Here is a 144,179-nt window from a genome sequence, read left to right as displayed (position 1 = left end):
CTTTTTTAGAGCAGTTTTAGGTTCACAGCAAAATTCAGGGGAAAGTGCAGAGATTTCCCATATACCCTTCATCCCCACACATGCATAGCCTCCCCCACTATCAACATCCCTGCCAGAGTGGTACATTTGTCCATAACTGATGAAACCTACATTGATACATCATAATCACCCAAAGTCATAGTTTACATTATGGTTCACTCTTGGTGGTGTGCATTTTGTGGGTTTGGACAAATTTATAATGACGTGTATCCATCATGGTATCATACAGAGTACCTTCACTGCCCTAAAAATCCTCTCTGTTCTGCCTATTCATCCCTTTTTTCTGTCCCAACCCCTAGCAATCACTGATCTTTTTACTGTTTCCACAGTTTTGCCTTTTCCAGAATGTCCTATAGTTGGAATCATATAATTTGTAGCCTTTTCAGATTGGCTTCTTTCACTTAGTAATGTGCAGTTAAGGTTCCTCCATATCTTTTTGAGGCTTGATATTTCATTTTTTCTAGCACTCAATAATAGTCCATTGTCTGGATGTACCACAGTTTATCCATTCACCTACTGAAGGACATCTTGGTTGCTTCCAAGTTTTGACAATTATGAATAAAGCTGCTATAAACAACCATGTGCAGGTTTTCGGTGTGGACATAAATTTTCACTCCTTTGGGTAAATATCAAGGAGTGAGATTGTTGGATCATGTGGTAAGAATATGTTGAGTTTTGAAAAACACCACCAAAATGTCTTCCAAAGTGGCTGCACCCTTTTGCATTCCTACCAGCAAGGAATGAGAGTTCCTGTTACTCCATATCCTCATCAGCATTGGTGGTGTCAGTGTTCTGGATTTTGGCCATTCTGATAGGTGTGTAGTGGTATCGCGTTGTTGTTTTTATTTACTTTTCCCTGATGGTATATAATGGACCATCTTTTAAAAAGTGGAACATCTTTTCATATGCTATTTGCTGTCTATATATCTTCTTTGGTGAGGTAGTCTGTTAAGATCTTTGGCCCATTTTTTTAAATTATTTTATTGAGGTCATATTGATTTATAACTTTGTGTAATTTCAGGTGACCATTATTATTTATCAGTTTCTGAATAGACTGCATCATGCTCACCACTAATAGTCTAGTTTTTGTCTGTCACCATACACTTGTGCCCCTTTACTTCTTTCCCCCACCTCCCCCCACCCCCTTCCCCTCTGGTAACCACTAATTTGTTCTCCTTATCCATGTGTTTGTTTGTCTTCCACGTAGAGAGGAATCACACGATGTTTTGTCTTTGTCTGTCTGGCTTACTTCACCTAACATAATACCCTCAAGGGTCATCATGTTGTTGCAAATGGGATGATTATGTCTGTTTTTATGGCTGAGTAGTGTTTAGCCCATTTTTTAATTATTTGCTTTCTTGTTGTTGAGTTTTAAGAGTTCTTTGTATTTTTGGATAGCAGTCTTTTATTAGATGTGTCTTTTGCACATATTTTCTTCCCAGTTTGTGGCTTGTCTCCTCATTCTCTTTACACTGTCTTATCAGAGCACAAGTTTTTAATTTAATGAAGTTCAGCTTATCAATTATTTTTTCATGGATCATGCCTTTGGTGGTGTATCTAAAAAGCTGTCACCATACCCAAGGTCACCTAGGTTTTCTACTATGTTATCTTCTAAGAGTTTTACAGTTTTGTGTTTTATGTTAGATTGTGATCCTTTTTGAGTTCATTTTTGTGAAAAGTATAAGGTCTGTGTATAGATCCATTTTTTTGCATGTAGATGTCCAGTTGTTCCAGCACCATTGTTAAATCCACCCTTAATTTTTAAAGAATGTGTGTTCAGCATTTTGGCAGACGTGGCATTTGGCAGGTCAGAAAGATTCCCACATATAGGAAAACATGAAGTTCCAAGAAAAAAAGAAGAGCAAATGCAGAGCAGGAAGAAAATGGAGAGAAACTAGGAGATAAAACTTGTCTGCATGGACCCTAAGCAAGAAGTCAGGCTAAGAGAACGTATCTAAGCTTAAGAGAGAAGAAAATCCTCCCAATTTTTCATTCTAATGAGAGCTAATTTAGTTCTAAATTAGAAACTGGAATAGTTCAGTTAAATATTAAAATCTGAGCGAGAATTCACTTACTTTTGGTTTTGAAAGAGATTACTCCTCAATGAAAGAAGAAAAATACAACAACTTTAGTTCCCCTGGAAACATAATTGGTATGAGACTACTTGAAAAAAAAATTGTATATGATACATACAGGCATTTAATGTCTTAATCTCTTCTTGATAACATTGGGTGTTTTTGCTATGGATGTTATATAACTCATGGTTTATTAATTGCTCCTATTAATCCAAATGTAAACTTTAGGAGCCGTGCATTAGCACTCTCACGTATGAAATGCAGGGTTGCCTCCATAATAAAAGCCCTCAAAAGCTTGCATACTAAGGTGTGGCAGGTTGGGGAGAAATATGTGAAAAAAGAGATAGTAAAGTTAACTTCTCATTTCTTTGGAGCCCGGAGGCCTTTTGTGTTACTATTAAATCCATGAGTCAAAGAGAAAGCAATTTTAGAAAAAGGAACTCAACCTCACCTGGCATTTTCTATTGAAAAACTCCAAAAAAATATGGGTAAAATGTGGGATCACTGACACAGCAGGGGATTTTCTCTTTCCAGTCTCACACCCAGGGACCAGAGCATTTTTTTGTTTTGTTTTTTTGCTATGAAACTGCGTCAATTCGTGGAATGAGGTATGACCTAAAAAATGAACCCCAAAACCCACACTGAGCCTCAAAAACGTTTTTTGATTCAATTTTTTAGATTTTTTTTCCTGAGTGAAAAAAAACCGTTCCTGGAGTATTTAGAGTGACCTCAAATAAAAAGTCACTGTTAATGAGGTCACCTTACAAGCTGCTTCTTGGTTATTTAACTTATTATTAATCTATTTAATGTTATTAATTTATTTATAATTATTGATTTATTATTAATTTATTTATTTCAAAGGAGATAAAATGTGGAAACTGAGGGAATGATAGCAGAACTAGTCAATTCAGTTACTGGGATGGCTGCAGACAGATTACCCCAGAGCTTTTATGAGTCACCCAGGGCGCTCTAGCTCTCAACAATAGATTATTGTAGTCTTGCTGGCCGACAGCCACAATATTACAATGGCATTCTACCAAACCCATCTGTGTTTTTTAAATATTACAGTGACAACAACAATAATAATAACTATGATCGTTTGAGTATTAAGAAGAGAGGGAATTAAAGAGGGAATGTTGCCTAAGTCAGTTTAGCAGAATAAATGATAACCTGGCCTTTGATTCAATGAGTCTTTATTAGGTGACAAAGATTAGACCCATCTGTGCATAGTCTTTCATGCTTTGGGCCAGGCCCTCTGTCTATGCACGGAGGAAAGAGACACGACACGCCTAGATCCGTGGTACAATAGAATCCTTTGTCTCTCTCTGTTCTACGAAGACTTTTTTTAAAGACTCTTTTTGAAGCCAAACAGAGAATCATTTTTAGTTTTTAAATCAAATTAACCCCTTTTCCCACTAAACAGCCATAAATAGTAGTCTGCATAGGGAGGAAAAATAGTTCTTCTCAACTTGCAAATATTTACATTGAAATTGCAGAAGATAGCATATGTTCTGCTAAAAGCAGAGGCTAATGCTTAGAGAGCCTTGAAACAGTGCTTGCTTTTCTGCCCGGGCTTGCAATTATTAGCAAGCAGGCTGTACTAACGTGGCAGCCTGCTGGCCAGGGTCCTGCTGAGCCTCTCTCCGTCACTATTTTTTGCCACGCTGAGATTTCTGTTCCTCCGTCCACTTCAGTGTTCTTGTGGTCCTAACTCTGGGCAGTTAGAGAGATGAAATGCCGCACCTTTACTGGACTTGTACATGTACACAGTTACCAGGTTTTTATCACCAGTACCTTCTCCCCGGATGCCCATCCTGTTTCCATTTAAATTCGTGAACATCTGTTACACAGGAGATGAGTTAGCTACCAAACACTACTGTTAGATTTCTCGCCAGCAAGACTCATTCCTTCATGTGGTTTCTGTTTTCTTCTTTAAACAGTTAATTATGTTTTATTCTTTCTTCTATAAAAGCTAAATTTAGCCAAGTTTTATACTAATTTAAAACATTTTCTGGAAATGACAAAGTGCTATTATTAAAAAAACAGAGAGGCTGAATTCTAAATGGTTATCTCAAATGAATGCAAGGGGGGAAATGAACACGTCAACTTGTATCTTTAAGTCTCAGATTTTATTTGATGTATGTGGACAAATCGCGTTTGGGTTGTAAATCAATTCACAGTTGGTATTCATTTGTGCATTCTGATCCAGAAGGGGGCTTCTGAGATGGGGGTCTCCTGGCTTTTTGCTCCCTCATGTTAGTCTTTTCTTAGTGTGGACTCAAAGTGGACTTTGAATGCTGCATGTCACTGGCTGTAGCTAAGTAGAGCTATATGTTCTGTAGAAACATTGGGAAACACACAGTTGTATATACCAACTGCATCAGCCCACTTTGCTCTTCATGAGGCTATCTATTATGTCTACTTTCTAAGTTTTATTCAAAATACTAATATAAGGGAGGGAGACTATAGCAGTACTGGGCATGCTGTATCCCACTGGTTCTCAACTAGGAACAATTTTGCCCAGCAAGGGACATTTTTGGTTGTTATACAGTGAGTAGGGGGTGCTACTGGCATAGTAGATAGGGGCCAGGGATGCTGCTATGCATCCTACAATACACAGGACAGCCCCCCACCACAAAGAATTATCTGGCTCAAAATGTGAGTAATTCCAAAGTTGAGAAACCCTGTTTTAACAAGTTTACAAAAAAAAGATCTCAAGCTTGTTCACTGAAGAGCTAGTTAAATTATTATTATCGTTAGTATCAATGATATTATTACCACCAATACTAAAATCCCTGAACCCAGAGAGTTGTTGAAAATGTCCCAATTCATATTTAAACCCTTATTTCATTTATCTTCCCTAAATTTCCATAACACTTACGTTTGTGAAGATATTACCTGCGTAACAAATGAGAAACTAGGAAACCACATGCTTAACTCAAGGTCATGTACCATTTGAATATCAAAGTCAGTTTAAGTCCAAGCCGGTCCTAGTTAGAAATCACCAACGATGTGACTCCATAAAGGAAAATTGTGGTGGTGAGAGGAAAGCCCACAGCTGTGGGATCTGTTTCTTGGTTCTCATTATGTTCCTCAAGAGCACATCAACTAGAATCAGTTGACATATGAGTAACACGTTATTTTAATTATAGAAGTATACTTTGGTTTCCTCTCTAATCCTCTTTATTAATGTCACTCTTTTAAAAAAATGTCGTTGGTTTAAGAATTCATCAAGTGTAAAGACATCATATTTTGAATCAGCAAATGTAGAATGAAGACAGAATTAAAAGTGTGAAAAAGAAAGGCAGTAGGGAAGAGAAAATGAATAAAGGAAAGTCAGAAAAATGGAAAGAGGGAAAAAAATGACAGGAAATGTCTACTGTTTCCCAGTGGGCTGCTGAAAGTCTTCCACTTCTGAGATCTCCTCGGAACCCCTGGGTCATCTGTTCCTTCTTCAGCCCAGCTCCCACCCTGCTTTCATCCTCCTTCCCTGATTCACACCCATACAGCATCCTTCCAGAGTAGTCAAGGTCCATCACAGCTTTCACCCCATGAGTCCATCACAGCTTTCTCTGTCACTACTAGACCTGCAGGGCCAGCAGCCGCAAAGATGGCCCTGCATCCTCCATTTCTGCTTCTCTGACATGGCTTTCATGGCCCCTAAAGCATCAACACAATAGTCAGCCTATGTGTTCACATCTTGGAGTCCTCTTGGGTCTTTAGTGCCTCCAAGGCCAAGCTATCCAACATCTGGTAAACACAGCAGGCTGGACCAATATTTAGATGGTAGGTTGGGCATGACATGAAGGTAGAAGCCAAGCTGAACTGAGAGATTCTTGTCCCCTGGGTTAAGCTCCCTTTGGCTGGTCAGCCAGACATTTTCATTTAGTAAATGTGAGTTAAATATTTAGGTGCTGTCAATAGAAAGATGAACGTGACATGCTCTGCCTCCCAGGAGCTTAAAGTCTAGTTAGAAGGGACAAGTGTTTTAGGCTAACATCCCTAGAAATTGGACCTGAGTCAAAGCTGTTATGTTAAACTTTATTGGAGTGGGTCAATAGTGTGTACAATCCCCAAGAAGTAAAAGTGAAAGAAAAAGAAGACACCCAGAAGGAGAGAGAGCAAATTCAAGAGGGTGCATTACCGATCTGGCCCAGAGATTACAAGAAACCCAGCTAAGCGCTTGATCTCTAAGGACATCCAGAAAGGCTGATTGAAACTGCTGGGTCTTGGAACAAAGGTGGATGACTTACTGCTGGATCCTCCCCATCTCCTGTCTCTCATTGATCAAAAATCCACCCCATAGGGTATTAATCCTCCTGCACTTGCAGATTGTTACCAGCACCTCCAGGCAGACACTGGGGAAGCAGAGCATCCATATGTCCAGTCTAGGGAGTGCACAGGTGTGGTCAACTGCCCTTGTCAATTAGCATCACACATGGGAATTCTTTGGTCTGTGGTGGCAATAGCAGCAGCCGTGGCTTTGTGACAGTGGCCATTGCCAAGACCACCCTGACCTAGAAGCAAGACAAGCTCTGTGGCACAGAGCCAAGAAGGTCCAGGGTGGTACATGAATGTGGTCCATCACGCTAGCAAGTGCAGTGCAGTGTATTGCAGGCCCAGCCAAACCAAAGACCAAGGCAAGACCTAGGAACTTTTTATTCAAAATGGAAGATACGTTGTGATAATTTTCTACTTTCACCTTAGTTTACAATGGACATAGTAAAACAATGGTATTTGTTCCCTTTTCTGGTAATAAATATTAATGACTCAAGATTCCAAAAGTCATTAAAAAATACACATCAAAACTTGGTGAAGGATTGATAACATCCCAACATTCATAAAATGTCATATGTCAGGTTCATTATTAGTGACTTAAAATGTTAGATTCAATGGAAAGTAAATGTAAAGAGCATCAGAGCATCACAGGCTAACTCTGGATGTCATTTGGCCTAGCTATATAGATATGTGGATACACTGATTCCTACCTACTTGTAGCAGGTGGCAAATATACATCTCACAGTCCCCATGCACTGAGAGCTCTGTAGAAGGCAGATAGGTGTATAGGTTAGAGAAAAGATGTTTAGTTCTAAGCAAATTCACCGTTATGATGGTCTCAACCACTAATTTTCTAAGATAAACAGTTATGTGCTGTGCATATGCCTTTACAATCCCTGGTTAAAGACAGCAGCTTTGGTTGAACACACACCACAATACACCCATATTTGTCCCACGTTTTCTTGGACAAACTCTCTTAGGCCACTCTAAATGCATATGATCATTATGTACGTAGACTCATAGGTAGCTATGAGAGAAGTAGGAGTAGAAAGTGAGATCTTAAAAGAGGACACAGATACAATGCAGACAGAGATAAGTATGGTGAGTAGGAAAGAGTGGCTAATTGGTCAGAGAAGCAGAGATGAGGGAAACTGGCAAGTAAGTGAGAAAGGATAGAAAGTGCAGGGGGTGAGGCAGGGTCCACCAGGTGTGATCAGTTAACATGAAACCAGCAGCCTGGGATGAGCATTTTGTAGACTATATCACCTAGTAGTGAGAGGCAGTATGGCGAAATGGAATGGAGTAAAATTTGGAGGGAGAGAGACTTGGTTCTGAATCCCAGCTCTGTACTTGAGTTGGTGACCATCTATGTGGACCTTGGCAAGTTGTTTAACCTCTCCACGGCTTGGTTTCTGCTACTGTAGAGCAGGGAAATAATACTCTCCCCAATATTAGGAAGCAGTGAATCTTGAGTGATACATTGTACCACAAATAGTACTGTATAATGGAGTCCTCAATAAATGACAATTGTTTTAGATAAGTCAAGACCACTGGCCTGATTTCCCAAAGGAGCATCTTGGATCAACTACAGGGAACGTGGTGTGTAGGAAGTAGTTGTTGAGAGGGAAGAATCTGCAATCTATCAATGGTATAACGGTTGGTTTATGAGGCCTAGGGGCATCTCCTCTATGGAGGATCTACCAACACCCCAAACTCAGAATGTCTAAAATAAAACTTGTCCTCTTTTCCTCAAAACCAGCTCCTCCTCCTAACTTTTATTCACTCATTCATTCATTCACATATATATTATTCACTAACCATTTTTAAAATGTCTGTGGTATAGTAAGCATTCCATTTGGGAATAGATAGGAAGAATAAAACTCTCTATAAAGCAGTCATCCTAGATGGAAATCTCATGGTTATTATTGGCTCCTGGGCAGTTCTAATGTCTCTTACATCTACCTTTTCTTTGTCTCTTCTTTGGAGTCCTGGTTCATTTGTTACCCTGTCCCACTTCAATTTATCTTACACATATGGCCAAGTTGATTTCCTAACAGTTCAAATCTTGTCATACTTCTATTGTACTCAAGATTCTTCCATGACTCTCCACTGCCTAAGGAATGAAGTACAAATTTCAACATGAACCCAACCTTCCTATGCTGCTTTATCTCCCACTACCCCCTCCAAATGCTTAATTCTCTAGTCCAGAGATTGGAAATGTCTGTATGTATACAGCCACATCTTTCTCCCTTGCCCATTGCAGACATCAATAATTGATCACAGCACTCCTTCCTGCTGTGCCTAGCCATGGCCTCAGAACCCTTCCTCCAGCCAGTACCAATCAATCAGAGTTGGGACTCCAGATGAACCTATTTTCCCATTCTATCCTCTAGTTATCTTGTTAGGGAAAAAAAACCCAGAATCTAAGTTGAGTCCAAACTGTTCAATTGCTGCTGCTGGTTGTTAATAAAAAGGGGAGGGGGCATGTTGATTAACTTATTTTCAAAAGTAAACTATCCCTAGCAAACAAAAACACTTCCTTCCAGACACCTAGAAAAATAATAATATTATTGGAGGAATTTTAAAAGAGTGAGTCACCTCTAGACACAGGTGTGTAAGGGTAGCTACCACAAACCACTTCAAAATTCCTTTTATACATTCATCAGGATCCTGGGCTCCAAGAATCACATAGAATAACTCAGGGATAAATTAGATGATCTTTATACTAGACAACAAAACCCATCTGTTTCCAACCCAAATCACAAGTGGATGACAGAGATGGGGCTTCTCTCACCAATTCCCAGCCAGCCTAGCTCACTGCCACTGAGACTGAGTGGTGGGCTCTTAGGATGGTAAACATGAATTGTCTGGCAGATTCAGCCATGAAAGTTCCCAGGAGAAAAACTGTCATGTTCTTTCTAAAAATCAAGAAAGAAATGGGTATGATGTTAGAATTGAGTAACTACCTCTAGAAATGGGGTATCTTTTATCCTTAAAGAACAAAAAATTCTGTCTTATACTTTTTTTGTATCTGCTGCAGAGATTATACTTAAAAGGGGTTATATGAATATTAAATATTAGGAAAGTTTCAGAAATTTCCAGGATGACAGCAGATCAAAGAATATCTCAGTAGTACCATTCAGAGCCCTAAAGAATCCACTGTAAAGAGTCTCTTGTCTACAAAAATTTGTGTGTGTGTGTGTGTGTGTGTGTGTGTGTGTGTGTGTGTGTGTGTGTTTGGTGAAGGGCATAGAAAAGGATGACAGAAGAGTGACTTGGGTAAAGATTATTAACATAGGGCCCTCAAGGTGGTTCTTAGCTTCATCTCTTGAAGAACCAATGTTTGTGTTTATGTCACTTTTTCTCAGGTGAATGATATTTGAATATTTTAAAAATTGTTTTCTGATTGGTATTGCATCAAAACCAGCACCAGTCTCTCCATCAGTGGTCATGTTGTTCAGCCAAAATGGCTTTCCCTCAAGGGATTGTCTGGGCACCTTGGGAAACATGAAACTCAGCGGTAAGCTCCACTTGAGAATCTGCCTTAAAGAGCAGAGAGATCAGCATCCTCCCTGAATTCTCTCTTTTTCTGTTGTCCCTCATCCCCCTTCTCCCTCCAAAAATATTTCTGGGAATAAATCTATTCCTGTGAAGTCCAGTGGAGTAAAATTATCAAAGCTATGCTATTTCCAAGTAAATCACTAGATTCCACATTGTGTTTTTCCCTGAGATGAGTTACCCTATAGTGTTGCTATAGCAGTGTTTTATAATCAAACCCCTAAATAAATACATTATGATGAAGTCAGGCAGCTTGTTGAGAGACCTAATTTATATATCTGATTTTTCCAAATAAAGACTGCATTTAATCATTTACATTACTAAGTTTGAGAAGAAAGAAAAAATCTACGTCTCACCTATTCTTTTGGTGGCAAGTTGCTTCAGGCTGATGCCAGAGTTGAGATAAAGGGGACATGCCTAGATGCTTCCTCACAGATCCAAGGATTCAGGGCAGAGAATGGAGAGTTCCAAGAGGGATTTGTTCACAAAGTAGAATCTGAAAGAGACTAGAGAAATAAACTTGCAAGGCTCTAGGGACCTTTCTGGGCCCTAGAACCCACCGGTGCATTCTGATTGGACTGTCCCTTCCAATGGGCTTAGCGACTACCATGGGCACCAACCACAGCAATGGGCTCAAGAAAGCACACTACTGTTTTGGCCTGTACATCAGATTCCTTTCTCCCAAGAAAGATGTAACTTTGGCCAGAAACATTTAAATGATTTTAATTAGCCTTCTAGTTATAGCTTGACCATTTCAGAAACAGGTGTCAAAACAGAGAAACTATGGCAATGTCCAGGAGTATTTTACTTAAAATTCCTACCGACAGTGTGGCCATTCAGTAGTCGTCAGATCAAAGAACTAGACATAAATCTAGAAATCTAGATTCTACAGTAATGCTGTCCAGTGGAAACTTCCTCAACGATGGGAATCTTCTCTAACTCTACACTGTCCAGTATGGTCGCCACTAGCTACATGCGGCTATCGAGCATTTGAAATTTGGCTGTTGCAACTGAGCGACTTTATTTAAATGATATTAACTTAAATTTCCACTGAGACTAGTGACTTCTTATGGCTAGTGTAGCTCTAAAGTAGTAAATGGTTCTCAAACCTGGCTACTTATTGGAATATCTGGGTCCCACCTCCAGGGATTCTGATTTAATTTGGTGTAGGAAATAGCCTGGGCATTATTTTTAAAAACTCTCTAAGTAATCACAATGTATGGTAAAATTTGAGAATCACTATTCTTGAAGAGACATTACCAGAGTTACCTGGTGAGTTCATCCATTACCTATGGATGGACTCAAACCCTGAATATCATCAATGCAATATACACTTTGGCTGTGTTCCCAAAGCAAGCTCTTTTCAGAAAACATGTGTCAGATACCTACTATGTGGCAGGCACTATGTATAATCTATTCTAATGACACCCTTACTATGCTCTAAAATATCCATGGTACGGTTCTACACTCTTGCAAACTACGATCAGTGTCAAAAATAAATGGCAAAGTCAAGGTGAGAGAACCTTCTTGAATTCAGAGTCAAAATGTACAAGCAAATCACCTGTAGGCAAAGGAAAAGGCTCAGGAGAAATGAGCTGCCCCTATCCACCCAAGGCGCAGAAGAGAAGAGGAACTATCTTTGGCATGGGCCTTTGCACAGCATCCACCATCTTCTAACCCAAACAAAGCATCATTTCTGGAAAACTAATTGCCTCTTGGGTAAGAGTCACCAAATGGGAAACTGATTAACAAGTGAGGTCAGGTTACCCTACACTTGTGTGCCCAAAGAAACCACACACATGGCTTGGTGTCTGTGCATTCTGTGTTACAGGGAGCGCAACAAGGGAAAAGAAAGCTGAAGCTAAGCCTGTTGTCATTAATTCTTAGTGGTGCTTCCCAAGACTGAGTTCTTTCCTCAGGGTGGAATTCTCTAAACTCCATTCTTTACTGGGCTCACTTTCTTCATGAATTTTCTCCCTGCTCTTATAAAGCAGGAGTCAAGCTTTCTGAAATGCTTGAATTCACACTTTTTTGCCCACTCCTGGCTGAGCAACTCGTTGTGCAGACAGCTGGTTCTTCAGCACTAAATGCCTCGTTCCAGCAACTGAGCCTGGACAGCACTTCGGCCAAAGGGAAAACCCAAGACATCTAGGGGAAAAGAGATGCAGTGAGAGAGACACCTCTAGTGTTGCTGAGCCACCCTTCACAGATGGTATCTGCATATCTCACTAGCCTTGTGTTTTCCTGTTGAGTAGCTTTGATTTTCTGTGTAAGGTGCTGATGGCTTCAGAGAACTATTTGATCTGTCTGGCCAACAGTAAAAGCTAAGTGCTCCATACAAAGAATGATAAACAACTACCTGATTCTTCCCATGCTTAGGAAAGAAATCCTCTATTAAATCTTCACTTCTTATTGCATTATATTAAATCCCACTTGGAGAGACTGTTTCACATACCTTAAACCAATATGTTCAAAACATTGCTTACCTACTTTATGTGAAGCCCCAAAGAGCTTTAGAAAAATTCAAGTTTGGGTTTGCTATGGATCAAAATGCTGACAGATTTCATCAATCAGGAATAAATATGTGCTGTCTTTTCATATGGGCACATGAAACATTTGCCTTTTTAAAAATTATACCTTCTATTATTAAAAGGAATGCGTGTGCATATTTTTAAAACTAGAAAATACAACCAAGCAAAAAGTTGATCAAAATTTCTCAAAGTACCACCCTCTAGAGATAACTTCTAACAACTGTGTGTATGTTCTGCCCCTTATTTTTGCTTTTAATGATCACGAAAGAGGATAAGTTAAATGGCAGAAAAGCTCAGATTTTCCATGGCAAACAAGACATACAAGGAAAGCCCTCTACAGTGCTGAGATTTGGGGAACACAGATGACTTTATGCCCTTCTGACTATTGTAAACCCCTCCTCCTCACTTCATCAATCAAAGTATTGAAGATTGAATCAATTCAATTGATTGAAGAAAGATTGAATCAAAGTATATGTCAATCAAAATATTTACAAAGTAAATGTTTCTTGAACACCTTTCTGAACTGTGCTGTAATAATGCTAAACTATTCCATCTTTTTTCGTCCTCTAAGGAACCTACAATTTAGTTGGGTTTATTAGTTTCCTGGGGCTGTCATAACAAAGTACCACAAAGGGTGTGGCTTAAAACAACAGAAATTTATTGTCTCACTGTTCTGGAGTCTAGAAGTCCAAAATCAAGGTGTCAGCAGGGCCACGCTCCCTCTGAAGATTCTAGAAGAGGAGCCTTCCTTGCCTCCTCCAGCTTCTGATGGTTGCCGGCAATCTTTGGCGTTCCTTGGCTTGCAGCTGCATGACTCTCATCTCTGCCTCTGACATCGTGTAGTCTTCTCACTGCGTCTGTGTTTTTCCGTGGTGTTTTTCTCTTCTTATAAGGACACCAGTCATATCGGATTAAGACCCACACTAATGACCTCTTCTTAACTTCATTGTAACGTCAATGACCTTATTTCCAATTAAGGTCATATTCACAAATACCAGGGGTTAGAACTTCAACATATCTTTTTGGGGGATGCAATTCAATCCATAACATTGGGGAAGCAAAATCTCACATGATCCAGTTAGAGAACAATAAAAGATCTGTATAATTAAGTTTTCAGATATATGACCCAAACTATGAGGGCTCTGGAAATTCACAGAATTATTCTAGAGAGATGAGATAGTCTGGCCCTTGCCCTACTTTTTGGCCTCATGTCCCAGGAGACTTGCTCAGTGATGCTAAACCACACAGGAGTCCCCAGACACCTTCTTTTGCACAACCACACCTATACACTTTGCTTATTCTAACTGGAATGTCTCCTCTTCACTTCCTACCACCCCCACCACCACCACAGTCACCAATCATTTTCCTATTCATCCTTCCACAAGCCCAACCTTGACATCATAACTCCAGGAATCCTGAGCTCCCTAAGGTAATTAGTCACCACCCACTCTATGCCACCACTACACCTTGTAAATATTGACTATTAGCCTGGTGTACCTTAAGGACAGGAACTGTGTCCCACTCATCTCCATATTCCTGACACAGCATAGAGCCTAGCCTTGCAAGTGGTCATCAAACGTTTACTGAAATTTAGTTGAACGGAATTGTTTGTAGAAAGGAAGTGAAGAGATGAGCCTAACTGGGGCCTAGCATAGGGCAGGGATCTGCAGATGGACTGATGACTGAGCTGTTGTGAAGAGAAGTGAGTCATCGTGGAGGAAGGGGCAAGACACACCATAGGGGGTCACCGCCTGAGTGAAGCTCTTCTTGTGGGATGACCTGACGTGTTAGGAAAACGCAAAACAGTCGATACAATAAGAGCATTAGATTCAAGAGGAGGAAGTCAGGGGACATGGACAGAAGCCCCAGTGAGCAGGGCCTCCAGGTGATGGGGACTGTAGAAATATTTGAAGCAGGGAAATACGTTCAGATTTGAATATGAGAGATGTGGTTCAGTGGCAGCATGGAAGATGGAAAGGTGGGGTCAAGTCCAGATGCAGAGAAGTAAAGTCTGGAATAAAGTCTGGAGATGATATGGACAGGCAAAAGAAACATTGGCAGTAGGAAGGAGGTAAGGGACATGAACCAACAATGAGGAAGAGATTTTTACCTCTTTGATGGAGTTGCAATGTTGGTAGAGAAAGAGTTGAGATTTCTCCCTTGAGTGACAGAATTGCAGTTCATAGCAGCGGGGAACACAGGAAGCGCAATAGGTATGGGGGCCAGCCACAGGCTCAGTTTTGCTCATAAGTACTTTGAATTCCTGTGGGACATCTAGGTTTTATAAAATTAACAACTAGGTTGTGGGGGTTGGGTTTTGCTGGGGTGTTTTGAGTAACGACTATAATTAGAGTTTTGCTTGAAATCAAGTTCTGACTCTTTAGAAACGTGTCACAGATTTTCATGACATCATGGCTTAAAAATGTACATAACTGACATCCAGGGCGAGCAGGACTCTGCTCATCACCCCTCAGTTTCTTTACAAGTCCAGTTGTGAACTGGAAAGAAATGGAAACCACAAAACTAACCGACGGTGACAGCCCACCTCTTAAAGAACACAATTTAAATATAGATATTTCATCTTTACTGTTGCACAAGATGAAAGGCAATCAACAGCCCCTGGGTGCTTGATAGTCTTTACTTTTCTTTCTGGGCACGCTGAGCTACACAGCCACCTGTCCTAACGGCCGAGGGTAAGCAGTATCAAAGAGAGCGAATCCAGTACCTCGAGGCATCACGCTAAGGAGAGAAAGTTGACCTTTAGGGTCTGACACATCAGTGTGACATTGATAATGACCATGTGCAATTTCTTGTACCTCCATATACTTCAAACCATGGCGCTGCCGATTCTTAGCTGTGTTATCATAAACAAATTGCTTATCTTCCCTGGGATTCATTTTCTTCCTCTATAAAATAGAATTATCATGGAACCTACATCTAAGGGTTGTTGTGAAGTTTTAGAATGTTAATACGTGCAAAGGACTTAGAATAGAGCCTGGCTTAGAATAAGCATTCAATCAACGGTAGATCCATATTTATTCAGTAAAAATGAGTTTGATGTTTTCCATCTCTTTAAGTCAGAAGATTCCAAGCAGCAGGGATCCAAATTGGGCAGAAAATATCCTGTGGTTTCCTAGAGTCTGGGGTCTTCGGATGCCTCTGGTGCCATCTTACTCAGCAGGATAATGAGGGAGAGATGCAGAAACAAGGGGCTCCTCTCCAGGCCTAAACATTGAGGGTTCCAGCAGGCAATTGCTTTCTGAGCCACTTGGAAAGGATGACTTGCAGTTCTCCAAATTCATCCATGCTCCTTCATCAATCTATGGAGTCCAGCTCACTGTTTTCTCTTCCTGACATGCCCTTCACCCCTCCCTTGCCTTACCTTATCAGTTTCTGTTCAGAACACCCATATAACAGAGTACTTAAAAGCTGTAAAGTGATATACTTCTTACTAGGTGTGTGACCTTGAGTAAATTACTTAATCTCTCCAAGTCTTGATTCTTTATCTGTAATATAGGGACAATAAAGTACCTACCTCATAAAACTATTGAGAGAATTGCACAAAACAATACATGTGAAGTACCTGGCCCAGGGACAGCACATCTCGTGAGCTCCTCCTTTAGTTCTAGTATCACCCCTCCTCAAAACCTTCCCTGACCATCCAGGAAAGGTGAAGCATGACTGCTCTCTTTTCCTTTCTAACCAGCACACTTAAGGCACTCAGGGCACGTGCCTAGAACCCTCAATATAGGTCTGTGTCTTTTAAATACTGGAACCACTCTCAGTGCATATTGGAATCCCCAATGTCTAGCATAGTGTTTGGTACCCAGGGGACGTTTGTCAAATGTCCGTTGAACAAATGAACGAATCTATCTGAAAGGTGAAAAGTATTCAAGGAAAATTCATTAAGATGGTCTTATCCTGCCACAGATTTACAAAAGGTCTGGTCATAGTTGAGTCTGTCACATTTTTTAAAAAGTCTGTTTATGTCAAGAGAGTAAATAAGAATATCTATATTTGTACACTCATGTTCATTGACACGTTAGTCACAAGAGTCAAAAGGTGGAAGCAACCCAAGCATCCATCAGTGAATGAATGGATAAACAAGATGTGGTACATCCATGCAACAGGATGTTATTCAGCCTTAAAAGGAAACTCTGACACATGCCACAACGTGTGTGAACCTTGAAGACATTATGCTAAGTGAAATAAATCTGTCACAAAAGGGCAAATATTGTACAATTTCACTTATATGAGGTTCCTAGAGTAGTCAAATTCATAGAGACAGAACTTAGAACGGTGGTCGCCAGAGGCTGGGAGGGTGAAGGAATGGGGAGTTAGTGTTTAATGGGTACAGAGTTTCAATTTGGGAAGGTGAGAAATTTCTGGAGATGGATGGTGGTGATGCTTGCACAACAATGTGAATGTACTTAATCCCACAGAACTGTATACTTAAAAATGGTTAAAATGGCAAATTTTATGTTATACAATAAAATGTGAGGGAAAAAAAAGAATATTTAAATAGCTCCTGGCATTTTGGTGAGGAACTGGATCACGCCTTCACTCTGTGAAGAGTTAAGACCTTCTTCACAGATTCACACCAAAAGATTTTTTCCAGTGTCCCCAGCAGTGTAACTACGTACGCTTAAATAACAGGAATAATGGGAGAAATGCTCATGTAGGTTTTTTACTGACTGTCAAATTTGGTGAGAAATTTATAAATTTCTTGGTGTGTTTCTGGGTGAATATTGTCCTCTAGTAGGCGGTACCAGGAGTTTTCATTCTTGCTTCATCTCCTTGGCCAGAAACTGGGGACAATCTCCAATCTGTCCATAACGCCTTGGCCATAATTTGTATCAGGAGAAAAGAATCCTGGGGTCTTGGGGAAAGCTTTGGTTGTGGAATAAGAAAACACTAAAAGTAACAGATATCTATAAAAGGGACTGGGTGACAGTGAGGTCATAAAATGTGCTACGATGCTAAAATATATCCTTTGAAGAAAATAGCTGAGAATTCCCCAAATTGGTCAAATAGTGTGAAGGCGAAGTTCCAAAGATCAAGAGCATTTTTGTCTGACAGTGGTCATTTGCTTTGTCCACACATGAAACATTGAACTTGAATTCATTCCGATTTCTCCGTCTGAGCCTAAAAGGTCAGCTCCCAAGGGAAGAGATTTTTGCTGTTTTCTTCACTGCTTTTGTCCAGCTTTCTAAAACATCACCTGACCAGGATCACCCACTTATGACTATGTGTTGAGTGAACAAATGCTTAAATCTATTTCTCAAGTATGTTTCAAAAATTTAACACTAATATAGAATGTGCACATTCTCTTTACAATTTGACTCACATCTAAAATAGTCTTTCCTAAAGGTCTAAAAAGCTTGTTTAGGGCAAAAACCTGAATCTAATAATACTCAATTATCAAGCATCACTTTCCAAAATACCTGCCACTTCCTGGATCTAATTTTGTTTCAGTTCTATAACGAGACCACCCAATCGAAGAAGGAAGTATTTTTATCGCCACGCTAATTTGGTAAATCATTTTTTCCCCGGAAGAATCAGGCTTTGCTGGGCACATGCCAGATATGTGGTAAAGAACAAGCCACTAAGGGGTGAGGGTAGCCCACCAGACTCACTGAAGCAGAGGACAGGCCAGCGGTGCCTGGTGAAACTCACATATAGTGAGGGCTTCCATGAAAAACAGATAAAATAGTGTAGTAGGTCAAGAAAAAAAAAAAGTGGTTAGGTCCTTGATCTGGTCTCCAGAAAAAGGGCATAGATGTCTTAAATGAGTATAGTTGTCTGGGTTCTCATTGGTCAATAGATCAGAGGTCCCTTCTCTCAGAAGTCCCTTCTCTCCAGGGTCATTACTTTTCAAAGATTGTACTTGCAAATCCATGCAAAGGATTAAGTTTTGATTTCAAGAGTAGGCAGTTTAGGACACTGGTTAATAGCATGTGCTCTGGAGCTAAACTGTCTAGGTTCAAAGCCCAGTTCTGCTAGCTGTGTGACCTTAGGCAAGTTAATCAACAGCTCTGTGCCTTAGTTTCCTCATCTATAAAATATGGATGATAGTAATAATACCTGCCTCATAGCATTGATGTAAAAGGAATTGATATAATAATTTATAATGAATTGATATATTGCAACAGTGTCTGGCATATATTAAGTATTATGGCATATCTCAAAACACACTATACTGTAATTTTACGTATATTTTTCACGTATCTTATTTCATGTAATTTACTAAATTTGTGAAAGATTTACAGTACAGCCCTCATGATTATAAAGCCACGATATTTCTTTCCAAAAGAGAATAAAATCAGAACATCTGTAAGAGAGCACAATATAAAGTAAAAATAAGCAAATTTTTTAAATAATCTGATAAATGTAGATCGTTCCATGTACCCTTGAGAATGGGGATAACTGAGTTCAAATCTTAAATGCTGGTGATCAGCGGGACTTTTTTCGACTCATAGGCCAGAGGACCTTAGGTCGTAGACCTTTGTTGAGAAATCTACCCAGGAGGTTCTCAAGGTGAGAGAGAGGGTGCTCTCATGAGCACCCTCAAGGGAAAAAATTCTGATTATTACACAGTGATTCTCAGATCAACCTGATCTTAATGTAGCATCATAACTTGGCTACAAGCCCAGGGCTTTATAACTGTCTCTTATGTGTCTGTTTATGTGTCTGGGGTCCAGTTGATCCATCTTACAAGTTGATCTCAAGTTCCAGTGATGATAATTGGCTTGCCTTTCATACCTGCCAAGATCCACATTCATTTCAGCATTTCTATGAGGGATAACATTCCAGGCTTTCTTTCTCATTTTCTCTGTGTCTGCCCACCTTTCCATCTATCTATCTTCTTTGAGATATTTCTGCCAAAAAAGAAAGAAATATCCAGGGATGCCATCATTTCGTTAAATTCCTCACCCTGTAGAGGTGTCCTTGATTTGATTTAGTATTACAACTCTGTCCAACGTCTTACTGCCTAAGAATCAAATACTCATGCATTCAGAATTAGAATGTAGAATCATGAGATAGAATTCTAATTCTTTGAGTTCAACTAAGAGTCACTTAATGATTCGTAAGGTGGGTTTTCTCAGTTTCCCAGTCACTCAGACTAAAATCCTGGATAGCCTTACCTAAGCCCTAGCCCCACGACAATGTCCAGTTCCAAAGTTCTGAGTCTTCTCTTCCACCTCATCTTCTCCATCTGCCTTCTCTTCCCGTGGCTGCCACAGCCCAGTCATCAATATTGTCATAGCTCCTAATTGGTCCATGGGCTTCCAATCCCAACCCACTCAAACGGGTCCTTCTCTCTGATCCCTGACGCTCTCCCTGAAGCATGGCCGTTCTTAGGACTATGATGCCTCTATAATGCCCACCTGCCCTTGGGAAAGAGGTCTCCAAACCCCTTAGTGACAGACTTAGTTATAGGACTTGTACAGGAAACAGCATGCAGTCAGAGCAGGGGCTCGGCTGTCACTGGTCCTGAGTCTGGGTCCCAGCTCGGCCACTTACTGTCTGGGTGGCCTTGGGTATTACTGACTCTCTGTAAACCTGTTATTTTATTTATGGTGCCTTTCTCAAAGGGTTGTTTTGAGCATTAAATTGGATAGCACGCATCCATGACTGACTCAGGGACTGGCAGCCCACAGCAAGTGCTCACGAAATGCTGCCCTTACTGAGGCTGGTCTCCCTCTCCAGCATTTCTCTTCCTCGTGCTAGTGTGTGCTGCAGCTGCATCCTACAGGTGCCGTTCCCCCACATCCCCTGTCCTTCCCTTCTTCCTTTGCCCATGTCATGTGAGCTATCTTAAATTCTCTTCCCAAACCCCACACTCCCTCCAGACTCGATCCTCCCACCATCTCCTCCTCAAAGCTTCCCAGCTCTTCCAGATGGAATTAATTTCTCCCCTCTCCTGTGCTCCCATAACACTTGGTTTATACCTCCATTATCACATTCATTGCATTCTACATCAAACTGTCAGTATTTGATGATCAATCTGCCACCTCTACTAGACTGTGCCTTTGTTAAGAGTTGGGGGCCAAGCCTTTGTCAGATCTTACTTCCCAAGAATGTCCAGGATGGGTCTTTGCACAAGTGAAGAGCTTGCATTACATTAATTGAATATGGAATTCATGTTTTTTGACTGCTTCAAGAACGTTATAGGATGTATTAAGTATAAGGCAGCAGAAATCACCACCCTTTCCCCCACCCCTGAGACAAGAACTTCTAGCAACTGAAATGCACTCTGCGTTTGATAGGGGATCGTGTGTCTGATATGCAATACCAACGGGTCACTTGAGTTGCATTTCACTTTTTGCGTCGGAAAATCAATCCATGACTTCAGCAAAATCTTGAGGCTTTCTTCCATCTCTAGTGCACTAGTAAATAATTCATGTTCCTTTCCCCACTCCCCCTACAAAAACTCTTCTATTCTTAACCTAAATAACTTTCAGAATATGCATTATTGAATCTGCCTTAGATCTCCTGTTCCCACACTTTTAAAAGTGTCAAGAAGACAACCTACATCTCTGGGGAAAAGCTTTTCACTTCCCAAGATTAAGAATGCAAAGAGGCTGTTGATTTCCACACTTCAGACCCCTCAGGATATTTTTTTTCATATTTTTATAGTGTTAACTTGTGTCTCCATGTCAACAAAATAACACTGACTAGAAGAATGGAATTTGCAAGTGTTAAAATTTGAAGATAATTCTGAAATGAGTCACCCAAATATTATTGATCTCTTGCACTTATTTCTCTAGTCTGACAACAGCTTCCACTTTGCCAAGAAACAACAAACATGGTAACAGACACCATCAAAATAGAGTCTTAAGAATATCAATACAGAACATTTTGCATTTGTATACAATGCTTATTCGCTGATTTTAAAATGCTTTCTCCTTTGTGGCTCACCACAACCACCATTCTACGAAATCAAAGCAGGTGCTATAAACCTGTGTCTTTATGCCCACTTGGAATAAGCAAGGAAGAAGCAATGGTAACTCAGACAATTACCAAAGGAATGTCAAGTACTGTTCTCAGCAGGACCAGACCAGTGATGAACTTGACTTTACCGGGGAGGTGTTCCTTATGTCTCTTCTTCATCTTAAAAGGCACACTCCCTTCTCTCTACCTGGTCTTTCATTCTTCCATTAAATTCTCCTCCTTGTAAGTCTCAGTCAGGTCTTAAGATGTTCTCAAATTAGTAAAAAGTGAAATAGCATGATTTGGAAATGTTTTAATGTTTTTCAATACTTTTATATGTCTTTCTCTAGTATTTTGCAATAGAAAATAGTTCAAGTCCCATTAATTGGGCAACTGCTAGGCTTCATATAGTCTAAGGGTTGTTTATAGGATATCTCATCTAATCCTCATAACAGAGCTACAAAAGAGGAATTATCTCCATTCTGTAATTCAGGAAACAGGTTAATTAACCAGCCTAAGGAAAGTAACGCAGCCAGGATGCCAAGCTCAGCTCTCTGTATGTCAAGTTCAAGTGGGCTTCCTCTCCTATTGCTGCGTGTCCCGGCTTTATGCTCAGTTCTCATGTCCAATAAATGGCAGCCTTCCTGAATTCTAAATCAGTTAAGAGACAGACCAAAAGAAGTGGGACGTAAGCAGGTCAGAAGGCCAGCTTTACTGCTGCTCGAAGCCAGATTGCAGAGTGAGGCTTAGACATGCAGCCACAACAGGCTACCCAACACTGAACTCCAAAATTAGAGACTCACTCGTCTGTCTCAGGCGTCCCGGAACCAGTGCTGGGCCTGCAAACATACCATGAGAAGACATAGACCAGAATGTGTGCCTCCTGCAGCCACCAGCCCCCAGGAGGAGGGAGGGAAGAAGGCACTGAATTCCCAGCCACCGCTTCCTTCTCCCAGACTCAGCAGTCCACTGAGGGAGGGGGAAGAGAGACACCAGGAGCAATACCTCCTGGGGTCCCCTGCACATGGCAGCATCAGGGGTGGGGAAGAAACACTGCTCCCCAGAAAGTTTATGCCAAGGAGTTTTACACTGTGGGCACAGCAGGTGTTCAACTATACGTGGCGACTTCCTGGCAGGTATATTGCATTTAATACCACACCATCCTCATCGCAGAAGTCTGTCACATGAATCCCTACAGAGGCCAAAATGTCAGGAAGTCCTTGTTTCCAGCACTTCACTCACTGACCGCATGACCCAGGGCAAGCCACTTAACTAGTCTGTGTCTTCAAGTCCCCGTTAATAAAGTCTGCCTTGTTGGCAGGAATCCTCCCTGTGGATAATCCTTCCATCACTGGCAGCAGTGAATGGATCTTGCAAACTCAGCTACATAAAGAGCCAGCCTGCCAGGAGACGACCACTCTGAGTACACAGCTCGTCTGCCTTATTCCAAGAGTCCTTAGCAAACCATGTTTTGATGGAGATCCTCTTGTTCGATGCCGGCTGAGAGAGAATTCCCTCGGCACTGCCTGGGCGACTTTTCATCCAGTGTTGAGCATATAGAGTAACAGTAGGTTATTTCATGCCTCTTGAATGTTCGAAGTCTGAGCGGCTACACACACTCCAACCTGTATTTTACTCCATTGACAGGCCCGGAAAGGACATATGGTTTAGATTTTTAGACAACACTCTGTGTAAAAAGGCTTTCCTTTTATAGAGGTGTATTTTTAGAGTCTGCGAAGGTAAACTCTGGGCTGAATTTAATCCACACAGTCCTCCGGTCCAATCAAGAGAGTAAACACAACTTTGTGTCAGTGTAATACATTGTTAACTGAGATGTCAGAAAATCAATTAATTACTTTTAAGAAGCAGTTAAGAATATTCCTTCCATGCTTCCCTGTGAATTATTAAAGAATACAACGTAAAGGTCCCCACCCACGCCCCAAACAGCAGCCCTGGGTCATAGGGTGGTGCAAAAGATGCATTCTGCCCTGAATTCTAATTGAAAATAGTACAAAGTTGAAGGGACCAAGAAAAAGAGAGAAAGTGACAAGGCTTAAGAGGCGGGGTGCCCGGCAGAGGCAAGAGTTTGTCAATGCTGCTGAACGCTGCCCCCAGCCCTGATCCTGCCTGTCCTGGGTTTTCCAACACGTGCACCTATCTCTTTAGACAATGGCTGCAGACAATCTACTCCCATCTGTGCAGCTCTGCTCGTTTGCGGATGGGCAGCCTGTCTCAGAGCCTTATAGGTTTCTTCCTTTCCCAGAGCCCTGCTCATCCCAGAGAAATGCTCAAGCAAGACCCACCGCTCACTCCTGCACCTGCCAGTTCTCTGCCTGCCTCCAGCCTGGACAAGACCAGGGAAGCCCCCTGGATGGGAGGCCAGGGGCTTCTCCCATGGGCCTGGCTTGCATTGACTTGGAATGTTTAGCTCAGGTCCAGTCACGCTCATCCACACACGTCCTATATATCTGGGAATAATTCTAACACCGACCTGGAGTTTCAGGTATGCTTCAGACATGGATTCCCCAAGTGTAGAGAGAATCCCTTTCCCATCTCAACTTAGCCTGCGCCCCAAAGACTAGGAAAGAAGTAGGAACAGTAATCTGCAGTTGTGAAATGAGGGAGCAGGCTGGGGCACGGGGACTGGGCTCCACAGATGAGTCTTTCTTGCCATGTGTCTTTGCTTTTGATCTAGCCAGAAGTGTTTACCATCTGAGTGAGGAAAACTACATTTGCGTAACCAAAGTGTCAGAAACTCTGTTTTGGGAAGAGGACTCCTACACTGCTGACCAATTGTGGTTATCACCGTGTCCAAAACTGAGAGGGCATTTCCTAGGTTGTTGACTATGTCAACTTCCAAAGCCGTCAAGGCACCAAAAGTCACAAAAGAGAGGAGGTTCCCGCGGCCCCAGTGGTTAAAAAAGCGTGTTGTAAGGGGAGATTTTTTTCGCTATTCAACACCTGGAAGTCGTTATCTCCTCATTCTGACATCTGAGCTGACTCAGGGTACAACAGGCTGGAGAGGATGTGGCAGCTACAGTTCACCATTATCCACTCATTCATTCATTCATTCATTCATAAAAAGTATTTACTGAGAATCTGCTCAGTTCCAAGCACTTTTCTTGATGCTGGGTGCTCACTTGCAAAGGACAAAGTCTCTCCCTCACTCCACCCACTCACTTCAAGGATGGAGACAGATGATAAATAAGTAAACACAGAAATTAAATAAGACAAATGCAATGATGAGAATAAATCAGCATGTGTGGTATGATCTGAAGGATAGCAGAGGGCTAGGAAGTGAGGTTACTTTAGGTGTTTTTTAATAGATGACATTTGAGCAGCCATGGAAAAAACTGGGGGGCCAAGTGGTCCAGGCAGAGGGAAAGCATGTGGAAAGGTCCTGAGGCTGGAAGAGCTCAGCATTTCTGAGGGTCAGAATGGAGGCCATGGCAGAGCACGCTGAGGGTACAGGTGCTCTGTGAGGTCAGAGTGCTGGCTGGGCCAGTGTACTCAGGGCCTGGAATTCAGAGTGCCCTGGAACATCCTCACAGAGTTTGGGTAGAGGAGAGAAGTGATCCAATTTACACTGGTCTCTGGCTACTAAACTGCAGTGGGGCTGCTGGAGGGGCTGCTGGCCTTTTCTCCCCACCACAAACTCCAACCCTGCGCAGACTGCAGGCCACTCCTCTGTCGGAGCATGGGTTCAAATGTGACTGTCAGGTGCCTAACCTTGGCAGATCTCCCCATCTCTCTGGGCCTCACATGTCTGGTCAAGAAACAAGACCCCCCTTCCAGAGCCACTGTCTGCAAGGTGTCTGGTACTCGGTTTCTCGTTTCATAGACACTGGTTGCTGCTATTGTTAACATCACCTTTATTCCCTACATTATCCCCATAAATTTATATATATATATATTTTGGTGAGGAAGATTGTCCCTGAGCTAACATCATGCTAATCTTCCTCTGTTTTCATATGTGGGATGCCTGCCACGGCATGGTTTGATGAGCAGTGTGTATATCCACACCCGGGATCCGACCCCCATGAACCTTGGGCTGCCGAAGCGGAGCTCGTGAACCCAACCACTATGCCACCAGGCCGGCCCCCCATAAATGTATTTTTTATGTTGATTTTCATCAACTTTTGTCCAGCAAACATTTATTGAGCACTTACTCTTTATCCCCTGGGTCCTGCGCCACCACAAGGAGCAGCTTTATGAGCGAAAATCAGGACGCATCCCCTGCCCCCACACTGATAGCTCCTACTGTCCCCAGGAAACTCCAGCAAAGGCTCTCTGTGCCCCCCTCACAGGCCGTATACTGAAGTATTATGCAATATTTAAATAGAATGCCAGCACGAACTTTAGGCGTCCTGACCCATGTGTGATTCGTGAGGAAGCCCACCCGTAGTGCCCAGTGCTGACTGAGGCGAGGATGGCGCCTGCTCGGAGGGCAGTGTCTGGACTCTGTCTAGTGTGCAGAGGGCTCTGTTAGGTGCACCCAGGACAATTTCCAGGTCCCAGTGGGGACAGGGGAGATTTGCTCCCACATCGATGGCTAGTGATGGAGAGGAAGGAGGGAGAGAGGGCCTTTGGCCTCTGCATTTAGCTTTCATCATGCAGTTTTGACTTCAGAAAGGCAGTTCATTGTTCTCAGTTCCCAGAAGACTAAATGAATTCTCCACCAGAAAAAAAAAAATTTTTTTTTGAAAATTATCTCCATCGCTGATGATTCGATCAGGAATTGCAAAAAGGAGAAAAATAGGACCTAGGAGAGCCTTAAGCACTCAGCCAGTGGCGGAAAGGTGGGGAAAGCCAGAGAAGCACGACCCTCTGCTCACTCGCTAGACACCGGGGAGCCTCGAAGCATGAGTCAGGGCCACGAACGCCAGCTTTGGTTTCCCAGGACGCAGGCAGAGGGTGAGTGAAAGTCGGTAATCCCATGGGGAAGAGAGAGTTAAGCCATGAACACAGCAAGCTTCAGAGCTGGTTTGTGAAAGCTGATTTCAGGGTCAGTTGATGTAAATCTTGATTTATTTGAAACTGAATCCATTGGCTTGTTTCAACGGCTGTGCTGGCCTATAGATGCTCTTCACACCAAGAAATACCTCGTGGTGGCCCATGCAAAGCCTGGAAGGAAATAGTTTCAAAGAGGATGAGGAAGAAGGAGAGAAAGATGTGACGTGAATGGAGGAAATTTGGAGAAAGGACCCAGAACCCTGAAGATCCAGTTTTAATCTTGCAAAGACGTATCCACTCCTCTATACTTTGCAACAATGAAATAAGTTCATCTTCTCTGGTGAAGACAGGCCCTGCTGGATGGAGCCAGAGAGCCAAGGCAAGCCATCCTGACTCAGCCGAGAAGCTCACCACCCCCTGCATCTCCCTCTGGAGACCTGCAGGACATCAAACAGAACAGCATCTATTTTTCTTTTTTTTTTTTTCAAGAGATGCTATGCAGTCCCTGTAAGGGCATGACGTTCTCCGTGTTTGCAGCAGGGCATGAACAGCATTAAGAAGTTGCCTCTGTGCCCAGGGAAGGGAGGAGCGCCACCTTCATCTATCCCCAACTCTCCTCCTTTCTAGTCTGATTTTCAGAGTTGCAGGGTAGGGTTTGACACGAGACATGCAAAAAATAAAAAAGGAAGGACAAAGTTATAAACCTATCTGATGTAATCCAAATGGGTTCCATCTGTTTTCCACATAAAGGAGATATAAATAATGTGAGCAAGCATTAATTCCTCTTGCAAGGATTGGGGCTCAGTTCAAACGGGAGCAAAGCAAGAGTCTTATTGAGGCCCTTGCTGTCATCTGACCACAAACTGCACAAGGAAGAGAGCCCAGAGTCACTCTGGTGTGTGTCCACGCAGAGCGTCCTGTGAACAGGACCCTGAAGTCAGCCCCACCCACAGTGGGCTTTTAGTACAATCCAGGACAAGCTGATTGTTAGCATTTTTGCACTGTCCCAGGATTCAGGTTTAATTTGGGGGAAAACAAAAGACATAAAATATTTGCATAGGTCATCTTTTCCGTATATCCTAAAGATAAATAACCTCCTAAAGATCATACCTCTTGCCCCCAGCTTGCGCGCGCGTGCACACACACACACACGCGCACGCGCACACACACACGCGCGCACACACACAATCCCCAAGAAAATCTATTGTGGCAGAAAGATCGATGACTCTGTTCCTCTTTCTTTAGAATTATAAAATAAGCCTTTTACATATCCTGACTCATTGGTCCCATTCAATGTATATGCAAAAGAAATTCAAAGGCTGAAGGCTTTTCAAAGGGCCTTTGGAGAAGGATGATAAAATGTGTCTGATAAAACACACACAAAAGACTTTAGCAATAAAGACCTGCAAGTTGGGAAAGCAGGACTTGGGCAGCAGGGTGTAAAACTATGTTATCTGCAGCTTCAGCACTAAAAGATAGCTGCCCCGAGCACCAGGCTTTATCTGGCCTCCACAAGAATAGAGATTGCACCTCCCCCGAACCACCCTGGCTGCAAAGCCCAGGAAACACCTTGCAGAAGAGTTGATGCAACATTTGCCATCCCAGCCCTCGGTGACAGTTAAATCGTGTTACAACACACCATTGAGCAACGACCTTGCTGTGTCATCCAAGTCTATGTTTTACCCCACTTATTCCCGCTGGAGAGACAAATGGGACATTTTGGGTGACAGTTTTTGATTCTCCCCTTACTTTTAGTTTAGATTATTAAAAAGAGGAAAGAGAGGCTGGCCCCGTGGCTTAGCGGTTGAGTGCGCACGCTCCGCTACTGGCGGCCCGGGCTTGGATCGCCGGCGCGCACCAACGCACCGTTTGTCCGGCCATGCTGAGGCCACGTCCCACATACAGCAACTAGAAGGATGTGCAACTATAACATACAACTATCTACTGGGGCTTTGGGGAGACAAAGGGAAAAAAAAAAGGAGGAGGAGTGGCAATAGATGTTAGCTCAGGGCCGGTCTTCCTCAGCAAAAAGAGAAGGATTGGCATGGATGTTAGCTCAGGGCTGATCTTCCTCACAAAAAAAAAAAAAGAAAGAGACAGTCTTCCTTCTTCTGTTTGAATACAATTTAAAAGCCCTTTCCCCACTGACATTTCAGGTAGGAGATTAGTAATATTTACTCTTTGCATCTTATTGCATTGTTTCTTGAGACTTTCAAAGGATTCTTGGTACCTGTTCTTGGAGATTTATGACTCAGTACCTATGACTTCTTCGGGCCGGAGTTTAATTTATGTAATTGCAATCAGGAAACCACTTTGAAAGGGAAGAAATCAATTGAGATGTTCGTGAGTTGTAAATTTTCTGTAAATAAAATTTCACAAGACTCTCCCTTTTTTTAAGTAGTAACAACACGGCTGTTGGAACAGCAGCAAGTTTGGAGGGAAGGGCACTAATTAAGGGGTCAGGGATTCCACATCAGACTCTCTGGACTGGGTTGTAGAGAGTGTTTGCTAAGACTCTTTTCACCTCTCAAATTGATTTGATGCCATTCCACAGAAGGATGACCTTCAAAACAGTGTCACTCTGATTTGTTCTATAATAATCCTTTACCTTTGATGACCACGTTTGGCTTTTCAAAGTGCTTCAGCAGTTATGATTTAATTTGGTCTTCTAGATAACCTTCGACAATGACAGGGCTCTAGACTTGGCCAATGAGGAAACTGAGGCACAGTAACATTAGAAGACCTGCAGAGAGTCACAGAGAATCACACACCGAGTCACCAAACAAAATGAGCACTAAGGAAAAAAGAGATTTTAGGCCAGAAGCTTTCAAACTTTTTTGAACAGCACACAACAGTACGAAGTAAATTGTATGCATGACTCAGGAGATGGATCTGTCAACCAAAAAGAGGGCTTCAGGAAGCAATACTTACTCTTACTACTTATGAAGTGCTCTATTTTCCATTTATTTTCTGCTATGACTTTTTCTTCCCTTTATTTTTGTTATAATAATAATTATCATTATTATTTTTAATTCAGAACCAGTTAATGGATCACAATCCATGGCTTACAAGTCATTGTTCAGAAACTTTTCACAGGGCAGTGTCCTTCTGCTTTTTTCTAAATCGGAAGTGGCGATATGCTTCTCTGAGTTCCTGACCCTTTGGTGAATGCTGAGTGAGGTTCTCCTGTTATGGTTTTCTCACTCTGTAAAGAACCCCCCAAGTCTGTACACTAAGGAACCACTGTCCTTAGAGTCAAGCCTTCCACTGTAGGCGGCTCATGACTCTCCTGACTTTGAATACACCATCAAGTCCTAATAAATAATGAATACTAATGACAATATCATACACTTATTTGCATTGTACTCCTAATAAAGTCAGAAGGTGAACTGGGGCCACTCCCTAAAAATGGCATATGGCTCTCTAAATAAAGGGCCTTAATGCATTTTATATTTAAACCATAAGGCCATGGGCTCAAACCCAAATTGAGATGGGCTCTGCTCCTTAAGTACCATTCTGGAAAAGTTGTTGAAATATTTATCCATCTATCTGGGTTCAGTGTTCCTGAAGCAGCCCACTGCCCTTATACCACAAGTCGAGTGTGGATCTGTTTGCAAATCCCCTTGACCTGAGGAGGGGCTGCCTGTCAGAAGCAAAGGCAGTCCTTTTGGAAAGTCATTGTCTATGAAACTTCTTGAATGAGAAATAGGAAGAACGACATTGTTTTTAAAAATACGCTCAATTCAAAGATTGATTTCTCTGTGCCCTTGGTCAAGCTCTTACTTTCACCGCTCCTTCTCTCTGTGGCCAAGGGCAAGTTGTTTAACCTCTTTAAGCCTAAAGGGATAATAGTTACAAACTTAATAGGATTATCAAGAGGATTAAATGAGATAACTCATGGAAAGCCCTTGCCACAATGCCTGGCACTCAGAAACAGCTCAATAAATGTTAGAGACCATTATTATTTGTCCACTAAAATTTGCTCAGTCATCATAACCCCATTAGCATAAAGAAAGCTTTCACTTCTGACAAATCAATTCCATAGCTTCCTCTGTTCTCATAGACTAGGAACATTTGATGGATCCCCAGAGGTCAAACCACCTAGTCTCTTGTCTTCAGGTAGATGAGCCCCCAAACCTGTTAAAACCTAGCACTGCCAAAATTCAATGCATTGCTGAGCTGCTGCTAATGCCAGCCAGGCTATTCCTGACATGATAAATTACTTCCTTGACCTACTAAGCCAATAGTATATACACTTATATATTAGTTTTCTTTAAAAAAAATAGAAAAGAACCATGTTTACTTTTAAAGATCCAAAAATTTGTCTCAGAGGGGAATTTAGCTTTTTTCAGGAATGCTGACTTATAACACAAGTCAGAAGTGCCCCCTTTCCTTCTGTTCAAAGCAAAATAAACAGGGCTCCAGCAGAGAGAAGATTCCTATTTCTCAGGATGCTATCGAGGAGTTGTTTGAGGTGTATGTACTTTGGACATCAACATTCTAAAATCTTAAAGATCAACAAAGAGAAGGATATTTTTCTACAGAAGTTTTTATTTTTAGGTTCTGGAGGGGGAAAAAGCTACTTTATAAGCTTCAAGTGATCCAGGAGTTTCTGGATATTTATGCACACTTTTCTTTTTTAGGTCCAGATATTTCAAGCTAAATAAAAAACAAGAAAGTATTCCACTTTTGCTGTATCCATTCTCTATAATATGGGGAAGCAATGTGCATTTGTTGCTTTAGGATAACTTCCTAGTTTGTAGATTAATTTGTATCTAATTTTACTCATAAGAATTCTGGAACACTTTTAAATATAAAGATGACAAGTAACAGAATAACATTCTCATTAAGGAAGCTTTTTCTTTCGCTGCTTTACTTTAAGGCAGTGTCACATTTTCACTAAGGAAACGTCTTTTAAGGAGACTATGATTAATCAAACTTTCATTAATCATGATCTAAAAAAAAAAATCACACACAAAAGTGAAAATAAAACTTTCAAGTAACTTTATTTCCTTCTCACTCCTAGTAACCAAGGGGTTAAACTGAAGTCTTAATCCATTTCCACTCTAATTGGGAAGGGTAGGGGAAAAATCATTTCAGTAACGAAATGAAAATTGCTAGGCTATATATGCCTGAGGCAAAAAGAAAAGGAATGAATTCTCTTGTGAGATTGGTTAGTGAGGGGGAAAAAATCTACATCTCGCACTTCGCTTCATGTCATTCCTCAATTCGCGGGTGTAAATAATTGTCTCCAGAACAGTGTGTGAATCAAGAGAAGGGTTCTGCCCAGGTCTCCTAGAAGGGGTTCACTACGCTGTTTGTCCTTCATTCAGCTAAACTTGGAGCCAGCTCCGTGTGACAACTGAGCATGGTGTTTGCAGCCAAAAAGTGGACCCCCACTGGCATATTTGGAAAATTTCTCTTCTTTCCTCCTCAGTAGTCCATTTCATTATTTGGTGTCTTCAGTGAAAGAAAGTTCTTGACTAAACAAATAGTTCCTATTTTAGAAACTATACAATTTCTGTGGTAAGGAAATAGACTTGATCTAAGATATTTTTCTCTAAAAAATGAGATGCTCCCTAAATTGAGAACTTGACAATTACAGAAGTGATAATTGAATGCTTCTTAAAAATTCTTAAAATCCATATTCATATAAATATTTGATGCATGCCTCTCTTCAAAACTTAGCCTAGAGTGCTATATTTACCAATAATGCTTTTGCAGTTCTCCTCAAGTTGGATATCTTTATATGCATTTGAATTGTTAAGGTAACTGGAGAAGCAAGAAAAATGAGAGTGTTTTAAAGTCATAAACCTCAGTGCACTCATTGGTCATAGTTCAACTAAAAATGGGCTAGAGTTCATTTTGGGGCTCAGTTGTCATCATATGGGCATTCATCTGTTCCTTTGCTCTTGCTATTTTAAAAAAAAAACTACCTGCTCTGCAAAAAATATGTGACAAAAACCCTTAAAGTTTTGTTTGTGTGCTTAAACATTTTTAATAATTTTTGGATGATCTCTGTATATAGCCTTCATTGTATATATAAGTATAAATTGGAAATTAGCTAATAGGTAATACCTATTTTCAGGTGTTTTTGTTTAATTTTGTTAAAAATCATTTTCATTCTTCCTCTCTACCTTTTAAGAAGAAATGAACTCTATAGAATTAGCGCTATTTATTCATTCAAAGAAAGGTAGCAAAATTTGCTTCCTTTTTTGGAAAATGGGTTTGAATTATAGTGTTATTCTAAGCAAGTCTAACACAATCGTATCAAAAAGTTTAAATCTGACGATTTTTTGATTGAGAAATGAACAATGATATTTCATAAGTCTCCCTAAAAATGTTTAATATTCCATTTAGTGTATGGTACATCACCCATAAAAATGTGATTATTACTAGAACATCAATTATACAATATTAATGTAATCTGAAAATACATAACCATTACAATGCAGATTTGAGGATTTTTATAAAACTTAGAAAATGTAATTATGTAATTACATAGAGCGATCACTTCCATTGTTGCTGACTTTTGTAGCTATTTTTTATTTCATACTACTACATGAAATTTTAAAGCTTTTGTGGAGTATAATAATTCCATGACCTCACAAGAAAGCGGGATAATGATAGTCTTAGCCCATTATTCCGTATAAAATTCTGTTTTACAAATCTGAAGATAGAAGGATTAATATAAAAGGATTTGTCTTCTTGTCTAAGTTCCTGGAGAACATTCTAACACCAACATTGGTAATTTATTATGTAATTGATCAATATAGATATCTTAGAAATTCCTTCACAGATAACTACACTTCTTACGCTTGATTCTTAGGTAGACTTCCAGTGTCCAGGAGAGATGGGTGATTTGGCACCCAAGATTTATCTCAAGCTTCTACATTCCTTTCTAAGGAGTTCTGTTGTGGGAAATTTCTCTACAGTCTATATGGGATCATAGATAGGAAAATTTTTATTTCAGTGAAAAAAAAAAGCACCAATTTGAGGTACTAACAGTTATAATAATAATGAAGAGCCTTAAAGCTGTTTATTCTAAAGGAAGAAAACTATGTGGTACATCCACATAATTTTTTTAAATTATTATTTTATGATACAAGACATAGGGAAACCTCACTAATTGGGTTGGCATGAAGAAAACAGAACTAGTGAAAAGGCTGGATTTTAATATTTTTAAATAATTGTAATAACAAATTATTATCAGTAACATCTATGAGTAACTATGTGTTTCTCTCTAATCTCAGTCCTGAGTAAATTATAGAATGGAACAGCATTTCTGTTATTTTCAAGAAGATGCAGAATCTCAAAGTTGTCATTTGTTTGAATCCCAGCTCCTTGGGCCTGCTTGAATGGATAGATATCACTTATGTGAAATTAGAAGGACCGTATGTAAAATGGTAAAGTCATTAAAATGTATTGTGTTGAGTTGATTCTGCGTTCACCTTTGTCCTTCCTTCCCCTCCCCACTCAATCCAAGTTCACTCCAGCCATATGCTGACCTGGGTCAGCCCCAGAGCAGGTTGATTTCTCCCAATTCCAAATGGCATTTATATGTGTTCGTGGAACTGAAAAGCTCCCTTGTGCAAGTCCCTCATTTTGCAGGTGAAGAAACTGAGGCTGGGACAAGGCACATATCTAATTGGCCCTAGGCCACCCAGCTACTAACAGACTGAGGCCTCCTTCCCAGTATCCCTCCATCGTTATGAGACAAGTTGAGTACTCTTGCGTTCAAATATTGGGTTTATGTTGATCGCATGAACGAATGCAGTCATTCATTCAATCATGTCATCAACAACTCTAAAACTTAACTTTTGCTATTGGGATTGAGTGAATGATTACCCAGCCACCATTCCATCATTTGGAGAGAGAGATATATATAATTATATATAAATAATATATTATTAACTGCATATCAGTAATATATAATTAATTATATATTAATAATATTTTTATATATTCATATGCTTACTCCAAGTGTCCAAGAATGAGTTGCTTATGTAGAAATCCAGTTTTAGGGAATTTCCTTTGCCTGTCCTGTTACTCATCATTATTCATATTTAACATCTCACGTGCACCCACTCTGCTCTACCAGCTCACAAAGAGTCACTGGGCTCATTTATCAAACTGACCTATGGTTAATTCCCAATCCTCCTCCCTATGTCTATCAGTTTAAGAACCAGTTAAATTGACTTATCTTGTTATTTTTAAACATAAATGTTGCATAAGGAAAAAAATCATACCTTCCCATTTCATAATTCTCCCAGTGAGAGAGTAAAGACAAATCATAAACATAAAGAATAAAATGAAGTGCTCACTTTGGAGAGGAGAGTTCACTGTGGCATGATGTGAGAAATGAAGAACAAGACTCGTGTTTGTTTATTCTTACATTTTTTCATTTACTTTTTCACTCAACTTTGAAAAATTGTGTTTTGTTTCTAATTCATTGTGGCAGCAATGGTTTTAAATATATTAATGAAAATGCCTCAAGTAAAGCAGACTCTAAAAGTAATAGTTGTTTGATAGACTCTACTCCTATCATCCACCAGAAATCTTTGTTGCTGTAACATTCCCCAATTAGGAGACGCAAAGCCATGGGAAAGTGTGTAGACTCACCTCCCTTTTTCACAAGTGAAGTAGATTTTGAGACGCTTCTTGACACTTGGGTACTTTCCCATAGTGCTTGGATAAGAGAGACACTCAAAGAGGAGTTGAGTTTCATGCACAGAGAGTGATTTCTCAGCCTATCACTTAAAACACACCTTCTATCTACGGCTAATGGAACCAAAGAGAATGTGGAAAAGATCCACGCCCCTTCTAGGGTCCACATCAGCCCCTTGACCTCTGTACTCAGCCCACAAGATTAAGGGGTGGAAACCAGGTGTGTTTGCCCTAAAGAGATGTTCAGACCTTCAAAGTTTCCCACAGCCCCTGAGGAACCAATGGAGTGAGGTAGGCCCAGTGGTTGCTGTCATAGATCTGGCTGCATATTTCTTCTCCTTTGTTATTTCTTCTGAGGGCTGGAAGAAAGAGCAGTGGATCCACTCCATAGCTTAGACCAGGAGCTGCCATGCCGATTTGACCTATTACTGTATTTTAACTGAAAGCTTGCTAGCAAACTGACATATTGAGTGGTTTTTTGAAAAATCTATATGCTATATTTTAAAATAAACCTGTTTATAGGAATTGCTGTTAAGAATGAGTTTAATTTAACCACTTTGCTACTCTATTTTAAAATCACGGCCTATGAAAAATAGAACTTCTTATTCCAATCTGTGTTGCTTGTATGAATTTCATAGAAAACTAGCTTTGCTGGAAAACAAAGGGACAAGAGATGCTTTAGCAATATTCTTTCAGAGCTCAAAGAAACCAAAGCACTATTTTATAGGCTGAGCCATCAGTGGCTGGTAGATGTTAAGTGGAAATGAACAATGCATGCAGTTGCCTTGTGGCCCATCCGCAGCTGTGAAAATGCATTGGTGGTGTTGACAGTGATTAGTAGGCCATTGCTGTTCAGTTATTGTAGCTGTGTGTGTGTGTCCTTCCACCTCTGAGTCAGTCAAGTGATGCTGTAATAAAAATTCTGAACTTTACTTCAGGACAGCTCGGAGGGCAAACGTGAGTCAAGAAAGATGCATTACTTAATGGCCTGCACCAACAGCAGGTTAAAAACAGGGCTTACTTCGGCATTAGCAGAATAGCAGCAAAATAGCTCTTCAGAGTGAACTGTGTTTTGAGTGGTCATTCTAGAAATGCGCTGTCCAGTACCGTAGCGACTAGCCACAAGTGACCATTGAGGATTTGAAACGTGGCTAGACCAAATCGAGACGTGCTATAAACGTAAAATACAAGATTCTCCAAATACCATCACATTGGGAGTTAGGGCTTCAACTATGAATTTGGGGGTGACACATTCAGTCCATCACAACAGTCTAAAAAGTCCAATCAGAGATAGCTTTGATGTCCATTTGCATTTTGCAATGCTGTTTACGAAAACCTTTTAGACACTGCAGTGTAGTGTGTGCTGGGCACAATTTTGGCTGGATACTGAGCAGGTGGCCTTGCCAACTCTGAATGTGGTCTTTGAAGCAGCAGCAACACTGGCATCTTGCTGGAAGAGGCTTCCAACAAGTACTGGGAGCTTGTTGGAAATGCAGAATCTCAGGTCCCACCCAAACCTATTGAATCAGAGTCTTCTCTTAACCAGATCCCCAGGGGCTTCAGAAACACATTCAGTTCATGCAGTGCTGCCTAGAGATTCAAAGAGGAGTATAGACAGCCTCACTGGCAAGGTGTTCAAAAGCTAGTGGTTATGTGTTTGTGTGGGGGGTGAGGGTGAATCAGAAGAGAAGAAGACAATAATACAATCGTCATTGAGGGGGTCTAATAAAAGATACCCTTGCTCCCCAATGACCCAGAACCAACCATGAGACAGGAATCAAAATATCAGCTTTATCGCTGACAAAACTTTTGAAGAACCTGGCTTAGGTGTGTGACTTCCTGCCACTGAACCTCAGAACTGGAGAGCCTTACTCATTAGCACACAGGCAGTGTCTCCCCAAAACGATATGGGGCGGGGAAAGGCAAGCTTGCTGTCCTAGTTTTCTACTGCTGCCAAACTATCAAATTATCACAGTTTCGCAGCTTACACCACACCCGTTCATTAGTTCACAGTTCTGTAGGTCAGAAGTCCAGCTGGGCTCAACTAGTTCCCAGCTCAGGGACTCATGAGGCCCAAAATCAAGGTGTGGACCAGGCTGAGCTCTTATCTGAAGGCTTAAGGAAAATGCACTTCCAGTCTCCTACAGGTTGTTGGCAGAATGCTGTTCCATGCAGCTGTAGGATGGGGTCCTATTTTCTTGCTGGTTGTCAGCCAAGGGTCACCTATAGAGACTGCTCACCTGTTCTTGAAAGTGGCTCCCTCCATCTCCCAGCCAACAATGCAAGCACATCAGATGCTTCTCTGGCCTTACTTCTGCCCCAGCCTGAGAAAATGCTTTGCTTTTAAAGGTCTCATGTGATTAGATTAGGCCCACCAGGATAACCTCCCTTTTGTTTGACTTAACGCCAACTGATTAGCAACCTTAATTACATCAGAAAAATCTCTCTTGCCACGTAACATGACCAGGGCCTGATATCTCATTATATTTTCAGTCCTAGGGATTAGGATGGGAAATCTTGGGGGTTCATTTTAGGATTCTGCCTGCTGTACCTGGTTTCTGTTCCCAAAGCTACTAACCCAGAAATTCAGGCTTTTCTGGTGGAGGACGAATGAAAATGTGGAAAGAGGACAAGAGTTTTACACCAAGGAATGTCAGTCTACATAGAAACCAGGAATGGCATTCCACACAGAAACTTGAAGCCAGGGAAGAATCGGTTCCAACACCTCCCTCTTACCCACCCCAGCCCTCCATATATTCAAACAGCTATAACTAAAGTAAAATATAGTTCAAGGGTCACGCAGAGGACATGGAGACCCTGATGAAGCATATGGTTGGTCCTTAAGAGGAAATGTCACCTGAGGCAGAGGGATCTGACTCCATTCCAAGATGGAGACAGGGAGGGTAGCCCTTAACCATGTGGGACTGTGCTAAAGAGCTTGCACTAAATTTGGGGTGCCTAGGCGATGCATTCTGTGATAGAATCTGCAGAACTGTGGTGTAGGAGATTAATCTGGAAGTACTGTTTGAAATTAATGGAAATCCCTTTTTAGGAGACCTCTGCAAGAGATCTGGTGAGAGATTGCAAGAACTTGAACCAGAATGATGGCAATAGGGATAGAGAAGGGGGATAAATTACAACAAAGAAAGCAGAAAGAGGAATTGGCAACAGATTGGATGAGGTCAAAGACAAATCCATGGATCCAACTCTGGAAACTGGGAGAATGATGGTGCGATGGGGAAAGCAAGAAGAGCTGGTTTGAGGTTGAGCTGATGAGTTCGAACTTCAGTAAAATGTGTATGGCAAGTGTTAATTTTCTCATCTGTCTTCGTCTTAAGCACACACACACCTATGTACACACACTCCCATTTCCTCCCTCCTCCAACAAGCAACTGCCTCCCTCTCCCTACATCCCATTCACTTTCCCATTCTCTGCTCCTCTGAATCTCTTTTAGCAAAGGTTACCATGGCTCCCCTGTAGACAAGTCCAATATAATCCTTTCAGTCTTGGTCCTCATGGCCCCTCCTTGGCTTTTGGGACATGCCTTTCCTCTCAAAAATCCCATCTTCGTTTGGTTTTTAAGACCTGTTTCTCTCCTCTTTCTCTTCCTAGCTCAATCTCCTTGGTTGTTCCATCTTCTTCTCATCAACCCCTTAAATGCTGACCATCTCAAACTCCATCAATGCTCTCTTCTCACTGCACACAGTCTCTGTACATTCAATCTGAAGCTACCGCAGATATGTGAGGACTCTCAACTCAATATTTCCACACTAGACCTCTGCCCTGAACTCCTGTTTTTCCCACCAGCACCTACAATTCTGTTCTGTACATCCAGTGCTGAATCCTGATGTCTACCTCCAAACTTGTCCTCTTCTGGTCTCCTCTACTGCTAGTAATGACACCGGGGCCAGAAATGGAGGAGACTCCTCTCCCTCCCTCACCTCAGCCCCGCCTTCCATCTCCATTGTTTCCACCTTAATGCAGATGCTCACGATTCCTTGTCTGACAACTGCAGTAGCCCCCCTGTTCTTCATCTCTGCCCCCTCCAATTCACCTATCCCCCTCTGACAGGTTTATTTTTCCTAAAATATGTATTAATTATGTTGTTTCCCAGATTTCAAGGCTCTGGTAGAACCCATTGCCCTCATGTTGAAGTTCAGATTTCTCCAGGTTGTGTAAGCTGTGTGTAACTTGTCTGTGTTCATGTCTGCCAGCATTGTGTTATTTATGAGCTGCCACTCCCCAACCTGATCCCAAACCTACACTCCAACTATACTAGCACTGACATGCGGATCTGCTTCACAAATGCATGCCTCTCTCACGCTGATCCTTCTGCCTGGAGTGACTTTTCCCCCTGCCCCTTCCCACCTCCCTAAAGCCTTCCTCTGGCCCTCTCAACCACCTGGTAAAAATCCACCCAACCTCCAAGAGTCAAATCAAAGATCACATCTACTAGGAGAGAAGACTTCCCCAAGCCCACCAGGTGGTGCCGCCCCTTCTTCCTCCTGTGTCTCCTCCCACCACCTCCCTGGACCCTGCCGCATGTCCATCAGCAGCCATGACGCTCCATTGCTCCCCTCTATTTGTGCTTGGTACCAACTAGCCTAGCACCCGGCCTGATACATAGAAAGCATTAGAGGAATGCAGAAGGGAAGAAAATCAAATACTTCATAGCTGGGAAAGTCTTCAAGCTGCCATTTTGAATGAGTGGAGGCAGGAAAAGACTAGAAAGCCATTTTATATTTATTATGAATTTAAAAGCCTCTCAGCCAAACAGACCTTCATCTGCTCCTCAAACTCTGTGGATGGCCTGAAATAACTTCCAGATGTTATCCCTAACTATTTGAGATTTGCATGGTGAAGAATTTCAGGGATATTTTCTGATACAGACCATGAGACAGGGGAGGATAAAAGTGAAAGTTGAGATCAGAGTTTAATTTTTCAGAACTCTATAAAGGACACTCATAAAAATACATCATTGTGGGGCCGGCCCCATGGCTTAGCGGTTAAGTGCGCGCGCTCCCCTACTGGTGGCCCGGGTTCGGATCCCGGGCGCGCACCGACGCACCGATTCTCCGGCCATGCTGAGGCCGCGTCCCACATACAGCAACTAGAAGGATGTGCAGCTATGACATACAACTATCTACTGGGGCTTTGGGGGAAAAATAAATAAAATTATAAAAAAAAAAATACATCATTGTGGTCAAAAAGAAATATAGCTTATCATGCCTTCAGACCCATATGTAGATATGCATGTGTGTGTGTGCGCACAGAGATCAAGAGTGAAGGGACCTTGTCAAATTTCCCAAACTCTCCAAGTGTGAGGTTCCTTGTCTGTGAAATGGTGGTGTTAATGGCGTTGTTGCAAGGATTAGATCAGGCAGGGTATATAAAAGCATTTTGGCCATTGCTTGGCATGTAGTAGCATGCAATGACGGAGAGGAAGAGAGAAAAAGAAACAGAGGGAGGGAGGTAGCTGGAGGATAAGCTAGCCAGATGCAGCTCTCACTGTCGTGAACACACAAGACTTCTCTCTTACAGTTCAGGTTCTAACATCTTTAACATCTCCTTGGGCTAAGCACGTCAAATCTCCACAGGTCCTACTTGACCTACAGAGTATCCACCTCCTCCCCCTGCCTCCTCCCCACCAGCTTAATGGTGTGTGCTGTGTCCTCAAAACTAAGAAAGCTTTCAACAGACAACATGCACCTCTTTCAAAATTCACTCACTTTTGCCTTTGTTCTTAGGTCAAAAAAAATCTTGGCTTTTCTCTCAAAATCACTGAAATATTAGGTGTGTAGTCGAAACACTTGCTTTTCCACTCTGCTCCTATTTCTCAGCCTCAGACACGGAAAGGCTTCTCAGGGTCTCACGAGAGAATTTCCACGGTGATTGATTCCGCTGGGTCTCTTTAGTATAAATTCAGCTGTCTGGTCAACCTTCCTGTTGAGGATTTTCCCCCCCATGCCTATTAAAACTGAACTTACTAACTTCTGGGTACATGTGTTATTTCTTACCTTATCATTCATAATTAGTGCAAATGATTCTTTCCCTGCCCTGTTTTTCTTTAAAAAAATCTTTATGGAGTCATTTTATGTACATGTAAACCGCAATGTTGGTTTTCTTAGGAGACCATACATATTTAATTCCTTTAATCTTTCATCATAGGGCAGTCCTACAGAACTCCTTATTATTTTAGTTGCTCTTTTTGCTTTGGCAAAAACATAAGACTAAGGAGCTGCAAATCTTGTTCTCTTGCCTATTTAAACAGCGTCTGGAAATCTGAAATAATTACCTCCTTTCTTAGTTTTAAAGTTTTTTTAAGCTATATTGATACTAATATTGTGGAGTTGAAAGCTTTAGGTCTGCAGTATCTGAAATACTCAAATCCTAAGGCTTTGAAAAATAGGATTTCCTCCATATTAATCATTCAGTGCTGACCATTATCAATATACAAGGCTGGTAGAGTAATTTCAAATTCAGAATATTATATGTAGATATTCAAGGGAAAGAGAAATAGCTACATATGACTTTGCTTAATGGATTTACCTGTAACTGTATATGCAGCAGTATATAGTAAGCAATTCATAGTTGGAAATTATCAATAACAATTATTTTCAATAATAATTGATATCATCTGTTATTTCAAGATTGAGAAGTTTCAGTATAAATAATCTGCCATCTTAGCAAAGGGAAAGAAAGGAAATCAAGCAAGGAGAAAATATTTCTAAAATGTCCTATCATTGGAAGTAAATGATCATGTTTATCTATCAGTTTGTTTCTTTCAAAAGATGGATTCCAAATTGTTTATTTTCATTGCTTTAAAAAATTCATATTTTTATTTCTTGCATTTAGCCTCTGCTGTATTACAGATTTTTAAATATGTCTGCATTAAGTTAGGGTTTAGTTTTAATTTCACCTCAAATTCTGATTCATTCCTCCACCCTCCAAATGTATTTCTAATGTTCATTAAATAAATCACATTCGCATCACATATAGAGCTGAAAAGAGGTGATTCTATGAAAGATAAAGATTCAGTATCAGCTAGCAATGGAAAACGTTGGTTGAAGGCACATAAAACCATGTGCATATGTAACAGTCCATTTTTTATTTGCTGATTTACTGTTTTAAGTTATTTTTGTGCCAAAACTGGACAATATGCTATAAAAATCTCTAGTGCTAAAAAGTGTGAGAGGCAATAAACTAGCAAAAAAATAAGAGGGGGGAGTTTAGTTTTTATACCTTCATTGATTGCAATTAGAATGAAATTCATCAACTATCAGTAAATTTGGGGCTTGCTGTCAGTATATTCACACAATTATTATTTTCCTACTTTCTATTCTTTCAGAATGTGTACACGGAATGAATCCATCTAGAGACATTCACGGTATGTTAGATTCCAAATTATATTTTTATAAAATATGCACATATATGATTTTTTATCTATGTATCTCTATAAATAACTTATGATATAAACTAACCAAATAATTAAGGTGGGTTTTTTTGCTGATTCAAAAATACTTAAAAGCTGTTCTCCCTATTGTAAATGTCAAACCATATAAAACATTCCAATGAAAGCTTAAATAATGCCCTCAGTCCTACAGCATTTAACACAGGTGCATTCTGCTGTTATTAAATGACAATATGACTCTCAAAAACAAATAGAGCTTGGCTTCTATCTGTTATAACCTAGTTTATTACCTTCATTATAGCATGGCAATGCAAAAATTTTATGAAGGTAAAATGTTTACTAAGCATCCCTAAATTTGAAAAAGATTAATTTTAAATTTTTCTCAGTTTGCTCTTGTGAGCTGCACAATTGACTTACGAAGTCAGAGTGAAATAGTCACACATCAACCACAGCATCCCATGGAAATATTCATATGGAAGAAGTGTGTAGCAGAAGAACTAAAGAATCTCAACCCCAAAGTAATTAGATTTCAACAGGGAAATAATCTCAAAGCCACTCAAGAGGGAAAAAAAGGTTTAATTAAATTCCAGTGTTGAAAACTGGATGTGGTATCCGGCAGGTTATTTGTACATACATTAACTTGTTACTTTTCATCGAAACATTCTCCTCCCCTGTGACATTAGTACCAAAGGCAGCAATTTGGTCCAGAACCACTAGCAAAATACATCCTCTGATTTTTATTTTCATTGAAACGGTCACTGAAAATAGAAATAATTCTTTTAGAAACATTATGTTCTTAGAAATGTAATTTTTAAAATATATTACTCACAGAGGGAAATTCTGATTTAAGAGAATGGTTGAGATTCAAATCCTACCTTTATGTATGTTTTATTTTTGAGAGCATTTTAAAACAGCAAAACTGTAAAATATTTAGATATTTTCTGAGACCACCTACAATTATATATTTACCTAAAGTTGCAGAAGAAAAACGTCAATGAGCTGTTATTGTTTTCCAGTGCAATTGTTATTTTTCTTCCAACTAACCAAATACTACTTTAAAAATTCACTGTGAAAACTTACATTTCATTCCTATTCTGAGCCTTTTTGAAATGTCCCCCGTGCAGCAGATTTGGAAGAATCTGTCACATAGCATTCGCCCAACATACCGCTTCGTTGTATTTTTTATTTTGTATTATAACAAAAGTACATTTTAGTATTATTCCAGGGGAACACCAGGAGTGAATGTGGCAATGTTTCCTTTCCTTCCTCTCTTCGAGAGGCAGAGGAAGGGAAATTCTACATTGCCGCTAAAACGAGCGCTCTCGGTGGAAAGGAATTCTTCATTTCCTACACGATGTTACTGAACTTTATAAGCTCTGTTAAAAGCCGTTCAGACTGAGGGGTTCCCGGCACCTCTTAGCTGAGCCACATGCTGCCTGCTTTCCATTCATTTTAGTTCCTCACTAAGGAAGGCGCAGTGTTTTTTGTTTCTGGTTTTAAAGTGTGCACCGAGCAGGGCGGTTACAGCTCGCGCAGATCCCGGGAACCCCAAATGCCCGGCGGCCCGATTTAGAATAAATCAGCAGTAGCTTTCTTTGCTATTATCGTCCTTGCCGGCGTTCGAACTTGGGATTTATTGGTTGAATCTCTTAGCTGAGTAGCGCCCACCGTGCCGCTCTTGAAAGGCGAAACTTAGTGCATCTATAATTGCAACTCTTTTCTTACCAAGGAAGGGAACTTGACCCTGGCCCGAGAGACTGCCGAGGACAATCCGACCCGCAGCCCCTCGCAGGGTTTAGGGTTTCATACCGCTCGAGCCCCAGAGGAGCCTTCTCTGACCTTTCTGAGCGGCAGATCGCCCCAGTCCGCTATATCCCCGAGTCAGAGCCCATTCTTGCCTTCGCTGCACTCCGGAGCCCCACCCCGCGTCCCCGGGGGTCCCTGGGGATGCGCTTGGAGGCGGCTCCCAGGAGCGCTTGGTTGGCTCTTAAGGGAATGCATTTGAGCCGAAGCAAAGGGTTGCACTTGGAACACGCCTCTAAAGCGAGCAGCGTTGATCCTGGGCAGGGGGCAGCAGACGGGGAGGTTTGGTGACTGCACAATATTTGGAATTGCTCGGCCAAGGCGGAGAGCGGCCGTTTGGGGGGTCTTTACACCTTAAATGAGGTTTCTTCAAAATCATTTAAAAAAAAACACACAAAGGAGTTTTCTATCTGCTAGACCTAATAGAACAAAGTGCAGCTGGATGCTGGGGGGTTCCCGGGAGTGTCAAGGACAGGCCCACCTGGGGAGAAGCGCGGAAGGCAGGACGCAGCCTGCGCCGAGGGCCCGGCGAGGGCGCCCGGGGTGCCTGCAGCACGGACGGCCTGGGGCGGCCGACTTCGGGGTCCGCGCAAAGGGGTTTCGGGAAGAGACCCCCAACGCGGGCCGGTCGGGAGAGCCAACACCCTGCCTGAGATTCCCGCGCCACCAGCTCCGCCGCGGGGGTAGCGGGGGCGGGACGCGGCCGCCCAAGGCTGGCTCCAGCGGCCGTTTCCTGTCGTTTCTCCCCAAACTGAAGTTCTTACAAGAGCGATGCGAAGGCCGCGCGGAGGGCCGGCGGAGCCCCGCGCCGTCGGGGGCGTTCCCGGGCGCACAGCGCGGCCGCCGGGCGCCCGGGGAGGCGAGCGAGGGCTGCTGCTGCCCCCTGGCGTCCGCCCTGAGCCCGCGGCCCGAAGCGCCTCCCCCGCGGCCAGTGTCCGCCTCCCGGCAGCTCGCCGCAGCCCGCCCGGCCGCTCGGGGCCTGGGGCAAGGGAAGCGGCCTGGGCGCCCGGGAAGGCCTCTGCGGCCGACCGCACGGCCCTGGCTTCCGTCAGGCCCCAGCGGCGGAGCCCGCAGAAAGTCTGGCGCGGCAGCCCCCCAGGACCCCAGCCGCGTGTCCGCAGAGGGGCAGGAGGCGGCGGGAGGGAGGGCCCCCGCGGGGACCGAGTGAGGGACCCCCGCTGGGGGTGAAATTGAGGGCTCCTTGAGGAAGGTGGGGAGGGGCTCCTGCGAGGGGGGAGTGGGTGAGCGCCCTCCCCAGGGGATGCGGAGCCCCGCGGGGGACGGCCAGGCTGGGCTCCGTGGGCAGAGAGGGAGCCCCGCGGCGGGGGGGAACGGGCCCTGCGCGCCGGGACGGGGGCGGGGCCCCGTTAAGCTCCGCGAAAATGCCCGCGGCGCCGCGGGGACGGGCCCCGGGAGAAGTTCCCGCCCGCGCGCAGTGCCGGGGTGGGTTCAGCGCCCCGGGCCGCTCGCGGGCACGGGGACAGGGAGAGGAGCCGGGGCCGTTTCCGGGGAGCCGGGGGTGGGTGCGGGGCTCGAGCGACCCGGGCCCGGCGGCGGGCTTCCTCGCCGCCTGCGGAGGAGCCGACGCTCCGAGGACGGGGAGCGAGCCCGGCGGATGCTTTCAACTTTCCTTCCAGCCGCACGTTCTTGGGGGCCTTGTCTGATTAGGAAACTCCTGTGCTCGCCGCTCGGCGCACACAGCCTGAGTGAGGCGCGCTGCGTAATTAAGCCGCAGCCCAGACGCGGCGAAAAACACCAATTAAAGAAAACAAACCGAGAGAGAAAACTAAAAACACAAAACCATGTTGTGAGAGCCGTCTGGCCTCATTAAATGAATCAGCGCCACTTCGCTGCAGCTGCCAACCGGGCCGTGGGGCCGCGCAGAGCCGCTCTCCGGCCGGGCCCTCGGCCCTCCGGCTCCCTCGCGGCCGAATCCCACCCACGCCGGGGAAGCAGAGGCTCGGCCGTGGGCGGCCGCGCAGGGCCTGGAGCCGCTCGGGGACTCCCGCCCCGGGCCCGGGAGCCCCGTGGGGGCCACTGCATCTCCAGGACGCGCGGGGCGCCTCCCTCCGCCTGGTCTACAGGCCCCGGCCGCTCCGGGCGCTGCGCGTAGCCCGAGTCCTCCCCAAGCCGGCCGGCCTCCTCTTTCCACCTCCTCGGTCTCCGGACCGCGGCCGCCCGTGGCGCCCCTGCGCACTGCAGCCCCGCGGCCGCCAGCCGCGCAACCGCGCGCGTCTGCAAAGCCGCAGGGCCGCGGTCTGCACCGGGGCGGGGCCTCGGGCGAGCGTGGGAGCGCGTGAGTGTGTGTGCGTGGATGAGGGCGCGCGAGGAGCGCGGGGTGACCGCGGCGGCCGCGGACTCTCCATCCGGGCTGCATACAGTAGCGCGCGGCGGCGGCGGGGGCGCGCGGGCCAATTCCAGGAGCCCGCGGCCGCGAGCCGCGCCCTGGCTGATACCGGAAAGGCCTGTGATTGGCCGGCGGCCGCCCCTATGCAAACGAGCTGAGGGAATGGAATTCCTCGGGCCGGGCTTACAGTAAAAGCACGTTCATTTCCAGGCACTCTCATTCATAGAGCCAGCGGGCGCAGGCGGGACGGGCGCCCCGCGGCCGGACCCAGCAAGGGTACCACGCTGCCCGGCCCTGCGCCGGCAGGCATCTCTTCCTGGGGCCCCTGGGGACACCAGAAGAAAGTCAACCTTTGCTGCTTCTCCTTGACCTGCGTTGGAGTTTCGATTTGTTTTTTTCTTTCTTTCTTACTTTTGAATGAACTGGTTTCTTGGCTGGATGGTTTAACTTCTTTCCTGGCTGTGAACTTTTCTCCGGTTGTTTCCTTTGACAACTGCAAGAGAAAGTACGCTGTGCTGCGAGGCGAGCCGTGAAGTTGCGTGTGCGTGGCAGTGTGCGTGGGAGTGTGTGCCTGCGTGTGTAACTCGAGCCGCTCTGTCTGTTTCGATCTGCGCTGCAGAGCCTCCTGCAAGGCCCGCTCCACCTGCTGCGGTTACGCGGTGATCGTGGGTATTGGCGTGTCCGCGTAGTTAACCGGCCGGCTCTGGGGCGACGTTGGAGGAAGATCTGATCTCGTACCGCCTGAGTCGGGGCTGACTCAGGGAGTCAGCGTAGACAGTGGCTGGCTTCTGAAGAGTGCGTGTCTGCGTGCGTGTGACTCGGCTGCTGCTCAACTCCCACCAAACCACAGGATCAGCCACAAACTTAACCAACATCCCCAAACCCGAGTTCTCAGATGTGGAGAGCTGTACCCTGAGTGTCATCGACTTGGACCTTATTTTATTTTTTAAGATTAGCTTTTCTTTGAAAAGCTGAATTTTCTGAACTGAGAATTTTGCCAGAATTGGAGAGAACATGACAAGTACTTCTAGCCCAGCCCTTCTCCAACTACTGAAGCTGTTTTTCAAGGCTACTTAAAAAAAATCTGCAGCGAACATTAATGGATTTCTGTTGTGTTTAAATTCTCTACAGATTGTATTGTAAATATTTTATGAAGTAGAGCATATGTATATATTTATATATATATATATGTGCACATACATTAGTAGCACATTTTGGAAGTCTCAGCTCTTGCTTTTGAGGACCGAAGCCTGTTTTGCATGATAAAAGTGGCTCTGAATATGGAAGACACTCGTGTATTTGGTGTTGTGTTGGGACTTTAGACAAAACTCACCTGGGAAAAAACTGACAGGCGATTAACTACTGGAGCTTCCAAACAATGTATTTGCTGGTCCTTCTGCTCTCCGCATAAATATTTTAGGAAGTGTATGGGAATTTTGCCTCCGGGAACTTTTGTAACAGCTAAAGCTGAACTTAAACTCTCAAAGCAAGACTCAGAAGAAGATAGTCTCCCTTGGCATTTGACTTGGGATTCTGGTCGCCTACTTTTTAAGGCACTAAGCGGTCGGTTGCTAGGAGCCCTGACCGAGTCTGAGGCTCATCGGCATAACTAGAACTTGCCCCCTCCTGGACTGTTAGTAAACTTAGTCTTTCCCCTCCCCCAACCCCCCCGCAGCAATAAAGGCCCCGAACTTGTATGTTGGTCTCCCGGGAGCTGCTTGCTGAAGATCCGCGCCCCTGTCGCCGTCTGGTAGGAGCTGTTTGCAGGGTCCTAACTCAATCGGCTTGTTGTGATGCGTATCCCCGTAGATGCCAGCACGAGCCGCCGCTTCACGCCGCCTTCCACCGCGCTGAGCCCGGGCAAGATGAGCGAGGCGCTGCCGCTGGGCGCCCCGGACGCCAGCGCCGCCCTGGCCGGCAAGCTGAGGAGCGGCGACCGCACCATGGTGGAGGTGCTGGCCGACCACCCGGGCGAGCTGGTGCGCACCGACAGCCCCAACTTTCTCTGCTCCGTGCTGCCCACGCACTGGCGCTGCAACAAGACCCTGCCCATCGCTTTCAAGGTACTCGGCCCGGAGCGGGTGGCGGGAGGACGGGCGGAGGCCGGCCGAGGCCGGGGGCGATCCGGGAGGGCAGCGGCCTGGCGGGCGGGGCCGGCTTCTAGGAAGGGGCCGGCGCTGCCCTCGGCGGCCCCTGGTCCATCCCCCTGCGCTCGGGAGACGGGGGATGCTGCGTTGCCGTGGCGACCCTCCCGGGGACCCGCCTCAGCCCGCCAAGGCTGACTCCCGGAGGGCTGAAGAAATCAGGATGCCCCCGAAGACGTCCACAGTGGGCCGGTGGGGACCTCCCTGGCAGGGGTCCTTAGCTTTGATACAAAGTAGGAAAAGTTATAACCCCAGCAAGGACTAGCCTGTCTGCTCCCGTGCTTCTCCCCCACCTCCGGCTTGACTTCCAAACCATCCTGACTCCCTCAGATGGAGGCATCAGGAAATAAAATGGACATACTTTTATACCTTCGGGTCAGTGCAAATAAACTGATAAGGAAAATTGTCAGGGCTTCCCACCGCCACCCCCTCTTAACAGCCCGATACGAATTAGCATGTTCAAAGTCCACAGCGGGCGTAGTTAAGTTTGCAAGTTTTCTGAAGAGTTTTTGCGAGATTCCAGCCCGCTCCTGCCAGAAGCCGCAAGTAGCGAGTCCTGTTTCTTTGCCTGGAACCCTCCTGAACGTTATCACTGGCTCACCTAGATTAAGCCCGGGGCAGCGAAAGGTGACAAAGCTGTCTTGCGCGAGCCTGGAGTCTAATCGCCCGCATTTCTGTTTGAGGAGGGGGCGGCGTGGACCAGGCGGCCTCGGCGGAGCAGCTCCAGAGGGATCCGTTCCCTTTTCACCCCTGATCTTGCCCTAGCTTTCAGCTGCCTTTAAAAACCTTGGCCTTCAACGGGGATATATAAACAACCCCGGGCGTTTTTAAACAACCATCCCACCACCCTGGCCGCAAACAGCAGAAATTTAATTTCGGCGATGGGGACTCGGTTCTTGGGTCTTGGGTGGGATTAAGATGGGGCAGCTTTTTAGTACAATCAGTGCATTTATTGCTGTTCATTTAAAGGGCGAAGGCAGGCAGATGAAAAAAAAGCTGTAAAGATCAGCTACCCTCTCTATTTTTAATCTGGTTAAATATTGTTCCCTTTAAGGGGAGATAAATTTAATATAAGCTTTTTATGGTTCCAGGCCTCGACCGAATCTTGATCTAGTTAACAATGAATAATGTTCACTTTTTTAAGAAGTGCTGTCAGAGTTCTTTATTTTTAAAGCGTTATACAAAGCCTTCCAAACTTAGATTATGATTTCTAAAACAACACAAACAAAATGTGCAGTTGGCTATGTCTTTGGAATTGCCTCCTTTTCCTCTCAGTTTTCTGAAAGCAAGAGTTTTTGAGGGGGATGGAAATGAGGACAGGGTGGACCAGCCCCTGGACTCTTTCCTTTCTCTTCCTCCATGTATGTAGATTTGGGTTGGGAGCCCATTTCAATTTTGTTATTCTAATCCCTTTACATAAACAGACTCAGCCAGCGGATCCCCAAAGCTCTCTCTCTGTGAAGGGGGACCTGACAAGGTTGGGCCCTGGGATCACTTTCAGATAAGAACACAGGGAAGACAGGCTGATAATCAATCAAAGGGTCATTTAAACCGGGGTGCCCCTGACACACCAAGGGAGTGGCTTCTAAGGGATCTGTGGCTTCCTTTGGGGTAAATCAGACTCTCTTCTGGATCTCCCCTCCTCTGCCAGGGAACCCACGCCCACATATATTCAGAAAACTAAGTGATTAATAAAGAATCTTCAGGAGTTGAAGTGATGTAGTTTCTCAAGCCACCCCATGAAAGTATTTATTTTTTTCTAAAAGAATGAAAAAAATTGTATAAATTGCTTTTATGAACCATCAGGGAATTCCTTTTAGCAGAAATCTTAATGATAGAAGTTTCCTTTTAAAAATAGCTTTTGACAATTCACTGAAAAACAAATCTATTTTGTTTTACTGAGTGAGAGTTTGTAGGCTACTAAAAGGTCAAGGTATAGATCTCTTGAGAAAGTTCAAGTAGGTCTTGAGAACATTTGGGGAAGGGAAAGGACAGCAGAGAAATCAGACCACTTGATTAATATCTGTCACCACTCCTGTCCCCGTAAAGAAAGGCCTTTTCTGAAGGATCCCTGCTCGCTGCATAACTGAAGGAGCAGATAAAAATTTTCAGTGAGAGGGGAAATGCAAAGGTTCTGGATAAAAGCAAACCAAACTTAAAACGTGACCGTGGCCCAGCTGATTCACTGTGTGTCCCTCTCCACCCACCCACCTCCTGAGCAGTTTCGACAAAAAATTATTACTTTACAATTTGAATTTTAAATAAGCCTCAGACAACCTCTTTAAGAAGTTAATCAGTACAGAATTATTGTATTCCCTGTAATAAGGAGGAGACAGTGTGAAACTGATAAAATCTGATGACATTGATGAAAAGAGCATTTAAGTGATTCTTTAGGAGTCTTCTGAAATTCTGCGTGTAAATCCTCTGCTTTACTCTTTGAAACTAAAGGGAGATTTAAAATTATGAATTTTCTTTAAAATAGATTAAAATCATCCTAATGGCTTATCCTGGACCCCAAAATGTACCCATCTCTCCATTTTTCCCATGGAATACCTTTATTTTTTTAGCGTAAGACGGATACATATTTTTCTACTGAGAAAATCTTAAATTTGCTACATATTACCCATTATTTACAGAAGCAGCCTAAAAAGCTGTTTGGATGACTTAGGATCTATTTTGTCATAGTGTAATATTACAGTTTGTTTAGGCCCTCGTACACCAGAGTCAGAAGGCATGAACACGCCTTTTGCAAGTTCAAGGGCCTTGGATGCTGACAGTTATATTCTTTTCCTGAGAAAGAAATAAGTAATGTGTCTGTCGTCAAGATCAAGGTCCCTAGCTATGCCTTAAATGTCATCTCAGCTGAATTCTTAAGTTCCACTCCACAGCTTTCTTTGAAACACTGGAAAATTAAGGGATTTGAAATAAATGAATTGTAACTGTAATTTCAGCCTAATTAGAGTTGGTTTAAAATGCCAGTTTGAACTATGAACAGGCTAGCCAGAGCAGTTGAGAGAGATTCATGTAGTATAGAGCAGGGTTGATATTCTGCCCAACTTCCTGATACTGTAAAAACAGAGAAGTAAAACAAAATATGAGATATCCTTTGGCCAGCAAGTCTTTTCTTGTCTGTTTGGTCTGTGTTAAAATGTAAATGTTTGTGTTTCTTTAACTATTGTTTATAGCTTTTCATTCCAGATGCTTCTTTTTTCTGTTTGAAGTTAGGTTTTTTTTTTTTAATTCTCTTTATATTGCCTATCAATGACAAAATCTGTATCAAATTAGCTGATATGTTAGTTTTAATTTTTTTAAAAAAATTTTTAGTCTAAGTGTGCTTTTTAATAATTAGATGATAGGCATTATTAATGTAATTTCACTGGATTTAATATTCTCGCCATTTCCCTGGCCAAAATAATCCCTCCGAGATCAATAAAAGGCCAAGTTAATGATCTTTGAGCACCAAAATATCTTGGACTTCTGCTGCCTTTTTTAACAAGGAAGAAGTGGGAGTTAAACTCCGATTTTTTTGAATCTCAAATTCCAACATCAACAATCTTTTCTTACTTAGCCACGATCATCTTTTTAGTCTGTATTTGTTTCTGCTTGGTGAAGGCCTCATGGATTTGCCAAGTAACTGATGAGGATAGTTTTGGAAAGATGAGTGAGGCGCAGGCATGGAGCACTCTGGGAGGAGCCAGGGGAAGGAAGGTGATTTAGAATACATTTTAGTAGTTATAAAACCAGATTTATTTATTTTAACTTCTTTACAGATTTTATCCCAACAATGAGTTATTGAGTTGGAAAACCATGTCGTTGATGCAGTCCCTGTGTACTTACTGAATGTTGAGTTAAAATAGAGAAGCCAGGTCACCACAGGGAGATGGGGTTGAGGAAGTAAAATTATGGGTTCCAGGAGGGCATTTCAACACTGTGAGCTAATTTTACAGAGGGAAGTGAAAATAGGGGGGAAAAAAGTGGAAAAATTTTTAAGAGACTGAAACGAGCAAAATAAAGCAAGCACATTTTGTGGGAATAGAAAAAAATGGTAACAATAAATAACTGAGCAGGGAGATTTACTTTAATGATGTTCTTGAAACAAAAGGGAATTGTCATATTACTGCTCTTAATTAATTGGCAACAAACATACTTAACATGGGAATTAAATACCTAATTAGATATAGGAATAAATAGCTGTGTTTTTAAATCTCCTTGATAGAAAACATGGCTGACATTTGGATGGAGGGGATTAGAAAGAAAGATAAAAGGCCTACACCTCGCTTGACAGTGCAAGTTGGATAAAATAGATGGGGAAAATGCCTGCCTATTGCCAGGAGAGTTGATTCTCCTGGTGTGGTCTTGAGGTGTGAAGGAGGTCCACTCCTCATAGTAAGTTAGTTCATTTTCCCTGTCACACACCTTAGAAACCAAGAGCTGAAGCATTGTAAGGAATAAAAACAATAGACGGTCATCTAGATGACACGGGAAGGGGTAATGACTAAGCAGACGAAGAAGATGGGAAATTTGAGAAACATGGCTTTGCTATCATACGAGCGAGCCTACAGCAGCCTTATTTACAGGCAGAAACAGAGGACTGAAAATATAGGCATTACCTCCCCAAATTATGTAGCAATTACTAGGTAAAAATGGGGAGGTGCAAAACGGGAAAAAATAATCACTGTGGATTGCTTTACTCTCACAACTCAAAAACAAAATGAAAAAAATGATTATATAATTACAATGATTAACACAAATTTCACTCTTTACTGAGAAAGTACCATAAAGAGTATCAGAAAGGATAGGAACAAGTACAACTTGAGGCATTTTCATTTGAAATTCTATGACCACTTTTAGAAAATAGAAACAATGGAAATATAGCTAACAATAAATGTCTAGACCAAGAAATAGTTTCTAGAAGGGTCAAATGATGACCAAGAAATGGATACTACTGCACGAAGCATAGTTGTGCCATGCTCTTCAGAGCATTTTACCTTGAAATCATTGCTTTTTTATTACCTGAGTATCAAAAATATTTATCTACCAGTTTTCTTCAATAGCTCTGATAGGAAATCCATTCCTATTCAATTACATTAAAGGAATTCCTCTTCAAGATGAGCTGGGTTTGGAGAAAACCTCAGTCATCTATCAGGACATAGTTATGTATCAGGGACTCATAGGTATGAAAATGCGATGCAGTTCCACTCCTGAATTCAGAGAAGCACGTAAGAGTGAGCACCCCCCCTCTCTGAGGTCTGTTGATTCCGTAATTAGTAATAAGCAAAGAGGATATTTCTGAATTTTTTCCTTGCATGCCAGAATTCACTGCTAGTGAAAATCAAGATAATAGAAGCAAGCAAGGAGTCTCAAAGATCAACTGCAAAGGGACAGTTTAAGTCATTCAAGAATTGTCAGCAATTCAGTTGTAACGATTGAATTTATTTTTAGCAGAAATAAGTTTTAACACTTAAAAGTAAGGTTGGCCCTGTTAGGCCTTCATTGGAGATCTGGACAGGTGAAAGATGGGTTAGGTTATAAACTTACCAAAACCAGACATTCTGTTTCTCAAATATGAAGAATTAAGAAGAGATAATTGTATTCATGAGAAGGCATAGCTTTTAAAGTCCTTGCTATAGTTAGTCTTGTTCCAACGGTGCCGTGTGACCTTACATGACTATATTAGGTGGATGTTTTATGATTTGAAAGTTTGTATTTAGTTATGCATGATGGAATTAAAAGTAAATCTTCCCATTAATAGCTTTTCTGTCATTTTGCTTAACTTGTGATTGCTATCCTTTGCAAACTAAAAAGTATCAGTTAAGGGGCAGGCCTGGTGGCATAGTGGTTTTAAGTTCACACACAGCTTCAGTGGCCGGGCTTCATGGGTTCAGATCCCAGGCACAGACCTATACACTGCTCCTCAGGCCATGCTGTGGTGGCATCCCATGTACAAAATGGAGGAGGATTGGCATAGATGTTAGCTCAGGAAGAGTCTTCCTAGAGCAAAAACAGGAAGATTAGCAACAGACGTTAGCTCAGGGCCAATCTTCCTCACCAAAAAAAAAGTATCACTTAATGTACATTTAATTTTAGAACAATTACTACGCAAATGACATAAAAGTTTATAACATTCCTGATGTCTGCATTTGTCCCTTGGCTGGTGTTTAGGTAGTGGCACTGGGGGACGTTCCAGATGGTACTCTGGTCACTGTGATGGCGGGCAATGATGAAAACTACTCAGCCGAACTGAGAAATGCTACCGCGGCCATGAAAAACCAAGTCGCAAGATTCAATGACCTCAGGTTTGTCGGTCGGAGCGGAAGAGGTATGTATCTGTCAAAACTGAACTTGAATCACAAAGTATTTACATGGCAACAAAGCCAAATTTCAAAACTTCTAGAAATTTCTGTCATGGGATCCCTTGAAACGGTCTTTCTTCTTGTTATTACTATTACATCAAGCTTTTAAAAAATATTTATTTAAAATTTAATTTTTTTAATGGAATCTAGCTTTACATTATTGCCTTCTATTATGGAATTGGTTTAAGACTGATTTGGAACTTGCAAAACCTGAATTGTGAATTTCAAAAAAACCCCTCAGATCTTTACTAAAATGTAAAAATATAAAACTTACCATCATGGAAACTAGGATTATACAATTGGGGTTCTCTGTTTGGTAATTATCAGAAATCTACTTAATGGAAGCCTTTAACTTAGGATCCATGTGTCATCTGTGACAAGTGACAGAGCTTCAAATGTCACTTCTAATAATTTTAAGGGATCTATAGTGTAAGGATTATTGAAATGTGGTTTCAAGTAACCTTATGTATTTATGGTAAAATATGAAGAAATAATGTTAGTATCATTCTGATTTGGTAAATTTGATGGCAATATGACCTTTCTGTTATATATAATTTGGATGTGTTATTATTTGGGGGAGAGGTTGGGCCCCGTTAATATTTTAGGTATGAATGATATTGAAAACTGGATTATTCAGAGGAACTATTCCATCAGTGAGGTTCTATGTGTTGTTTTGTTTTTCTTTGCCCCTTATCAAAGTATTAGAGCAGGAAGAGGAATCTTGGCTCGTTGTAATCTCCTTTGGTTTTCAATTATTTTCAAATATTGTGTTTTCTCTGGATTTTAAGAACCTAAGTTGTATTTTATAAATAGCAATAGTACGAGAAATTTAACTGAAGGAGGTAGGATAGCTTGTTTTGCAAATCTCATTTTTGTAATATAGTATTGGATAAGCTTATGAATAACAGTTATTTCGAGTATAATAAAAAGACCCGATAAATACCTAAATAACAGTAGATGGCTCTTGTATTGAAAAAAATAAAAGTATAACCAATGGATATTTAAATATGAGAGTAATCATAACTCTTTGTGAAGGCATTCAAAAATATGACAGTCTGTGTTCTTAGGGAATTTGATTAGTTGAGGAGGGGAAGGGGATAAAGGCGTGTTGATTTTTTTGGCTATTGTTTTTACTATCCTAGCTGTCTGGAGCATTTTCAAAATAGAATCATAGGTGGAGAAAATTTAAAAAACTTATACCGTGATTGAACATATATGTTCATAGTACTAAGTATGTTAATAATAGGGTAATACAAAGAAAATTATATCTACTTATTGACAGTATGAGTGATGCTATAAGGTATAAAAGCATAAGTCACTAAATGGGTTCACTTGTTATATTAAAAGTCCCCGCCTTTCAGTAAATGGAATTCACATTATGATTCAGAGATGTGTGTTTAGAAAACATCTTGAAGGCTTTGGATGAGTAGCTGGCGGAGTGGATGAGAAGCCAATAAAAAACCAAGGCCCCACCGCCTGGTCCATGCCTACCAGCCTAGCTAAGAATCTTAATTCAATTCTTGTGGATTTCTGCTATTAGGAATCGATTGCCGAGTGTCATTTGGTTGCATTTCCAGAGAAAGTAATATCATCATTTGCAATCTACGTGTCAGGTTTTGGTTATAAAAGTTTTGGAAACTATTTAATGGCCCATGCCAGGGACATTTTCCCGTAAGAAGTTCAGTGGTGGCTTTCTGGCAATGTGCAGTAAGTCGGTGATAATGAAGAATGAGATTTTGAAAGTGGCGAGCTTCCTTTTCTGGCGTGGAGGGCTGGTCTCTCGTCCCCCATTGGCCATCTCTGTTTTGAGTGGGTGACTAAGAGGTGCTTGTGTTTACTTGGGTAGCAGTGAACTGTTTCCCCAAGGTGTGGATTGTTTGCATTCGGCTGCCTGATTCGTGCCAGTATGCCCTTGAGTTTGCATAAACCCCAAATAGTAAAATAGCCGTAACCAAGGCTGGGCTGTCTTTTGATAACTTGGAACAGGAAAATTAATTGAGACGCCATAAATGGACACTCTCTGTTTTGAACGGGCTCTGTTCCCACGAGTGATAAAAAGCAATCTAAAATACAGGAACCCCAACTGCACATTTGACCCAATTATGCTTACCACGTATGTTGTCGGTCTTGAGTGATTTTTTTGGGGGGGTCGGTACTACAAGCTGTGAAAAGGCCCCCTTCGAGTCTGTCTCATAATTTCTCTCCAGACTCATAAAATACAACTTGATTTTACTCTTTCAAGTGTAAGTGTCAACATCAAAGCCTGCCAGATTTTTTTTTTTTTTGCAGTTTGCTTCCCATTACAGAGAGAGCAGATGATTCTCACTAATTTTGACAATTAGTCTTAATCTTCCTCCCTGAATCTTTTCCTTTAAAAGTTTCATTACATTTTATGAAGCGATCTTAAGAATATCTACTGTTTCATTTTCTGTTTTTGAAAATGTGCCTGAAAACATGTCATTGACATCCACACACCACGCAGTGGCCGAGAAGGTCCCGGCTGTTGGCTCATCTCAACATTTCAATGCCAATTTCACATTCTGTCAAATGGCACTGGGCTGATGGATTCTCAAAGGGCCCTGGTGCTCAGTTCCAAATGAAGGGTAGAGAAAGAAAATCTTTTTTCTTTTCCCAGTCACCAGTCCATGGGGATTGTAAAACCTCGTAGAATTGCCAGAGGTTGAACGTGGAAGGGTTTTTCTCTGTTCTACAAAACTGATCTGTCTGGGCGTTGGCAGACGTCCAGGATCACAGCTCCTAACCTCGGGTTCAGCCTGCAACTGGGAAAACCTGCCCGTCCAGCTTTTAAGGCCTTGCTGACAACACTGGCCCCTAAAAAATATTCATGAAGGCTTCAGCAGTCTGAACCTTCTTCCTTTTCTTCCTTCCCCTCCTTTCTCTCCCTGTCAATTTAAGTCTTGCTTAGGGTATATCTCATCCTTGGAATTTTCTCAATTTAATTCAGTATCTCCATATAAATTGGCGTTCCTTTACAATGGAAGAAGAGACAGCGGCTCCCTGGAGATGAGAGATTATGTTGAGCACACACGTTGTTGTTCAGAACCATCCACACTTAACCACTGGTTCTGGGACTCTCGCTTACCTGCAGAGAATCCAAGTTCAGGATCAAAAGGAATTCTCTTTGTCGAGGTTAGTTAGTAGCTGTTTACATCAGTTTACACCTGCAGTTCAGGCAGGTGCTATTGATACTTTCAGTTACAAGAAAGTGCATCACGGCTGCAGCTGAGAGACATTTAACAAATTTTAGCAGTGAAATCTGTGAGTGCTTCCGTCTTGTTGGAGTACTTAATCAGTTGGAAAGGCATCGATCAATTGGGTAATACGACTTTAGTTAATTCATTTTAGAACCAAAGAGGAAATCTACCAGACCATATCATCAACCACATAGTAAATGGGGGGAGAGAATCCACTCCAAATTTCCTTCTAATTTTTCTAAGAATATGATTTTTAATCCTTTGGGAACATCATAGATAATTTTGAAAATCCTTTGGAAGCCTTCTCCCAAGAGAAAAAAATGCATATGTGCACTTAACACACACAGTTTCATGTATATTTCGGTTTTCAGGGCTACTAAAGCGCGTTTATGGGCCTTCCGGGGATCCATGGACCCCCAAGCCAAGAATCTACGTATTTGAAATTTTCCTTGACCACGGAGGGTCAGCCTAGCACTGTGCTGCGCATTGTAGATAACTGGAAAATGAATAAATAAATGAATAAATGAGGTAGATGTTCTTCTTGGCCCCGTGCTGTTTTGGTTACACCTGTTTTTATTATAGCCGGGACCTGGTTTGTTTAGTTAGGAATGTAGATCCCGTTGAAACTGCTGGTCCAGACCTTTGAAAGGCCATCAGGTGTGCCCGCACGTAGCTCCTTGCAACGAGGAAGGACCCATTTTATCATTGAAGTGGCAGCCTCTTCTCTAGCCACTGCCTGGGCCTCTGGCTGCAGAGTTGCAATGTGCATTCCGCCACCAGCCCAGTGAGGACACATGTTCTCCGGTCTGTTGGGACAGGGTTTAATTTCTCGGTGGAATTTGAGTTTATATTGACCTCCCTGGCAACTTTAATCTTGCCCACTTTCAAAATAGTACCCTTACCCAACGCTTTTATAAAATGAAATTCCTTCATTATGTTCTTGCTGTGGATGCCTTCCCAGACATAATATTTACTCGGTCACAATCTAGGTTATTGCATATTTGGGTAATGTTTGTTACTTAAGGCATGTTCATTCTTAAGTTATTTTACATTATTTGGGGAACAGTGTGAGGAAGTAGCCTCTCAGATGAGGGAAAGACTGTGGTTGAGATGAAGAGAAGGTACATTTAGAAAAGGATAAACTGTACTGGTATTTTAAATGAAAAGAGACATGTCTTTATGGAGTGGTTATTACTGAGAAATGGTCTGAATGACTTACAATACTGTCATAGGATCCAAGTCATTCTCTAGTCCATCACAGACTCATATAATAGGGGAAGGAAAAATTCATCTGACAACCCCAGAGTTGTTCATGGATAACATTCAAGATAATAAGCTGGCTGTCAGACCTCCTGGAGAGAATTCTAAGGAAAAGACGTGAATTGTATTAAAACCAACTCTCCTATTTTTTCTCCTTTTTTCTTGGTTGTTATTGATCTATATGTTAAAATAATATATATATTATTATAATATTATGTATTATATATATTATATATATATAAATCTGTTTCCAGATTTCAGTGTGGACAAATATGGATGAAAAAAGACCCAGCCTCTGATACGCCAAGCCCCAGGCAGCCCTAGCAAATAATCCCTTTAGATGGCAGGTCCACAGCTTGTGTCCATGTAGAATTCATCTCGAGAGATCAGGTTTCTCCTTCTGTTGCACATTTGCCAATAAAAGAGTAACAACACTTTCTTAAAGCAAGTTGCTCCCTGCCCCCAATCACTGCCACCATCAGTCACCCAATAACCAGTCTCTGTCCTGCTTAATGCCATGGCAGGGACCAAGGAGAAAAGCTGTCTTGAAAACTGCTTGTGCCTGGAACACGCCGTTTCACAATTTATTCCTTCTTGGTGTGCTTGCTGATTTTATGAAGTGCCAGGCAAAGCTGATGGTGTCAGACAGCTTGCTTAAATTGAGATTATTTGTATGAACGATATTTCAGAGTTGATGGGCAGAAGCTAGACTTCTCTCCACCCACCCTCCACCCCTTCCTTGCCAGCCAGCTTGCGTGGGGTTGAGGTCGTTCTTTTTGGTGGGAACAGAGGACTATCTATCAGAAAGTGCCTCTGAGAGAAATGGTTGAGTGATTTTTAGAGCTTCCTGTTTCAGCAGCAAGCATCATAGACATAAACAGTGATCCCGCCAACGGCTGCAACGCTGCTCTGGTTCTAATAAATCAGTTTCGTATTTTCTTTTTGTGCCGGTTGGCGAGGGGCAAGAAAGGGTGGAGAAGACTGGTTATGGAAGAACATATTCGGTGTCTTTTTTTATTTTTAAAGAAAAATTACTTGTTGAAAAAGAGAGAGGGTGTACTCTCTGATGACTGTTTTCTTTCTGTTGATTAAAAAACAAGTTCAGATCAGTAAGAGGATGTTTATGCATAACCACATACTGTCCATATGGAGAGGTTATGTTGGACTTTTAGCCAGTGGGGTGCGTGTGTGTGAGCGTGTGTGTGCGTCCATACTTCCACTGAGAAGACTCTTCGGACCAAATTATCTTTGGGGACTGAATCCATGCTCATAACATCTCATCTGAAGCCCAAATGAAGCAATTAACAGAAATTAATAAGTGAGCAGCGTGGATTTAATGAGCTGCCTATGAGTTCCTTTCAAATGTGCCAGTTTTATCGGCTCACTCGTGGGGCGTGGGGGACATTGCTTCTCTTCAAGATTTTTGTATTTATAAACATGCATTAGTGGACATCAGGCACGCCTACCCTCCAATATTGGTTCTGGTGAGAGTCCTGCGTTCAAAAGAGACATCTCGTTCCGTATTAAGAACGGAGCTATGTGAGCGATTCATTTTGTTTGGCGCTGATTTGGGCTTCCAGCATGTTGCTCAGCCTCTATTAGCCTATATGGGGAAGCGTATCCCATTTAGAAATTCCATTTTATGTCACTGAACTTTCTCCAATGAGAGTTTCAGGGAGATGAGGACCCATAAATCGTAAAGTGATCGCAATAACCTCCTTCGAGAGACTCGTGGCCGTTCTGCTGCAGGATTCAAAATGCGCTTCCTCTGATTTCCCCGGTGAGGAAGCGTTCATTTAGGAGCCACTTAAAATTGTTTTTCGCAAAGAGGATGTAAGCAAATTTCCTGTTTATTTTTCAGCTCAGATTAATCCCTGCTTTTACCTTGAGATTTAAGACCGTCATGAAGAATGCACAGGCAGCCCCAACTGCAGAACCCACTACCTGCCCCCAACCTCCTCATTCAGGGAAACTCTCGGTCTGGTTAATGGGAGGGCTGGCCTGTACCCTCACAGTGGTGTGTGGCCCTGCCTGAGTCACCTTATGCAAACAAAGGAGAATTTCCTTGGCTCAGACAAAGGCAATGCACAGGAATATGGGCGGTCTGAGCACACACAGTTGGTGATCTGTGTGCTTATCAGATCTCGGCAGACAAGGCGAGGAGGGATGGGCCCGTTTGGAGGTGGAAAGGCTCCAGTTTGCTCAAGGCATTGGTTTTAAGTTTTTATAGATGTTTTTCCTTCATTCTACTTGAAACCAGTGTATAGAGTACAGCCAGCATCTATCTATCTATCTATCTATCTATCTATCTATCTATCTATCTACCTACCTACCTACCTACCTACCTATCTAGCTAGCTATGTATCTATCTGTCATTACTGAGGAACTGGTCTAAGCTCATCTCATAATCAGGCTTTATTTGCCTCTTTATTTTTTTATGTTTTATTTTTTTGTGTGTGAGGAAGATTAGCCCTGAGCTAACATCTGTTGCTTATCCTCCTCTTTTTTTGCTGAGGAAGATTGGCCCTGGGCTAACATCCATGTCCATCTTCCTCTACTTTATATGGGACGCTGCCACAGCATGGCTTGACAAGCAGTGCATCGGTCCGAGGCCGGGATCTGAACCTGCAAACCCCCGGCCACCAAAGCGGAGCATGCGACCTTAACTACTATGCCGCCAGGCCGAATTTGCCTCTTTAAATGATATCTCTCCAGTTTGTACAACACTGGGTCTTTCCAAATGTTCTGCCTTCGTCATCCTATTTGAAACCTCAGGCCAGGTCAGAGTGGGTATCTTATCTACCTATCTGCTTATCAATTTTGGTGATGGTCTCACTGAGTGGTTCCCAACTGGGGTGATTTTGACCACCAGGGACATTTGGCAATGCCTGCAGACGTTTTTTTTTGTCACCACTGAGGTGGAAGCAGTGTCACTGGCATCCAGTGGGTGGGAGCCAGGGGTGCTGCTCAGCATCCCCCAGTGCCCAGGGCAGCCCCCCGAGAGCAGAGATCTGCCCAATCCAGAATGTCAGTCATGCTGAGACTGAGACACCCCGATCCAGCTCCACACTCCTTCAGAGTAAGTTGTAAAATGTCTCCTCTGGCCCTCTTTCCTAACACTTCTTGCCTTTCTACAAAATTTATGAAAAACGTATTTAAAAAGTTCACACAAAAAATTAGAGAGCATCACTGAATATTTTTAAAAAATAGGAAACGTACGAGTGTCCTGTGTGCATAGAATTGTACCATCTCGGCACATCCTGGCTCGGGGAATGTATGGTGGCTGGAGGGAGGCTGGGGCCGGGTGGGCAACCCAGCAGAGGAAGCTCTTCCTGGAGGACACACCCGATGCAGCCGCACCCTCAGGAATGTCACACAGGTGCAGGTCCACAGGGACCGTCAGAAACAATAAAAGTGCACTGCTGGCTTCTCAGTGCTCAGCACCACCCCCCACCCCCTCCCAATCCTTCAGCCAGGGGACCACAGATCCAGAAACACGAATTGATGTGAGTGGACACTGTCCACTTGAACTAAAAAATGCTAAAAGCAAGGTCCTGGTATGCATCACCTACAGACACCTTGCAGGCACCAAAAAGGGCTCGGTCTGCACACCTGAAATAAAAACGGAGGAAATGCATGAAAGGGGTGGAGAAGGAACCAAGGCCAATGTGCCGGCCATCTCTGAGACAGCCCTGGGTTTGCTGCCACAGGCTGGGTTTGCAGGTGCCACGGGCAGACAGCTGGCCCGGTTCCTCCAGGGCTTTCTCCCACCTGCCCCGACGTGTTAGTTCTGCCATCACCTGTTCTCCATACTGAGATTCAGGGAAAGATTGCTGGAGAGAAAAGTCTGAGAAAAGAGTCCTCTAGGTGTTTTTGGTGCATCAAGGTGGTGGCTGCCGCAGGTCGAGTGTTGTGAATACGTTTTGCTGGGCGTGCTCTCTCTGGTTATGTTTGCTTGCTTGCTTTTACACTGCATGGGGACCCTCATTCCTAACTTTCTTGCCCCAAGTATACATCTGCTTCTTTAAGCTCCCCTCAGTAAAGCAACCAGCTCCCCGATTCGGCATGGAGATCAGTTGCGTGTCAAATAAATGAGACTAGGAAGAGTGAACCGTCCAAATGGGAGTTCCCGGGCGGCGTCTGCACCAGGACGGCACAGGCCCACATGCTGCTCCTAGATGTGCCTGGGAGTGAAGGTCGCTGGGGAAGGAGCTTGGGAACAGCTGTGGCGTGCACGGATGCACGGCAGTGGTAACTGAGACCCATGGAAAAGACATGAAGATGTGCCCGGAAGCCCCCAGGAGGGGGACTCCCAAGAATTTTCAAAACCCAAAGATTCAGTCCTTAACCAGAAAAGCACCCTGGGGTGTCATCAGTAGTTAGATCAGTGCCTGACACAGAGCAGGGTCTCATTAAAAATCTTTAAATGAGGGGCCGGCCCAGTGGCATAGCTGTTAAGTTCACGTGCTCCACTTTGGCAGCCCGAGGTTCGCAGGTTCAGATCCCGGGTGCAGACCTACACACTGCTTATCAAGCCATGCAGTGGCAGCGTTCCACATATAAAGTAGAGGAGGATGGGCACGGCTGTTAGCCCAGGGCCAATCTTCCTCAGCAAAAAGAGGAGGATTGGCAACAGATGCTAGCTCAGGGCTAATCTTCCTCACCAAAAAGAAAAAAAAAAGAAAAAAAGAATCTTCAAATGAGTGACTACCCCAGGACTCTTTCTACTCTGGGCCTTAGAGCCTAGTGGTTAGTACACAGACTTGACTGGCTTCTCCACTCAGAGGAAGATGTCTCTCCCCAGGCACTATCGACATTTAGGGCTTATTACTCTTTGTTGTGGGGCCATCCTGTGCATTGCTGGATAGTTAGCAGCATCCCTGGCCTCTACCAAGTAGCCAGTAGCCTTGTCCCTCCCAGTCTGACAACCAGGAATGTCTGCAGACATTGCCAAATGTCCCCTGGGGAGGTGGGGTGGATGATCGCCCCTGGTTGAGAACACTGGCTTAAAGCTGTGTGTCCTGAGCAAGTTACTTAACCTGTCTGAGGCCGATTCTGCCTTTGTCTATGGGGCCGGGGAATACAGTGAGGATTACCTGAGATAAGACACACTTTAGAGGTTACTACTTTGCATGGTAAGATCTGGTGCAGTGACACTCACTCTGCGGAGTAGATGATGGAAACTCTGTGAGCTGGTAACTAACAAGAGCAACCAGGACCTCCTTTTTTGTTTCTCTAAGTGGATGAGTTTTCCAGGAGGGGAACATCAACCCTTATCCTCCTTCTTCGGCCCCACAGAGTTCTCAGGTCCCGAAAGGGTTATCCACAGCAGGCCCTGGGATTTCAGATTAGCAATGGAAGAGACGAAATTACATATGTACTGTAATTCGAAGCACTGTTTTTCATGGGAAAAGGAGGTCTCCCAACTCAGCCCTTCCAGCTCTTTTGTCCAAACATTAATGGCGTGCAAATATTTATGATTCATACATGCCCCTTTAATTCCCGATCGTATTTTCACAATCAACACTGCGTTTTAACAATGAAGCAGAATAATCCCTTTGTCCTGTCACTAGGCTCTGCAGGCTGGCACCCAGCAGCATCACATTCTTCCTGCGTGGTAATTGCCGGCTCCACCCAAGTCGAGGGGAGTTTTATAGTAGTGCCACGGCGCCTCGCCTTGGACTGTACTTAAGGACATCCCGGCTGTTCCAAGGAAGCCATTTTAAGGTTGTATCTCAGCGTCTGCAGAAACTGCTTGTTTTTCTTTTTTTGGCCACATATAAGTGGAGAATTGATTCATCGGGCTGTGACTTGGAGAAGTATCTTACTACACTATTATCTTGCATTCTGCCCAAATCCATGAGGTCTAGGTTACACCAAAGCTATTATGTCTCATTGATAGTCCTCGGATTCACAACAACATAGAAACACGCACCTCCATTTGTAATGATTCTACAGGCGTTTGGAAGGTAGAGTGACATAGTATGAGAAGTGAGTGTTCTTGCAGGACTCACTGAGATGTGCTGGCCTCAGTCTCCCCGTCTGTGCAATAGCTATGACAGTGCTTTTCATATACGCCTTGAAAAGTTGTTAGAATGATTTAAATGAGATGATGTGTGTGTAACAAGACTTAGGAAAAAGAGCTACCACTTGCCTTGGCGTTGTTCTTCCTGCTACAGACAGACTCGCTGAGGAAGGAAAGAGCAGGGAGGAGTTAGCATGTGTCTTGCTGAATCAGAAAGGCAGGAATGATGCTATTTTCCACTGTCCGCTCCTCGATGGCAAGGAATTTGTATTCCTTTATCCTACTAAGAACCTATAAAATGAGAGTGCCTGAGACACAGCAGGAACTACATAAATATTCATAAATAAATACATGAATAATAGTAATATAATCATTCCAGCTGGGCACTGATCATGTGACGGACCTTGTGTTCTCTGCTTTAATTGGTGGCCTCTCATAGCCTTGGGACCCTTTCCAATCAGGGAAGTATAGTGTCCATTGCTATTTTATTAGAACTGTCCCCAACCCTCCTAGAGGTCATTTAGTGAGGGCATTTCATTCATTCATTCATTCATCAGATATGCATTGTGTACCAACTGTGTGCCAGGCACTGGGTTCCCATTGCAGATACAAAGTTCAGCCAAAGAGAAGCCACAGCCTTTGGGCGCCAGTGAGGGACCAACAACTCAGCAGGCCATGGCCGTTCTGAGTGGTCAGTGCAATGGACAGGTGTGACGGGAGCACATGAGCAGCAGTGCTTAACCTAGTGAAGAGGCTAGGGGTCTCCTGGTCAAATTGTCATCTCAGCTGAGACATTTCAGGGTGTGGAGGAGGCTGTCCAGGTGACGGCATCCAGAAGAGGGTCCAAACAGAGAAAACAGAGTTGGGGAGGAACATCCGGCCGGTCAAGGAGCCAAGACATGCTTGGGCAGCCAGCTGGGGGAGGCCTTGGAGCGGGATGAGACTGGGAGAGCTGTGAAGGGCTGTGACACCCACATTGGGAATCTGGTCCGGTCCTAGTGGAATATGGAGACCCACTCACAGGTTTAAAGCAAGGAATTGACATCACCAGGTACAAATGGTAGAAAGATGCTCAGATTGCACGCAGAAGGATGGAAGGTGCGTTTGGAGGGGACTCGGGGGCTTAGAGACCGATCCACAGACTGAAAACTCCCATTTCTCCTTTCAGGCAGCCTCAGACATGTGTATATCCAGCTTGCAAACACCCCATTTGGTAAATGTCGCTGTACCTAGACGTCAGCTCCCACAGGCCAGGCCATGCCCACTGCACCCCCTAGCCTTGCCTCAGCTTCTCTCTTTTGCCCGCTCAGCCTCCGCCCCCATCTGCCCTCACTGCTTCCTGCAGCAGCTGCTGTGGGAGTTAAAAGCTGGGCAGCGGGAACTGCGACCCCGAGGCTGCCTTCCCATCAGAACGTCCACCCCTCCGGCCTCTCTGCGCAGTGCCCCGTGGTGTTGGCTGTGTGTTTGAGGCACTGGGCGATGGGCACAAGCAGGGTCAGGTTGAGGACTAGGTCAGCCCCGGGAGGTCACTTTGGTCACCTGCCCTGTGTTAACCTCTAGCCCCATGAGTGGCGACGGGAGAATTTGGATGCGCCAACCAGAAGGTTCTCCTGGCAGTAGGCGAGGCCATGACCTCAAGAGGGCTGTGAACTCAGGGTCTTGAGGGTGTTTGGGCTAAAAGGATTAAAACTTGATTCCTCAACCGAGATACCCAGGAACTGTGATACGAAGAGAAAAGAAAGATCAGAAAGGGACCGCGAAATCTGGGGAAAGGAAACGCAAAATCTCATGAGCATCGTGGCACCTTGGGGTTTGGTAAATATTCTTCCTGCGGAGACAGGCTGGGCCACCATTCCTTCTATAAGGTGGAGTTCACACCCATGCCACGGAAAAGGAAAGCCGTGCTTTCCAAGTGGAATCAGCCATCATAAAGAACCAGCTGTCAAACTGAAAGTTCACAGAATAATTCATTGATCCATTTATGAAACATTTTTTCATGCCTCAGAACAGAAGATGCAAAGATTAATAAAACGTTGCCCCTGTCCTCAAACAACTCATTTTTATAGAACATCTCCAGAGAAAACGCTTTGCATGTTTTGGCTTTCTTAAACAGCTATTTTTCAAATGATCCATCATTTCAAAAAAAATGTATTTTTTATGGAAAACTGAGTTCTGTATTTAAAGCACCTGACTTTCAGTCGACTTTTGGGGGTTGTCCTTGTGCCAATAGCTTGGGCCTCTCATCTGCATTTTGGAGGCAGGTGGAACTAGATAAATGCCTCTGCAGGCACAAGGGCACTTTGCACACAAGTACACTGACATCTTAATTTCAGTTCAATTTAGTGAAATCAGGAAATTCTGTGCAAGGTGGAGCTTTTGTACCCTATTCAAAAATCCCCAAATAAATAATTATACGGCTCCACTGTCAAAAATAATGGTAAGTGTTTGGGTAAGGAAATGGATGAGGAGCAAAAGCATGAATTTTGACCATTAGGTTGTTTCAGTGGAAAAGTGAGAGACGTAAATTAAAAATACTTTGTGAAAAATACCCCAAATTCAGATTTCGCCCAGAATCTGGGGATGCATTAATTTTAATACTTAGTTACCCATGATCAATATTAGACCCAGCACAATCTACACAGTAAAATGAGAAGTCTTCCTGCAACATTTCAGAATCTTTTGGGATTTCCAGAATTTGCAAAGAGCAAAACTTGAGCCTTCCCTGGCTTTTCTTGGTTTTCAGAAGCTGTGTTTTCTTTTTCTTGGACTTTTTATTGCTCTCTGGTTTTTTAACGTTTGCGAGCACGAGTGGTTTTCCTGCAGAGATGCACAAATGTGTCATGATTGTGATGAACATGTTGAGATGTGAAAAATGTTGTGATTGCGTTTCCTAAGCTGCATGACCCCCAGGGCAGACCGTCGTCCTCCGTGCACACAGCCTACCCTTGCGTGACAAAGAGCAAATTTCACATCCCACCGAAACTGCCCCGAAAAGGAGAAGATGACTCGGATCCAAACCTACACCAAGGAGAGGGACAGAAACAGAGGCAAGTGGCTGAGGAGCCAACACAGGCGGACTGGCTACCCACGCACCAAACCTAGAGAAGGATGCCCACAACAGGACAGCAGTCAGAGGGTCTCGTCTCAGACACCCGCTGGCATAGGAGGACAGAGCTGTGATGTGACAGGCACGATCTTCTAAATATAGGATTCCACTCCCGGACAAGAAATGATTTCCAGTGGCCTTTTCACCTTCTGTTCTGCCTGCCCTCGCCCTTTGGGGAGCAGCGTGCGCATGTGCAAAAATCCTGGGATTTAGCCACTTCCCAGATGTGGTGAAGAAGCAGAGGGTGTCCCGGGCCCTGCGGAACTACAGGGTCCAGCTGTGGATTTATTAGACCGCAGTCAGCTGTTGGAGTTCACCGGCCCCAGGCCGTGATCGGGCTGGCTAATAGAGCACAGCCCCGGGGCCTCATGGGCCTTGGAGACTGTGTCACGGCAGCAAGTGTCCAGGAAGACTCACCCCGTGACCTTCTTCCCAACTAAATAAAGCAGGGAATATTTTGCGCTGGCATTTGGATGAACAAACTGGCGTCAAGGGGGGCGACACATGCTCCAGTGGGGAGCATTTGGCTGGCTTGTTTATAAAGCAGGATCAGCCAGTCACAGGTGTTCCTTACGCAGGTCGCCAGCTGGCGGGGCGGGAGTGAACTTGAACTTGAAGTCCGAGTCCAGTGTGCAGCTTTCCTGACGGGTCCTTGGATCTCATTCCACCAGCCTGCCCACTGCCCTCTCTGCTTTGCTGGAATTCCTAGAGAAGAGGATGGGCCTGGTGGAGCTCTGCCAGCACCGCCTGCCGAACGCTGACACCCACACCCGCCTTCCCCCAGCAGACCTCAATACCACTTCATCACTCACCGGGTCACCCACAACTCTGGTCTTTGTGGATTTATATTTCTCACATCTTTAATGATAATTAAACTGATATTTGCTGATTCATGATTTCATTTAACTTGCATAACAACACTATGAGATGGAAGGACTGTTATTACCCCCGTTTTACTGATGACAAAGCAGAGGCCCCAGAGAGGTTAAGTAACTTTCCCAAGGTCACACAGCTAGCAAGTAGTAGAGCTGGGATTTGAAGAAAGGCGGTTCAACTTGAGGGTCGACACTCTAAACTAGCACCCTATGCGTTTCTGCTTTCATGGGATTGTATAATCAACCCCTCATCTTTTGCTGCTTCCAGGCATAAGTCAAGACAACCCCTCCCTCCCTTGCCGTTTCTTCCCACCTTATTCAGTCCTGGTGTTTGTGCTTCTAACTCGTACTCCTCCTGGAACCCAACCACTGGCCAGCACCGTGGCTGCTGTTTGCGTTAGGTTTCCGTGAGTGGGGAAAGAAGGTCATGGTGCTCCCCTTTCCTGGGCTCCTTCCACTGTGAGTCCCCGCACAGGGCACCTGTAACCCTGCAGCTCGCCCCCTGGGGAGCCAAGAGCTGCAGCTTTCAGAGTCACGGCCACCTGTGCACCAGCCAAGGCCTCTGTTTGTCTCATGAGGCCAAAGCCAGGCCTGCAGGGAGCCTTCCAGGTCCCCTGGCAAGGACTAGCTGCAGGCTACAGAAGAGAGCATCCGTCAGTTGTCTCTATGGCAGCCCCCTCCTCCCGCCCCGCATTTGGTCCTGCAGAGCGGATTGGGGGCTGTTGTTACTGAGCCCGCCTGTCCTCCTCTGCTCTCCTCTGACTTACCAGTCTGGCCGCAGCTTGCTGAGAAAAACACTTGAGAATCTTGCACTCTCCACACCCACGCACTTAAAATACCAGGCCCATAGGTCATTTTAACGAGGGAATCTGGCCAATAACACGTGTGCTCTGGGCTGCAGCTACCATTTCTGCAGGTGCTAGCCAAGAAGGGCTGTGTCTCGGCGGGGATGGGCCGGGGCGGCCGGAGGGCTGAGCGCAGTGGCTCCCGAAGCTCAGAATGTCAGTCAGATGTGCCCACTGGCCGACTGTCGCCAGCCGTCGAGCACGGTGCCGGGTCTGGTGGGAAGAATACAAGAAGTAGATGGCAGGGTTTTCCCCGAGTGAAAAGAGGCCACACACACCGGTGAACAAAAGGTCAGCACGTATTACCTCTGTCTGTGGGGCAAGAAGCAGAGGTCCCCGTGCTCAAAGCTATAAACAAGAGCCCATTGTGAGGGAAAGGACCAGGATACCTCCGCCTTCGTAAACCATATTGTTGTGGCTGAAATGCCCCACCTATTTGCTAGATAGACACTTGTTGTGACTGCACATAAAATGATGGGCGTAAAATCATAGAATTGTATTATGAGCAATGATGTCACAAATATTCACTTTCATTGAATTTCATTCCCAATTACGTAGGCCAGTCTGTGGTTAACCAGGGGGTGTCATTAAGCACTTGACTGCCAGGAGCCCAAATTCGGCTCAATAAGAAACTGCTTTTGAACTATAACCCGGGCTAACAGTTAGCCATCGAGTACAGTATGGGTACATTAGAGTCACCGACACTACTGTCCCTTTTTTGGGTAGTGGTAGAGCATGGAAACAGTACCACAAGTCCAGAGTCATGGTGCTGATGCCTCTAAGTTTGCAAGTCAAGATTTATGACCTCATGACAGTAATGTGAAGAATGGTGAGCATAAAGCTGGGAGATCTGGGTTCTGCTGTGTATGTGAGCTGTGCGACTTTGGGAAAATTACTTAACCTGAGCATTAGCTTTGCTACCTATTAATCCAGGACAATAAAATCTATCTTGTTTATTTCATGAGAGCATGTAAGGACCAAATGACATAGTAAATGGGAAAGTGTTTGAAAAGTTGTAAATTCTACACAGACCTAAAAATGCAAATATTATGAAGACAATGATTCTTTGTTGTCATTTAGGAAATCAAGAATAGGGTGATTGTAGGAGGGCCACCCCAGGGGTGGGACCATTCCCAGGGGTCAAACGCACAGTTGCCTTAGAGCAGTTGTCACTTGTAGTGCCAAGACCAGAACCCTTATGACATTTTGTTGTTTGTACTGGATTCAGTAGTGTTCCCTAAAAATTCATGTCCACCAGTAACCTCAGAATGTGACCTTATTTAGAAAGAAGGGCTTTGCAGATGGAATCAAGTTAAGGTGAGGTCCTGCTGGTTTAGGGTAGATCCTGCATCCAACGACCAGTGTCCTTATGAGGAGAGGGAGGTTTGGGAACAAGAGACACACAGAGGGAGGAAGGCCATGTGGGGACAGACACAGAGACTGGAGTGATGCTGCTACAAGCCGAGGCCTCTAGGAACCACCAGAAGAGGGTTGACAAGGCAAGGACAGAAGGATTCTTCCCTAGAGCCTTCAGAGGAAGCATGGCCCTGCTGACACCTTGATTTTGGACTTCTGGCCTCCAGAACTGTGAGACAATAAATGTCAGTTGTTTTAAGCCACACAGGTTGTGGTAGTTTGTTACAGCAGCCACAGGAAGCTACTACAGGATTTTCACAGAATTTCTGAAATGCTGAAGTTGCAGGCAGCAGAGGAAGCACTCAGGGGCATGCGCACACCTACACAGGGAGACGGGCACCGGGGGTCGGGGGGGGGCCGGGGGGGCTGCATGCTCAGAAGATAAAATCAGAGCTGAAAGTGATGTTGTATGTATCCCAGCATCCGCCTTGTTTTGCAGAGCAGGAAACAGATCTGGAAAAGTCAAATCATTAAATCATTTGTACACACGCTCAAATCTTCTAACTCTTTTTCAGGAAGAACCCCCACGTCCCGCCCGCCACACACACACACACACACACACACACACACACACACCCCTGCTCGGTCACTGGGGCAATGTGATTGTTCATTGCTTATATCTTCAAGGAATCTTTTTTTTTTTTTCATTTCAATCCCCCCTCTACCCTGAAGCCCCCTCCCGCTGTCATCCTCTCTCATCTTCTTGTGAGGGACACATGGTGGGTATAGAACATGACCCCTGCTCTCAAGCCTTTACAGCCACAGACCCCATTCAGCCCAACATCGTGATCAATCAAAGGGGAAGAATGCTTTAAGAGGCGCCAAAACAGCCACAAAGCGAACTGTAGTCATCAATGAAGGCCACCTAAAAGATGAGTGACTGACGCCTGACCTTGAAGCCAGGAAGGGGGTGTGCAGCCAGGAGGCCTTGATGGCTGACAAAGGGTCTGGAGGAAGAAAGAGCCCAAAGCAGAAACGCCCTGGCTTCTGGAACACAGAGGAGAGGAGCCAGGCGGGGGAGGAGGAGGAGTGGGTGAGAAATAACTCGTGGGCGGGGACTTATTAATGAGAAGATCCTAGAAGCTGGTGGTGGGATTCCATCTTGATGGTATAGGTAATAATTCTAATAGGTTCTCGATGGAGAAGGGACAGACTGGCCCTAATGCTCAGAGGACCACGTGGATGGGGCTGCTCCCAGGACTGTGGCTGCCTTTGCTTCTTTGACTGGTGCTTGGAAAGCCCAAAACTACACAGCGAGATGGGAGTGGACCTGGGTGCCTGCCTCCACCTCGGCAGGCCATCCTTGCTGGGCCTGGCCCGCAGCCTCTCCTGCCCATTCCTCCCCTTTAGCTACTTGCCAGGGGAGAAAACAGTCTGGGTGTCACCTGGTGACATTTGAAGGATGTCCTAAAGATTGCAAATCCCTAACGCCCCAAAGGATTTGTCTCCAGGTTCCAGGAGACGAGGCCAGCTGATGCGGAAGACGAATTTGGTTGAGGCCCTCCTGGTCTCCGCCAGAGCTCCGACCCCATGGTGCACCCCTCCCCAGACAGCATCCTTGCCTAACCTGTTAGACAGGTCGCCCTTGACTTTGGTTATGCAGCCATGCCAGACAAGGCCAGTGTCATCATCACTGGCAATTCTTCTTGCCATAGTCTTTCATTCAGACAGAATACGAATCCTTGGGGATTGTTTGGTGGGGATTTTCATGATTAGGCATCACTGGCTTGCTGTGGCCAAAGATTATATTGTCATTGGGCATTTTTCCCTGGCCGTCTTTTGTATTAAAACATACGTGAGGGTTGAAAAAATTCTGTTCTTTCTAACTTGGGGAAAGAAGGCGATTTGATTTTGTTAGCAAGTTGGGGAATGGGTGGTCCTGTTTCGCTTTCCTCTCCTTTTGTTTTGCTTTCATTTCATGCTGCATGATTAAGAGGAGAAACTCTGTGTTAATTATTAATTGATGTAGGAGGTCTGAACATCAGGCTTAGTCAAACCTTAGGATCCTCTTGTGTAGCTATGAGAAACAGAGAAGAGAAATAATGGAAGTGAGCGCACACACACACCCCTTTGAATACCGTGTGCCAGATACTGTTTTAACAGTTTTACTCATATTAACACATTTTACCTCCCTCTAAATTCTATAAGGTAGAAAAAGTTATATGTACCCATCTTCCATGTAAGGACACTGAGGCACAGAGAGGTCAAGTGCCTTGGCAAAGTTCAGCTAGCCAGAATTGAAACCCAGAGTCCGTCCTCTGAACTACCTGGCCAAGAAGAAATGTTTGAAATCATCAATATATTTACATATTAATAATTATATTATTAATATTAATTACTATATTATTTATAAGTTAGTAACTGTATTATAAATTATAAATATATTTTTTAAATAATTTTTAAAAGTTATTAAAAGCAGGCTGGCCCTGTAACCTAATGGTTAAGTTTGACATGCTCTGCTTCGGCAGCCTGGGTTTGTGGGTTCGGATCCCAGACGTGGACCCACAGCAGTCATCAGCCATGCTATGGCGGTGACCCATATATAAAATAGAGGAAAACTGGCACAGATGTTAGCTCAGGGAAAATCTTCCTCAGGAAAAAAAAAAAATTAAAACAATGTATAAAAAAAGTTATTAAAAGCATCGCATTAGACATATGAGATGAAGACATGCTCACATTTCATAAGTATCTGTAAAATGTTCAGATGGAAATCATGTGCATATAGATGTTTATAATACTTACTGAATCTCCATCTGTCAGTTACATATTCTTGAGTCCATTTATTGACTATGAATTTTGCCTGTCCAGTCCCATGAGGGCCTCTAATAACATCCAGCATTTAAAAATAATATTTAAAATCAATCAGCAATTAGTATTTTTGAAAGTCAGCGGGAATAATTTTAATCTCGCCTACCTTCAAACTTAGGAATTCTACCTTTCCTAATCCTTGGAGGCAAACAACGTTAGAGGGAAAGATAGCTGTGGTTTCTTTTACTCTTTTTTGCCCTGAGTTTATAAAAGGCGGGGACTGTGGTGGGGTGGGGAGTGGATAGCTGCCCATCTGATCGTATGTTCCCTGGGGTCTTGACTTGAAAGAAAACAAATCTGAATCTCTCTTGATCCTGCGGTGTTTATTGATGATTAAACGAAAGCCATGTGACTCTGCGAGGTGTTACGTCTAGACAGACACCAGAGGTGTGCATTCCAGAATTTAAGCAAAGCCAAACTCAAGGGAATATTGGAAAAACCAATCATGTGTGCTAAAGTTCTGCCACCTTTCCAGTTTGAGGGCTGGAAAGCACAAATTCATGGTCAATTATGCAGCAGGTAGATTCAGGCCGTCCCCTCATCCTTCTGTGTTCTCTTTTGTGTTCCCACAGGGAAAAGCTTCACTCTGACCATTACCGTCTTCACAAACCCACCACAAGTTGCCACTTATCACAGAGCCATCAAAATCACAGTGGATGGACCCCGAGAACCTCGAAGTAAGTGGGCCCCCCTGGGGCTGGCACGCCCTCTAGGCTGGTACATCAGGCACTGGGGATGGTGTCTCAGCATCCTTGGGTTTGACTGGCCTCACTCAAATGTGGCTAAAACCTCTGCCAGAGGGGGACGTCAGGCCCCTGCAAGGAGAAAGAATTTTATTGTTGACACTCTCCCTCCTCAAGTGTTATTTCTGAGCACTGGGCTCTTTCTGAAGCATCCTCTTAGAGGGCAGAAGAAAATTAGGCTGACTCAAGTGCATGTTAGAACCATTTCAGGGCTGCATGAGGCTAAAGACTAGTCCCTCAAATACACAGTGAAGTTCAAGAGGATCCGAAACAAACAGTGAATGGAAGATTGGCCAGACATAGGGGTGGCCAAAAAAAGCCTGAGGGTCAGAGTGGACCACAAGGGGCTGATTACCATCCATGCTGGCCTTTTATTCATTTGTTAAGGCTGGAGATGAAAATGACCCTTTTCTTTCTGTGGCATAGATCAAAATCTTATTACAGGATTGTTTAAAATAGAGAATGGGAGGGTAGAAGAGCGCCCAGGGGAAAACCAGTAAATATAGAAAGATGGTACCAAAAAAATAACTCCTGTGAGGAAAGCTTTTTAAAAAAGGAGTGGGGTTGTTTAGTCTGCAGAAAGATGTCTTCACGGTGACTTAATGACTATCTTTGAGTAAACACAAGAGTAACACTCTTTTCCAGAACCACACCCTACGCCGGGATGGAGGCTGGGTTACAGTTCAGGTCTGTGGATCTGACTGCAGCCCCTGCCCCGCATCTACATGCCTCCAGAAAGTATCAGGTGCCCAGTAGAAAATGGATATTCTCTCTTCTCAGGGAGAGAGATTCAAACACAGGGCTTCTTGCTGTGCCCAGAAGATGAGATGCAGTGAGGTCGGGTCGTAAAACAGAGTGGTTGAGAATTTAGGTTCTGAGAGCAAACAAGTGGAGTTCTGGTGCAGACGCTTAAGCCTTTGGCAAGTTACAGAGCCTCTCGGAACCTCAGTTTCCTCATCTGCAAAATGAGGATAATAGTGAGAGCTTCTTTATAAGATTGAATGAAACAATGCTGTGTGCCTGGTGCAGGGACTGAACTCAGGAAATGTTTGTGATCCCCGGCCTGCATCTCTGGCTGCTGCCCGCTGGGGCCAGTCCTCCAGAGGACCCTCTCATCGTAGTGGTGCCAATGGAGGCTCTAAGGTTGCCCCTGGGGTGTGGCTCTCTACGGGTGACACTGTGATCACCGCAGCCTGTGGCAGCCTTTCCTGCAGTCCCAAACACAGCCTTATAGCATCTCGATCACCTGCTAGCACCATCCCAGGTGCAGCCTTCCCAAGGCCCCGGACTGGCCAAAGCCCTGCAGAGAACCACCATGCCCACCAGGAACAGCACCGCAGGACACAGTGTTCCATTTGTGTTCTATCCACTTCGTGCCATTTGCCTGCTCTGTGAGACTCCCTTTATCTCTGACCTCATTTTATCCCTCTCAGCTTTTTCTCTTTAAGCCCATGGAGACTTTCTGGCCATGCCCAGACTCAGGAAACTCTGGGGCTTGGTACCATCCTCTGATTCCAATGGATATGTGAAAAGCTGTAGGCACAGGACCACACAGTTCCAGCCAAACCCAACTTCGTAGGTTTCCAAAGTAGAAATGATGGACAAACCAAAGACTAATAGTGACCCTGCATTAAACACAACAGAAACACCAAGTAGGGGCTTGGCTCTCCACAGAGGACCAAACAGGAAGCAGGCTTAAATCATAGCAAGGCATGAGGTTGGGGACAGGCAGTGGTGAAGTGTAAGGAAATTGACTTCGAGGGTAAACTTCGAGAAAGACTCACTCAGCTGTCTTAGAATCTCTGGCTTCAAAAATAGAAGCAACAGCCATCTCTTGGTCAGTTCAAATGCTGACCTGCCTGGAGGAAGAAGCTTAAACCAGGTGACCCTTGATGTACCTCTTCTTCTGTTGTTCTCTCATGCGTAAAAAAGGGTGGTTTGTGCCCCACTGCTAGTATTTCCTATAACATTCAAAGAACTAACGAAGTGGTTGAGCTTCAGAAAACAAATGGTGGCCGCCCTGACTTTTAAGAATTGGCAGTCAGAGGGGAAAAATATGCGATTGTAATGGCCTGTCTGTATATACAGTTTACTCTGCTTCCTGCTGTTTTATAACTTAAGAAAACAGTCATTATTGAGAAAGGTTCTTTGAACAGACAGAAGGGATTTGCTCCGAAGCAGCATCCATTTTTATGGAGTCTTTCCTGCCAAAGGGAATTCATTCGGGGTTCAGGGAAAAATTAAATGAGAGGTAATAAGTATGATATAAAGAGGTGTGTTATAGCCCCAGGTAGATAGTCTCACATTTCACAAGGGATTTCTATGAAAAAAAAAGTCAAATGCACACAGGCTTCCAGGGTGTCTTGAGTAATGCTGACTTTTCTATTCCCCTGTGAAGCAAGGGTGGCCATCACTGCTAATTTTAGCTTATTGTTTTCTTCGTTATTTGAACATCTTGATTCAAGATGGGAACTACTTTTTGATGAAGCTCTGCTCACAGCCGCTTTCTTTTCTTTTTAAGAGAAAGTTAACAGAATTTTTTTCCCAGCTTTATTGCGATATAATTGACATACAACATTCTGTAAGTTTGAGGTTTACAACATGATGATTTGATATATGTATATATTGCGAAATGATTACCACAATAAGATTACAGTTGTTACGTGTGTGTGCGCACGTGTGTGAGTTGAGAACTTTGAAGATCTACTCTCTTAGTAACTTTCAAATATACAATGCAGTCTTGTGTGCTCCCCATGTAGAGTCACCATGCTGTACATTACATCCCTGAGACATTCATCTTATAGCTGGACGTTTGTACCCTTTGACCTCCTTCACTCATTTTCCCACCCTCCCACTCCACCCCTGCCCTCACCCCCTGCCCTGGCAACCACCAATATACACTGTGTTTCTATGAGTTCGTCTTTTTTTGGATTCCACTTATAAACGAGAAAGACAAATACTGTATTTGTTTTTCTGTCTGACTTGTTTCACTTAACATAATGTCTTCAAGGTTTATCCATGTTGTTGCAAATGGCAGAAATGAAGGCTGAATAATATTCCATTGTATGTATATACCACATTTTCTTTATCCATTCATCCATCATTGGACACTTAGGTTGTTTCCTTGTTTTGAGTATTGTAAATAATTCACAGCCACTTTCTAATGTAATTTTAAGAGAGGTCATTGCGTGTAAATCAGGACACCCGGATAGTGTCAAATCTACGGGTTACTAAGACGTCCCAGTCCCTTCTATCATGGTGCGATGACTTCTCGGCGATTCTGGCAAAATGGCCCTGGCATCGTGAAGTCGAATGGTTTTGAAACGTCTATTGTTTCCCGAAATCAAAGACTATGAGACCTAGAAGGGACCTGAGAGAGCCTTTAGGCCTAATAGCCTCATAGACAAGAGAAAGCAGCTCCAGATAAAGGAAATGATTTGCCTAGGTTGAAAAGAAATAGTTAGTGATGACGCCAGAAATAGAATGAGGAACTCCTGAGACCGAATCCTGTCTCCTTGGATCCTCATGTCCACCTGTCCATGCACCTCTCCATCCATACCCTATTGTATCCATGATATGCATCATCTATTCTAAACTCGCTGACCTGGCCTCGGTGTCCGCGTGTTTGAAATGAGATGTTGCCTTTTATGACTTCTCACCTTCATCCCGGCTCTAAGATAGTCTAGAAAGGGCAAATGGCAGTGCCTCATGGCAGGCATGGAGCCTTCAACCGAAGCATTCGTGCCAAAAACCAGAAGCAAAGGTTATCTCATTCAACCTGCCACTCAAGACTAAGAATTAAAGAACAGGCCACAGCCGTCTGTTGACCAGGCCAATGGGATAACTTGATGTTTCCCACCCTACTTTCCTAGTTTTCAGTGGTGAAGTTGTAGCAAAAAGTGAAAGTGTATTCCAAAGAGAATTGAAAATGTTTTTCATTTCAGATGGTTACTTGCTCTTTTATAGTAACTGATCTGCCACTCAGTGAGTCAAAACTCATTTTTCCCACATTTCATGGGATTTTTTCTTTTTACCTCTCAGACCAATAGAGAAATTATTAATTGTTGACAAATTAAATTTATTATGGAGAAAAAGCACCGTCAGAAGGTGTTCTTTCCTGGGATCAGTTCTTCTAAGCAGCAGTGGAGGATCTGTTCTCAGTTCATAAGTAGAACAGTTAATAGCTTGTTTAACGGCTTCAGAGATAGTCTTCTCTTAAAGCATGAAAGATAGAGTAAAAGGATTTTTTTAAGAAATGGATATCTGAGAGTTGTTTTTATGTATTTTTTTAAAATATATTTCAGGGGATCTAATGAAAAACTCTAGCTCTCAGCCCATGTGTCTGTAATTTAGCCCATGTGTCTGTAATATGATAATATTGGATAGCAAAGCATATTCTCTGCAGATATTTCACTAAAGAATTTGACTGCATGAATTAGCTCAGTGCCACGGCGGAAGGTATTCTGCTAAGGAGAGGTTGAGGAGGGCGAGCAGTTGGGACCCTAGCTGACCCACTAGTGGGGGGGAGTGGGCATAGGGAGGGCCGTCTCGGTGGTGTGGATTGGACAGTCATTCTGATGTCACGAGCCATCACCTGTCTGGCCAGGCATCTGTTACATCTGGAACACTGAGTAACCTAATTAAAAATTGAGAAGGTTAATAAAACAAATATTGGCCATTTCTGGGAGAACTTCTGCCCTGGGGTTAAAGGAGTTCTTCACAGTAACTGTTGTGTCTGAGCTCTTGAGATTGGCTGTAACGGATAGCTAGGTGGAGCCGCTACTTAACTTGAGAATACACTACTTTCTGGGGTACTGGCCTTCTGGCCAACTAACCTTTTTTTATAGGGGGTCGTAGTTAAGATAGGTCCACTGAAGAGCCTAACTCACTCCCCATCACCCAATTGCTTTGTTAAAGATATCATTGAGTTTATGTCACATGAATATAACTTTCTTTTATGATTTCAAATGTAAATAGCAAGCCTATAATGTATATATAGAGAGAAGAAATAGGATCTTTATATATGGCCAGTATGTTTCAAGTGAAAAAGAAGAATGCATGAAATGTACCTGTAATCTTATGGTGAGAATGGACCTAAAGATCTTTGAAACCAAGTTTATCCAGAAAAGTTTGGAATGAGCAGAAATGTTTATGGACTGCTCTTATCATTGACTAATATACAGTTCTTTTTAAAAATGTTATTTTCTCATAGTAATAAAAACACCTCATAAGAATAACAGCTAACACTTAGTGCTAATTGTTTGCCCAATACTGTTCAAAGTGCTTCACATATATTAATGGATAAAATCTTCACAAGAACAAGTAAGAAAATGGAAACAGAGAGAAATTAAGTCCCTTTCCCAGGGTCACACCATTAGTAAGTCGGAATTGAAACGAAGCAGTCCAGACACTGCCGCCGCAGACACTGGCACCTGTTTTTAAGAACTGCACCGACGGCCACTTGGGCTTCATTGTATTGAAATTTCTGTTTCAGAAATTTTTTTATTAGGAGAGTTTATCAATACACTTCTGGTTCAAATACAGTTTTCTTTGAGAAAGCAGAGCCTCGTAGCCTTGGCAGTTGTCATTTTTGTACTGACGGGAGGGAATCAGTATTTTCAGGACCACAGTGAGTCCACCCTGGGGGACAGGGGGCGTGACCCAGGACACAGCCACGCTGTCACACATGCCGGTTGGTTTTGTGTCTGTCGCCAGGGTCTGTTTCGGGGCCTGGCATCAGTGGGGACCTGAAGCGGGGATGGAGCACGACATAAACATCTCCCTCCAGTGTTGGCATGCAGGAAAGATGCATATTGTGACAAAAATGACCACCGAGTGAACAGCACAAGTCCAGCTCCCCCTTTGGCAGAGAACTTCTTAGAAGGCTCGTGTGCAGAGTGTGCAGACCTCTGGGAGGTTGAAAATTTGTGTCATTCTTTGCTCCTGTTGGGTTAGTGGAATGCCAGACAGTTTGCTAGATATGTGATCTTAGGATTATAAGTATCCATCCACAGCCCACAGTTCTCTGGGAATTGCTTCACGCGTATCTTCCAGGTAATAAACAGTGATCTATTTATTCCCTCTTCCCTGAAGTCCTTCAAATATCAGATTTGGACTTTTAGTTCTTTCTAGACGAAATCCTGATCCATAAAAGAAAAAGGAAATCATTCTTTCTTCCCTCCCACCTGATTATAGAGTAGGAGACAGAGAGTCAAAGAGGAGAGAATGTCCTGCTTTACTTCCGTTCCTCCCCCCCATTGTGAAAGGCACTTCGGTGCTAAGATGGACATTCTGGGGTGACTTCCCCTGGAGCTGTAATTCCCATTGCCCTAAGCTCCCCAACTACCCGAAGACTTAGCAGAAGCAGTTTTTTTTTTTTTTTGGCGAGGAGGACTAGCCCTGAGCTAACATCCAATGCCAATCCTCCCCTTTTTCCTTGAGGAAGATTGACCCTGGGCTAACATCCGTGCCAGTCTTCCTCTACTCTATATGGGACACCACCACAGCATGGCCTAACAAGCCGTGCGTCGGTGCGTGCCCGGATCCGAACCCGCAAACCCGGGCCGCCGCAGCAGAGCGCGCGCACTTTACCGCTGCACCACCAGACTGGCCCCAGCAAAAGCAGTTTTTAAAGCTGTAATGATAACCCTGCTAAGTGTTTCCAATGAATGTGAGAATCTCTTTCTGTTTATTATTTTTAGTAGTATCAAACTAGATCAAGAAGAATTTTATATACATAAAGACCCTTGAGTTTTCAGTGGACTTAATTCAGACTAAGGTCTGAAAGGATCCCTTGGATGAATAGAAATGGAAGAGGGAATGTGCTTCTGCCCCCGGGAGCATTGATAACCCACCTCATCAGCTCGCTGAGACCTGGGCAGGCCTGTGACCTCTTGGTAACTAGCCCTATCTCACACAGAAGTCAGTAAGAATTTTTGGAGGGCATTTGTATAGCTGCAGAAAGAAAGGGAAAAAAGTTCCTTTCAGATACCAGCGAGAAGCCAAAGAAATGATGTAGGCACATTCTCAGTCTGATATAGAGGGCAAGAGGGAGAGAAGACACGTGGACTGAAACTTACACCATTACTTTGGCTATCTCTTTCCATCTGGACCAGTGCAAACCCATGTCACTATTTTTTTTTTTGCTGAGGAAGGTTCGTCCTGAGCTAACATCCATGCCAATCTTCCTCTATTTTGTATGTGGGTCACTGTCACAGCATGGCTGCCGATGAGTGGTGCAGGTCCACACCTGGGAACCAAACCCGCGAACCCAGGCCGCCAAAGTGGAATGTGCTGAACTTAATCACTAGGCCTCAGGGCTGGCCCCCCCATATCACTATTTTGAATGCCAGTGAGGTCGAGATCTAAGCTAATATATCACAGTCCTTGTAGGATTTAGTAGATGAAGTGTTAAAAAAAAAATATATATATATCCTATCTGCGTTTAGGCTTCCGTTTCTTAATCTTAACACATGTAATAGATTTCTGGATCCTGAACTGGGGGAACCTGGGTTTCACACTGGCGCCACCAGGCTGGTGGGTGTGACCTGGGGCAATTATCTTAAGTACTTTCATCCTCACTTTCCTCTTCTGTCTAACCAGACAACAGGAGGAGATAATCTCTAAATTAGGTCCCACTCAGAAGGGGTAACAAAATATTGTCAGAAAAATAGAGCCAGAGGCTCCCCATGAACAGTGGCCCTAGAGGCCCAGCCCTTCAGGCCTCCTTCCCTGGGCGACACCATCCTCATCCCATCAGACATGTCCACGTGCACCCAGGTCATATGATAGATGTCATTTTTTGATATAAATTTTTGAAAGGGCTTTTATCATTTGTTTTTGAAATTATCTGGCTATGGGGAACTCGTTTAATTTCCTGAGGCCCTGATTTCTCTGCCATCGACATGTGATTACACTGAGGGCTGGAGATCCCCATTTGAGATCCTAGCTGTGTGGTTGACCATACCTAGGGCTGGCGGCTGGCCTGGCTGAGCCTCTATAAAACAAGGGCAGTGGCCTTACTCGCCCCACAGGGCTGAGAAGCTGAATGCCGCAGCCTCCGCAGAACATTTAGAATCACAGCTGGCATACATAAGTGTTCGGAAGATGTAGCAATGATTTGCATTTGGTCTTGGAGTCCTTTTGGATACGTTTGCATTTGGTCTTGGAGTCCTTTTGGATACGAGAAAACTCTAAACAAAAAAAGATTTGTGAACCCTAAGTTTAAAAATTCATGAAGTTGCCATAATGTTGCATTTTTTTAGACATTTAATTAAACATTTATAAATTTTGATTTTTTTTTCAGTTTTCGTTTTGTATTTAGACCCAGTAAAGTTTCCTGTCTGGCATTTTTACAGACCCCTGAAACACTCTGGGCACTGTTCCTAAGTCCCTCATGGACAAAATGGCCTTGCCTCCAAAAGTTGAACTTCGTGAAAAACTCGGGGGGGGATATCCTGTCTGAGTAACATGGAAAGTCGGTACCTGAGATCTAACGTGTGGGTCCTTTCCAATGTAGGCATGACACAGCTATAGGAGAGTCCCTTCCACACGTTCTAGAAAACTGACATGAAATGTGCCAGCATCTCTGGGGGTCTGAATTCTTGCACCAGACAAATGCAGCTCACCTCCAGGGGTGCCTGCACGTGCTAGCCACAGCCAAGCTTTGCAGGCACAGAAAACACGCTCAGACAGCCTCTGAGTTTCCTAAACCAAGCTGTCTTTCTAGACATGTTCCGAGTTTTCTGGATTTTTTCGATATCTGTTTGGTAGGGCTTTTCTTTATTTCCCCCCAAAGACACTCGGTGGCACATTTCAGTGACACAGTGCCCTCATGTGCAGTGTTGGAGACCCTTCTGTGCATGCGTGGCGCAGCACCTTGGTTTGTTGCCCGCGTCCCTTGTGGCCTGAGGGAGCAGCCCCTCACCTGGGAAGGCTCAGGAGCAGCTCAGCTGAGGTGCGTGTGTGCCGTCTAGTTGCATTGTGGGGAGTTCCTAAGCCGCACCATTGGTTGCTGTGGGTACTGCCAGAACAGGTGGTCCAGTGCTGTGTGTGCATCTCCCACGGCCCGGGTGGACCCACAGCGTGCAGTAGAGGTTTGAAGTTTTTCCTGTAAGCCATGTAGCTAAGAAAGGCATTAGTAAGAACTGGATCCAGTGGGTCCCAGAAAAAAAAAATCGAGAAGTGCAGCTTAAATAAGTAAAAGCCAGCCCCTCGCACTAGATCTGTGTTTTTCATCTGCGCTAACTTGCAATGTCTGTGTTCTCCCATTCTTTTCATATCCTTTTTCTTTATAAACAATTTGTTTTAATGGTTTGTTCTTTTGCTATGAAAAGTTGACAATAAAGAAGGGTTAAATTAGGTGTAATCTATTACTGGGCATTACTGTATTATGAGACACATCACAAGACACTCTTACACGTGGTATATTTATATCAAGTTCTATGTGCAAGTAAGTTATGCAGTGTCCCTGGGAAAATTCACTATAGCCAAAGGCCAAATATTCTGGCTCTACATTTATAGATGAAAGCCAAGGTAAAAAAAATTTTAAGTACCCAGAGTTCTTTTCTGTGTGCCTTTTTAAAAAGTAACACAATGGAATTAATCTGCCAACTCCCTAGACCCCTATAAAGTAAGTTAATGGCAATACATTAGTTGGGTACTTCCACGATTCACATATACTCAGGTTCCATTAAAGCAACTATTGACTAAAACTCAAGACTGTTATCGAAATCTTCCAGTGTGCTTTCATATACCGAAACGCTGAACATTTGAGATTCCATTTGTTTGGTTTTATTTTTGTTTTTGTTCACTATGGCTTAGAAGTCAGTGTTCTGGTCATTTGAGATAAAAAGTAAACATTGGGAATAAGTAAGTTCTTAAGTGCTATATACATTTATGGCCCTTTTTGGATTTGTTCCTGGTGTTGCCTTGTTTTGACTTACCTTTGAAGTGGTTTTATGATATTTCCAATTCACTCACGTTAAAGAGCTAAGGAGAAATACGCCTCGTCACATCCTTTCGTTCATCTCCGACCTTGCCAACAGGGCATAGCTCTGAGTTGCAGAAATGAAGCAGAGCGCTCTGAGCCTGAGGGAGTGAGAGGAGTTTGGAGCCAGACCAACTTGGCCTATGAGTCTGATCCCTACTGCTTACTAGCTGCGTGTCAGTCTCCCCATCTGTAGAACGGGCTTAGTGGCACCTGCCTTGCTGGGGGATGTGAGGATTAGTTGAGACAGCCCGAGAGGCAGACTGGAGGCGTGGGTGGCGGCCCGGGCTCCAGAGCTGGCTGTCTGATTCAACCTCGCCTCTCCTCCCTGATCAGATTGGCTTCCCCATTCTCAGCCTCCTCAGGTGTCAAACCAGGACGATGACATCCCTGTCTTGGGGGATTCTGGTGCAGATTGAATAAAGCAACACCTCTGATGACAGCACGGTGCCTGGCACAGACATGCTTCTTAAATATTAGCTGTTATTATTAAAGCACATGCTGTGGACACAGTTAGATCCCTTGCCCTCATCCCATAGCCCTTACCAGGGGAAACAACTGGAATTCTGCCCAAGCGGAGGCCAAATATTTGCCACTGCCAGGTTATTAAAAAAAAAAAAAATCCTGGCAGATTGGGTCCTTAGGATACAATACAATAAGGGCTTTTTTCTCTTTTTCCTTTCACCCTACCTATTATTAACTCCAAATACCAGGTCACAGAATCGACTTCAAGAACTTATTCCTTATTGAAGCAAAACCATGTTAACCATATTGCCCTCCTTCCTTGGAGAGAGTGGTCTTTTTCCAAACAAAGATTTTCTCAAAATGTAGCTGTTTCTTAACTGAATGTTAGCACCTCTGCTGCTGTGTGACCAGCCAAGACTCTTAGCATCTAGAAGCTTCCACTGGGTCATCTATAAGATGGGAATAATAATATGAGCTCTGTCTACTGCATAGGATCATTTTGGGGGAACTGAGATGATATATATCAAGCTGCTTTGTAAACAGTCTATCAATTATGTAACAGAAATATAACAAATAATTAGAAAAATAATAGAAAAATTTATTATTATGTGTATATGATACAAAAATCTTAGGGATTTTAAATAAAATAATTATTGGTTTCTTGAAGGTAGATTTTATCTCATCATGTCATGACCAATGAGAAGGAAATTGTAGAGAAAAAATAGAGATATTTAAGTCAGCCCCCACTGTGAATCCATATTTTTAGAAACTTTAGCTGTTGCCATTAGAATATCTTAATATTTTCTTTGCCTAGTACTATATATCTTTTAAGAATACTTGAGACAAAAAGAAGCAGCCTTGACAGTTAAGAGAGCTGAGTTTTCTTTTAATATGTATTTCTTTTCCAAAACCAAATACAGTTTTTCCTGTATAATTCTATTATTCCATTTTCTTGCAATGAAAGTCTTGGGGAGAGTTTCAAAGCACGTAAAGCCGTAGTGTAACTTGCTGAGTTCTTATCACTTTTTTCTCGCCCGTGGCTTTTTATATATGCTTGCTCGCCTGAGATTTCTGGATTAGATTTCAGAGAGGTGAAATGTTACACCCTGAGCCTCCGTGCCAGTTTCCCAGGACGAGTCAAAACTGCAGCTGCTCTGAGGTGAGAATCTTTCAAGGCTCCGGCTTGCTGTCCTGTTCATTTGCTGACAGGCTGCCGGGAGCAGGTTGGGAGAAACTCGTTCTATTCCTTGGGTGATTCAGCCAGTCTCAAAATAAATAGGTAGCTGAGTGCAGGGAGAAAGAACTGGAAACCGCTGAAATTTGAGTCTTGAGGGCTGGGATCTTCTTGGGAGCTGCTCTGTTGACCTGTAGTACCAGGAATTCTGAGCCCCGGGCGGGGGAGCGGCCTGCCTAGTGGAAAGACAGCTGGCCTGGGAGTCTAGCTTCTGGCCCTGGCCCTAGCTCAGCAGCCCACATCCCCTCTCAGAGCCTCAGTTTCTTCATCTGCAGAAAGAGAGAGAAAGGATTTGATGATTTTTAAGATCCTTATCAGCTTCTAAAAGTACGATTCGATGTCTGTAGGCATGATTGCACTTGCAATGCATCATCTTCTAACCAGGAGAAGGAGAGCCCGGGCACTGTAGCCAGCCTGCCAGCCTGGGGAGACAGAGATCCAGGACTGAGAAGATGGGGGAGGGCTGGGTGGAAGAAGAGCGAGGGAGGCTGCACCTACTCAGTCCCCAAGCTGGGGAAAGAAATGAAGAAAAATCCACTCCAGAGTGACATGCTGTAGTGGGGGAAATCATCCTAACTAGATTTCCCATGGCTTTGGCATCATTAAGAAATAAAAAAAAAAGACACCTTTATACCCACAAAGTGCTCAATTGTGCAAGCCACAGAGCCCCAACATGGCCAACTTCCTGAAGCTGGCCGGTCAGAGACCTCGGTGTTAATTCCTCAGCCAACTCAAAAAAGATGGTTGGAGTCCTTTTGACTTAATTGTTGGATGTTGCCGAGCGAGGCTGCCTTCCTCCTTTGCCTCCTTGCAGTATTATGGGCTGTTCTTCATTACCTGCCCTACCTATCTTCACAATCTAGCCACAAACAGCTTTGGTTGACCACACCACTTCCCTATTGAAAGTTAATACTGTTTGACTCATTCTGTGTTACTAACCTGAAGCCAAAGAAAACAAGCCAGAGAATAACCGGCTTGTATGGAGTTTGGAAAGCTCTCAGAGGCCCTGCTTTCAAAATCCTATACAGTAGCTTTACTATATCTCTCTGCTGCAGCTGCGGAGAAAACGAAGGAAGCAGAAGTGGTTAAAAAAAAAGGTTGAGGGTGGGGAAGAGACAGGGAAGCACGTGAGGTGGGGGCCCCCCTCAGGCTGGGAAAAGACTCAGCATAATCAGCAGCAGTTGAGGAGGGCTCTCTCTACTGGGCTGAGATTGCGTTCTCACACCAGAGTGTTCATACAGAAGAGGGACTGTTTGCGGAGTCAAAAGGAGAAAAAGTTCAAAACGTGCATTGAAAAGGTGGTTCTCCTATTGCACTGGTAGCAGAGTGGAGCTGGGAAGCTGGTCTCCAAGCCGGCCTTCCAGAGGCAGAGTCCCAAGGTCAAGACAGAGAAGGGAGAAGGTCTGTTACTGTCAGATCTGGACAGGATTTGGGTGGGAGACTGTTGCCGGGGTTTGCGAGGCAAGGATTGACAGCGTTCTTGTCCTTCACTCCATCACTGGCTCGGATGTGGTCACCCGGGTGAATGGGGGCACTTCTTGGAATAAATAGAACTTTCCCTCCCAACATCACCTGGCACACAGTGGGACCAGCATGTTCATCACTGTGCTGTGGCTCGTTGGGAGTCCCAGGCAAATAGCCACTTGCCCATTTGGGTAACCAGAGGGGGAGGACTCCTTCCCCCACAAATGCTTCATCTCAGCTGCACATTGACCGTGGTAGATGAAAGTTAGCCTGAGTGAGGCCATCATCTACCAAACAACCTGAAAGCTTTTTCTCTCAATGGTGTGAGGTAGGGCTAATGGCCTGTTAAATCAGCTACTGGTCACAATAGGCTTTCTAACTAGTTAGTGCTCGGGAGCTGTGAGTGGCTAGAGTACCACAGTCCTTTTGTACCAGCCAAGGCCCGCTCAGGCATCTATTAAAAGACTTTGGCTGGCTTCTCAGTCTCCGGCTTCTGTGAGGCCAGCCCAGAATTCAGTTGGCATTTGTGACATGAGAGGGGGGTGGGAGTCAGATCTCCTCTCCCTGCGGCCGGGAAACCCCTGGGGCCCAGCGGGCAGGCTTTTGGGAATAGGAAGGAATTTTCTTACCCTTTTCCAGTTCATAGGAATAGAGATCATCCTACACGCTGCTGGGTGTGCGTCCCAGAATGAGTCTAGACCAGGAAAGGGAGTTTATTCGCTCATTCATTCATTCATTCATTCATTTCTTCATTCACCCAGCATTTATTGGGGCACCACCGAACCTTGAAAGGGCCCTCAGTTTACCTCGGTCCTGTCCGGTCATGCTTAGGGCCTCTGCTAGTTATGCACGGTATGCGCCAGTGCAGGAGGGGACTGGAGATGTGTCGGGAGGTCAAGAGGCCTGTGTGGAGAACAGGAATGCCCAGGAACACGATGGAACAGGTGGAGTGTGTGAACCTCTGAGATCTTTCCTTCTTTCCCCCAGGCCTTACCTGTCCAGCCTGGGCTAGCTCTGCTGAAGACCTGAACTCCAAAGCCAGGTCAAAACGCTCCAGGCGGCATTTCCTGAGTCGATACTCAGCTCTCAATACTACCCCCACCCTGCCACCAACACCTACCCTCCCAAGGTCACCTTCCATTCAGAGCCCGTCATGGAGGCAGGAGCTACTGGGATAAATGAATCCACATTACCAGCAGTTACCACTCTTGGGTTACTTTTTAATTACTCTCTAACAGGGGGTTTTCTCGAGACAATCCCTGCACTGAGAGAAGGTTGATAGCACTTGGAATTACAGGCTGGTAGAGGAGAAGGAACCTTGAACTTGTGAGCTGTCTGCACCGCTCTATGGAGGTTTCCTCCGCCGCCCCCGCAGAGGGCTACCTCTGGTCAAGAGCAAAGGAAACCAGGCGGATTCTGGGCCCTGAGCTGCAATTACCTCCTTAGTCACCAGACAGAAACAGGAGGTAACCCATGGCGACCGATGACTACAGATTTTGATTCCTCTGCTTTTAGGGAGGCCCCGGTCTCGAAAAGCTTATGAGACTGAGCTAAAAACTCCACTGCCTGTCACTGTGAGCCTTGAACTTCAGGGAACTCAGTTTTGTTTCTGCTTTTGTCCCGTGAGTTTGCGGGGCCTGGTTTAGGGAGGGAGGGGCCCTGGGCCTGACATCTGTGTTGGTTGTTGATCTTGTTTGGGCCCCAGCTAGCTTTGCCGTGGTGTCTTAGCCCACGTCTTGAGGGCTACTGTGGGACACTGCGTGTGTGTGTGTGTGAAGATACTACAGAAAAACAAGAAGCTGCGACAGCTCTTTGCTTCTGTGAGGGGGCGAGGCTCAACTCAGCATACGGGCCTTTTATCCATTCTTTTTTATTTTTTGGTGAAATAAAAGAAAAAAATAGAGAAGACAAGTTTTACCATCTATTTAACTTCTAATGAGACAATTCTCCATGAAACTCTGTTATGTTCCGTTATGACATTTTTCCTCAACCAGTAGCTTTTCTGAGCCCTCTACAATTCCATGTCAGCTGAAAACTTGAGCTCAAACTTCCTTTGCCCCAAATGAATTCTACTTTCCTACAGTCCAATGGAGGACAGCTGGATGGCACCAATCATGAAAGACCTGGACATTCAGTCAGTCAGGTGGTCAATCAGTCAACATTTAGTGAGCTTCCTATGTGCCAGGTGTGAAGGATACAGCTGTGAAGAAAAGAGACAAAATCCCACCCTCCTGGAACTTACAGTCCAGTGGGCACAGACAGACCATAATATTAATGAGTGCTGTGGAGAAAAGTGAAGCCAAATGGCCAGGGATTGGTCAGGTAAGGGACAGTTTGCAACTTAAAATAGGGTGTTCAGGAAGTCCTCAGGGAGGAGACGAAATTTAAGCAAAGATGTGAAGGATAAGAGGGATCTGGTCCACAGGTATCTGGAGAAACAGTGTTCTGGGCAAAGGAAACAGCAAGTGCAAAGGGCCTGAGGCAGGCACATAGGAGCTAGAGCAAGGTGACCAGTGTGCCTGGAGCAGAGTGGGGAATTCAAACTGTCTGCCTTCTAGTTTCAAATAGGGGGTCTTCACCTCAGAAAGCAGGCTTAGAAAAATGCCAGCCTGACCTCTGAAATAGATGCTTTAGGCCCTGTGGGGGGACCACTGCAGGACCATGGTGTGAGAAAACCCAGGGTAGGGAAGCCCCAGGCACAGGCAGACTTGGTTTCACTTGCCTACGTGTTGCCACCTGCAAGAGGACAGAGCTCTTCCCAACCAAAGCAGCGCTGTCCCTGTTGGTGATTCTCCTGGGGTTAAAGCGTCGCGTGTGTAGGATCCCTAAGGAAGTTGCCTAGTGGACTTTTCCCCACTGGCTTGGTGTGATCTATCCTCCTGTAGGAGGTCAGAGGGCCCAGGGGAGCAGAAGCCCTGAGCAGGGCCCGTGGGTCGGGGGTCAGACACTGTACAGGCAGGGTGATGAGCGTTAACCTTGGAGTTACAGTCCTCTTCCCACTGATGGAGGGGATGGGCAGGGGACCAAAAAGTATCACTATTTTCTAACCAGTCAGAGAAGCAGGGAAATGAGACCCTGGATTAAGGTTCGGCTGAGTGGCTTTCTTCCCAGCTGCAGCCCTTGACAATTTCTTGGCAGGTTTTAAGGAGAGTTTAATGGCCCACTCCCTGTGGATGGAGAGGATTATGTGGGTGATAATGGAGAAGAGGCAAAAACAAAATGGGGTGTCCCAGTCCGTGGGTGGGTAGCAGGGAAGGCTCAGTGAAGGCTTGAGGGGAGAGAGGAAAGGATCTGTGAGAACTGACATCCAAGGTCACTAATTACTGTCCAAAAGGCCACTGAGGAACAGCAGGAGACAGAGGAAGAGCAAATTCTCAGGATGCGTGGTGCAAAGCGGCCGACCACCAGCATGCAGAAGGGTGGGGCAGGCAGGGTGGAATCCCAGGTTCCAGTGAGAGCTCTGAAGACCAACTTGACAGTTGGACTTGGGGCTTGCTCCCAAGGGCCAGGTACCCACCTGAAAAAAGACAGAAAGAAAACTTTGAAAGTCCTAACGTCGTATGAAGGTGTTCACTCAACATGCTTAGAGCCATCGGACCAGAACCAGTTGAGTAGCTGATGGCTGCCAAGGCAATTGCCGCGAATGCCTTTAGAGGCCCCCCGGAGTAATCCATCTTAGCCCTTTAACTCCAGGCTTCCAGATAAGGAGGCTGAGAGGTGAAAAGACTTGCTCTTGTCTGCAGGAAAGTTGGGTGGAAAAGCAGATTTAGAATGGAGCGTTCTTAACAGGCAGACTGGCGGTCACGTCTCCCTGGTGCCATGTTGTTTCCCCAGGGAGACAAGGATTAGAACGTCTGTGTTGACAGCCCTATCCTCGTGGGGGCTCCGAGGTCTTAAGTGCTGCATTTCTGGAATGGAATATTGGGTTCCACGCAACCCTCTCCTGCTGATCCCGAAAGTCTCCGTAGATGGCAGGACAGAAGTTACATCCCAGGGGAGAGTTCTCTGTTCAGCCTGATTATCATGACCATGACTCAGATAGAATCTCAGTGATGGTGGGAGAGAGACAGTCACAACCCGCCTCCTTGCAGGGCAGAGTTTGGGCATTTTCAGCTGCTCCATATACATCAAAGAATTTTAAAATTAAGGAAAAGTCCACCAAATAGTTATCACCAGAACAAGGCCCTCACTCAGGGCCCATGGACACTTAGTCCAAACACAGTTCGGGTATGTTTGGTGTTTCGATTACCAGCCCATGGCAAAGTAGAAGCACATTGAAAGCACGTGCTCATAGGGAGAAGTCGCCCCCTCTCACACTCACACTCCCAGGTGTTCCCCGGACCAGCGGCAGCATTACCTGGACTTTATCAGAAATGTGAATTCCCGGGCCCCACCCAGACCTACCCTGCCAGAACGTCAGGGTGATTCCAGTGCCCACTCAGATGTGTGAGATGTGGCTCTCTACTCCAGGGTCACAGGATGTCCCAAGCTCTCTTCTCTTGTAAGCACAAGAGGGGAACAGCAGTGGGATTGTGAGGCAGAGTGTGCAAATCTATTCTAGTGGCCCTGTGATCTGCGACTACGTAACAGGATGCCTCTCCTCTCTATTCACCTGGGGTTCACAGAAATTGGTATTTCTAGGTGCACTGAGCATGAGGTCGGGGGTGGGGGGGCACTTGAGGGTGTGGGTGTGTTTTCAGACCTGCCCTCTTCCTCTCATTGGCTGTGTGAGATTGGGTAAATGACACAACCTCTCTGAACTTCACTTCCCATACATTGGTTAAAAAACAAGGCTGCTTTCTCTGGCCCTTCTCCACTTCCGAAGTTCGCCAAACTTGGGCTATTCTCTCTCTCTTTTTTTTTTTTTTTGTGAGGAAGATCAGCCCTGAGCTAACATCCACACTGATCCTCCTCTTTTTGCTGAAGAAGATCAGCTCTGAGCTAACATCTATTGCCAATCCTCCTCCTTTTTTTTCCCCCCCCAAAGCCCCAGTAGATAATTGTATGTCATAGTTGCACATCCTTCTAGTTGCTGTATGTGGGACGCCGCCTCAGCATGGCCGGAGAAGTGGTGCGTCAGTGCGCGCCCAGGATCCGAACCCGGGCCACCAGTAGCGGAGCGCACGCACTTCACCGCCAAGCCACGGGGCCGGCCCCCGGGCTATTCTCTTGATTGAAGGATATAGGAAGAGATTGGGGTAAAAGTTAAACTTCCCATGTTTATATAACATTGGATGATATATAAACATGTATATATAATATGTATTCTAATATATAATATATTAACATATTATATATCATTATATATTTTATATTACATTATACATTGAATATATAATATATGCACAATATATAATATGGGACAATACTGCGCAACATTAAATTAGCTAGCAGATGGATGGGTTTATGGTTAGGAAGGTTTATTTCACCACCTGCAAGGTGCTTTAAGAAGGATCACATTCACATTCAGTACCTTTGCTGTCAAGTCCTAGTGACTTTAACTGACCCTGGAACCTAGAGGTTAGAGTGTTATACCGGGAAAAATGAACTGTTCTCTATACACATCAATTTCTTTTCCATAGGCATAAAGCGGTAGCAAATTAAGGAAAGAAAAATCCATGGTTTTATATCCAGATCCATGTTGTTAGTATCAGATTGATTGGCAAGCATCTTTTAAAATACATATATCCTTTTGGAAGAATCACAGTGTGATAGATAGATAGACAGATAGATATGTAGATGTATACACACACACACACTTATAGAGATAGATATCTTCTTGGTATTATCATTTTGCATAGATTTTTCTCAACTGCTCATCGTGACAATGCTTTGAATATACAGCTTCCTAATTTTTCTGCTGAGAATCTATCAACGAAACTAGTAAACCCATATCAGAAACATGGACTCACATGTTGATTGCCAGAAAATTATTGTCTCTAGCCAAAATTTTCCAAGAAAAGATGACAATTTAGCCTTATCTATTTTCCATGATAGAAGATTATATACTGTATTTCAGTTACTTACAGCCACAGATCAACAATGCTTTCTTGAAAAAGTCAGTTCAGTTACCAATGAAATATGCATACCTACTCAGTCTAGTTTTTATAGCAGAAAACTGAAAGCTGGTCTCATTATCCATCACAAAAGCATAACATTTAGGGATGCCCTATGGGCCTCCATCACAGAAAATGACAAGATGTATGTCTTTAGAATGAAGAAGTAAAATTTAGTGGATGAGATTAATTTATTTTTATTCCCTTTTTTTCCATTTGGCTTTTTATGGTTTTGCATATGTAATAAAATTCTAATCAAGTACTGTTTTTAAAAATGTGAAAATGGTAATAGAGAACATAATTTAGGATCTTTTTCAACTCTGCTTATGATTCAATAAGATGTTCCAGTATGAAACCTTGAGGTAGCCACTATTTTAAGGCCCACCGTGTGAACACTCACAGTTGACTTGCAGCATGCTCAAAAAGCCAGGCTGCCAACATGCATATAATTCTACCAGAAGGTCTGATCCAGGGTTGAATTCCCTGTCGCCACCTGAAGCCCAGTACTCAGTAAGAAAGAAGAAAAGTGAATTTGATAGTGCACATTTTCCATACTCCTGTATTTACAATGCAGGGGGCAAATTGACGTTTTAATAGCACACAGATACGGGAAATTGGAGACATAAAGCACTCATTTTCCCCAGCTTGAAAGTTTGTATCGGAAGCTTCTGTATTTCACACAAAATATTGCTCTTTGGCACGTGAAATCGGATGGTTTCAGAAAAGAAGAATTAGGTCTTCCTTTGATCTAGCTTATAAATGCATCTGAACCACACCTTGGGTATGATAATGCTTTTTACTCCCCCAGTGCCTTGGTGTTACAACTCTCTAGCACCGTGTCAGGAAGAGGGGAAGGGGGTCAAGATTCCCTGCAAAGGCAGTAACGCTCTCCCTTACTCCCAGATCACACGTGGGGAGGGTGTGGAATGAACTCTTCCCCCACTCCTCCGGCATGAACTCAGCCCCGGGACTCTCGGGGCTTAGGAAATAGCTTAGAGTGAAGAATTGTTTTCTCTGAGAGTTATGCCCGAACATTCCTGCTAAAGCAGACAGTCATCGGTTAATCTCTGTAAATGACTGCGATTTTGGCAGGTGTCAGCTGGTACAGAAATGGCTCACATGTTAAAACATTTTTTTTTTTTTTTAAGCAGAGGGCAATCAGAGGGGACTAATAAAAAAATCTCATGTTGTGTTGGCCTAGTAGTGACTTACCTGAGATGACTTATTCCTGTTTGGTTTCTTGGTGGCTGAGGCAGACACAACTGACGGCCTTTCTTCAAAGGCTGACCATCGACTCCAAAACGCCAAATGCCATGCATCCAGAATGATCTCGTACACATCATTTCCCTGGATCACCCGCTGTCCTTGACACGGTGTTCTTCAAAAATGCCACTGGGTGCCCAAGGAATGTGAAGTTTTGAAATGGGTACAAAACCTGCTGGAAGCCTCTGCACCATTACTTCGCCAACCGGCATTCCTTCTGAGGTGCTAGAAGTCTCCAGAATCATTTTTCCTGCCTTCTCTTCTTAACTCCTAATACCGGGCGTAAGGTCATGGTAGGCATTTAAAGGGCTGAATTATTAGGCTTTGAATGGTTTTTGAGTTGGAATTGTTTGTTTTTCTGCAAGAAAACTTCAGATTTTTCAGTCTGATCATCAGGAAGCTGAGAATCAGTCACAAGGATAAAAGGAGGGAGGAGTCAAGGAAAGCTCTGTCCAGAGACACTGAATTACACCATGATTGACTGAGATAGAATGTTCTAGAAAAAGACGTTTTCGTACTTCTGAGGGAAAGAGATGACGGGGGTTGTTCCGGGACCTGGCCCCACGGCCTTTCGCCCACAAGGCTGGTGCTTAAAATACTCAGCCGGTAAGAGGCCTCTCACATGTGTGCTGGGCCTGCGTGACTCAGGCTGTTTGTGTTCAGGTTGAGTGTTGTGGGCTGCAGGGCTGAATCAGAGTCCAGATTTGCCTTGGTGACACATGAAAAGAGGGAGCGTTGCATTTGAACTACACAAATATTATGCTGAAGAATTTTTCCTCATTTTGGAGCCAAACAGGTCTTGTTCGTGATAAAATCGCTGCAGTATAGTGGGTCCTTTTTCTGGTCTGGAATTTGAGACAGTGTCAACTGTGCCAAGGGGCCTGGCAGCAGGAAGAAATGGCAAGCCACGGAGATTTGGAACCATAATACAAGTTATAAAATTTAATTTTATAATTGTAGCGATTGGGAGCTGGGCTGAAAGGTACTTCTCCCACCCCGTACTGGGGCAGTAGAGTCGAGGGATCCTCTTTCTCACTGAGGGTGGGGTCAGGGCACGTTAGAGAGCATTTGATTGTGGCCGCAAGCAGCTGCTTCTCCAATCTGAGACCACCTGACAATGCAGGGGGCTTGTGAAATTGGTTAGTGACTCTTTATTCCAACCCCAGGGGTGAGGAAGGAGCAGGGCAGCATCGTCTTTGAAAGAGGAAGGAATCGCCCTGGCCCCCTGTGGCTGTATCAGTCCATCGGAGCCTCAGCTCTGCTTGACAGGCCTGAGTTCCAGTTTAAAGATGTTTTCATGGGGGATTAAGGGAGGAAACAGGAGGCCCAACCGTCCTGGCCCGTCCCCATAAGTGGCCTCTGCTCCCTGCGTCCTGGTGAAGGTAATTTTGACAAGGAGCAAAGCAAGGACACTTACTGTCTGTACAGACACTGAGGGGCCCACCTTCCCACCCTGGATTCCTGAGCCCCCTGGGGAAGCTCATCCAGTCAGCTGGCAGCTCCCTCTGGGCTCCAGTAGGCCCGCCTGCTGGGAAGATTGGACTGGACAAGGCCGGGCTGCACCTTCCTGTCAGTTCCCTCTGAGGGGGGTGCACCTGGGGAAGTCAGCTTCAGGGAAGAAAGAAGGCTCGTGAAAAGCTTTCGAGGAGAGGCAGAGGGGAGCGAGAGGGGCTGAGGGGCTGCTGGGGCCCGGCATTTCACGGGGATTCTGACCTCCCCAGGGGCTGTGGGTTTGCAGCCATACCTCATTTCCTGTTGGAAGGGGCTTGCCGATAAGCTCTAGGGCCCACTTTGCTGCCTCTAAAACCTGCCGGTGGTTGGGTTTGCAGTAAGGAGCGGCTGTTCTGATGCCAGTGGGAGGGCACCTTTCCTGGCTGCCATAGTTTAGCCCACAGCGCGTGGCAACTGCCAACAATTAATGCACCCTCTCTCCCTCCTGCCATCACCACCGCCACCAAGCCCTGTATGCCCACTGTGTTCTGCCCAATGGAGATGGTGCAGAGGGTTGGGGTGGGTACCAGGGCCCACCCCAGTGTGACCAAAGGGGCCCCAGTCTGCTGTGGGCGCAACAGCCCCAAATTCCCACTGGGGGTGAGGGGAGAGGGAGGGGACAGACAAGAAAACCCCAAACTTTAGAAAATCCACAATACGTTTTCTGATCTCTTCCCTCCCTTCTTCCCTGCCTCCCTCTCCCCTTCCCACCCCTCCCCACAATAGGACATCGTCAGAAACTAGATGATCAGACCAAGCCTGGGAGCTTGTCCTTTTCCGAGCGGCTCAGTGAACTGGAGCAGCTGCGGCGCACAGCCATGAGGGTCAGTCCGCACCACCCAGCCCCCACACCCAACCCTCGGGCCTCCTTGAACCACTCCACTGCCTTTAACCCTCAGCCTCAGAGTCAGATGCAGGGTAAGTACCTGGACGAGCCCGCTTCCCGCCTTGCCCTCAGGCAGAACCCACCCAGAGCAGCCCTCTTCCGTGTGTTCCAAGGGTGGGCTACAGACCAGCTGCCTGGGAGCTGGTTAGACATGCAGAGTCTCAGGCTGCCCCAGACCCACTGAGTCAGATCCGCATTGTAACAAGATCCCCAGATTAAAAGCTCTGCTACGTAGGATAGAGAGAGGATATGGAACGAGATATCTGTACGTAGATAATATCTCGAATTTTTTGAGAGTTAGCTTTGGCTATGCTATTTCCTTATCTACGCTTTAGGCTTGAAGACACACACACACACATACACACACTCACACAAGAAACAAGGTGAAGGTGAGCATGTTTCAAGTTCTTATTGTCTTCAGATTATTTGTGGGGTTGCTATCTAATATACCTTCTTTTGAAAATATAAAGAAGAGGACAAAGGTCTGGATACCATCACATCAAGGGTATTATTTGCAAGAAATAAATTTGCAGTCAATAAAGAATGCAGGTGGCACCCTCTCCACGGGGCTAGCTGACACTTGCAAAAACACTGTAAAATACAGTAATTGCATAAAACACACTGTGCCAAGTTAGATAATACACAAAGTTCATTTACACTGCAGAAACAGCTGACGTCAATGATTATTTGCTCTGTGATACCATTTCAAATTTCCAAAATGCTGTCATTTTCTCTGTGCCGTGCAGGACACAGCTGGATGTGATATGGTCACAGTAAGATTCCTTTCTCAAAGTGGCAGGCTTGTTCAATTCAAAGGAAAAGATAAGCAACACATCTGGGGGAAGGGCAGGGAGCCAGCAAGGAAGGTGCCACTTGCCCATCTGGGACAGCAGAAATTAGCTTCCCCAGGCATTTTCTCAGTGTGAGTGGTATTGTGGGATGTGCAAGTGTCATAAGTTCTTTAGGGTTTCCCACTCAATAGCTGTCTCTTGGGGTTAGCACATGTGGCACTCTCGAAAGGCACGCCCACGCTCTTGCAGGAGCCTGATGGTCCAGGCCATAAGCTCTCACCATTATGTTTCTGGGGGAGGTTCTTCTACTTGAGTGGAAAATTCCCGAAGAAATCTTCCCATAAGATACTATGCGCACAGCTGTTAAGTGGCCTATCCATAGAGCGGCCCTTTTGTATACAAACAGAAACCTAAAGCTAGACGTCTGGGGCTACCTCTCATCTGTGGTCTCATCTTAGGTGTATATAGGAAGAAGTCCCATGAAATCATTGGTTTCCTGGTGCTTAATAATCATGAGTACTTATTCAAAATACGCATATTGATTTTTAAAAATTCTAAAATGCAAGTGTGTGTGGTAAATGTGATCAAATGGCACGTTAAGTGAGAGAGATGGGCTTGGAGGGAAATGACACTTTTCTTCTAAAGAGAATAAAATTCTCAAGGAGATTCCTTGATCTTGTGTTTAGGGCCATTTCAATTCATTTTTGCCATCTTCTGGATTCGATTTGTCACATCCAAGGGAAGACGTCTGTTTTCTTATTCTCTCATCACATAAGTGAACGTTTATGCTACTGAGTTGTTAAAGGGATTTGCCTTCTTCTACTGATATTAGAACCAAAAATATTAAGGATTTTTAAAGGCAATGGGAAATTCAACCATGTGGAGGCAAGTTGAAATTGTCACCATGACGTCAGCCTTGTTTCAGACGGTTCTGGTGAGGAATGAATCAGATCTGATTTCTCTCCTTGTCAGATATGCTCTCTTTACCAAAAAGAAGAAGAGGAGAGGGTGAATTCTTGTCCTCAGCAGTCAGCAACTCTTGGGTGGAGGCATTACCGTGGACGGGCATTCTTTAGCTCTTTGGAATACTGTATGCTTAGCAGAGTATCAGGTTTACCCCAGAGGATCGCCCCTTTCTTATTCCTTTTAAAAACTTTTTACTTCTGCAGCATCTAAGAAATAATAACTCGCTTTTAGAGTACACTGGGGCTTAATTGCCACTCTAAAGAATGTGTTAACTATCTTGCTGATATTTTCTCTCCAAAATATGATTTGCTATTCAGTACTTCACTTGTAAAATGGTAGGAACAACTTTTGAAAAATAAGTATCCAGGATATTTTCATGTAAAACTACTTTTCCTTTTTCTTTCTTTTTTCCTTTTAAATTAAAAAAATGCTATTTTTATCCTAGTCATGTTTTGAGTAGACCCTTAGGATTTTTTCCTGCCTGAAATTAGAAAGTTAACAGGGATAAGAGTGAAGTCTCTTTCAGCCAGAACCTTCATTTTGTTCTTGACGGGTAGGAAAACGGTTATTTTCCCGGCTTAGCTCTGGAGCTTCTATATTATATTTAAGAAGATGCTTTATATAAAAATTCAGCATGTGTTGATAGCTCTCTTTGAAATGGCAGCGCTAGTTGTAAGAAAAATATCCCAAAGGTAGTCAGAGTAGTTCCACACTGGTGCCATATGGATGTGTAAATGTTTTCAGCATCGTGGAAATGTCGGTGACCGGGGGCTCAGAGAGATCACAGGTTAAAAGAGAGGCTGATACACTCTGTCTTGCTAGGACTTCATCGGGAGTCTTATGCCTATCCCTTTAAGTCTGTCAGTAGGAAATCACAGATACAGAAAAATGCCTCTATTTATCCAGAATCAGATGTGCCTGAGAATCACTCAAAATAGACATCTCAAGTGATCTGAAGCAGGGTACAGATGGAAAAGGGGAGCAGGTTGCCATGCCACCAAACCACTGTTTATTTGTTGAGGTTTTCACTAAAAGGGCTGAGGTTAATTTCAACTTCCTATTTGACCAGGTCTTAAAATTGACTAGAAAGCCATTTTTGTCATGGCTACCCGTTTATGCAAGTCAAGACATCACCGTGAACTTCTAGAGCCGAGTTTTAGAATTCTTTTATGGTCATGGGAAAGAAAAAGGACACGTGTCCTTTTGGAAGATGGAACAGGGCAGATTCTAGAGAGACAAGGCGCTGGTGCCGAATCACACCTGCCTGTTGGAGATGGCTTCAGGCAACCGAGCAAGTAATTTTAGGAATTTGACTCCTGATTTATCAAAAATGATGAACCACATTTAAGGCTGCATAGCTCCTGCCTTTCTGGGAAGATGGAGAGAGAGTGATATCTGCTGGTGTAGAAAACTGTCAAAACCATGGAAACTAAGAGGCCAGCTTTATTTTTCTTGGGTGTGTTGCCATAAACATCAAGGCTTGACGTTTAACTCTTTAATTGGACCAGTTATGACGGAGTTTGGCACAGGTCAGACCTTTTGTATACATTATTCCGTTATCACCACAATCCTGCTGTGGTATGGTTTACAGACAGAAAAACTGAACCTCAAAGGTTAACAATTGCCCAACATCTCCAAGATCATAAGCGACCGACTGGCACTCAAACCCAGACCTTTCTGGCTACAAAGCCAGTGCTGATGTGGTAGCAGGCTCTCCTGGGATCGCTCTCCTAACTCAAGGATCGATTAGCCACAGGGTTGACCCATGTCAAGAAGAATCCCAATTGCCAAAGGGGAGATGGGAGAAGTGCTGGATGGCTCATTCATTTGGCAGTCCTGTACTGAACGTGTTTTGTTATCACTAGATGTTGATAATAATCACAGTAGGGCAGACTCTGGGTGGGCACCTTAAAAATTGTCTCCTTTTGGGACACGTACATTTGTTTTTAAAGATGGAGAGAAAGAAAAACTTAAATCAGAATAATGCATCTCTAATCATGAGTGAACAAAGGATGTGTGAGTGGAGAGAGGGCTTCCCAGCCAGCCACTCTTTGTTTATTTTATTGGGACAACAGCCTGACCTTCCTACATGTAAGAGTCTCTCTCGTGGGATCCATTGGGACCAAAGCCTTCTTAACGTCCAAACCCAGGCAACATCTGATTAGCCTTTAAGAGTGTGGGTGCCTGGCTTTGAGAGTTCCATATGGCCAGGGATGGGGGTTGTGGCTGACCTCTCCGAATGATCTCCTGATTTTTAGTATTCCAAATGATTTTTGTTTTGCTAGAGATTGTCCCCAAAAGCTAAAGTTACTTTGGAAAGACCGTATTCTGGTGCTCCTGTCTGTGAAGCTCTTTGAGATACTGAATCGACTTTGTTTCTGTACAGCTGTACAGGGTGCTTATGCCCCCCTTTATCAGCTAGATTGACAAAAGGAAAAAACGCTTTTCACTTTCCTGTGGGAGGAGAGAGAAATCCCCTCTCCAGCCTTGGGGGTAAACTATCAAACTGCGCGGCATCTCCTCCCTCCCCTTTCTCTCTCGCTCTCTTTCTCTCCTTCCTTTCTCTTCCTGCAATTCTAGAAGTTCGAACACAAAGTAGAGCTGGAGGCTGCTTGATTACCGTGGAAGTAGAGGCGACAGTCAAAGACCAGAAATTCTCATACGTAAATCTATAAATGGTCATTTAATCGTTACACAAAGCAAAATATTTGCTAGAAATCAACTTATGAGACTTGCTGTAAACATGAAAAGTGCATGATTTAAAAATAACTCTTACCCAAGTGTAGTAGAGAGTTTGCGAGCCTTTCAAGGTCTATAGCATCAGAATCTTACACTGAAAACAAGCCTGAATCAGATGTCGCTATGAATAAATAAAAATAAATAAATATGAGAAGGAAGGAAGAAAGAGAGGAAGGGAGGGGAAAGGGAGGGAGGGAAGAAAGGGAAACAGTGGGACGGATGCAGAAGGAAGAGCTTTCATGTGGGTGTAAGCAAGGTCACAGTGCTACAGCCACATCCCGCCCCCTCGGACAGAGAGGAGACAAGTTAACAGAACTAGAAGCACTCTCAAGGCAGGAACTGAGAACCCAGTTAACTGGTTTCTCTGTTCTTGGCTGGTGCAACATACACTGTAAGTTTAAGGAAAATTTGAAAAGCTCATACTAATGAATTGCATCATAGACATTCAGAAAAGGGTAAGAAGGATGGGGAGAAAGCTAAGTCCTTGTTTTCTCCTTTAAAAAAAAAAGCCCTAAGGCCCTTGCTTCCTAGCTGGCCCGTGGCCTTTGTTGCTGGAGTCTGATGTGGCCGCAGTGTCCATCACCTTTGCTTTCCATTCACTCCCGTGAGTTACGTAATGGGGCTGAGAGGTAGCAACCTGCCATTTACTCTCCGCACGCTATTTACGGATGGGCACAGTTACCAACACAGAATTCCCTTGAATAGCACTGCTCAGAGGCCTGGGATGTATTTACAAGCACCTCGCAGCTAAGTACTTAATAAACTAGCCCTTCAAAGGAGCCGCCAACCTGGTGAGCTGTCAGCACCCTCGTTGTCATAAACCACATTTTAGCGGGACTGCGTTTTCAGACCAAATGTTTTCATGGATGTCATTCAAGGTGACCAGACTGTGTTCTCTGGAGCGTGTTGTTAATGCCTTGCGGACATCTTTTCTAATTAAAAGAAGGAAGGGTTCACTTTAAGGCTTGATCTTAATGATAAAATATTCCTTCCGTGGATTTGATACATTCTGAACTTTTCCCTTATTCTTGTAATCTGTGGGCCAGCATGCATGCACACACACACACGGACACACTCACAAAGGTTTTGTTCAGAAGAGTAAGTTTTTCACAAAGCTGTAGTTGGAGCACTTATTTAATATCAATGGTTAAACAGTAGGTGGGTTAACCTGAAAATCTAATGGCCAAGAACGATAGCAGAGCACAGTGGCTAAGAATGAGGGCTCAACAGGCAGACCAACTGGGTCCAAAACTGGCCTCCACCACGTATTGCTATAGGACTTTTGGCAAGTTACTTGACTTCTTAAAGTCTCAGTTTCCCTATCTGCAAAATGGGAGTCATAATTTTACTTGGAGATCCTAGGACCACCGTGAAACATGAAGCAGTGGGCATTAGAGCCAGCCCATGGGTAGCACTTAATCACCGTCAGCTGTAATGATCAGCCTCACCAAACCAAGAGTATTTGTTTCTTGTGGCTGCTGTAACAAGTTACCACAAACTTGGTGGCTTAAAACAACAGAAATTTATTCTCTCACAGTTCTGGAGGCCAGGATCCAAAATCGAGGAGTCAGCAGGGCCATACTCCCTCTGAAGACCCTAGGGAAGGATCCTTCCTCGCCTCTTCCAACCTCTGGTGGCTCCAGACATTCCTTGGCTTGAGGCTGCATCACTCCCACCTCTGCCTCCATCTTCACACGGCCTTCTCTGTGTCATCTCCTCTTCTGTCTCTTGTGAGGATGCTTGTCATTGGATTTAGGCCCCACCTAGATAACCCAGGATGATCTCATCTCATCCTTCACTTAATTACATCTGCAAAGACCCTTTTTCCAAATAAGGTGACATTCACAGTTCCATGGGTCAGAACATGGACATACTTTGGGGGAGGGGGGACATTCTACCCATTACACCAAGGTAGAAAGGATAGGGGCCAACAGGGATAACTTTCCCATGCCCATCCCCCAGAACAGGTAGATGTGAACTCAGGGTCTCATGCCTGAACACCTCAATCATGTCTTCTGGCTACTATCAGTTCAGCCCATCAGTTGCTGGAACTCAGTATCGTGGTACTTTTATTTCTTAGCCACGAGAATGTATAATTTTTTTTCTAGATGAAATCAGATATTTCTTAATACTTTCTGCACCTATGCAGATGGAACCAGAGGGCCCAACAGTGCTAAGTAGAGAAAGGGGGCTCTGCCCTGTATTATGGGAGCAGTGCAGACCAGGAGACAGGGGGCCTGAGTGTCTCCTGCACTAGCCCCTAAAATCTCATGACATCACGGATGGTAGTAAGCATAGGAACGGTGGGTGACACAGCCAGCCAGTTGGGATAGACTCAAGAATTTGACCTCCAGGAGCAGCTAGGCATACCACTGTTGTTTTGAACAAGCTGCCTCTTTAAAAGTGGCTTTATTGCAAGGTATTGTTGACCAGACACCCATTTCAAAAGGCTGGTGATTCACTTTGCATATCTCATAATCCCGAATTTACAAATCACCTGAAGATAGCCTTTCAAATTTGGATATTTAAAAAAGAAACTTTGACTGCAGCCATGAAGTAGTGTCAAACTTTACCAAAAGTTTGTACCAAGAGAAGAAGAAACAGTTTATGCTGAAAAAGGCTCTGGTTAGAAAGCGACTTGTGTTTTCTTGTCAGTAGTAGTTCTCCAAACTGAGTTGGTTTTACTCATTTGCATTATTTTTTCTCATGTCGTGAACAGAAACGCAGGCCCACTGTAATTCAGTTATTTTAGGGCTCTTTAAAATTCAACATGTATGATTTAAATAACACTGAGGAACTGTAATTCTGTCTTTCCTTATTTCCCTCTGGCTCTCAGAGCACTACCACCAGACTTTTAGGGGACAATGTGCAGAGGCAGAGGGGTTCTCTGGCCTCGATTAGTAAGACACACCTCCGTGTATATTTGTATTATATTTTCACATTTTACTTTCAAAGCCTTAGCCACACAGGAGCTTTCTCATTATTGAACAATTGCCTTCAAAGCCCAATTGTTGGGGAAATTAAAGATACGGATTGCAAAACGCCTGTAAATAAAATCCTCACTGACAAACCCAGTTTCTTTCCATAGACTTTTCTTCCATAATCTCTTTCTGGCAGAACATTTTATGTCTTGATACTAGAGATTCAGTTACCAACTACAGTAAATAAAACAAAATAATAAGGAAAAAAAATACTATAGAACTCACCCTAAAAACAAACATTGGCCAATCATGTTTATTTTCTGTTTCTTTGTGCGCCCCTGGGGCTTGATAAGGAAAAAAGGAATGTAGCCCTTCTTATCCAGTGGATTTTTGATTATTAAGCTATGGAAAGTCTTCAGATTGAGTGGTAGTCAGTTCAGGCTCTCCTAAATGGCATGGAATGTAACATTTATGTTTAAAAGAAATAAGTATTTTCAAGAGCAAACAGAACCTGAATGAGCCATAGGTAGGAGAGCTTGGGCAACAAAGACAGTCACTTCCTCCAGACATGGGCTCAAGTGCCACAGTCCTGGGCACCATCGTGATTTCACACCATTTTAGGGTCATGTTTAGGATTTAGAACATTCCAAATATAGTTTCAGGATTTTGAAAAACATCTTCCAATTGTCATCAATAGCAAGAGTTAACTACCCGTTTTGTAAAGGTGATTCTTTTAAGATGGAACCCCCTGCTTTTCTACCTGGAGGGAGTGTAGACAAAAGGGAGGAGGAGGCAGTGGGGGACTCTGACCCGTGCATCTCGTGTCTCACTTAACAGCTACTGGGTGGCCATGACACCTGAGCTTTAAAACACACACCACGAACTGAAATAGTGCTTATTTCTGCACACCATCTTGGTTCTTTCACCCAAGGTCACCAAATTGAAGTCATAGGTCAATGTAATCTGTTCTGGCTAACAAGATTTAGGCCGCTGCAGTGGTGAGCTCCATCCTGGGAGTATGGTGGAGGATGGACTATGATCCTTCAGCTCTAGGATCTGGGTGTGACCACATTGGTGTCGTAAAAGCAGAGCATCCCTAAGAAAGGCTGTGAGTCAGGCCTCTGAGGGGCCAGAACGAGTCAGCGCTACTCTGGGTGTCAGTAGCTCACCCATCTGGGGCTGTTAAGTCTCCCAGATCTGTAACTTTCGGGTTCCCACAGCAGAAGAAGTCCTCTTTACTCTACGGTTCAATTTACATGTTCAACCTGAGTCATTCGAAGGCCAGATCCAAGACCCAGAGAGCTTATACTGAGCCGATTCCTCTTTCCATCATTGGAAGGGCTACAGACATACCCTTATGCGGGGTTTTAAAAGAACACCTTGAGGTAAAAAGAGAGGAAGAAATAATCTGACAAGTGATTGCATTTCTTGGAGTTGCAGGTCATCACAGGAAAGCGAACGTAGTTGTTTTATTAAGTCCCATGGGGTTACTGCACTGTTGTACCACTCACACTCCATTAGTGCATCTCTCGGAACATATCAGATGGCAAATTATATAATGATAAAGTTATTAAAATATCTATAAAAGTCAGCACAAGCTCAAGGGCTTGACTTGGCCTTTCTGCCCGTTAAGTGGTTTGTTTAGATCGCTCCTCTTGAGGTCTGTTAATCTTCATCTGTACTTTGTTGTCAATTGCCCGCTATGTGGAACAAGGGTAATTGCTTGAGTTTTAAGCCGTGCTTCTGTCGGTCGTCCAAGAGGGCTGGTATCTTAAGGATGAATGCAGAAGTTTGTGAAACATGCAATTATTTTCCCCCCAGTTTGGAAACTGCAGCATGTGTCTGTGATGGTGTCTTTACCTGAGTGGTTATTGGAGCAGTTGCTGCAGCGAGATTATGACAAGGCCATTGCCTGGTTCACATGTTTACCAAAGGCAACACCAAAATAATTATAGCTCACATATATAGAAAGGGCTGATGTTGTTGGTTCATTTAATACCCACAACCAGCCACCCATGAGGTGCATGACTTTGTCCCGGAGGGTCCTGCCTACTATGCCTGCTTAGGCACTGGGCAGCCATGTGACCTGGTACTCTTTTCTTTACCACCAAGTCCCAGGCCCCTTGTCTATCATGTAAGCGATTAAGGAGGTGGTCTTACACTTTAATATTCTGTAATTCTGGAAACTGCTGCTCTAGAGGACTAATGGCCATGCCTGACATTCTCAGGGAAGCCAGTAGGGATGTCCCCGAGCCCCTCACTCTGCTGTCCCTGATTAAAAGGCTTTTTTTTGGTAATATTTTTGCTGTGTGATCAGGTTTTCTGAGCCACCATATGTTGCTAAATGAGAGAAGTCATTGCCCAGACGTGGATCTGTTTAATTTAATATGATTTTCCACAAATTACAAAGCATGACTTTAAAATTGAATTTGTGCAAAATTACGGATGGCCAATTCAGGTGGAAGGGAGAGGAAATCTTGTTATTCTTATTCCAGAATCTCTTCCCGATTTCCTCATTTGATTCTTTCACGCCTTGGGGGAGGGGATCGAGGGAGATGCATTAGAGGGTCTATAAGGAGTTTCTCTTATTTTTCACTTTCTCCCTGGTCATTCATGGCTCCCTCACAGGGAGACACAGCAGCCTGGAGAGGTCAAGGCAGAATGCCACTTCTTCTGTCCATCCATCCCATCAGTCACGATGGAGCTCTTCCTCCCACCTTATCATCAGAAGGGAGCCCCCAGAATGCACTTTATGAGGAAAGCAGAATCTGGATCCATAAGTTAATGCTAAAATGTATATGGTGGATAATGGGTATGGACTTTGGAATTCAAATCCCAGGTTGGCCACTTCCTAGTTATGTGACCTTGTAAGAATTACTTAGGTCCTCTGCGCCGCTGTTCCCCATTTGAAAAATGGGCATGATGATAATAATCCTTAACTCACTGGAGAGTTGTGAGGATTAAATGAGTTAATATGCAGAAAGCCCAGGATGCCTGGCACACGGTAAGCATTGCATGTGTTTACTCTTATTATGTCATGAACTTGTCACAAGGATTGAGATATATTTTTGTCAATATTTAGCATAGGGCCTGGTACACTTTAAACAGTAAATAAATGGTCAGTGTTATTCTTTTGACTGTTACTGCTATTGTTGTGCCCTTGTTTGTGACACTAGTGTGCCACCAGGGCATTGCACATCTGTCCTCTCACCTGAGCCACACAGCTACTCTGTGCTAATTACCTCAAGCATCTCCTTATTCCCCAGGAGTGAGCACAGTCCTGGGGCAGATCAGGGCAGCGGTGGTTTCAGTGGTGTCTTCAAGTTTTGTTTCCTTGGGTAAACTCTAACAGGAGAGCCCATAACCACTGCTCCACTAGGTCAAATGGGAATGGAAGAGTGTTCAAGTTGAAAGGGACCTTAAACTTCTCTGCTCAAAGCCCTTTCTTTTATTCATGAGACACTTGAGGCCCAGGGAGCGTCAGTGATTGGCCCAGTTGGAGGCACACCTGAACTTCAAGTCTTGGGACTCCTGGTCCAGTGCTCGTCCCATTGGTCTGTCCTGCCTCTGCCTTAGAGGTGGTCACAGAATGTAGTCTCTGTCGTCAGTATGGAACGCTCATTAGGACATCTGCCTTCCACTACCTTTTTCTAGAAGTATGCTATCTCCTCGATGAGATGAGAGATCCCCACAGTTGGGTTCTATATCATGTGTTTCTTTATGTCTCCATTTTTAAAATGTTGAATTTCATACTTAAGGAATAGGGATTTTTTTTAAAAGCAAGGATAGGTCTCAAGGCCACTCTCTGTCCTTCTCGGCTCCACCAAGCGCCCCCAACCCTGCTCCCTGGGGGGAGCAAACAGCTGCAGGGAGGCTGACGGACACTCCCTGACCACAGGGCCCACGTGGGCGGCACTCAAGGATGAACCCTGACCCGTCCCCTTACTCACATGAATTGGACACATTCAGAGAATGCGAATGGTCAGCCTCTTTGGCATTTTTAATAAACCATCTACAAAAGGATTTCTCTGAACCAAGTTTCACCTTCCTGTGTGATTTTAAGTAAATACCTCCCTGTGCTGATTCCACCCACAAGTCCGGGCTTTGAAAGCCTGCTTGTGGCTTGGGCTGGTGGGCCAGAAGTAGACCAGCAAACAGGTGTGTGAGAGTGACAGGGCAGAGCAGGGAGCCACAGCTGTGGGAACGCGGTGAGGCGGCTCTGGCAGGCCGGCGCTGGGAGGGCTGGGGGCTGGTGCTGAGTGACAGTCCCCTCGCCCCAGTTCAGCACACGGCTGCCAACTTCACGCCGGCGCTGGGAGGGCTGGGGGCTGGTGCTGAGTGACAGTCCCCTCGCCCCAGTTCAGCACACGGCTGCCAACTTCACGCCATTTACTCCCTGCACAGTGCATGGCAGTGGGAGTGCAGGAGCTCAGCCAGATACAGGCGTCCCTGTGATGGCCACGCCCTTGTCCATGAAGTCAGGGTCAGGGTCACATATAGCAAGGCCAAAGCTACCCCAGGAATGTCACAGGAATCCCGTGAGCAGAGACAAACGCCCACTTGGAGGCACTGCATTAATAAGGGGCTTCTGGGCTCCCCTCCATTGCTAAGCCTTGGTGACGCCACAGTCACTTCTAAATGGAACTTAGTTAAGAGTTAATCGGGAGAAACGGGGACTTGAGGTCCTCACTCACTAGCCGTGTGGACCTGTCATCTCCCTCTTCGCCTCCCAGAGCCTGTAGCTCTTGACGTGTCCTGACCACACTTCCCCCCCCCAAGGGGCTTCAGCTCCAGGCCGTGCACGTCTCTCAGGGCTTGTCTCACGGTCTGAGAATCACAAGTGCCTAAGGAACAGATAAGAGGAGGAGGCCAATGAAGGGGAATGCTGTGGAATGGCCTTCTCTTGCTCATAGAAACAGATCCACTCAGAAACACGGCATTCAGCGGTGTTGAAAATTTTCTCCCAAGGGTAATGATTTCCCCTGATACGGGCAGTTCTTACAGTGACTTTGAACTTCTGACCACTGGAGATGAGTGAATCAGAAAGCTAGACCAGAAGGAGATGGCCAGCCCCCTCATTAGATAGACGAGAAACTGAAAGCCCAGAGAAGTTAAGTGACTTGTGGAAGATCACACAGACAGCTCCTGTATTCAAGCGCTCGGCTTTTCTCTGCCCGTCCTGTCCTCCCCAGCTTGAATACCTTCCTCGTCTTTGGATACAGCAAAGGGAACTTTCCTGAGCAGTCCCTTCAAAACAGCACTTATGTGAGAGAGGGGCTGTTGGAACAAGATTGGGCAAACCCCAGTGTGCCTCTGTGCACTGCTCCACCCAGTTTCTCATCTTTATGTTACCAAAAAAAAAAAGTCTCAAATAACCCAAACAGGCAGGGTCTGATCTGCAGACAGTCTGCAGGCATCCGCCCAAGAAGCTGCCGGTCGGCTGGGCCATCCTCCTCTGATTTATGTTGTGTGTGTTAAGCCTTAAATTGTTGAGACTCTGGCTGGCTGCAGTGGTATTACTGGAGGGTTGGTGCATGTTTTCAGCTCTCAGAGCTGGCTCTGGGACTGGAGGTGTTGGCCTCGCATCAAGTCCGATCTCACACCTGTCTGAGACAATGAAGGCCTTGTTAGACACATCTCCAGTCGAGGCGGCTCAGGCTGCTTGTTTTTCACATTCAGAACAGGGAAGGGGGGTTCTGGGGGCCCGGGAGAAGCCAAGTTAAGACTGGGAAACGCTGGGGTCGGCTGCCTCCCTTGCCCTCTCCTTCTCCATCCTCCCTGCCCACCCCTGCCCCCATTTATAAACTTTTCTTTATTTTTGGAAACTAAAAAACAAACAAACAATACCAACAGTAGCCGTCTTATGAAGGGGAATTTCCTACTGCAAAACAAGGGGCTTGAGGCCTGCGGGAGAAGAAATTCAGTCATCTTGGGAGTTGAGCCACGCAGTGGAGAAGTAGGGTGCAGGGGTAGGGGTATAGCCCCCCAGCGCTGAAACATGAGCCCTTTCCACATGGATGAGGTCTGTCGGTGGAAGATTTTCTCTTCTTGGTTTTCCCTTCCATCGTTAAGTGTCGGTGATGGGAGCAGAAAGCAGAGGAGAACTTTTTCCTTGGCTCTACGTTACTCACTGATGAAATAGCACACTGTTCTGTCCCAGGTCAGCCTTACCAACAGAGAGGACAGGGCTGGCCACCAGCACTTAAGTCTGTGGACCCTTTGCAAATCTACCTTTCCAGGGACCCTTATTCGAGGCAGCCGCTGGACATGACCTCTTTGGTCCAGGTCGGCACCTCTCTAGACTAATGGCTCTGGATGGTCGTTATTCAATCAAAGCCATATGAAATGAATTTCTTTTCATAGGACCGCACTTGATGTGGAGGCCCTTAGGATAAGAGTCAAGAAAAGAGTTTCCCAGAGTTATGAAAGCCACTCTTTCCTGCAAGAGCCCACAGTAGGGAGGCCACGTAGGAGCACCTCATGATTCCTTTCCCATGTAGCTGTCATCTTGGGGGCTTGAGGACTCAACAGGTCTCACAGCTCCCTTCTCCATAAACTAGGCTCTTACCTGGGTTGGGAGGTATTTGGGTGCCAGTGGTCGCCCGGTGCTGCTTGTCCTCCAACACAAGATAGGCAGCGCCCATCCTTCTCGCCTGCAAATAACTATTTAAGCACTAAGCCCCATTGCTGACTCCTAACTTCAGCCTCAGAGACACAGCTGGGGAAATGTACATGCTGTTTATTTCCTCTGAGACCTAGGACTTCAGGGATGAAGTGGGGCCTGTCCATTCTTCTTAGTGTAAATCACTTTTAACTCAGCCACCCAAGTATCTCTATATGCATATCAGCCAACATCCCCAGAGGGATAAAATGACAACTTTTCAAAGGCAGCAGAGTGAGGCGAGGTAAACAGCAATGTATGATAGAAAATCTGGAGTCTTCTGGCTCCCCTCCAACCTGGGTTTGAATTCCTTCTATGGGACCTTGAGTGACAATGCGTGTGAAGACCCTGTGCAGTGGAAGTGGCATCACTGTTGAGACCTTGGCCTTCAGGGAGGCCGGGACGGCGCCACACAGCCTCCCCTCAGGCCTGCACTCCTCCTTGAGCCCACTCTGCCTGAGCACGCCACCTGCGGGGCAACGTGGCTGAGGAAGCAGACGGTGCCTTTTCAGGCCATCTCATGGCCAAGGAGGGCCTGATACAGAAATAAAGGATGCTGCCTACTAAGATCACTTCAACCACTGATTTCAGAGCTCCTTCCCAAGCTCCCTGCCTCTCTCCCGGCCATGAGACTCTCCATTCCTCCCCTGAGCCCATCCATGCTCTGAAATGACCAAAAGTCAAGTGGACGAGCCAGAGGGAAGCTGGGGCACCGAGGTGGCTGTGAGCTGCTCTCTTCTTACCTGCCTTCTCCTCTGGCCTCTGAACACCTGACCTGCCCGCCAGCTTTGATCCATGCTTGCGTCCTACCCAGAAAGCTCCTTCCTATCATCCCCTCCACCTCATCCAATTCCGCCAGTCTTCAGGGTGCCTCGCCTGCCCCCTCTCCTTCAGGGTATCTTTGTCCCTGCTGAGGACCAAACTGACTCCCTTCCCCAACTCCTGGCCCCATCTGTTTGTGGCTCTGACTTCGTCATCTCCCCATTTGTTGCCCTCCATTGTTACCTGATAGGGCGCATGTTTGACTGCTGTGTCCTCAGCTGTAATGGGCTTCTGGGGAGCAAGGACTTGAGATTTCCCTCTGTGCTGCAGGATCATTGAAACGTCAAAACCCGCTGATGAGATGCCTGCCAGGCAGTCAACACTGAACGTGCTCCCTGAGCCCCACACACTCCACCTTCTCCTCCCCCCACTCCTGGGATCGTGCGTCCAAGAATGACAAGTTCTAGAAGTCCCAGGCAGGCAGGAACTCTCTCTCCAACTTCTCCAGACCCCCACGGCCCTAGCCCAGATCTCCAGGGTCAGTGATCAGTGGGAGAAGTTGAAAAGCATGTCCCCTGCTCTCAGGACAGCAGGTCAAAACTGGTTATTTGCAGGTTTTAATCCCAGTTTCAAAATCTGCCCCAAATGATTTCCTTCCTCCCAAAGCACCAATCGGTAGGGCCCTTCGCTTCTTATTCCTTGATCTGCTCTTTCCCTACCTCACAGAGCCCAGCTGGGAGCCTGACAGAGACAACCTGGCTGTCCCATCAGGTGACAGCACACCCACCCCTCCGTGGGCCTTTCCCTTCGCTTTTGTGACAAGGAGAAAAACGGGAAGTCTCTACACTTCTTGACTTTCTGACCCCATTACCTTCTACAGCCAGTAGAAGGTAGCCAGTGGGCTACCCTTCCCTTTTGCTGTCCCCCCCTTCCCCCAGGCCAAACTCTCTTGTGTCACCCTTTTCCTTCCCATCTTCCTTGCTCCTCAGACAGCTCACTGGAGGCTGTCTTCCAAATACCCAAACCTGGTTATACACATTTAAGTAGAGATTTGGACCCTAGCCTGAGAATAGGTTGTTTATCCACTACTTCTTGTAACCCCATCCCCCCCACCTCACTGCTATCTCCTGGGCACCTGCGTCCTGCCCTGTTCCCCATGTACAGGTGTCCCTGTGTTGCCTCCTTCCCTAAGAGCATTCCTAGCTTCTTCATTCCAGCACTTATCAAGTCCATCCTCCCAAGTTCACTCTATCTTGCTAGCGATCCCACCTGCCCACCCTAAGCACAGCCTCTCTCCCAAACTGACCCCTTGACCTGCCTCAGGGCCTCAGGTCTCCAAACACTGAAATGTTTCACTGCCACCACCTACCATGGACCACAGAAGCCAAGTAACCCCTTCCCGCACTCTCCTTTGCCTCATCACATTATCGTTTTCAGCTGGTGAATGAAGGACCATTCCAACCCATCTATGCCACCCCTCAGGTATCTGTCTGAAAAACATAACAAAATGTGGACCAGCAGAGAGAAAGCCATTTGTCACCCTCCTTGTCAATCTTCCCTTTCACTTTCTTTGTCCCTTCTTCCCTAGGTTCCTCAGAAGCCTCTTTTGTTCCAATTGAGGGGAAAGTACTTTGGACGTATTGTTGAGACTGGTTAGCTTTTTTTTTCAAAGAAGACGGGAAGTTTCTGTTTATTGGAAAGGTTGTTCATTTCCAGAGACGTTACAGAGCCAAGCCGCCATAGGATGATTCCTCGCTGCCTTTTTTCAGGATGGTACACAATACCAAAAAATAAACCAATGACAGAGAGAGTCAGTGAACACAAAGGGAGATGTTATAATAGGCTTTTGTTGGTACTTGTATTTTCTTGTTGGAAAACAGAGGAAAGACCCTGAGGTGCTGAGGTGCGGACAGAAGCCTGATGTTATCGGGCCCCTAGAAATCCTGCCTGGAGTCCAGTGGCAGGCGGGATCCAGAGCTCCAAGAGATGGAGGCAACTGGTCCTGCTCAATACAAACGGTGCTTTTAGTCTTTCGTAAACAGCCTGTGCCCCAGGGCTCAAATCCTTCAAAAGTTTGCCTAGGTAATTGCATTTCATTGCTGTCTGGCATGTGCTCATCAGTCTAATCTAGAGGTTCAGACAGCCAGGCCAAAGCTTGCGAGACTGGAGGAGAGTGAGCCCATGAATTTAATCCACTTGAAAGACAGACTAATACAAGTGCGGCTAACTCATTATTTTAAGTGATGTGAGCAGAAAAGGGTATGGCACTTTCCATAAAAGGGTTTAAAATCAGCCCGTTGCAGCCACTTGGCAGTTTAAGGCCATTAGAAGAAAAGGCGGAACCAGGGAGACATGTGATCCTTGCTGCCACCTCCTTGTTTCTGGAATTCTGCCTCCTGCCCCACTACCACCCCCAAAACACAGAAGGAGGGGAAAATGGTAACCTTTCGCCCCGATTTTGACTCAGGTTATTCATGAATTCGCGACAACAGACACCAACCTTTATTTGAAATTTGGGGTTGTTTCAGGGCAGAAAGGAGACGTAAATGGAGTAAGGACTTTCCAATCAGAATCCCAGACCTATAAGCAGGAAAAGGTGCCCCTCCCCAGTGGCCAGCAGGCACTGCGCTTGGTGATTACTTCTATCTTTTTTTTTTTTTTTGAGGTTTAGACCAGTTTTTTCGTTTTGTCGGTATATGGTAACTAGGTGTGGGGGGGAAATGGCTTCAATCACCATATAGTAAAAACAGCACTCTACAAAGAACCAGAAGGTCTGTGCCTGCCCTGTCACCTCTCCTCTCCACCCTTTCTCGGAGATGGGGTTGGCTGGGAAAGTCTCCGAGGTTGCTTTCTGCCCTATCATTCCATGAGATGTTGGAATGAAACCTTAGAAATGTTGACAGTGATTTGCATCATTATCTAGTTACATGTGACTCATGCCCGGGAAGCTCGGGCTAGGCAAGCACTAGCCTGTCCCTTCCCAGGTGGCAAAGCCGACGGTCAGCTCAGGAGTGATCCTGTTGGTCCTTGACACCTGCAGCTCACCCAGGGCTCGGCATGCCAGCCCCAAGTCTGGGTGCCAGGCCATGAGACTGTGAGAAAGCAGTCGTCCCAAACCCTGGTGTGGGGACAGATTTCTCCTGGGCACCTCATGACTGCTGACCCTACTCAGGCAGACGAATGGCCTCCAGCCACTCCTACATTCCCACAAGGGCTCCTGAAGGCGCCCACCACACACCTTATTTCCTTGTACCCCTCAGTTTTCATTTGCTCTCTGCCCAGGGCATGATGCTGCATTAAATTTCTCCGAGTCTGGGGGCACCTCTACAAGTCACATCTTCCAGCTTGTCATCATGGTTTGACACAGTGACTGAAAACCACCGTGGTGGTGTGTTCCTACCCTGGGCTGGGTTGCCCTAAGGCACCATTGACATCTGGGGACCGATCATTCTCTGCTGTGGGGGACCATCCCAGGCACTGGGGCATGTCTAGCAGCACCCCTGGCCTCCACCCACTAGATACCAGTAGCACTGCCCTCACCCCCATTGTGACAACCAAAAATGTCTCCAGACATTGCTCAATGTCCCCTGGAGGAGAAACTGTTTAGACCAATCTGGGAAGTGCACAAGGATTTAGTCAGTCGACGCAGGATCTGAACACCTGCAACAAATGGGAGTTGCCTGGGCATCTACACTCAGCAGTAAATCCATTTTGACTCTTGACTTCTTCAGGTCTCTAGGATCTCTGTTCTTCATAGGTCATCCCTTGTGTTGAGCAAGAGCTTCCTAGTTGTCTGTGATCTCAACCTCTACTTTTAATTTTTTTTTTAATTCTTCCATTTTAGTCCAAGTCACTGAAAACCAGTTGCTTCTCTGAGAAAGCCTTCCTTGACCTTGTAAATCAAAGCGGTTCTCTGGAGGGAGGTTTCCCACTGCTGGGCTCAGTATCATCTTTCTCAGGGTGACCTCATCTATTCAAGTATGAAGGTTGTATTTGAAATGCCATTTACTTTCTCTAAGTCAATAACTGAAGCTGTGGGTCTTTAGATCATCAGAGGTCTGCTTATTACCAAGAGTTTTTGTGTGCGTGTGTCATTTTTTCAATCAAGAGCTGTGTTGGAGTTTAAAAGAATTCCGGCAGATTTCAATTTGCCTTTCTGAATCAGGGTTTGGGGTGATATTCCTTTGCGAGTGTAGATTGCCCCGAGATCAATCTGACTTTATTAGTTTGTGTCCTTTGTTCGGAGCACCAGGGATGAGCCATGAAAGCGCACATGGCTCTTATCTTCAAAGGTCTCCTTTATGCTGCAGAACTCCACCTCGGCAACCTGTGCTATTGATCTATTGCAATTCCAATTAATTCCCATCAAGGTCAGTTCTTTGGGGTGTGTGAAATGACTTCAGACTCCAGTGGACGAATCCCTCTTGGGTAGATCTCACGTGAAGTGGGGGAGAAGACTGTGGCAGAGGAATTAGACGAAAGAGGGAGCCGTCTGATCCCACAGGAGAAACTGAGCGATTCTCCCTGGCTCCCACGCATAGGAACATACCATCGAAGGAGGAAAGAGTTTGGACTCTTCTTCCTCACTCTGTTGCTCTGAGGGCAAATATCTGAGTCATTTAGCAGTTTTCGAAAAATAAAGAGAAGCATAAAGGAGCTATTTCTTGGGGGCTTTATATGTATGGAGAAGCTTTGAGTTTGAGAAGTGTAATAAACACTGCTCCTCCAAAAACGTGTCTACAAAAAATAAATCAGAGCTGATGAGTCTGTAGGGTGCTGCGTTCTAGGCATGAAGGACGATGCTGAGCTCAAGTAAATCCATGAATCGTGTATGTCTTATTTCTCCAGTGGAGGAAGTGTGGGGTAAGACCCCTCCATATGTGAAGCAAATATGCTTCCTGGCTCTGTCATTATCTCTGGCATAGCAGAGGGGGAGGAATAAAGGGGTCAAAGGCCAAGTGGAATGGCAGTGTCTTTTAAGAGGGGGTATTCGTTGTTATGTACATTCAGAGACTCTCCCCATGGTTTTATGGAAGTTCAGAGTGTTGGAGGTGAAGGGACAGCCGGGACTCACATGGTGCTCACTGCTCCCTCGAGGCAGACACTGGGTGTTCCTGCCCCTGTGAAAGACAGGATGCTAGAGGGGCTGCAGAAGGGGCGATTCCTTGAGGGGTTCTGGCCTCCTGGCTCCTGCTGCTGGGAATTCCAGGAGCCGGGGCCTGGTGTGTGGGAAAGGAAAACAAGCAGAGGGGGCACGTAGGGAAAGAGAAGAGATGACAGGACAGTGTCGACAGGGGCGAGGCATGGGGGAACAGGAGAGTGCTGAAGCAACATTGGCTTAGCTAGCAAGCCTTTAGGAAAGGGGGCTAGGCACTGCAGCTCGCCGGAGTTAGTCCACTTCCCTTGTCAGAATATTCTTCTTCAAGTTGGGAGTGTGGAATGGAAGCTCTTAAAGAAAGAGCTCTTGCCATCCAATGTGAGTCCTCAGAAGGTAAAGAATGATGCGTCCTTGATTTGCAAGACTCAACTTTCGGATTTCTGTGCTGTGGCCGGCACCACGAGACTCGGCCATGTGGCCACGATGCAGCTGCCTTCTGCAGGGCAGCCGTGGTCCTTTCTCTGAAGGAGGCTGGTACTCAGTGGGCAGAAGGGCTTACATTTCATTTTAGCAGTCTGTGTACAGCCCTGCTGGAACAGCCCAACAGCACACACATTGATTTTTAAACCACGTTTTCCCCAGTGAGGGGCTCGGGGACAATTTGCACCTTGGAACTCTGGCTGGCTAAGGAAGGTGCTAGTGGCTCCATGGGGCTGAGCCTCTCCCTCCTCCCTCACTTGGGGCACTGTCCAGCGTGGGTGAGAAATCTCTGCAGGCGGCACTGAGTGGGTGCTCTCTGGACACAGTATCTTTTTCTGAAGGGACAGGGGAGAGAAGCCTTGCCTACGAGGTGCCAGGTACCGCATTACCATGGTCAAGCGCAGGATCGCATTTCATCCTCTGTAACCCCTCCTCACAGATGGGGAAACTGAGTCTCCAAGGGGTTAAGTTGCTTGCCTCAGCACACAGTGAGTGAGGGGTGAGCCAGGGGCTTAGTCCTGATGTCTCAGACTCCCAAACCAGGCCCTTGCTCAAGCCCTTCTGGCTCCGTGAGGGAGAGCCCAGGGACAAGTTTCCCAAATCCTGGAAATGTTTGGGGCCAACACAAACCGAAGGCTAGTTAAGCATCATTCATGTTCTCTTTCTGCACTCTCCAGATCACATTGTGTTACATTCTCTTTCCCCATTCACATGAGCTCTTCTTCTGATTTTACTAGAATGCCATGCTTCAGAGTTTGCTGCTTAAAATGCAAGTGCCTGGCGTAAGATCCAGTAAGGATGCATTAGAGCCCCTGTCACATGGGAGCAGAAGACACAGAGGCTGCTTGAAGGGCTTCAAGCTGCTCTACAATGTGTCAAACAGTTCTAACATTTTACAAAACCACAAAAGTGCTAAAGCAGAAACTCGGGTTGCAGCTAGGAGAATGCACAACAGGAAAGCCACGGGCGGGTTGGTGGGGTGGGTGGCCTCGGGGTTTCTCTGTCCCACGCCCCCTCTGCCTCTCCACCAGAGGTCTGCCTGAGGCCAGGTGCTGGCTGAAGGGCAGCATGCTGGCACAGAGAGCTGTGAGCTACAGAGCTGGATGAGGTGGCCTCAGAGGAAGCCAGGCCACAGAATGACATGAGAGTTACCTGTGGTGCACCAGACCTCGTTCTGAGCTGGGCTCAAGAGCATATTCTCCAATACAGACAACTCCTGGGGCAGGGGTCCATCATCTTACAGTCCCTGCAATCCCAAAGATAACATCTCCCCTTTTTTTCTTGCCTGCTGCCACCCTGAGGCATTACAAGGACCCTGGCAAAGCCCTGGCCTTGTTATTTAATAGGATCTGCCCAAGGGACAGCTCTTACTGTATCCACTTAGTTGGAGAGATCGCTGGGGCCTCTCTGGGAAGTCCTGTAGGCTCGCCACTCGTCAGCACATGGCCTTCCATGGCCAGTCTGGACTGTGGCTTGGCTCTGACAGTCTCCCACCCTGGGCCATGGAACAGACTCTCAAACCTGCACGGTCCGCTTACAGCCTGTGCTACCCTCAGTGGAATGTTCCTTCAGAAAATTCTGTTTCTTCAGCTCTGGGCAGTCCTGGGCCATGCTGTGCCTCTCCCGCTTGTAGCTTCCCACTTTGAGGGGTCAGTCATTGGTTTCTTCATTCCTCACAGAGTGAGGGTCCTCATTCTACGCCAAGGGCCCGGTCCCACGCCAGAGGCTGCCTGCATTTCCCAGCCCTCGACATAGTATCTCTGGCTCATCCCTTTCAAGGAACTAACAAAGGAGGCAAAGATGCCAGAGAATGAGTGGATGGGAACAGAAAGCCATCTTTACCTTCCATATTTGAGATTTTTTTGGAGGAGAAGGAATGGAGGAACGGATGGAAATTAGCAGAGTGGTCAGAGAATAATTTGAACATGCCACATAATGGCCTAGTCTTACAGGGATCTCTCCAGCCTGTCTGTAGAATCAGTTCAGGCCTAGAAAATGTGTACAGGGGGCAGAGGGGCAGAAAACCTTTACGGGAAAGGTGTCTACAATGGATGTTTGTTTAACAAAGTAGGGAAATAATTCATCTGCCACAGAGGACAGAGCAGAGACCAGAAGGTGCCTTCCGTTCCCTCGGAACCACGATCCCTCTAACCTGTGTGAACTGAAGCCCACTCTCCCTCCAACTCAGGGAAATAGTGCCGGCAGAGAATAAGAGGTGTTATCAAAGCTGCCGTCTTTTCTAGAAGCCACTGACTTATCCCTGAACCCTTCCTCGGAGACAGTGGTGCCTGAGTCCAGAGCCTTTTTCCAGACGCAACTCAGGCTGGTCTGGCCGAGGGGAGAGGCTCCCTGGTGAGGGTTGAACCGTTTCCCCTGGGAACCGTCTGGCAACTCTAATGAGGAAGAGCACTTTGCATTTATGGAGCGCCTTTCATCTGTGGCTCTCAAAGCCGCGCCACAAACATTAATTAACTCTCACACCTGTGAGGCAGGTGAGCCTGGCTGCCTCCATTTTTAGGGATGAGGAAACAGAGGTTTGAGAGGAAAAGGACTGTAGTGAACCACTAGGGTTTGGGGCAGCTCTGATGTTAGGAGCCAACGTTCTGGATTCCCAGCGCCCTGACCGCAAAGCCACGAAGCCTCCCCCAGCGGAATATGGGTCCCAGAGGCAGTGAGTGGTGGAGACGTGGCCACACAGCTCCCTTCCTCCCTCCCACAGGCAGCCTGCCACCTCCCAGGCCCACCAGTCGGCTGTGAGGATGGAATCCCTCAAAACCCTGAAGGCCTTTAAAACATAGTCTCCCCGGGCAGGTCTCTGCCCCAGCTTGGTGCTGGATGCTTCCCTTCAAAGTAATTGCTGGAACAATGAATGCATCTTAGCTGTACATGACTAACCAAGATGTCTGCCGCCAGCGGAGACAAGTGGTTGGCAAATACAGAGCTCTTTCACAACCTCTCTTTTTCCAGGATCCAGAGCTGGTGGGAACTGGCTCAAGTTATCATAAGGTTTCACGGATAGCAATGACTGCTAATCCAGTGTCTGCTACCTGGGTGCATTTGTGGGTGACTGCTATTTCTGCCTGTTGTGCTGTGTTGCACTTTTACCACATAGGCCAGAAGAAACAGCCTGGAAGACACTGCAAGATGGTGGAACTTGCAAGGAAATGCCTCTTTCATAGCAGAGAATGACCCAATCCTGGGGCCATGAACGCTTGATATCACACAATTCTGAAGGTAGCAGAGAAGCATCTGGGGGCACTCCTTTTGTTTGTAGGGGAGCCCAGCTCTTTCCTCCCAGGGGTCCCAGAGGGGGAGCTGTAAGCTACCACTGGGGCTCGCCCTGACACATCACCCTGGAAACTGACTCACATCTCTGAGTCCTGAGTCACATCCTGTTGTGTGTTCTGAGGGATCCAAGAGGGCATTACACCAGCTACCCATGACTGAGGTGAACTTGGAGGGCACCCTGGGAACTGCTCTGCCTCTTCCAAGCTGAAAAAGGGAAAAAAAATCCTCTAGGGAAAAAACCAGGGCAGCCCGAGGGTTTATACCTTCACCAGGCAGGTTGGCTCTTTTAAAAATAGATGCTAGGGCCCCATGGCATACATACCTGTCTGCTCTTTGTTTTTTACTGGCTCTGAAAGGTGACTGAAAGAGCAGGTCTTTAAAGATATCAGCAGAATAGCCAAGGAAAGGGCTTTTTGCACCAGAGCCCCAGCAACCTTCTCTTGGCCCCAGGCTGAGAGATGTCCCAGTGCACATGGTGCTGTTGGGAACCCAGGGTTTGAGGGTAGGTGTTAAAAAGCCCATAAAGGTGGGTGGTCAGAGTAGACCCAGGAGGTGTTTCTGGACAACCTCTCCTATGGCCTGGTGGGAGCATGAGGACAAAGCAGGATGTTTTAAACTTTTCAAAGAACAGTTTTTGGTTTTGTTGATTTTTTTCTATTGCTTTCTTGTATTTGATTTCATTGACTTTTACTCTAATTTTTATTATTTCTTTTCTTCTGCTTGATTTAGGTTTATGTTCCTCTTTTTTCTCTCGTTTCCTAAGGGGGAAGCTTAAATTATTGAATCTGGATCTTTCTTCTCTTCTAATATTTGCATTCAATGCTATAAATTTCCCTCTAAGCACTGCTTTTGCTGCACCCCACAAATTGTGACAAGTTGGATTTTCATTAAGTTCAAAATACATTATAATTTCTCTTGAGACTTCTTATTTGACCCATGGTTATTTAGAAGTATGTTGTTTAAGCTCCAAATACTTGGAGATTTTTCCAACTATCTTTCTTTTATTGATTTTTTAGTTTAAATCCATGTGGCCTGAGAATATATACTTTGTATGATTTCTGTTCTTTTAAATTTGTTAAGGTGTGTTTTATGGCCCAGAATATGGTCTATCTTGGTGAATGTCCCGTGAGCTTCTGAAGAATGTGCATTGTACTGCTGTTGGATGGAGTATTCCATAAATGTTAATTAGATCAAGTTGGTTGGTAGTACTGTTCAGGTTAACTATGCCCTAATTTTCTGCCTGCTTGATGTATCAAATACTAAGAAGGATGTTGAAGTCTTCAACTGTAATAGTGTATTTTTCTATTTCTCCTTGTAGTTCTATCAGTTTTTGCCTTATTTTTTTGATACTCTGTTATTAGGTGCATTCATGTTAAGGATTGTTATGTCTTCTTAGACAACTGACTCCTTTATCATCATGTAATTCCCTTCTTTATCCCTGAAATTTTTTCTTCCTCTGAAGTCAGTTTTGTATAAAATAAATATAGCTAATCTGGCTTTCTTTTGATTAGTATTGGCATGGTATATCTTTCTCCATCCCTTTACTTTTAACCTGAATCTTTATCTTTAAACTGGGTTCTTTGTAAACAACATATAGTTGAATCTTGTTTTCAATCCACGCTGACAATCTCTGTCTTAACTGGTGCATGTAGACTATTCATATTTAAAGTGATTACTGATAGAGTTAGATTAATATTTGCCATGTTTGTAACTGTTTATATTTATTGCACCTGTTCCTTTTTCCCCCTTTTTTCTGCCTTCTCTGGCTTTAACTGAGCATTTTATGTGATTCCATTTTATCTCCTCTCTTAGCATATCAATTATACTTTTTAAAAAAATGTTTTAGCTGGTTGCCCTAGAGTTTGCAAAATACATGTATAATGAAGGTAAGTCACCATCAAATAACACTACACCACTTCTTCCTTCCCATTTCTGTCATTGCTCTCATTCATTTCACTTATCCATATGTTATAATCACCCAATACATTATTACTTTTATTACTTCAAACAGACAGTTATCTGTTAGGTCAATTAAGAATAGGAAAAATAAGACTTTATTTTACCTTCATTTATTCCTTCTCTGATGCTCTCCTTTTCTTTATGTAGATGCAAGTTTCTGACTTACATCATTTTTCTTCTTCTTGAAGAACTTCTTTTAACATTTCTTGTAGGGCAGGTCTGCTGGCAAAAAATTATTTCAGTTGTTGTTTGTCAGAAAATGTCTATTTCTCCTTCACCTTTGAAGGATAATTTTGCTGAATACAGAATTCTAGGTTGGTGGCTTTTTTTCTTTCAACACTTTAAATATTTACTATACTCTCTTTTTGTTTGCATGGTTTCTGAAGAGAAGTCAGAGGTAATTTTTATCTTTGTTCCTCTCAAGGTAAGGGGTCCCTCACTCCCCCACTTCTGGTTTCTTTCAAGATTTTCTCTTTGCCTTTGAGTTTTCTGCAGTTTCAATATGATATGCCTGGATGTAGATTATTTGGTATTTATCTTACTAGATATTCTCTGAGCTTCCTGGATCTATGGTTTGTTGTCTGTCATTAATTTTGGAAAATTCTCAGCCATTAATACTTCAAATATTTCTCCCACTCTCTTTTCTCTTCCTTTTCCTTCTGGTAGTTTCATTACACATATGTTACACCTTTTGAAATTGTCCCAAATTTTTTGGATGTTCTGTTCTTTGGGGTTTTTTCTTCTTCTTTCCCTTTACCTTTTAGTTTGGGAAGTTTCTATTGACATATTTTCAAGCTCATTGATTCTTTCCTCAGCCATATCTAATCTATTGATGAGCCCATCAAAAGGATTTCTCATATCTGTTACAGTTTTTCATTCCTAGAATTTCTTTTTGAGTTTTAGAGTTTCCGTCTCCCTACTTACATTACCCATCTGTTCCTGCATGTTGTCTTCTTTTTTCATTAGAGCCCTAAAAATATTAATCATAGTTAAGTTCCCTGTCTGGTAACTCCAAAATCTGTGTCAGATCTGAGTCTTCTTCCGATGCTTGTTTTCTCTCTTCAGATTGTGTTTTCTCTTGCCTTTTGGCATGCCTTGTTATTTTTGCTTTTGAAAGCTGGACATGGTGTATCAGGTCATAGGAACTGAGGTAAATGGGCTTCTAGTGTGAGGTGTCATGTTCATACAGTCAGGAGTTAGGCTGTGTTTAATGTTTTCTTAGCTGTAGGTGCCAGAGGCTTCAAATTCCTCTAGTGTCTTTGTTTTTGTCTCCCTTATTGTCTTTGGGCTTCCCTAAGAACTCCTCCTTAAATAGTCTGTGTCTTGCAGCTCTTTCAGCTGTAACCCATTGTTATTATACTGGATCACATGAGAACTTGGTGGAGTTCCTGAATGAAAAACCCCAAAAGTGTCCCCACCCCACCCCCACATACACACACACAGGACTGAAGCCCCAAGGGATTTCTCACTCTCACACTAGTCTATATTCAGCCTCCAACAATTTGTTAAAATTACCATTTCAGTGTTCCTTCCAATTTATGGCTCCAGTGGCTTCTGCTCCCAGTAAGCAGACCTTAGTGTGATTCTCTGTATTTGCCTGCCTCTCAAGATTTTGGGGTGGCAGTTTGCCCTATGACCTCAATTCTCTAACAGATCCAAGAAAAGTCATGATCATCAGTTTGTTCAGCTTTTTTCTCATTGTAAAGATGGAAGTGATGACGCCCAAGCTCTTTACATTTTGGAGCTAAAATTGGAAACAGCAGAACATTCTGACATGAATTACATGATAGGGTCATTTTTTACTCTGGAGACTTTTTGATATTGCTGCATCAAAAGGTAAGAGCACTCTACTTTCTTATAGAGTGAATTATGCCACGGATACCTCTGAGCTCATAACTAGCCTCAACCCCACTTATCCTTAACTTCCCCCCTTCTTTGACCTCATTTCAAACAGAAGGGGGTGGGGCTCAGGAACATGGAAAGAGATGTGTTTTACTCATTATTTGATGATCAAAAAGCTGAAAATAACCCATCACAAAATGGCCTCAGAAAGGTGGATGCATAAAAACATATGTACCCAAGAAAAAACAGATGCAGAAAGGCTCGACTTTAAATTTTCTAATCCAGTAGGTTTCTTTAATGGAAACATGAACTGGTCGAGATTGAATCTTCATCTTCTCCATCCTCACCCCAATTCTCCAGTTTTCTTCCCTCTTTACCATTTAATCTCCTGAGTCCAGTTCCTCTCCAGTGCTGAAGACTCTGGCTGTCAAGCCCTCTGTGAACAAAACTGTATCATCTGAGCCTCATCCTGGAGCAGGTGTGTGTGGCCTTATCAATAAATATCAGATAAGTCCCTTGGCTTGGATTTCTTTTCCTTTTTGGTAATATAATCATAAAAAATTAGTCAGACATATTGAGCATTTAATATGGCCCCAAACTGTGATACCTCCTTTATATATAGCTTATCTCACTTATTCCTCTCTATTACCCTTTGAAGTAGGAAAATTATGGATCAGAGAAAATAAGTGACTCAACCAAAGTCATACAGCTAGTTTACGGTAGAGGCAGGATTCAAACCAAAATCTGTCTATGACTTAGACTAGGTGCTTTCCCTAGTCTGCTCCTCTCAGAGGCAGAACATAAGCATGTCATAAGTACCACTACGGTTCTCATCTCTAACGTGGGAACAGCTGTTTGCAAGTCTAGGTTAGGCAGATAATCCAACAGTTCGCCTGGATTCAGCCCATAGGTCCCCCACTAGCTGTAACTTCCTGAAGGCAAGGACTATAATCCATTCACTACTGAGTCCCCAACACAGTGGCCCTAGTAAAGCAAAAATGTTCGTTGACAACATGAATGAATGAGGAAGTGAATAACTTCATGAACATATAGAGAAAGGAAGGAAGGAAGGAGGGAGGGAGGGAGGGAGGAAGGAAGGAAGGAACTCCCCACGTGATGATTAATGCAATAGGAAGAAGCCTTTCCAAGCATCATATAGTTCTGGGATCTTCACTAATATCACACTATAAGCTCCAGTGGGGCAGGGACCATACTGGTCTTATTTGTCACTCTGTTACCAGCTAAATTAGCACATGCCTGGCACATAGGAAATTTTCAATAAACTTTTGTGTTTTTTTTGATGGACTGATTTATCCGAGGCAGTCCCTTCAAGAATAAGTAGCCCTACTCTCTGGAGAATGACTGACAGTGGTTCTTTTCCTCAAACTATGACTTCTTTTCTGGATAACCCCCATCTTATCCTGTCTACTTCATCTTCCCAGAATACACATATTTATTATTACAAGCACCGTTCTTCACCCCACACCTCCACCTGATTCTTCTCTGACTCTGTTTAACATACAAGTTAAGCAGAGAAGTACTGTAAAGGACCTATTTGAATTAGAATCCTGTGCTGTCACATTGGAAGGGGCTGGGAGATCATCTCCTTTCAGAGATGAGAATAAGAAAGTGTGAGCAAGTAATCCAAAGTCCCCACACAGACCAGCCCAGAGGTCACTTCTCCTGCCTCTCAGTCCAGCACTTGGGGCCGCCCACAGCACTGCCATTTCTATACTTGCCTTCATGCATTCACATTAGCCATCAGAGCGAGGACGGTAACTGAATAGTAAACTCAGCATACACCATATTATTGGCCCTTAGCGTTGTGTTTTGTTTTTCTGGTTTTTGGTTTTTATTAATAATACATATAGAAGAAAAAAATCAACTCAACATGAGAAGCTCGCCATCACCACCTTCTGGCCCACCGCTGGCAATGAACCCAAGGATAGTTCCCTGTGGTCACATGAATGAAAACTGATTGCAGAGGGGGCCTTTGGGTCTTTAGTGCTATGCCCCCTATAACACTGGAAAGCTAAGTTGTGATGGGAAGGAAAAATATATTGAATCTAAAACCCTGTGTTAAAAAAAAAACATGGAACTTGGACTTTAATCATAAAGATCATTTTACCAAAGCATATTTTTAAAAGGCTGTGAAACATTATGCAACGTTTGCATGGTTTAATTATGAGTTTAGAAAAGCCTAGCACAACTTTTTCACTACAGTAAAACATGACAGAGCATGAATCATGGCATAATACTTTATGCTTACTGTGGTTTTAGACATGGGGGTGGGGTGCTGGGCTGTCTACACAACAAGGCATGAATTCTGTACCGCAATTCACACCCCGGAGGACTTTATGACAATTATAAAATCTCTTTTGTTTGCTTTTTAAATGATTAAAATAGCTGAGTACTATATATTCACTTAGCAAATCTGCGTATCTAGGACATACACATGTCTTATAGAATATATGAGTATATAATCTTTTTTTCACTTAGAGAAAAATACTTGTAGTAATATGGGAATATTGAACAACCTGCGATTGCTCTTTGCTTTCAATTACTGGAAACACTGTTAGCTGTAAGATTACGCAGGATCTCTGACTGTGGTTGAACATTTATTTTCCACTGACTTTAGAATGGACCAGCTGTCTTATTCCTTGCCATCTCCTCAAATTCTCTAAAGTTCAGAATGAAATGAAGACCTTTCTTTAATGTAGATTTCAAAGATCCTAAGTTAAAATATTTGCTCAGGTTTTTCTTTTTTTTGTGAGGAAGATCAGCCCTGAGCTAACATCTGCCAATCCTCCTCTTTTTGCTGAGGAAGACTGGCCCTGGGCTAACATCTATGCCCATCTTCCTCCACTTTATATGGCAGCCGCCACAGCATGGCTTGCCAAGCAGTGCGTCGGTGTGCGCCCGGGATCCAAACTGGCTAACCCCGGGCCGCCGCAGCGAAGCGTGTGCACTTAACCGCTTGTGCCACCGGGCCGGCCCCTTGCCCAGGTTTTTCAAACTTAAAAATTCACTTATTTTAAAGAAAAGAAATAGGTCGGTATGAGGGAAAGAAGGGGCTGTCAGGAGAAGAGTGAGGAGAAAGACTGGGATCTCCAAATGCCTGATTCTGTTGTCCAATACAAATTCAAAGAGATCAACAGAAAAGGCACATTTTGACTGTTGCAAATGAAATCCCCTAGAGGGAGCAGAGCTGAATATTTTATAATGGGTAGGAACAACTCATTTCTTTATGTCATGGCAAATACAAAACCTACACCCAGTATTTTCCTAAGGAAGTTTGCTCATTCTAGATTTTCTCCCAGCATCATGAAGCCGTGGCTATGAAGACCCTTGGGAGGTAGACAGTTTGCCGTCACCCTTGTCCACAAAGAAAGTGGGACACAAACAGAAAATGAATGTTTAACCCTAAAGAAATATAAAGCTATTTTGTGGTAGGACACTGTTCAACTTAAATCTCCTCAACATTTTGCCTAAGAATAGAAGGGGGCTTTTTTCTCCTCCTTTTCATCTGTAACAGTGTGATGCTTCTGATATCTAAGACTCCTGTGAATGCTGGAGTGAAATTTACGAAAACCATTTTACCTAAATCTTCTGAAGTCAGACTTTCGTCTCTTCTCTATCCCAGGCCTCTTTTAATGGCAATCTATAAAATACTTGCTCAACATTTGACCCTGTAAAAGTTGCAAACTGGAGGTCTTGAAAAGGAGCAGGTCACCTCTGTTAGTCTGGGTGATGGAGAACTGGGTGAACTGGTCATCAGGCCTCATTGCCAGTTTCCCAGCTAGACCTTTGCTGTGGTTCTTGGAAGAGAATCCACCTAAACAGAAAACATTTAAAAGCCCATGGAATATTTCTGCCAAAGGTACAAAAAAAATACCAAAACCCTATGTTCTTTTTTGCTTACTAAGTACAGATAGACAGAGGATCATCTGAGTTCATAAAATGTTTATGATGATGCTAATTGTAATTATTTGGTAAGGCTGTAATTGTCTGAGCAGCCAATACGTGGTGTAGTTCAACAGAACACTTCTACCTGGAAAGCATAATCAGCTCCTCTCATCATTATTAGCATGATTCAATAAAATCTTTGGAAGGAACAGTTGATAACTGTTTTTTCATCTGATGATGAAAATCTTGAAGAATCAAACATAAACTATATTTCAGTATCTTCGGGGGGGGAATCATAGAACAAAAGCAAATACTTGGACTTAAGCAGGCTTACTGAACACTGGTAAACAGGCCACAGACACGTATAACATATTTAAACAAAGGTGTGGCTACAGTAATACGTCGCGTAACGACATTTCAGTCAATGACGGACTGCACCTACAAGGGTGGTCCCATAAGATTCGTACCTAGGTGTGTAGTAGGCTATACCGTCTAGGTTTGTGTAAGTACACTCTATGATGTTCGCACAATGATGAAATCGCCTAAACGCATTTCTCAGAACAGATCCCCATCGTTATGCAGTGCATGACTGGAGTTTCTTATTAAAAGACATCTTATTTTTTTAAATCCCACCCCACTCTACATATAACTGACCTCCCTGATTCTCTGCAGATACAAGGCAGATCCAGCCGTCCCCACCGTGGTCCTATGATCAGTCCTACCAGTACCTGGGATCGATTGCCTCCCCTTCCGTACATCCAGCAACACCCATCTCACCTGGACGGGCCAGCGGCATGACAACCCTCTCTGCAGAGCTTTCCAGTCGACTCTCAAGTAAGCTGCTTGAAAACACATTCTGAAGTCACGCTAGAGTGGAAAGTTCGAGAGACTAGAGGAGATGCATGAAGGGGTTGGCAGTCATTTTTAATTGGATAAAATATGTTTTAAAGACAAGGTTGTCTATCTCTAAGTCCCACACCCATGCACTGATTTTCCTTAACACCCAGAGGCAGCGATTATGGATGTGGAGACAGAAGTGGCTTGGAGAAGTGGATTCTTTGGGGGCTGCTCACATTTGGCAGGCAAGGGTGGCAGCTGAAGTGTTAATAATATAAAAGGCCAACGTAGTCAGCTTCTAGAACTCAGATGGGACTGGTCCATCTGGTGGGGGTGAGCTTTCACAGGTCACATGAACAGCACACTGGGGTACATGTAGAATGGGAAGCAAGTATACCCCAAAAGAGCCATTTCCAACTAAGAACTGCTCATACTGGATTGGAAAGCTCAGGTGTCGTGGTTAGCATAATCGTTGTGAATACGCACTCATTAAATATTAGTCATTTAACCTATGAGACCTCTGGGCTTGGCACTCACCATTGCTCGTGGGCAGGGAAATTGGAGTTACAGAGAAAAATTCCTTTGTTGAAAGCAAAAGAAGAAACTCCCTTTTTGGGGCTTTGAAATTGGAGCTGGACCAAACTGTGAAAACATTTCAGAGAACTTCAGCATTATGAGGCCTGCAAACACACTTCATGTGTGTTGGGGGGAGGGCGGTTATTTTTGCTTTTCAACTCTTGGGATCAGATTATAGCAGATTAGGGGGGAGGCAAAGGGGCAAGGGCGTCGTGTCTGCCATTTTAAACGTTGTGTAATGTTGTGTTTTGCAGACAATTGTGTTACTTGAGATTTCACCAAATGCTTTAGCTTCTTCTCAGAGCTTCACAGAATACCTTCTCAGAGCTTCTCAACAGCAGCACCATTGCCATTTTGGGCCAGAGAGTTCTTTGTTGTGGGGGGGCGGGGCTGTGCAATGTAGGATACTTAGCAGTATCTCTGACCTGTAGATGCCAGTAGCACCCCCTAATTGTGTCAACCAAAAATGTCTCCAGACATTCCAAATGTCCCAAAGGCCAAAACTGTTCCCCAGTTGACAACAAATTGCCTTCAAGTTTCTTGGGCTCTACGGTGAAATAGGAAAGCCAACATAGTTGCTCAGTTTTCACAATATTTTCGGCCATTAATGCCAAGATTTTCATGGCACCTGTTGGGCTAAGGAGTTGAGGGAAAAGTATAGGAATCATGATGTCTGCCCAGTTTGTTGCTTTAGAAGTTCTGCTCCCTCAGGACTGGTTTGATTCCAAGGGCACTTGTCAGCTTTTATTGATTCTTCTCGGTGGCACTGCTCTGCCCACTGGCTATGGTCTACAACTGAAAGAATTACTGTTTTCCTTGGAAATGTCCCTGCTGTGGGTCTGTCCCTTGGAATTTATTATGTAAGTCTTTGGACTTGGTCACCACCCAAGATCGACACCTTATAGTCCAAGAACCCTAGGGGCCAGCTGCTCCCACTGACCAGTGTTCAGATGCAAGGGTGACTTGTTGCTTTTAAAGGAATGAGTAACGTGTGTACTCCCACATGTCATATCAGTTACACTTTTGAATAACCTAGACTTCAATTACCCATGGAGTATGGAAGGACGTTTTATGGCATGAGGGTGTGAAGCAGATAAAAACCACGTCCCGTTTTAGCACCCAAGAATGATCCTCTGCTGTCGTGGAGGCAGGACCAGAGAGAATTCCAGATGAGCTTTCACCAGTGGCAAAGAACAGCATGGGAGACTGCTCTTCAACTTGGCAGATTGCCCTCTGAGAAATCGAGCCTGGAGCACAGGCCTGAAAAGTGTTGTCATACGCTTGGGGGAAGGAGGCGGGTGGGATGCATAAAAGAAAAGTGGCTGCCTGGCGGCCAGCTTTGAGAACCCGACACTGCTCTGTGCCTGCTCTTCCTCTTAACCCCGACCCCCAGCTCTGTGCTCTGCCCCTCTCCCCGCCCCTAGCCCCACCTGGGCCCTCTTCTGCATGGGAGACCGGCACTCTGTCAGTCTCTCTCTCTTTCCTTGCAGACAGGCTCCATACCTTGTCTGAAAAGAGTTGTCATCTGGAGGTTTTCTTTTCTTTCTCTTTTTTTCTTTTTTTCAAAAAATTAATGTTTAGCTGCCAACCTGGGCGACAGACAGCATGCATTAATCTGAGCCATGCAAAAGATCCTTTTAAGGCAGCCATTATCTGCTCAGGCTGCTTAATCCTTTGGGGGCAGTGGGAGGGGCCCGGAGGGGGGCTGCTTTCATCCATGTCAAGTTGCAGAAGGAAGGCTTGAGCTGTCATGGCAAATATTTAGCCCCAGCGGTGAGGAAACATTTCCAACTAAAATACCTGACCCTCCTAATCCCCAGATTTCCTACTCTTTAAAAGCTGCCTGTGACTATCAGGGGTCCCCACCTCTGCCCACACTGCTACTGAATAAGGGGGCACCGGCACCAGGCCAGTCAAAAAGACAAATGAGCTACTGCCAGGTCGGTGAATTGTGCATGACCAATAGGGCTTGGTAGGAGGTGTCAGACTGGACACAGAAATGAAAACAAATATTTGAATAGATCGTTTGAATCTAAGCATCTAGAGAGCCAAAGTTGTTTTATTCTCAAAATGTGTATAAAAAGGATAATTTGACCAAATGGATGATCTTTTGTAGTATGACACTGGGACTGTGTGGATAGAAGAAGAATCACGGGCGATATTTAAGATCTTTCAGATATTCTGCCCACAAGTGAAACAACTCTTTTCCCCTGACAGCTGAGACCGTAACATCATTCCATTACTTCTGTCCGTGACAAATCACGGACTCGCTCAGGATTCCGGTAACTTGGTCCCATCACCAGGTTACCACATAGTAGTTGGAACAGACTGGCGGAGCATGTCCAGACATTGCCGTGAAACAGGGTGACCTTTCATTCATTTTGCAGTGGATTCACCTTTTTGTCTCAGGGCAAGTGAAGCAAGAGGAGTAATGGGCGGAGTCATTTATTTGTGTCTGGAGTATTGCATCAGTTGACAACAAATTGATTATATTTGCCTGATGCTTTTCCTCCTGCCTCGGCTTCTCCCTAGACTATAGAAATCTAACTGCAAAAATGGAGTAAAGCTTCCTGTTAACTCTCAAACATGTCACAGCTCTCCGTGGGAGCAAAAACAAGTGACACAGGGCTTGCTCAGAGATGGCCCCAGTGAGCAGGCAGGGACAAACCCTGTGGAATGAGGTGCGGCCTGGCTTCAGGACGAGCAGTGGCCATGCAAGGGCAGCCGTAGTACCACTGTCAGTTTACAGCTTTTTCCCTGCCCACATGTCTGACTCGCTTTGAAAAGATTAACAGGAGCGTTTGTTTGAAAGTCAGACTCCTGGTTTCTTCATCAGTGGAGAGATTTGCTGCAGACTTCGGTTGTTTCTATAAACTTTAATTACCTCTCTGATGAGGAGTATATCCCTTCAAGACATTCACCCCAAATTTACAGAGGAGTTCATTTGGAAGGAGGAAGGGAGGGCCAGGGAAGGAGACAGGGGAGAGAGGAGAGGGAGAGAAAGAGAGAGAGAACCAGAACACTAGCCCTCCCTGCTGGAATAATAGGCTTGAAATATGAGGAAGTTGATCAACAGCGGATGCCTTCCAAAAACAGATTAATCCACCCTGGTAGCTTTCCTTTCAGAGCAAGCTTTTGGCTCCATCAAGTTTCTCTATGGGCCCGAACACAAAAGGGCACAGGCCACATGCCATCCTGAGCTTGGAAGTTATTTTCTATGTTGATTTGACAACTTAACAAATTTTAAAACATTAATTCTTGCCTCTGCTCTGTTTTGTTGCTGTCTTTTGGGTTTGCTGATATCAAGACTATAGTCCTGGCCTGGTCATTTGATGAATAACTCTGAGGAACAGAAAGTACCCCAGGATGCCATGTCTACAGTGGTGGCTCTCAGCTGGGGGTGGTTTTGCACCCCTCACTCCTACCCCCAGGACACTTGGCAGTCTGGAGACATTGTTGGTTGTCACAATGCAGGGAGTGGGGTCACCAGTGACATCTGGTGGGCAGAGGCCAAGGATGCTGCCGGAATCCTACAATGCACGGGACAGCCCCCCACCGCCCCAACAAATAACTATCTGGCTCAAAATGTCATAGAGCCACTGTTGAAAAACTCCAATCTACAGGACACAGGGAACCCTTCCTGGCACCCAAACCCCCTAGGAGTTCCCAAGGGCAGCCTGTGGTTAAGAAAAATGCAGAAGGATGCAATGAAGGACAGCCAAAACCAGCTTGTGAAACTGTAGATGCATAATCCTAACAAAATGAGCTTTATAGACAAAGCTTTGCCATTCCTGGTAAAATTTCAACATGCGCAAAAAATGGAGTAGATAAAACCAGGTCCTGAAGCTATTCATGTTAGCAAAACGGGGAAGCACATAGTAGAGAATATTGGGTGAAATCGAGGCTGTATTGTTTCTAAAAATGTGGAACTAGTCTGAAGGTGGATGTGGGGGAGAGAGAGTGGTGTTGAAATCCACTGACATTCACTCACAGTCATTTACTATGGCATGCATCAGGTTGAATCATAGGAAATTGCCAATTTTTAATTGTTCGAGGCTTACAGAAATGGCAATTTCCTATGATTCAACCTAAATACTATGTATAATGTATTAAAATGTTATATATTAATATTTTTATGACAAAATATCATATTACATATGATATATTCTATTAATATTAATCTATTAATGCATCCATTACACTAGTAATTATTAATATTAATCTAGGAGTGCATCCATTACACTAGTAATTATTATATAGTGTTATATTGTGTTATAAGTTATATATTGTTATATTAATAGCACAGATTAAATTTATATTAACATTGGTGTATTAATATATTGGTTCTATAGAGGGCTGGCAAACTGTTTTCCTTAAAAAGCCAGATACTAAATATTTTAGGCTTTCTGGACCCTATGGTCTGTGTCACAACCACTCAACTCTGCAGTGGTAGCTCAGAAGCAGCTGTAGATAATACATAAAAGAATGAGGGAGGTTTATTCCAATAAAAGTTTACATATGGACGCTGAAATCTGAACTTCATACAATTTTCACGTCAGGAAAATTATTATTCTTTTGATTTTTTCTCAACCATTTAGAAAAGTAAACCTCATTCTTAGCTTGTGAGCCATACAAACGTTGGTGGCAGCTGGATTTGGCAGGTGGGTTTGCCAACCCCAGAACTATATCAATGTTATATCTGTACTATACATATTACGTCTAGACTATCTGTATTATATATTGTATTATTATATATTATATTATAACAATACTACATCACATACCACATTACATTACATGATATCATATATTACTATCTTCTATTACTATAGATTATCATACCATTTCCCCGAGCAGCAGCAGCATTCTGGGAAGTCCCTATCTCCTCCCTGGGCAGCACCATTCTGGGTAGACCCCCTCTCCCTGGGCAGCAGCATTCTGGGTAGACCCCCTCTCCCTGGGCAGCAGCATTCTGGGTAGACCCCCTCTCCCTGGGCAGCAGCATTCTAGGAAGTCCCTATCTCCTCCCTGGGCAGCAGCATTCTGAGTAGTCCCCCTCTCCCTGGGCAGCAGCATTCTGGGTAGACCCCCTCTCCCTGGGCAGCAGCATTCTGAGTAGTCCCCCTCTCCCTGGGCAGCAGCATTCTGGGTAGTCCCCCTCTCCCTGGGCAGCAGCATTCTGGGTAGTCCCCCTCTCCCTGGGCAGCAGCATTCTGGGTAGACCCCCTCTCCCTGGGCAGCAGCATTCTAGGAAGTCCCTATCTCCTCCCTGGGCAGCAGCATTCTGAGTAGTCCCCCTCTCCCTGGGCAGCAGCATTCTGAGTAGTCCCCCTCTCCCTGGGCAGCAGCATTCTGGGTAGACCCCCTCTCCCTGGGCAGCAGCATTCTGAGTAGTCCCCCTCTCCCTGGGCAGCAGCATTCTGGGTAGTCCCCCTCTCCCTGGGCAGCAGCATTCTGGGTAGTCCCCCTCTCCCTGGGCAGCAGCATTCTGGGTAGACCCCCTCTCCCTGGGCAGCAGCATTCTAGGAAGTCCCTATCTCCTCCCTGGGCAGCAGCATTCTGAGTAGTCCCCCTCTCCCTGGGCAACAGCATTCTGGGTAGTACCCCTCTCCCTGGGCAGCAGCATTCTGGGAAGTCCCTATCTCCTCCCTGGCCAGCAGCATTCTGGGTAATCCTCCTGTGGGCGGGCAGCGGCGGAAGGGGCGTGGCCTCCCTGAACTCCCGTCTCACGGTATTTTCCCGCCCGCCCCACAGCGGCGCCTGACCTCACGGCCTTCGGAGACCCGCGTCAGTTCCCCGCGCTGCCCTCTATCTCAGACCCTCGCATGCACTACCCCGGCGCCTTCACCTACTCCCCGACGCCCGTCACGTCGGGCATCGGCATCGGCATGTCAGCCATGAGCTCGGCCACGCGCTACCACACGTACCTGCCGCCGCCCTACCCGGGCTCGTCGCAGGCGCAGGGCGGCCCGTTCCAGGCCAGCTCGCCGTCCTACCACCTGTACTACGGCGCCTCGGCCGGCTCCTACCAGTTCTCCATGGTGGGCGGCGAGCGCTCGCCGCCGCGCATCCTGCCGCCCTGCACCAACGCCTCCACCGGCTCGGCGCTGCTCAACCCCAGCCTCCCGAACCAGAGCGACGTGGTGGAGGCCGAGGGCAGCCACAGCAACTCCCCCACCAACATGGCGCCCGCCGCGCGCCTCGAGGAGGCCGTGTGGCGGCCCTACTGAGCGGCCCGCGCCGGCCGGGCCTCGGCCTCGGGCCTCGGGCCTCCAGGCCTCCAGGCCGCGCCGCCGGACGTCGCCCCGGGAAGAGCCTCCTCCAGGCCCAGCCTTCTGTTCTGAAACCCGCGTGGGCCCCGCCACCGTCTAGGGGCAGCGCGCCCCTGTGACCCCCGTGTCATCCCCCTGTGATCGGGGATCTCGCTCCGGGCCGGGGCCCCCAGGCCGCCTGGCTTCTGAAGTCCGTGCAGTTTGCCGTCGCTGTTGGCCCGTCTCCGAGTTTTCAAACCTGACACAACTTGAGGCTGTCCGCTCCACCACCACGTGGACACGTTGTAAGGCAAACAGGAAGATTCCCAGAGGGAAACTGTGAATGCTTCTGATTTAGCAATGCTGTGAATAAAAGAAAGATTTTATACCCTTGACTTCACTTTTTAACCAAGTTGTTTATTCCAAAGAGTGTGGAATTTGGGTTGGGGGGGAGGGGGGAATGCAACTCATCCTGTTTGGCATCTGATTCATATTTTTAATTTTCTTTTCCAGCACCTTATAAATTGCAAAATGCGTATTTGCATTTGGGGTGGTTTTTATTTTTATATGTATGAATTTGAGCTTGCTTCTTTCTTGCTTTGACAATTGAAAGAAATATGATTCCTTTTCCTGTTAAGTTTTATTTAACTTTTCTTTTGGACTTTTGTGTAGTTGTTTTTTTGAGAAACAGCTACGGCTTTGGGTCATTTTCAACTACTGTATTCCCACAAGGAATCCCTAGATATTTATGTATCTTGATGTTTAGACACTTACTTATGTGTTGATACTTTTTTTATTATTTAAATGTACTTATATTAAGAAGAAAAATATCAAGTACTACATTTTTTGTTTTTCATAGTAGCCAAAGTTAAATGTATCACATTGAAGAAGGCTGGAAAAAAAGGATGGGTAATGTGATCACTTGGTTATCTAAATATTGTTTACATTAAACTCCCTTTCATGTTAATCAAACGAGTTGGTAGCTAATGCAGCAATGTTTTTAAAAGGCTTTTTAGATACTGAGGGTCACTCCAAGGATCTGAAGTATGGAATTTTCTGCCAAGCTCAACAAAGGGTCTCATATCTGACTCCCTCCTTTCAAACAGAGAAGGTCAAATCTGGTTCCAGAGGGTTAAGGTAGATGCCAATAATTGCACCTCTGGAGAAGATTTATATTCTGCCTAAGGGTTTGCTCACTCCATGGCCTCTTGATAATTTCAAACATACTTTGTAACAAAACGAATCCAAAGTAAGCTGTGTGGAGGAGCAGTATCCACATGGGAACCAGAGGGATGAATGTAGGGGTTCCTTACCGGCTGGATTCTGGGGTAGGAAGGAGATCATCTGAACACAGAGTTTAGATTTGTTAGTTCCAAGAAAATGTTCCTCTTTGATACAGTACCTGTTCGTTGATGCAGAACAAAACTTGTAGCTGTCCCCCAAGGCTGAGACTGAAAGGGACTAGACCAGGTGCCTTTGACGGCGGAAGGTCTCCAGCTGAATTTTCATAGGGTGGGCCCAGGCCTGAAAAGCCAATTTCCCTGTGTGCTCAGTGGAGTCACGTAGGAGAGCATCCCATCTGTGCAGGACCCCATGCCCTGCTGCTCATTCACCACCCATCTTTGCATTGCTCTCACCAGGCTGAGACCCTGCCTTGTGGCATGTGTGCACTTTTCCCTGTGCATCAGCATGACAGGAAAGATTCATGTCACTGCTGCCCATGGCTACAGTTTAAGTGTATCCAATGTCACTGTAAATTTTATGGCACTATTTTTATTGGAGGATTTGGTCAGAATGCAGTTGTAGTATAACTCATAAATACTAACTGCTGATTTTGACATGTGTGTGCTCAAAATGATCTGCTTGTTATTTAATGTACCTCTTAAATTTGTTGAAACAATTTCAGGTCAACTCTGAAGAGTATTTGAAAGCAGGACTTCAGAACAGTGTTTGATTTTTATTTTATAAATTTAAGGATTCAAATTAGATCTTTGGCTGCAGGCAGCAAAACAGCTGGACTTATTTAAAACAACTTGTTTTTGAGTTTTCTTATATATATATATATTGATTATTTGTTTTACACAGATGCAGTAGCACTTTGGTAAGAGTTAAAGAATAAAACAGTTTGTTGTCAGTCAGGTCATTTTTATCTAGAAAAGAGCTAAAGCAGATCTTGGAGAAACTCAGAATCTATTCATTTTCATTTTCGACAACATTCTCCCTCCACAATTCCGTTTCATGTTTAGTCTCTATTACATTTTTGCAGCAAAATTGCCCTCCAATTTAAAATTACTCTCAGTAAATTTAAAAATTTTATTTCTGATAAGGACCATTTAGCTCATTTACCCCAAAGTGGACTTAAATGTTCTTTTCAGCACATGTTGCCATATCTGACCTGACAAAATGTTGGGAAAAAATGAAGGAAAAAAATTTACATTTTTCAGTTCAATTCTGGTATCTGAAGATATTCCAACTCAAAACCAGCCTAATGCCCTACAAGGGGAATCCAATATTGTCTCACACTGAATCTTCACTCTCAAAGCCAAGGATGAGGAGGGCTTGTCACCTTGTTGTAGACCCACTGGATTGGCCATTCAGAGTTTCACAGACCCTTACCAGCATTTATAGTATTTAATCGTTCCAGAAGAAAAATATGAAATCTTAGTTGCTTTGGAGATAGGTCTCGCACAACGCATTTTTTTTCCCCTGAGGAATTGCATTCATTGCCTTCAGGAAAATTAAGGTGGTCTTTATATCAGGGAGACCCTTAAGCCAATAATGTAATAACTGGATGTATCTGGGAGCATTGGTCCAAGAGAAGAAAGGTTAAATAAGCCATTTCTTCTGCTTATTCCTGCCCTTATTTATAATTTCAACATGGACACGTTTCAGTTCTTTTTGTTTTTCTGACTATCTGAAAATGCTTATATTTCTCTCTCTCTCCACCTCCCCAATATCTCCCTCTTTCTCGCTTCCTCTCCCTCCTCCTTTCTCTCGCTTTCTGTAAGGAGATAGCATACCCCCCACCCCCAACACCAACTGTCATGAACACACGGAGCGGCAGTTCCCCTCCCTTTACATAAAGGAACGTGGTGAGTCAGCCTTTCTCCTGCTTATGGGTTTCTTCCAGCAGAACAGAGACATTGCCAACCATTTTGGATCTGCTTGCTGTCCAAGTGCCGCAACAGAAGCCTTCCTGGGCAAATTACAATCACTGAGTTAATAGACAGCCTTTCTGCTGCCTAAGGTTTCTGTGCAGATAAACAGAAATGCTCTGATTAGAAAGGAAATGAATGGTTTCACTCAAATGTCCTGCAATTTAGGATTGCAGATTTCTGTCTTGAAATACCTGTTTCCTTGGGACATTCCGTCCTGGTGGTTTTTGTTTTTCTGGGGGAATGACATGTTTGGGATCTTTTATACATGAAAAATCGGTTTAACAATAATCTCAGAAAACATTTTTTACATCTGAACAAAATGCCTTTTTGTTTACCTGCAGTATACAATGATTTGGGGATTTTTGTTTGTTTGTCTGTCTGTTTGGAGTTTTTCTCCTCCCTTTAGCCAGATCAGTATTGATGAAGCTGATCATTTGGCATTTTTTTTCCTTCCAGAAGAGTTGCATCAACGAAGTTAATTGTATTTATGTATGTAAATAGATTTTAAGCTTCATTATAAAATATTGTTAATACTTGTAATAACTTTTTTCAATTTTTTGTGTGTTTCTAAAGACTTTTTCTTATGTTTGCTAAATACTGTAGACAAAAAAAAATGCTTCTTTCTACTTTGTTTATTTTAGACTTAAAAACGAGCTACTTTTTATTCACTTTTGTAAAGAGCTCATAGCATGGTTCCAATTTTTTTAAAGTTCACTTTTTGTTCTGGGGAAATGAATGTGCAAAAAAAACTGTTATTATTTGTGCTATTCTGGATGTATAAAAATCAATGGTAAAAAATAAACTTCCAAATTGAAATGACAGTATAACACATCTATTGAAAACATAACGATGGGAAATACAGTCCTTCTTGAACAGGCCCCACCAAGTGTCTCTGTGTAGCAGTTACTGGATCTGTTCACAAAGCATCCTGGGAATTTGTGTTTCTTTCTCCCTGGTACTGACATATTGAACACTTCCTGAAAGGGAGCTGTCAATCTTCGGTTTCAAACCAGACACGATATGAGAAAACACCCCAGAAGCCCCTCTGCAAGGTGTTTCTAGATAGTGCAGGAGACCTGGCACTCCATCGTGCGTGGTCCAATGCCCGTAGTCAGAGTGGCCGCCCCGCTCTGCCGGGAGCATTCATCATGCCCAGCCTGTGCAGGGCAGCTGGACTGCTGCTGCCCAGGAACCAGTGGAGCCTTACTGTCTTTGTACCACAGTTTCTTCTGTAAATCCAATATTATAACTAGTGAATGGCAAATAAACAGTTTGGCAAGTACCTACACCTTATCACATTGGTTTCGTTTTTCTCTGAGATGGAGGGCTGGGAAGACGAATGAAGCCCACTGCAACACACAGGAAAATACCTTCACCAGAAGCCCCTCCCAGCCTTGCCGGTCTTCAAGCTGAAGTCTGTGCCTTCTCTCCGCAGTGCTTCCAACGTACCCTGGCTCCTGAGGGCATGATGGTCCAGGGAAGGCCCAGGCTGCTGGTGTTGCTTCCTTGGGCATGAAAGAGCATGCTTCAGTGCTGGCTTAAAAAATAGAGAACTACGTGGGGTTTACAAACACAAAGTGGAAAGGGTGTATGCTCAACCTGAAGCAAATCACCGTCAGGTGCCTTCATTTCTGTAAATTACAGGAGTCAGGCTTGAGGAGTGGTTGGGAGATTTTAAAAAGAAGTTCTTCCCTCACCACCACCCCTGTGCAGTGTTAGCAATATCTCAGTCTCAAGATTCTGTGTGTGATCCGAGTCACCTGCCAGCCAAGAACCACTATCGAAAGCTCCTTCCCAGTCCTGTCACTGCCGTCTCAGTGTCTTAAATGGTCTACCGGCGGGGCCGGCCTGGTGGCGCAGCAGCTAAGTGCACGCGCTCTGCTGTGGCGGCCCGGGGTTCGCAGGTTCAGATCCGGGGCGCGCACTGTTGCACGGCTTGTCAAGCCATGCTGTGGCGGCGTCCCATATAAAGTAGAGGAAGATGGGCACAGATGTTAGCCCAGGGCCAATCTTCCTCAGAAAAAAAGAAGAGGAGGATTGGCAACAGATGTTAGCTCAGGGCTGATCTTCCTCACACAAAAAATAAAATAAAAAATAAATGGTCTGTAGGGTGGTCACGAAGAATGTCAGGGACCAAGGTAAGTGGGATCCGAAGAAAGGATCTGACACAGGAAGTAATGGCTACTGAGCAGAGGCAGGAAATGGATGGAAAGATCAAATGGTCTATGTTCAGAAAGGGAGCCTAGGGGAGCAGCTCAAAGCAGGTGTCAGTGGTCAGACTGCCTGTGTTTGAGTCCCACTTCTGTCTCACCCAAGGGAACAATTAAATTAGTGGCCTAGTTTTTCTCAGCTGTAAAAGAGAGAAAATAATGCTTTAAGTTATGAAATTTAAATACGTTCATACAAGTCAAATAATTTAAAAAGTGCTTGGCGTGAAATACGTGATCAAGAAATCTTAAATACACACGCAAAGTGATACTGCTCATTATTAAAAATGTAAACAATATCAAACAAAAAGTTAAAATGTCTTGCACTTCTCCCAATCCATGCCTTGCTGTTACTGTCAACTGGTTCGTGTCCATCATTCTAGATGTTTCTCTATACTTATAATATACACCATATATTTTATCTTGACCTGGTCAAAAAAACATCATACAATACATATCATCACACATATCATATCATTTTTCACTTAATGTGCATCCTTCCACATCAGCACACTTAGATCTCCTTCAATCTTTTCAGTGACTGCACTGCATTAAATGGTATGGTTGTACTAATTGCTTTACCTCTTCCCCTGTTGTTGGGCATCAAGATTGCTCCCAAACTCTTGCTATCACAACAGTTGTCTGCGTATATCTTATGCCCTTATGCTAGAATTTTTGCACATTTAAAAGGAACTGCTGGTTCAAAAAGATTTTACATTTTGACAGATACCTCCAGATCGCTCTTTCAAAAGCTTTATTCAATTAGATTTCTAGGGTCGGGGCCGTGCGCTAGGAAGAAGAAAACAGAAACTTGCCAGGTAGATGCTTGATTACCACTGTCTGTAGCAGGTTTTTAAACCAGACCTTAGCATCAGAGAGATTTTATACTTTCTGAAGTGCTCAGAGTATTCCAGAGGAGGAATGTAGGCTTGAAGAAAAAATAACAACAAACATTTAGTAAATGCTTACTGCAAGCCAGGCTCTGGTTTAACTGCCTTACATAGACCAGCTTATTCAATTCTTACAATGGCCCTAAAGAGAGAGATGCTGTTATCCCCATTTTGCAGATAAGGAAACTGAGTCACAGTAAGGTTAAGCAATTCACCCATGGTCCCACAGCTATGGGTGGAGGAGTAGGGACTGGAGCCCCAGCAGTCCGGCACAGGGCTCCCTGCTGTTAACCCCTTTCTCTACTGGAGCTCTGAGCAACATTGGAGATTCGTTGATGCCAGAAGAGTTGTCTAAACTCTCAACAGTGGCCTGTCTCTTCAAATAATGCTGACTCCTTGCTCTATGAGAGTTTCTGGAAAAGGAGGGGAGCCCCAAGGGCTTCCAAAGAAATTGTTCACCCTGGCTCAGTGCTTAAGATCATGGAGATGTTCCAGGCTAAAAGCCTTTCCCTGCATGACCGAGGGTGTCAAGCAGACCTTGTGAAGTCTGCGTGGAGTCCTCAGGGGGCATTCTCCACACCTTCTCCATTCTGCCCTTCATTTATTCATTTAT

General features: G+C 44.5%; 1 protein-coding gene across 1 annotated transcript; it reads left to right on the top strand.

Moving 5' to 3' along the window:
- Positions 1-46,777: 46,777 nt before the first annotated feature.
- On the top strand, positions 46,778-137,737 carry RUNX1 (RUNX family transcription factor 1). The gene is made up of 6 exons (XM_058523059.1): positions 46,778-48,660; positions 54,904-55,060; positions 75,217-75,321; positions 98,075-98,266; positions 130,320-130,481; positions 136,815-137,737. The coding sequence occupies exons 1-6, from the start codon at positions 48,391-48,393 to the stop codon at positions 137,288-137,290; spliced, it is 1,362 nt and encodes a 453-aa protein (XP_058379042.1). The 5' UTR covers positions 46,778-48,390; the 3' UTR covers positions 137,291-137,737.
- Positions 137,738-144,179: the final 6,442 nt, after the last annotated feature.

The sequence above is a fragment of the Diceros bicornis genome, chromosome 27, assembly GCF_020826845.1.
Source record: "Diceros bicornis minor isolate mBicDic1 chromosome 27, mDicBic1.mat.cur, whole genome shotgun sequence".
NCBI classification, from domain to species: domain Eukaryota; kingdom Metazoa; phylum Chordata; class Mammalia; order Perissodactyla; family Rhinocerotidae; genus Diceros; species Diceros bicornis.
The sequence above is the reverse complement of the archived record's forward strand: the minus strand, read 5'-3'. Positions and strand labels throughout refer to the sequence as shown.

Bases quoted from the DNA above. Each gene is read 5' to 3' on its own strand.
- RUNX1 (XM_058523059.1), top strand. From the start codon at position 48,391: ATGCGTATCCCCGTAGATGCCAGCACGAGCCGCCGCTTCACGCCGCCT. The intron at 48,661-54,903 runs GTACTCGGCCCG...GCTGGTGTTTAG, and splicing joins CCCTGCCCATCGCTTTCAAG to GTAGTGGCACTGGGGGACGT. The intron at 75,322-98,074 runs GTAAGTGGGCCC...TCCCCACAATAG, and splicing joins TGGACCCCGAGAACCTCGAA to GACATCGTCAGAAACTAGAT.